Source organism: Dermochelys coriacea, chromosome 5 (assembly GCF_009764565.3).
Source record: "Dermochelys coriacea isolate rDerCor1 chromosome 5, rDerCor1.pri.v4, whole genome shotgun sequence".
Classification (NCBI taxonomy): Eukaryota; Metazoa; Chordata; order Testudines; family Dermochelyidae; genus Dermochelys; species Dermochelys coriacea.
In genome coordinates this window covers 54,291,409-54,435,587 of record NC_050072.1, presented here as the reverse complement: position 1 = coordinate 54,435,587, position 144,179 = coordinate 54,291,409, and the positions used below count along the sequence as shown (strand labels likewise).

The 144,179-nt window shown below is 41.1% G+C and overlaps 1 protein-coding gene and 1 long non-coding RNA gene across 5 annotated transcripts; one reads left to right on the top strand and one right to left on the bottom strand.

Annotated features, from left to right (window-relative positions):
- The first annotated feature begins 34,403 nt into the window (after positions 1–34,403).
- HAPLN1 (hyaluronan and proteoglycan link protein 1) lies at positions 34,404–126,483 on the top strand. 4 transcript variants are annotated; one of them, XM_043515057.1, is made up of 6 exons: positions 34,404–34,944; positions 70,833–70,883; positions 85,989–86,112; positions 100,187–100,555; positions 115,213–115,515; positions 125,608–126,483. In XM_043515057.1, the coding sequence occupies exons 3-6, from the start codon at positions 86,016–86,018 to the stop codon at positions 125,895–125,897; spliced, it is 1,059 nt and encodes a 352-aa protein (XP_043370992.1). In that variant the 5' UTR covers positions 34,404–34,944; positions 70,833–70,883; positions 85,989–86,015; the 3' UTR covers positions 125,898–126,483. The 4 variants fall into 4 exon arrangements, with proteins under 4 accessions (XP_043370992.1, XP_038257078.1, XP_043370991.1 ...); XM_038401150.2 differs by lacking the exon at positions 70,833–70,883; XM_043515056.1 differs by lacking the exon at positions 34,404–34,944 and having other exon boundaries at positions 70,646–70,883.
- On the bottom strand, positions 72,212–86,738 carry LOC122460341. The gene is made up of 3 exons (XR_006281595.1): positions 86,573–86,738; positions 84,475–84,605; positions 72,212–74,218 (listed from the first exon to the last, which is right to left on the bottom strand). It is a non-coding gene; the product is annotated as an uncharacterized LOC122460341 (long non-coding RNA).
- Positions 126,484–144,179: the final 17,696 nt, after the last annotated feature.

The following is a 144,179-nucleotide window of genomic DNA, read 5'->3' as shown; positions in this document are numbered from 1 at the left end:
TAATGAGGCTAAATGTTTTATGCATCCGATGAAGTGAGCTGTAGCTCACGAAAGCTTATGCTCTAATAAATTTGTTAGTCTCTAAGGTGCCACAAGTACTCCTTTTCTTTTTGCGAATACAGACTAACACGGCTGCTACTCTGATAAATGTTTTATGTTATTTCAAACTGAGAGCCAGTGGCCGAAATCTGTCTATATTTCTGCCTAAATCGCCACTGCTTCGATTGATGCAGAAATATCGATTTTACAGGTCTGGTGAAGACAAGCTAAGTCAATGGCAGAGTGCTCTCCCATTGATGTCTGTACTCCACCGCCCCAAAAGGCAGAATGTAAGTCGGTGGAAGAGCATCTCCTATTGACATAGTGGTTTAGACACTGCTGTAAATCAACCTAAATTACATCGTCTACTACATACCTGAAGTAACGTAACTTAGGTTGACTTACAGCGTTAGTGTAGAAACTTACTTTATCTAAAATGAAGCTCAGATTCTCATATAATTGTCTCTAGGAGCTGGGGCTTTAAGAAAAATATCAAATAGTGAAAGATTCAAGATAAAATTGTGAGAGTCAGCAACAAAGATGAATAAAATGGAATTGTAGAAAATATGCTGGATTGGTGCCCATTGATTTTTATCCACTTAAGGCATTAACCCACTCCAGAAGCAAAATTCTTCCTTGGCCACTTGGAAGCTGGGACAGTATTATCCCTATTTTACGAATGAAGAGAATGAAGGATGAAGAACAAACACAGTGTTACTGTTTGTGAATGACCTCCTGTATAAAGATGTTTAGATATTGTGTATAGCCATATTGCACATTCATAATGCTTTCTATAAAATTATATTTGCATAGTAATATACCTTGAAGTATGGTAAAGAAGTTTAGAGCAATGGAATAGAATTTGTTTAAATCATATCCTCAATAATCCATCAATATTAACAACAAGAGGTATATTACGATACAAGGTCCCCAAAAAGTAAACCATTCACTGTAAAAGATACTGTGTCAGAAATTACTCACAATATGCCTAGGTATTGTAGCACGTGGCCCTACAATACATGGACAATCACCATGTAAACCAACATAAAAAAAATCTCAGAATTCCCAGACATTCTCCTCACTGCTGTAATTCATGAGACTGATGTCACAACTATGAATTATGACCCTCTCTTGAGAAGTATATTAAGGGGCTGAATCTCCACTCAGATAAGGTGTGAGTGAGGTGTAACCCAGCTAAAGTCAATGAAGTTCCACCAAAGTAAAACCAGCGTGAGAGAAGAATCAGGCCCTAACAGCCTAAAAAGCGTGCACACAGTTAAAAGGAATTGAAAGACAGATTTGAACATGAATTTTGTCAACTGACTCTTTCCTAGCCTGTGTAGAAAATAATGTCAACTGTCAAAATGTCAAATCATTTTGACTGCACAACAATGAGGAAAGGAATAAGTTTATAAAATAGCAAAGCAGAAGGGCAGAAATCCTGCCTCACAAAAACAAATGATTTACGTATTTCACCACACAAACAAGGCAAAGCTTAAATGTGTGGGTTTTTTTCATTAAAGTGTTTCTTAAATGGATATTCTTGTCTGATGTGTGCATTGAAAAATTTTTCAATGAGTAAAAATTGATTTAAAATACCATCTCAGGGAACTCATGACTACACATTCAATTTGCTTGCAATTCCAGAAACTTCTGATGGAATTATTGGGTTTTGGACTGGGACTTGGAAGATCTGAGTTCTCTTTCTAGCTTTCAACTGATTACTATGAAATCTTAGGTGAGTCACTTGACCTCTATATGCCTCATTTTCATCATCTGTAAAAGGAGCTACTCGCCTTTGTACAAGCACTTTGAGGTACAGATGAAAAGCACTATATTAATGCTGTGTAGTATTGTATTATCACCCACCCTGCCAGCTCTGCACATAGGGGGTGTATTGCCAGAGAAAGTAGGTTTTCCAGTGGTGGAGGGAAAGGGGGGGAGTGGGAGCAGAGCGTAAGTCCCCGATCAGTTTAGCAGTCTTTGTGAACCATTGCAATGAGCATAATTTAAACCAGAGAAGGAAAAAGATGGTTTAGAGCTGCTTCCCCACCACTGCCACCCCTTTCTTTGCAATTGCGCTTGGGGCCCTCTGAGACTCTGACCCACTAAATTGTGGCAATATAAGTTCCAATGTTAATTGTGCACTGTGTTTAAGAGTAAGTGTTTCTTTTTATCATCTTTCTATTTGTTGCCTTTCAAGTTCATTGAATATCCCTAAGGTCTTGTATTATGAGAACGTAAGCAGTAGTGACTGATTTCTCTTTATGCCATTCATTATTTTGTATACCACTATCATGTCCCTTCTTATTCATCTCCTCTGTAAACGTAATAGTCCAAATTATTTCAGGCTCTGTTCATAGGAAAAATCTTTCCATATCTCTAATAATTTTCCTTGTCCTTTACTGTATCTTTATTTGAGATGGATATATATTTTATATATTTTTATTTATATTTATAATTATGGTGCCACGGGGGGAAAGTGCCTTTTGCAAAGCTCTAAGAACTTTATATATATTCAAAACACAATTGTATAAATAAGAATCAAACTAGCAGACTCCCCTCACCCTGAAACCAAACAGTAAAACAATCAATAGGAGGCACATGTATGTATGTTTGTTTGTTGTCCTACGTGACCAAAGATCACACTGACAATGGTTTTACATCTTGTGAGTAAAAAGATTGATGCGTGAGTGGCAGTCCTTTCCTTATGAAGCGCATAGGTAGCTCAGTGCTGAGGAAGGGATTACAGTCTCTGCCTGCTGAGTCTGCTGCTGTTTAGGACTCGGCCACCGTGCCTCAAGATCCATACAACAATTAATCTTGACTGGGTAACTCCGGTGCTGAGCGTGATCTATCTGTTCCTAAAAACACAAGTGTTGCACAGTTTAGTGTGTCCTTGAAGTGTTTCTTCTGACCGCCTCATGTACAGTTGCCCACTTTCAGTTCACCATACAGCTACTGCTTTGGCATTCTGGTGTTGTCCATTCTCAACACATGACCAGCCAATATAAATGTGATGCGATAAGCATGGCTTCAGTCCCTGTCGAGGGACTACATTCCAGAAGCCAGTTATTGGTAACTTTATCCTGCCATATGGCAGGCAGATGTCATAAATGGAACTTATCTGAAAGCTTAATATGATGCCAGGTCCAGGTCTCACACCTATACAACCAGTTGAACAGCACAGCCGCTTAATAGACTTTTACTTTGATTTGAAGTTTAATACTATGCTGCTGCCAGTCTCTGCCTGATAGTCTGCCAACTGATGAATTGGTTTTACTGTTACAAGTTGTCATCTCCTTGTCTATAGTAACATCATTTGAGAATATACTACCAAGACAGCAGAAGTCTGTAACAGCATTCAGTTGTTGCTGAGGGTGACTTTTGGTTTCGTGTAGGGTTTCTCTGGTGCAGGTTGATACATGACCTCAGTCTTTTTCAGATTGATTGTTGGCCTATACCTTTCTGCAGTCTCTACAAATCTGTCCGTAATCAATTGTCTCTCTTCTAGAGTATGTGCCTCTAGAACACAGTCATCAGCATATGGCAGTTTATGAACAATTGCCTTGAAGACCTTGGTGAAAGATCACAGCCTGTTCAGATTAAAATTATTTTGCAGAGGATTGGAACCATACCCTGATACTGACATTCAAGTCTTTTGCAAGCCTTGCTGCATAACTTAGAGATTAAACAAGAGTGGACTAATTACGCAACCTCACTTAATACCATTAGTGATAGGAAATGGATCAGACAGAACACAATCTATGCAGACTCTTCTAGCATTCCATCACAAAATAGCCTCAGAATATTGATGAATTTTTCTAGACAACTAAACTTTACATAATAATTGCCAGAGCCAGGTCTAATGATGGTGTCAGATGCTTTAACTGGGTCAATAAAGGCCGTGTAAAAGTCCTACTGCTGTTGTCTGCACTTGTGCATCTGTTGGGCTGCAAATATCAGTTCTGCCATTCCTCACATTGGCCTAAAACCACATTCTGACTCCAATAGCATGTGGTTAGCAATGTTGCATAACAGACAATCAAAGAGTTTTCTAGTCAGAATGTTTCTAGCAATGGAGAGTAACGAAATATCACAATAGTTATCACAGTTGGACTTTCCATCTTTTCTTTTGTATATGGTGACATTGGTGGTGTCTTTCAAGTCTTGAGATATGTCTTTACTACTCCAAAAATGAGATATAGTTCATGCAGTTGTCTCAGCATGATCTCACCTCCATATTCAAATATTTCTGCAGGAATGCCATCAGATTCAGGAGCCCTGCAGTTCTTCATGGCACTGATTGCAACATTGACGTCATCTAGTGCCTCGTCTGTGATGTTGGTCGGTGTGGGGAAAAGATCACTGAAATGCTGTCGCCACCTCTGAAGGATTTCTCCTTTGTCAGTGACCATTGTTAGGCTGTCCACACTCTTCAAAGGCACTGTGGGGTATGTGTAGAACCATATACATCTTTCAATGCAGCATAGTGGTCTTAAGTCTAATGACAGTCATCAAAGCCTTGGATGCAATCTACTTTGGCATTCCACCATTGATCCTGCTTGTCTCTAAGCTTAGACTGGATGTCATGACACAGATTCCTGTATGTTATAACTGTGCCTACAAGGACATGGGATACAAGAATTTGCCAATGCATCTCATGTATTTTCAGATACCTGCCCTCAACACAACACTCCTCTCCCCAAAACATTAAACACAGTATTTTAAAGGAAAAACTGTACCATGAATATTCATGCCATTATAACTTGAAGTGAAAGCTTATGATCAAATAAATTTGTTAGTCTCTAAGGTGCCACAAGTATTCGTTTTCTTTTTGCTGTTTTTAAATATGATTATACATCTCTTCCCTAATATAATCTATTGTCATTTTTGCTTTGTGCACCATTGTGCATTCTGAGGTGCTCTCATTGAGATTTCCAGAGTGCTTATAGTTATTTTATAACCCATCAATATATACAAGTAATTCAAATTGTTCCTTCCAGTTACAAGGGAGCTTCCAGAGATGATAATTTTGGAATTTTTCAGGTCAGAATGGGATTTCTGATATTAAAGTACCAGATTTTCAGCAGGTGTTGAATATTTTCATACCTGCCATTGGCCTTCCTAGACCTGGTGCACACTTACATTTTGTTATTGTAATTACATAGATTGACATGTTGCTATTATAATTTATCAAGGTCATGCAGTCTCTATAGGATCTGTGGAAATTGTTGCTTGATTGCTGTGACTTCATTAAAGCACCACTGAGGGAAACCAAAATAGAGTTTGTTACACTGCTGACTGATCTATAAGTAATTTTTAAAAGCATTTGTGAAAATAAGCATTATTTAAGCCACTATGAGGGATAGCTCAGTGGTTTGAGCATTGGCCTACTAAACCCAGGGTTGTGAGTTCAATCCTTGAGGGGAGCCATTTAGGGGATCTGGGGCAGAAATTGGGGATTGGTCCTGCTTTGAGCAGGGGGTTGGACTAGATGATCTCCTGAGGTCCCTTCCGATCCTGATATTCTATGATCTAAGGAAAATCCAACTATCAGGAATGATAATGGAAACTCCAATACAATCAATATGGTGCTACCTATACCTCTGTTAAACTCATACAGAAAAGAATGTATGCATGGAAAAACACTCATGGTGATATGCAGAAAGAGCATTTACAGCATGTCCACTCTTAAATGACTATATGTTTGAAAATGCACAATGGTGTTTTCACAGTCAGAAAAAACTGTAATGGTATTTCATACTAGATAGGGCATATATTAATATTTTTATCTGCTTTAAACTGTATATGGCAATTGGGCTGCTGGAAATGATGAGAGGGGAAAATTGAACTTGTGAAGGTTGACCCTGTATCTCAGATTTAGGGTATGTGAACACAGCTAAAGCTTGTATAGGCTAGCCTACCTGAGAACTTAAATCCAGCTAGTGTGGATAACAGAGCAGTGAAGACAGCTCAGTCTAGGCTTCTGCACGGTTAGTACAAACCCAGTGCAGACCCCACATACATACTTGGCTCACTAGCTGGCATTGACCCTGTATCTCAGCAGAGGGCAAGAAGGTTTCCCTCAACTGATTGAAGAGGGATTTCCTGGCTGATAGCTTGGACACAAACTTGCTAAGGAAGGAGAGATAGTGAGGGCAGGAAATCCCCCATCCCAGTTCAGTCAGGGGAAGGGGGTTGAAGAGACTTTTGTGTTACTTGTGTGACAAATAACAAATATGTTATCTTTTTGGAAACCTGTTCTTGACCCCCTCTCTTCCTTTCTCTTTCTTTCTCTCTCAGTGTAGCAGAGGTTGCATTAGCCTTTACTAATCTCTAATTTAAAAGGCTGGAGTTATATTAACTACTTGTTATGTAATACAAAGTCAAAAAGCCATTAAAAAAAAACTGAAAGAGGAAACTGGATAAAAAAATAAAGTATATTCAGTTTTCCACCACTAATATACAACATGGGAATATGAAACTTGCATTGCAAGTTTAGTTGATAAATGAAAGATGAGAAGCAGCAGCCTGTGAACAAAATAGGTTCCGAGTAACTGTGAACAGAAAGAAAAGGAGTACTTGTGGCACCTTAGAGACTAACAAATTTATTTGAGCATAAGCTTTCATGAGCTACAGCTCACTTCATCGGATTTCAACAGAAGAATTCCAGGAACAGCAAGACTGACAGGGATAATAATTAAGCAAGGAATTTATCTTTACAATATTTTCACCAATATATTCATAACAGACAGAGATGCCTATCCTGATACAAATCTTGTTTAAAGAACTATTTTTAAATCGCAAGATATGATAAGTGCTCCTGCTGTTACATTTGCATGGAAAATTATAGTGCAGTGGCAGCTAGGATGTGTGTTTCATAAATTGCAGAGATTCACACCTCCCTTGGACTATTACATTAATTTCTACCTAGAAGATTTAAGCAACTTGAAGAAAATTCAGAGAAGACTAACAAAAATTATCAGGAGGATGGAGGGCCTGCCTTATGAAGTAAGATTAAAACTTGCGGGTTCAAGTAACAACTAAGGAGACACTTGGTAACAGACTACAAACATTTGAAGGGAATAAATATCAAGGAGGGAAAGGAATTACAGAGGAATCAAGAAGGGGGAGGAGATGAGGAATAAAAAGTGTAATGGGAATAAATGAAGAAAAAGAAATGCAGGAAAATTTCCCTGATGATAATATGTATTAGGCTGTGATATAGTAAAAGAAGTGATGGATGTCAAATCACTTGGGCATTTAAAATTAGGTTGAACAAATCATTAGAAAATGTGCCATAGTTTACACTCTTGCACAGGAAGGGAGAAAGACTGGTTGATCTAGTACAGTGGTTTTCAACCTGTGGTTCACGGACCCAGGGGAGTCCGCAGACTATGTCTCAAATAAATTTGTTAGTCTTTAAGGTGCCACAAGTACTCCTTTTCTTTTTGCAAATACAGACTAACAGGGCTGCTACTCTGAAACATGAGACTATGTCTAATATTTCCAAAGGGGTCCGCCCTTCCATTTGAAACTTTTTAGGAGTCCGCAAATGAAAAAAGGTTGAAAACCTCTGATCTACTAGGTTTTTTCCATCTGTAACTTCTCTGATATAATTCTGAATCTCACTCTTTCCTGGAGCCGTACCACATTCTTCTGTGTGGGCAGGGCACAATGCCCTGTGAGTCCCCAGAGAGTGTAGCCACTGCACCAACTTTGAAGAAAATGCAGAACATGCTCCCTCTTCAAAAGGCCAGCATTATAGTCTAGTCAGTGCACAGTGGGAGATGGAGCATGGTCTGACACCCTTCAGAGCGTCAAGTGCTATTACAGACATTAACCTCACACCGTCCTTACACTGCAAATCTGTCTGGGTCTTATATATCCCCCCTCCCTCCCAATCTTTGTTCACTTACAGATTCATAGATTTTAATGCCACAAGGCACCACTTTGATAATTTAATCTGATCTCCTGCATAATAGAGGCTATAGATTTCATGTGATTCCTGCATCTTGACTTTTATTATTGTATTTTTTCAACTCATGATATTTCAAGAAAATCAAATTCCACCCATTTTCATCAAAAGAAAACAACCTCAATAGAAAATGCCTCTGGCTAATAATCACTTTACACCATCTATGGATTTGCTAAGGAAATTCCTCCCCAGGCAAGTTATGTACATTGAAGAAGCTTCCCCTCCCATTAAGAAATCCTAGAGCCCTTCCTTTATGGCAGCTGATCTCCCTTGGTCCAATTTTTAAAAAGCAAGGCCACTCTTCTCATCTGTAGATAATAAGTTTCCAATTGCGTATGGTACATCACGATCATCTTACCAGGAAAAATATTTTCCAGTGTATAAAGTTATTGGGTGTCGTGTATATTGTTTGTTTCTTTTGATCAGTTAGGTAAGGCTTTTATAACAAGGATTATATTAAGGGACAGATTATGTTATGTTAAGGGACAGATTTGGATAACATTGTTCATGCTAAAAGGAGTACTTGTGGCACCTTAGAGACTAACAAATTTATTTGAGCATAAGCTTTCATGAGCTACAGCTGTAGCTCATGAAAGCTTATGCTCAAATAAATTTGTTAGTCTCTAAGGTGCCACAAGTACTCCTTTTCTTTTTGCGAATACAGACTAACACGGCTGCTACTCTGAAACTTGTTCATGCTGACTAGCATCTTACTCCTGAAAGTCAGTGGGACTGCTTGTGGACTGAGTTGTTTCTCACCATCAGTAAAGCTAGCAGAATCTGTCCCTAGACCTTTAACAAGAAATATAGTTTTTCTTGTGTTGATCCCATGCATGCTGTACAAGTTCTCCCTCTACTTTTGACTATATTGTGCCAAAAATACACTATTTTCCACAAACCAGTGATTACTAGTAGCTTGTGGTCAATTTGGAGTAGTCTCCACAGTACATTTTATGAAGAATTTCAGGAGCAATTTGCCCATCCCCATACTGAAAGATATGAAGTATAAAGCCTGTATCATAGACACATATTCAGAGTTAGGTACCAAAACTCTGTCCATTTAGCTCTAAGAATATTACACAATTGTAGTTTTGTCCTCAGAATTCTGTCTTGCTTTCCCTTCATTATGAATCAGAGCTACAGAAAGTAAGAACTGAAACATTTGTAAATATCCCTTAAAATATATGAAGCCACTTAAGAAGTCCCATTTTTGTTGTAGTCAAAATATATGATTTCTGAAATTCACACTGAAAGCAGGAAAAGGTTAAATTACAACTAGTCAAACCTGTAAACTGTCTACATTAGCTGATTTACAATTTAGATTATGTGTTTAAAAGTCCTGGGTTGAGGGGAAGGGGGTTTATTGCTTGGAATCTGATCTGTCTATAAACAACTTTATGAATTCTGGTGCCACACATCTGAAAACACATCTGTTTCCTTAATCAGCATAATATTCTGAATCTGTAAAATTAAAAGTAATGAACAAATTCCCTGCTAACCCAGCAATTAGGAATATTTTATTCATTAAAATTCTTTTCCTGTTTTTACTCAGGTGAAACTCTTCCACTGAGGCCAATGGGAATTATGACTGAATAAGGGTTGCAGGAGAATTCCCTTTATTTTGCTATTATATTAAAGGAAAATTGACAACCTCAAACCTGAGCTACTTGAAAAAGGCTTTGTCTATGCTGGACTTTTGTTGGTAAAACTCTTGTCATTGAGGTGTGAAAAATAACACACCCACACCCCAAGCAACAAAAGTTTTACAGACAAAAAGCACCAGTGTGAACAGCGCTTTGTCAGCTTGCCGACAAAGCTACTGCTGTTCTCTGGGGGTGCACATTTTTTGTCAGTGGGAGAGCTCTCTCCTGCTGACAAACAGCGGCTATACTGACAGGTTTCAGAGTAGCAGCCGTGTTAGTCTGTATTCGCAAAAAGAAAAGGAGTACTTGTGGCACCTTAGAGACTAACAAATTTATTTGAGCATAAGCTTTCGTGAGCTACAGCTCACGAAAATGCATCCAATGAAGTGAGCTGTAGCTCACGGAAGCTTATGCTCAAATATATTTGTTAGTCTCTAAGGTGCCACAAGTACTCCTTTTCTTATTCCATCATCAAAATCTTAAAAATAAAATAACACTGATGGGTTGGACACAGAAGGAGCATTCCCAAAAGCACTCAGCATTTGCCTGATTGGAAGTTTTGCCACTGATTTCAATGGGAACAGAGCTAGGCCAATGCTGAGCTCTTCTAAAATTCCACTTACAATAAAACTCTCCTGTGGCAAAAATAACAAAACGAATTCAGAGCAGCACACTCCATTATGTGGGCTGTGCTGACATTATCAATTAAGGGGTGCACAGAGAAATACCCAAAAAATCATGCTGATTTCCAGCTCGCTTTGAAACATGGGGAACAAAATCAAAGTTTATCACATGGAAAAGACTAAACTCTGTCCACTGACTATTGAGGGATTTGGAGTAGTCTTTCAGTTCTAAGGAGAGAGAAATATTAATTCCAAACTTCCAAGTGCTTATCACAAACACCAGTGGATTTTAAAGTTAAAAAACAAATAAACAAAAAAATCATAACCTTTATAGTGACCTGTGATGGGGTGTGCATACCCCGCACTAGCCAAGGCAGAGTTAAACCCGTATTAGGGAAGCGGAAGTCCTGCCACCTAGGCCGGACTGGGCATGCGCCAGATGCTGCAGCAGTATAAAGGGAGGAAGCCCAGATCATTTGGGGCTGGCTGCTGTAGGGGAAGGACCTGTCCTGGGAGCTCCTGCTGAGGACTGGCTACGGCCCCTGACTGTAGAGACCGGAGGCCCCAGGGGCAGACTTGGAGCCCCAGGAAGTGATTTGTGCGGTGGAGTCTGGAGACCCCAAAGCCTCATCGACTGCCACACCAGAGACAACGGATAATGGTAGGAAGTGACCGGGGGGGATATATGTGTGATGGAGTGGTATCTCCCACCTGGATAAACTCAGTGTGTTTCAGTGAGATTCCCCACTGAGCCAGTGATAGACCCTCTCTGCCACTGCTAGGGCTGTGGTTCAGGACCCAGAGGAGTTGGGTGGACCTGGGCCCCCCTGTCTGGACTGCCAGTGGGGGGCCCCCCCTTTTTGTTGGTGGCCTCTTGGGTACTGGCCACTAGGCCATGCTGCCCTTCCCCCCCAAGGGTTGCTCTATGGACTCCGGCCACTAGACCACGCTGCCCTGGGCACCAGGGCTATTATTTTTGCTCTGGTCTTTAGGCCACAGGGTGGTGAGGTCGGAGATGGATAAGCAGACTTAATGGCAGTGTCCACGTACCCCCTGCACCCTCTTTTCAGGATGGGGTGTACATACACTACTACACATCCATTTTGGAAAGTAAAATGAGTAAAAAACAGAAATGCTGTATTTAAAAAACTATATTCTTAGGTGTGCCTTATTTGTGAATCTGTGGGGGGAAAAATGAGATTAACTGCATTTTTTTATACAAAATTAGATGAGACTGTCTTTGTTTTTATATATGAGAAGTTGTATTGCTCTGTTCTAATGGGCTAACTGGGGATCTTATTTGCTTAATCCTATGATGGTGTGGTTAGTGGTCAAGTTCGAAAAGAGGAAAATCCTCCTAAAATAGGAAAAATAACGAGGACTCCTCATTCTTTTTGCTGATCCAGACTAACACTGCTACCACTCTAAAACAGGAAAACTCTCTTCAGATATTTATAGATCCGGGTAATCATCTGGGACAGAGTCCCTAAAATGGGGGTTCTGTGGTGCTATATCCTGACCTGCTATTAGGACAGACTCCCCCTCTTTGTGCCACCTTGAGTCAGTGAACCTCTGCCAGGCTATTCCTTTTTCTTTTTACCTCTGCATCCTTTTTTCACAGCAGCCTGCAAAGCCCAGAGGTCTGCTTTGCAAATTCGACAGTAGGGGACATATTCCCCTGTTGCTAAGGAGATTACTTGTCTCTGTGTGTGCAGCAAAAATGTGGGGCACGCGGGGCTGCAAAGAGACTGTATCCAGATCTCAGAGTAGCAGCCGTGTTAGTCTGTATTCACAAAAAGAAAAGGAGTACATGTGCTCACTTTATGCTCACATCCAATGAAGTGAGCTGTAGCTCACAAAAGCTTATGCTCAAATAAATTTGTTAGTCTCTAAGGTGCCACAAGTACTCCTTTTCTTGTATCCAGATCAGGGTATTGCAACGCAGCACAGTTCCTGATGACTGTAAAACTCCTGCATTCCAAAGGCAGTGGACTCTTGTTTTCATATGAATGACTAGGAGTACTTGTGGCACCTTAGAGACTAACAAATTTATTTGAGCATAAGCTTTCGTGAGCTAAAGCTCACTTCATTGGATGCATTTGGTGGAAAATACAGAGGGGAGATTTATACAAACACACAGAGAACATGAAACAATAGGTTTTATCATATACACTGTAAGGAGAGTGATCACTTAAGATGAGCCATCACCAGCAGCGGGGGGGGAGGGAGGAAAACCTTTCATGGTGACAAGCAAGGTAGGCTATTTCCAGCAGTTAACAAGAACATCTGAGGAACAGTGGGGGGGTGGAGTGGGGGAGAAATAACATGGGGAAATAGTTTTACTTTGTGTAATGACTCATCCATTCCCAGTCTCTATTCAAGCCTAAGTTAATTGTATCCAGTTTGCAAATTAATTCCAATTCAGCAGTCTCTCGTTGGAGTCTGTTTTTGAAGTTTTTTTGTTGAAGGATAGCCACCCTCAGGTCTGTAATTGAGTGACCAGAAAGATTGAAGTGTTCTCCAATTGGTTTTTGAATGTTATAATTCTTGACGTCTGATTTGTGTCCATTTGTGTCAACAATTTCCATCCCACCATCAACCTCAGCCTGGACCAGTCCACACAAGAGATCCACTTCCTGGACACTACGGTGCTAATAAGCGATGGTCACATAAACACCACCCTATATCGGAAACCTACTGACCGCTATTCCTACCTACATGCCTCTAGCTTTCATCCAGATCATACCACTCGATCCATTGTCTACAGCCAAGCGCTACGATATAACCGCATTTGCTCCAACCCCTCAGACAGAGACAAACACCTACAAGATCTCTATCATGCATTCCTACAACTACAATACCCACCTGCTGAAGTGAAGAAACAGATTGACAGAGCCAGAAGAGTACCCAGAAGTCACCTACTACAGGACAGGCCCAACAAAGAAAACAACAGAACGCCATTAGCCATCACCTTCAGCCCCCAACTAAAACCTCTCCAACGCATCATCAAGGATCTACAACCTATCCTGAAGGACGACCCATCACTCTCACAGATCTTGGGAGACAGACCAGTCCTTGCTTATAGACAACCCCCCAATCTGAAGCAAATACTCACCAGCAACCATACACCACATAACAGAACCACTAACCCAGGAACCTATCCTCGCAACAAAGCCCGTTGCCAACTCTGTCCACATATCTATTCAGGGGACACCATCATAGGGCCTAATCACATCAGCCACACTATCAGAGGCTCGTTCACCTGCGCATCTACCAATGTGATATATGCCATCATGTGCCAGCAATGCCCCTCTGCCACGTATATTGGTCAAACTGGACAGTCTCTACATAAAAGAATAAATGGACACAAATCAGACGTCAAGAATTATAACATTCTGGAAATAGCCTACCTTGCTTGTCACCATGAAAGGTTTTCCTCCCTCCCCCCCCGCTGCTGGTGATGGCTCATCTTAAGTGATCACTCTCCTTACAGTGTGTATGATAAAACCCATTGTTTCATGTTCTCTGTGTGTGTATATAAATCTCCCCTCTGTATTTTCCACCAAATGCATCCGATGAAGTGAGCTGTAGCTCACGAAAGCTTACGCTCAAATAAATTTGTCTCTAAGGTGCCACAAGTACTCCTTTTCTTTTTGCGAATACAGACTAACACGGCTGCTACTCTGAAACTATGAATGACTGTAGATTATTACTCGGGATTTATCCAGGTGAAGAAACTTTCACCCCGGAGGAATAAGGTTTTCTAATTTCAGTTCTTTTCTTAAATATCCTTCCTCGTTTAAGAAACAAACAAACTTTGAATATGGTCTCCTCAAGGCGCTGTTTCTAACAAACTTCAGTAGGCATATTGGCATATGAAAAAGGAAATCAGCCTTTTCTTCTTGTATTGATTTTCCACTTGTAGTAAGTGCAAGGATTCTGTATTCCTAAAAATGAAAGATCAAAGTAATCACATTTCCTTATAACCTGATGAATATTTTCCCCATGGAATCATTCCACCTATGAAAAACAACATAGCCAATAATGTTTAAAATCAAGTTGAGGGTATACTTCAAACTCTGAATGCTGTATTCTTGAATATTTGAAATGATTTAGCACTTGACAGTTGTATCTTGCTGTGTACTTATATGCGTAATACATTTAAAAGACTGAGCTTCTGGTTAAAAACCTCCCACCCAGCTAGGAAGCAAAAGACAAGGTTGGCAATGCCTCCCTGGATCTTGACAAGTTAGACTAGGTGTTTGTTCCTCAAGGCAATTTGCTCAAGGGCAAGTGAGAATGGAAATAAAAATAATCACAGACACCTTTCACCACTGTGTAAGTAAGCACAGCTAGAGTGACTGTACTGCAGGGTCTCAAGGACAGCTAGTAAAACTGTCTGTCTGGGCATATATGTATGGAAATGATTAAGTTGAATTGTAATTTTCCCAATAATTATATGAAGGATCTGTGTACAGGTGACTGCAGTGCTCTAGTAAAGGTAGGTTTCAGAGTAGCAGCCGTGTTAGTCTATATTTGCAAAAAGAAAAGGAGTACTTGTGGCATCCGATGAAGTGAGCTGTAGCTCACGAAAGCTTATGCTCTAATACATTTGTTAGTCTCTAAGGTGCCACAAGTACTCCTTTTCTTCTAGTAAAGGTACATTCCATTACAACTAAACAGCAGGAAAGTGAGCCTCCTACAAACAATGATTTAATGTACTCAAAAGACAGAGTGAGAACTTTCTTTGTAGAGAGAAATAATCCCTAACCCTCCAATGCACAGAAATAACTTCTACAGACCTCAGTACTTTCCATCTGATATTGAATTGCCTAAAAAGCTCAAGTCATTATTAGAATATTATTCCAGAAAAAATGCAAAGTGCCCCAAGATAATTTTTTAGAACAGAAGAGATGAGTCTCAAGTGCTTCCCTTTCCTGATTCATGACTATCCATTAAACAGTTTGGGGAAATTTACTCTGATACTTGGTGTACAAAAACATTAGTATTAGACTGCAAGATAACAATCAGCAGCCCTTTATCCTAACACATAAAGGGTGACCCTTTCAGACAGCTGTACTTTTCACAAAATGAGCTTAAAATGTGATTATAACACTTGTGCCAAACGGAAGATGCCAAGAGATGGTGGCTCTTGAAAGAGGCAAGTGATTGGGGATCTTTGCATGGAACTTACTATGATGGTATCCCTTTTTTCTTATATCTGGACTCAAGAACCCACAACAATATTTTCTTATTGAAAGAAAGATATGAGATTGGTCAGAAAACTAACTTAAACCTAAACACCAACAGCACATACCCACAACCCCAGCACTTAAAATGTCCTAAATGCTGCAGCTGACCTAATGTAATATGACACTGAATGAGAAAAGAGGCAATCCTAGGCATCCAGGACTGAAACTATATTGGACTTTGTTGATTAATGCAAAAAACTTTATTTCTCTCCAGAAACAAATATGCTCCCTACAGCTTCTGCATTCTGAGTTAGCTGGAGGCTTTGAGTGCCCTTAAGACTCGCCTCATGGATCAGATTCCCAAAGGTATTTAGGTGCATAAAGATGCAAATAGCTGCCTTAGTAGGATTTCTATAAGCTCCTAAAGAAATTTGGTGCTGAACTCCCATTAAAATCAATGGAGGTTAGTCACCTAATATGCTTAGCTGCTTTTGTAAATTCTAGTAGATGCTTATCTGTATCTTTAGGTGCCTAAATACCTTTGAAAATCTAGCCTATGGCAGCACATTACAACAGTCCAAGTGGGAGATGGCAAAGGCAAGGTCTGCACGAGATATGGCTATGGTCACCTTATCAGATGCAAACCAAGAAAAGACTATTTTGGCCATAGATATGGAATCCAGGAGCAGTTGGAGAGCAAAAAATACTTGCAAAATATAAACGTTGTGGACAAATGGCATTTGAATCTCCTCAACAAGCATAGGCATCCCCACCCCCTTTCAGTTGATTTCCTTAGCCTACTAGCATCACCTCCCTCTTATCTGGAATAAGCTTTAGGCAATTTGCTCTTATTTAAATCTTTATTTTGACTACAGGCCCCAGGGAAGTAAAAACAGTGCATTGTCTTGGGCAGATAAGGAGTTGTGCCATACACATACTGATAGCATCACAGACCATATCGTCATTATAATGCAGAAAAAACAGAAGTGTTCAGCAAATATTTCTATTCTGCATTTGGGATAAAAATAGATGATGCAGTAATATTATAGGATGATGATGAAAAGTATTTCTATTCCACTAGTATCTCAGGTGGTTGTTAAATAGCACCCACTAAAGTTAGACATTTTTAAATCAGCAGGTCCAGATAACTAGCATCCATGAGTTTTGGAAGAGCTGGCTGAGGAGCTCACTGACCCATTAATGTTGATTTTCAGTAAGTCTTGGTATACAGGGGAAGTTCCAGAAGTCTGGGAGAGAACTAATGTGCCATTATTTGAAAAGAGTAAATGGGATGACCTCAGTAATTATAGCCCATGAGCCTGACATTGACCCTGGGCAAGATTATGGGGTTAGATTTAATTTAAAAAAAAATCAAAGGAGGGATGAGATGATGCCAATCAATGTGGGTTTAGGAAAGCAGATCCTGTCAACCTAACTTGATATTTTCTTTTTTTTACAAGATTGCAAGTTTGGTTGATAAAGATAATAGTAATAAACCATTAAAGGTTGATATAACTTACTTAGACTTCTGTAAGGCTTTTGACTTGGTACTGCACAACATTCTGATAAAAAAAACTAGAATGATATAAATTAACATGGAACAAATTAAATGAATTGAAAGCTGGGTAACTGATAGGTCTGAAAATGTAACAGTAAATGGAGAATCATCATTCAGCTGGTGTGTTGCTACTGTTGTCCCTGAGAGATTTGTTGTGGGCCCTATTTGCATTAACATTTTTATCCAATGACCTGAAAGAAAACATAATCATCACTGAAAGTTTGTAGATAATGCAAAAATTGAGGGAGTGGTAAATACAGCGCAATCTGAATTCCACAGTAATTTGGGCTCAGGCAAACAATATGCATTTTAATACAGCTAAATGTAAATGTATATATCTAAGAACAAGCAATGTAGGCCATACTTACATGATGGGGGACTCTATCCTGGAAAGCAGTGACACTGAAAGATTTGGAGGGTGCTGGTGGATAATTAGCTGAACATGAGTTCTCAGTGCGATGTTGTGGTCAAAAGGGATAATGTAATCTTTGAATGCACAAATGGGACTCTTGAGTAAGAGCAGAGAGGTTATTTTAACTCTGGGTTTGGCGTTAGAGTGGCTTCTGTTGGAATACTGTGTCCAGTTCTGGTCTCCACAATTCAAGAAGAATATTGAGAAATTGGAGAGGGTTCAGAGAAGTGCCATGAGAATGATTAAAGAATTAGAAAACATGCCTTATAGTGATAGATTTAGTGCTGTGAATCTATTTAGCTTCACAAAGAGAAGGTTAAGGGGTGACTCGACTGCAGTCTATAAGTACCTACATGGGGAACAACTACTTGATAATGGATGGTTTCAGAGTAGCAGCCATCTCTAAAGTGCCACAAGTACTCCTTTTCTTTTTGTTGATAATGGACTGACTCTGTAATCTAGCAGGGAAAGGTATAACATGATCCAATAGCTGGAAGCTGCAGCTAGACAAATTCAGACAGGAAATAAGGTGTGTGTTTTTTTAACAGTGAGGGTAATTAATCATTGGAACACTTTACCAAGGGTTGTGGTAGATTCTCCATCACTGATCATTTTAAAAACAAGACTGGATATTTTGTAAAAGATCTGCTCCAGGAACTATTTTGTGGAAGTTCTATGGCCTTTATTGTCTGGTCAGATTGGATGACCACAATGGTTCCTTCTAGCCTTGGAATCTATGAATCTCACTGTTTCCCCCAGAAAACTCTGGCACATACAAGGAGAAATGCAATTTAAAATAACATTAAGTAATTAAGGCTAGATTGTGTGCCTCTTAGTCAAGCTGGTGAGCACCTAATAGCAAAAGAGCTCCTACTGACAGAATGAGACTGCTTGTGTGAATAAGTGCTAAGGGTTGCTCAGTCTAACATACCATAAATAAAACACTCAATTCTGTCTATTTCATTAGAATCCAGAGAGAACTAATTTGTATATTTTACAGTGTAACAAGTTAAGTCACACCCAGAGTATGGCAGCAGCAGTGTGATGCACAATAGTGCTATAATATAACAGATTACAGAGTCTCTGGGCCACATATTGCATGTGGTCTATAAATTTGCACCTCTGAAATGTGCACTTTTGGGTGATGAAAATGTTTGTGCATCCAAACCTCAGGCTTGTATGTTTAAATCAAAATTTTGGGATATGCAAATACTGATGGACCCAAAACCATGCCAAAAAATGCAGGAACACCATTTTTTACATGTATATTTTGGGACCAATCTGAGGGCATGCCAACCTTATAATTAAATCCTCTGATCTGTGAAGATGCTTGCCTTCTGCTCTAGTCTCTGCCTGCAGGGAGTGATGGGGTGATTAATCTGCTTCTCCTATGAGAACCAACTTGCTATGCTTGCTGGCTCCTGGCTAGATTTGGTGGTTTGAATTCCTCTAACTTTAGACCCTAGAGAGGCTGGTACCTTATTTCAAAATAAGTACAAATCCTCATGAGTACTACAAATACTTCATAAGTCCCATGTAGTTCATGACAAATATGCCCCAAAGTAGCAAACAAACAACTTGAGCAGCCTGAGCCTAGCCCAAAGTCACATAGCAAGTCTTCAGCACAGCGAGGAATACAACTCAGCTCTCCTGTTTCTCAATCATGTGTGCTTACCAGTAGAGCATGCTCCTAGAAATATACCATTTGAAACTCGAGCTGTGAAACCTTAGGGTGACATTAAGCACTGGTGATTGGCTGTAAGCTCTAGAGCAGGGATTGGCAACCTTTGGCACGCAGCCTGACAGGGAAATCTGCTGGCAGGCCGGGACGGTTTGCTTACCTGCAGCATCCACAGGATCAGCCGATCGCAGCTCCCACTGACTGCGGTTTGCCATTTCAGGCCAATGGGGGCTGCAGAAAGCGGCGGCCAGCACATCCCCCCCAGCCCACGTCGCTTTCTGCAGCCCCCATTGGTCTGAAATGGCAAACCACAGTCAGTGGGAGCTGTGATCGGCTGAACCTGCGGACGCTGCAGGTAAACAAACCATCCCATCCTACCAGCAGATTTCCCTGATGGGCCGCATGCCAAACATTGCCCATCCCAGCTCTAGAGCAAAGCTGGGCAAAAAAAAATTTTTTCCAAATAGTAAACTCACTGCAAAAGAAAAGGAGTACTTGTGGCACCTTAGCGACCAACAAATTAATTTGAGTATAAGCTTTCGTGAGCTACAGCTCACGAAAGCTTATGCTCAAATTAATTTGTTGGTCGCTAAGGTGCCACAAGTACTCCTTTTCTTTTTGCAAATACAGACTAACACAGCTGCTACTCTGAAAAATGCATTTTTTGGAATCCTGAAAAGATTTGTATTTGAATTCAGGTCAAATTCTGTGAACAATTTTGGCTGAAGAAACCCAACAAATATGTATAAACCATTTTGACATTTCAAAATATATATTTTCACATTTTTGAAACAGATCATTTTGATGTTTTGTTTTGAAAATGTCAATTGGAAAGAAATTTCATTTCAGATGTTCTGATTGAAATTGACATTTCCCTTAACAAACCTCATTTGTTTCAGTTATTTGTTTTGACAAGAAACAAACCAAATTCAGAAATGATTTGGAATAAACAGAAATGTGTGGGGAGGAGGAGGAAGGGGGTCAGTTTGGCCACCGAACTGAAAAATCAGTTAATGGCTCAGCTCTATTCTAGAGATTCTGGAAATAGATGCCACCAAAACCCTTTCAGAATGGAAAGGGTGGGGGAATTGCAAGGGCAGTAGTAAATGTTTCAAGTCATTGGTGAGCTGGGCTGCCCAACTTCCCAAGTGAAAAATAGTTGTTTTCTGCCCAAGTGGTTTGCAAGATGTCAGATATTAACATCTGACAGTGGTGCCTGAGTCTAAGCAGTGCTTTTTTTGTCACTGGCCCAGCACTGAAAACAGCCTTGGTGCTGCTGAAGCAGCTTTAGTACCACACACAAGGTAAATCACCCTCTAAGATCAATTTCTTATTTTGAGAAAGTCAAGTTTATCCGCAATCATCTCTTTTATGCTAGAAAATACCAAGGATCAACTGTGTCCTTATAGATTGCAAAGTGGTTATCTAGGCTCTGAAGAAGAATATTTGTTATCTGCTCAGAAATACAAACATTTCTCTCATTCACACACACATTCAGAGAAATCACCAGTCTTCATAACAGAGAGCATACGTTCACAGATTTTATTTCTGTGAGTCACACAACACCGCAGTTATGTTTATTACTTTTAATAACTCAGTGTGGCACAGACCACTTGTAAAAGGCAGAATATCTCAACTTCTTATCTTTGTCACTATAAGAAAAACAGAATTCAAAGCAAGTGAACTTGGTAGCTTAAAAGCTGGTAATGTGCAAATATATTATGGAATTTCCAATCGAGGTTTACCTGAGTTGATCTTCTACCATTTGAGACTGCAGGTGTTTTAGACTCCTCTAAATAGGATGTTTTATTTAAATGTATTGGAAAGCTCAACTTACTAGACCTGTGAATAAAAGTTCAAATACTTTAATACCTTGGGTTTGACTCTATTTTGCCCTGGGTGGGGGAAGGGTGGTGAGAGGATGCCAGGAATCTTTCACACCCCCTTGCACCTTACACAGAATTAGGTGCATTCTTGTCAGGGGCCACAGCCACTGCTTTGTGTTACTCCTAAAGTGTCTATCCGAAATGGTGAAGATACAGCCATAGCCCCTCAATCTATGTAGTGGCTAGCGGAGATGGCTTGGCATGGAGGGCACTGTGGTGTACACTCAGAGTATTTAATTGGCTCTGCATCTTGTGTTCCTTAGGGCCTCCTATGAAGAATGTTGTGGGAGTCAGTCAGCCAGACTTCTTTTTAGGGTTTCCTGCTGCAGCTTGGCTCGTCTGATCTTCTTCCAGCTTAAAAACTACACTGTGACCCTTTCTGGTAATTTAGGGGAATACTGCTCAGACAATAAATGCTTGAGAAAGTTCTGTTCTTAAATTTCCCTGTCACCTTTGAATGGTGAAGAGAGATAAGGGATGAGAAAAAACAGAATGGATGATCTTGTGGTTAAAACATAGCACTAGGAGTCTCAAAGCCTGGGCTCCCTTTCTGGATCTTCCACCAGTGGCCTGATTTTTTTTTTTTTTAAAGGTGAAACCTGAGGTCTGAGCATTTGGTTGCCTATTTCAGTGCAAAATATGTATTGCAATTAGGTATGCACATAGCTGATCTAAGCATACATTAGCTGTAATTGTGCATGCAAAAGTAGGCAAACAAATATATGTTCAAGAATACATGAACCACATGTACCTGAGGTTATAAAAATCTGTTAATTTGTCTTTGCCTCAGTTTCCTCATCTGTATAATGAAGATGAGACCTACCTGTCATACAGGGCTGTAGTGATGGCAAATACATTAATGCTTGTAATGCAGTTTTGAGAACTGCAATAAGTGTGATATAAATGCAAAGTAGTCTTATTACTAACCTTCAATTTGGTCAGAGAAGAAAAGATAGTGTTGATGTGCTAATATTCCAGCTCATAGATTGCCTCCAGTAAATTTCTGAAGCACACTATCTTGTTTGTTTGAGTCTAACCACTGATCTACATGGTCCTCCAATGAAAACAGACCTAATTCTCTGAGCAAACATAGGGAGCTAGGCTATGGCCTACATTACAAAATTACTTTGGTATAATTTACATCACTAGAGGTATGAATAATCCATCCACACACACCCTCCCCCAGCAACGTAAATTATATCGACCTAAGCACTAGTGTAGTCAGCACTAGGTCTGCAGGAGAGCTTCTCCTGTTGACATAGCTACTGCCTCTGGCTGAGGCAGGAGTTATTAAGCTGACGGGAGAGCTCTCTCCTGAGGCTTAAAGTGTCTTCATCAGAAGTGCTACAGCTGTAAATATCTAATGTAGACATAGCCCTTAGAGAAGAGCAGGGCAAAATACAAATGGCTATGTATCCCGGAAGAGGTACTAACACAAGTTATTTGAAAAGATTTCTGTAGCTCATGAAAGCTTATGCTCTAATAAATTTGTTAGTCTCTAAGGTGCCACAAGTACGTCCTTTCTTTTTGCGAATACAGACTAACACGGCTGCTACTCTGAAACCTAACAGAAAATCCTGGAGAGGTCCCCAATCTTATAATACCAATCAACTTCCAAAGGCAAGAATAATATAGATCAGAAGACCAACAAAAAAAAAAAAAATGAATATTCTGGAAGGAAGTGTATAAAGGTGTGGGATGAAGAGCTAAATTGAAAGTACATTTATATAAAAGGTATGTTCGTTTTTTTCTGAAACAATCAGACAAGGATAAAGACCACAAGCTTTTTTTATGGGTCCTTTATTAGCTCTTTCTAGGGAATGTGGCACTAAAGTAATATAATTTGGGTTTGTTTGGGGGGTGTTTTTGTGTTGCGTTTCTTGAGCAGTATAATAAAACTGCAACATACTGAAAAAAAATCAGTTAAGAATACTAAACTGGATGACTTACCTTTATTGCATAAAAACACCAAGTTAGTCCTCCAATGTGCAACCTGGGAAAGAACAAACTGGTGTTGTAGAAGGTCTGAATAGGGAAGAAACAGCAAGGAAAGTTATTGATTGATAACATATTAATATTTTAAATAATTGAAAAAGCTTGGATGCTGAGCTGCTGTAAAATAACATGGCTTCATGAAAGTTCTTCTTTCAATCTTTAGTCAACTTGGAAAACACAAGTTTTTAACATCAACCTTGTGTTATAATTTGTCTGTTGCCTTGGCTTCCAGCTAAACACATTTTAATTACACATTATAAAAATATTTGTGACCATATTTATTGCTGAATTTTCTCCATTTGAGGATCTAGTTGCAAAAGTGTGGAATTTTCACTAATGTTGTATTTTACTTAATATATTGGCTTTGTTTTTCTGCAGATCTGTACTGATGGATCATGCTGTCAGCTGAGTATCTATCCCTGCACATTTGCTGCACAGATCAAATGTTTTTTAACCCATGCTTTCCCCCATTACTTCATACTTTGTTCCTCAACAAGATCACCGTGCCTCATTCTGGCTTTCTAAAAAACAGGCATCTTGGCTGCTTCTTTCTATAGATTAACTTTGAACATCTCACTAACTGTGAATACATTATCAGAAGAATAATCAGTGTTCAACTGAAACAGAACAGTCAAACAACTAATCCTAAAGACTGTTACTCAGGAGAATCCTGGGCAATAGTTAAAATAAACAGATATATATATTTAAAAGCAAGCAAAGATCATGTTAGTCTTGTCTGGTTACTCCATCCAGTAATGTAGTTAAGGATTAGTTGTTGGAACCCTGGAGTTCCAGCCCTAGAATGTAATTCACAGCTGTTAAACCTGTCTGGCTAAAGAAGATCACTAACAAAATGAACTGGAAGCTAACTGAAAGACAGTAAACTGAAGTAATGATGAGTAGCAGTTAACAGAATTGAAGGGAGATATTTAGTGGGGTGTTGCCAAGGTTGGTGTTGGTGTGATGTTAACACATTCATTAATGATCAGGAAGACATGAGTAAGAAGAGTGTTAATGAAATTTGAAGAAGATAAATTGGGAGGTGCTAAGAACTGAAGACAAATGAATAATGAGAATGGGCAATACATTTCCTGCTGGCTAGTATATTAACAAGATGCGTCTGGCACATTGTCTGAAAGGCTGGGTTTTTGGCAAACCACACATGGAGTGAATTCCAGAATTGAAGGACCCCTAATTGTCTCTATCAAATAGATATGTGTGTATGTTTATTACTTTGTTTTTCTGAATAACTACTGACTGACTATACCTAATTTTTAAATTATTTTAAACCCTGTAAGAAGAATGTTGGCATGGCAAAACTTTGCAGATGAAAATTAAAAGGTAAATAATGTCTTCAAGAATGCACCCAAGTAGAGTGCATTAAAATAATCAAATTCAGTAGTAGGAACTGTGGTGAGGTCCATATCCTAGAGGAATATTCACATTCTCTGAGCCAGCCAAAGATCGTGAAATAGATTTCAAGCCAATGTTATAACTTGAAGCTCCAAAAGTGATGATGGATTCAATTCTATTATGAGATTGATGATGGAGATCTTCTCAATTAAGAGGAATTATAATCCCTATCAACTCATCTGCAGGTTCCCTATTATGTACCAGCATTGCTCCCTATCTTGTCTGGCTTGACTTTAATCAAGCTAGCTTTCATCTGGGATCCTTTTCTGACCAGATACTGGGAAAGCAAAGACTGCAGAATATGAAGTTGAAGAAAAGGAAATGTAATTGACTTTCATCAGCATTATGGATACTGCTGCTGTATATGTTATAAACTATGCTTATATCATGTATTATGTGGAATAGTGTTTTGCATGTTGAGAAATGGTGGGCTAGAATCTCAGCTAGTTTCTCATTAGTTCACTACTTTGACTTCAGCTAAATTAAGTTGATTTATAACAGCTGAGCATCTCCCTGAAATTCACTACACTATTTACTCTCACAGGTGTGTGACTATCTTGATGCGCAAGTAGGACCTCCAAGCGGGTAATGAGCAGTTTCATGATGTGGTTAGACAGAACAGGATCTGGAACATTACTGTCTTTATGTTTTGTTTGTTACCAAGTGATTGCCAGGGTGAGGAGTGGCCTAGGCCATTCCTTGCAGAACTTTTTTGTGCTTAGCCTGGATGACTGAAATGTTTTTTGACTCATGCCTTTTGAACCATATTTGTGTATCTGTAGTATTACTCTCTGTATCTAGATTATGTTTGTTCTGCACCTATAATTTCACTCCTCCAGATCTCTTGCGTCTTTCCTGCCATCATTTAAAAGAAGTTCAGTGTCTTTTTCCAGGCGTCCAGTACTTAATCTCTTCCCTCACATCCTTACCCACTGGCATGCTATCATTCCATTTGAGATCTTTTGTTGGTAACAATTAGTTGCAATTATTTCTCATAATACACACTTTGTGTTACACTGTGTTGTCATAGACATATATTTCAGTTGCAGCATTATGTACACATAGCACACAAACAGTAAATTCCAGCTCCTGTATGTAAAACTAGGAACCTGTCAACAACTAAGTGAAGCAATACAAGCTGGGTGTAATGAAAGGTTTGTGACAAGGTGACACACACCACTTCCCACCACCTTAATTTTAAGACATTTGCTTGACAGACACAGGAGTCTAAAAGTTTTGGCAAAGTGAATAAAAAATAAATTAAAAAGAGGGGAATTTTAAAATTCAATTATAGCACCTCCAGGCCCCAATCAAGATTGGGATGCCCTTAGGGTGGGTACAAACGTGTAGTAAGAGAGAACTCCTCTCCTAAAGAGCATAGCCCCACAGACACAATGGTACTTAAGCACCTAAATCAAGGGGTTAGGCACCTAAGTCCCAGTTTTAGGGTTCACTGTGAGGCAAAAAACTCCCACCTAACCCTCTATGTATCTAAACTCACTTGGCCCCTAAATTTTCAGGGTAAACATTCCCCAGGTGCCTACATGTCTGCCTCTGAACATACACACTGCTGTCTCTCTCTAAGCATCCAGCTGCCTGTCTCCCACCTCAACCCCAGTGCAAGCCACAAATCAGGAGAAGATAGGTGGGAAAATGCCCCTCTCACATGCAGGGCCCAATCATGTGTGTGTTCTGATCTGATCGGGTCCCATTCAACATCAGGACAAGGAGGTAGTTGCAGTGGTGCTGCCCCTCACCTTATAATCTCAAGAGCTGGAGCAGTGGTTCTCAACCAGGGGTCTGGGGCTGCGAGCAGGTTTCAGGGGGTCCACCAAGCAGGGACAGCATTAGACTTCTTGGGGTCAGGGGCAGAAACCCAAAGTCCCACTGCATGGGGCTGAAGGCTGGGGCCCTGAGCCACCCCCACCTGAAGCCGAAGCCTGAGCAACTTAGCTTCACAGGGCTCCCCTACTTGGTACCCCCTATCACTAGCCCTGGTTTTATATTCAGAAAAACAGTTGTGGTACAGGTGGGCTAGGGAGTTTTTATAGCATGTGAGGGGGAGGGGGGGTTCAAAAAGCCCTGGGTTAGAGCATTCACCTGGGATGTGGGAGATGCAGGTCCAACTCCCTTCTCTGCCTGAGGGTGTGAAAGGATTTGAATGGGGACTCCCACCTCTCGGGAGAGTGCTCTAACCACTGAGCTACAGGATATTCAGGTATGGGGCACCCTCACTCTCTGCATTTGAAGCTGTTCCACTGTGAATAAATAGTCATTGGAGCAGGGGGACTAGTCTAAGGTGCCTAACTCTCTCCATTCCTTGGAGCCAAGATGCCTAACTTAGGCTTTGTGAATGCCCCTCTGCCATGTACATTGGCCAAACCAGACAGTCTCTACACAAAAGAATAAATGGACACAAATCTGACATCAGGAATCATAACATTCAAAAACCAGTAGGAGAACAATTCAATCTCTCTAATCATTCAGTGACAGACTTAAAGATGGCAATTTTGCAACAGAAAAGCTTCAAAAACAGACTCCAACGAGAAGCTGCTGAACTTGAATTAATATGCAAACCAGATACTATTAATTTAGGTTTGAACAAAGACTGGGAATGGCTCTGTCATTACACTAGTTAAATCTATTCTCCCATGTTAAGTATCCTCACACCTTTGTGTCAACTGTCCGAAATGGGCCATCGTGATTATCACTTCAAAATTTTTTTTTCCCCTGCTGATAATAGCTCCTCTTAATTAATTAGCCTCTTACAATTGGTATGGGTACTTTCACCTTTTCATGTTCTCTGTATGTATATCTTCTTACTATATGTTCCATTTTATGCACCTGATGAAGTGGGCTGTAGCCCCCAAAAGCTTATGATCAAATAAATGTGTTCATCTCTAAGGTGCCACAAGTACTACTGTTCTTTTTAGCGTTATTCCTGTGATTTTTTTTTTAACATCTATGTTTGGTATTGTGATGCTGAGCCTTGCTAAGACCAAGAACTTGTGTGGATCTAGGCCTTAGAATCTAAATAGAGGAGAGAGGACTATTGCTATTCCCATTTTACAGATGGGAACCAATACACAGACAGATAAAGTGATTTGCCCAAGGTCACACACGAAGCAGAGCCAGAAATGAACCCAGAGTTCTTGAGTCAGAGCTTTAACCACCTCTCTACACTACTTTGGGATTAGAATTGCAGGGTGGACTTACAGTAGAGCAGTGCAGCTTTTAATGTAGTAAATAAAATTAAATAAGTAGCATATAATCAGAATGGATACTTATGAATTAATAACATTTTACAAAAACAATCCATCCAGTCAGTATATTTATGATAGTATAATATTTCTTTTAAAAGGAGCGTAAACCCTGTCTCATCCTTTCAAGGGAACAAAAACATTGGTTGCTTAACGGAGGAGGTCTTTTGCACAAGAGCTGTATATTTCTATGAATTAGCTACTTTGTGCCTTGGGAAAAGAGTGACCCCATCGATCAGAATATAGATGCTTTCAATAAGCAACTGTTATTCTAACATTCCATCATAATATTGCATTTAGTTTTTAATCACTGGGTCTAAAAAGATAGTTACTGAAGTAGAATGGCACATGCTGAACACCTTCTGCTTTGAATCTGTGCCTAGCTGATATTTTTGATAAATGCATTAAGCTAGAATCTTGGCTAGGGCTCTAGCTGTTTTGCGTTTTTGAGGCGCTCTAAGGAGGCAACAGAGGATTCCCTGTGATTGAAGAGAAACCTGTGGTAAGACAGAACCGTGATAGCTCACACTACACCACCTTCTCCTTTCCATCTCCACATTAGAGGGCAGGGAGGGGGAAGGAGAGAGTGTAGTGATTCTTGACCAGCACAGAAGACCCTATGGAACCGCTGCAGCTAGTGTCACTTAGAGGGGTGCTTCAGCTGCTTTAAGTTATGCCCGTGAAGCCCATTTCAGCCCCAGCTGGTCCACGCTCAGAAGAGAAAAGGTGCTATAAACCACTGCTCTCCTCAGCATAAACTTGACACTTACAATAGCTAGCAGCAAACATTTGAATCTATTTCATTATCTAGTTTTACGAACCCATAATGCACTGGATTGAATGTTATTTTTCAAGATTTTCTAGATGTATTTACGTCAAACTACTTTTGTTTATTGTTTTCTAGTTACCTGAAACTGTTTTATAATTAGAAGATATATTGAATAGCACTAAACTTTTATTTTCTGGATATAATTTATTTGTTTTTTCTTTAATACCTTCTCATATAATAAATAGGTTCTGAATACATCTGTTGCAGTGAAAAACACAGCAGAGTCATTAGGCCAGATCCTAAACAAGAGCTTTTCCCATTGGTGTAGGTACTCGATCTCCCAAAAAGGCGGTAGCTATGTCAACAGAAGAAGAAGCCCTCTCGTCAACCTAGTGCTATCGACACCGGGGATTACCTCGGTATAACTATGTGACTCGGGGTACCGATTTTCCAAACCACTTAGTGACATAGTTATTTTGAGATAAGTTGGTAGTGTAGACCAAGCCTTGGAAAGCTTCAAAAATAAATGCATTGGGCCTGATTCTCCTCACATTTACACTAGTTTTCAACCACTGTAACTGACTTAATTACTCTTGCTTTACACTGGTGTGAGTGAGGCAAAGCAGGCCCATTATATTTAGTGCTGGGCAAAACTTTCATAAAACTTCAAACAGGATCTTGTTGCAGGAGTGATGTGGAATCCTCTTCCATGTCTTCAGCATTCTTCCTTCTCCACTGAACACTATAAAGAGGGTTAAGATAGGTGAAACAATACCTTTTTACTGGACCAACGAGGGTTGTACTTTTGGAAAGGAGCAGGGAGTAAATTCTTCTTTCCCCTGCAGAAGCCTTCTTTAGGGGAGCCTAAAATAATCTTTCCTTCCTCTACCCTGACACAGGTGTTGTCAACTGGGCAGAAGAGCTGATTGTTGTATCTTGTTTCCAGATCTTGTCCCCTCTCCCTTTACCAGCACTGGCAGGGAAACTGGCTGCTATGTTGTCTGTCCCCAGTATGGATCTCTGATGACAATAAGGATGCTCAATGCACACAGCTCGCCTTTAATGGGTGCTATTGTCCTTTTGGGATATCAGCATTGCTGTTGCTGATAATATCACGCCAATCCACCAATCTGGCTGGATGCAGTATATTACAGCAATCCGTCACCCACTAACACCCCTTTTTGTTCTCGGAGTAGCAGCTGTGTTAGTCTGTATCAGCAAAAAGAAAAGGAGTACTTGTGGCACCTTAGACACTAACAAATTTATTTGAGCATAAGCTTTCATGAGCTACCGCTCACTTCATTGGATGTGTTCAGTGGAAAATACAGTGGGGAGATTTATATACACAGAGAACATGAAACAATGGGTGTTACCATACACACTGTAAGGAGAGTGATAAGGAAAGGTGAGCTATTACCAGCAGGAGAGCGGGGTGGGGGAAGCGGGGGAACCTTTTGTAGTGATAATCAAGGCGGGCCATTTCCAGCAGTTGACAAGAACGATTCTTGTCAACTGCTGGAAATGGCCCACCTTGATTATCACTACAAAAGGTTCCCCGCTCCTCCCCCCGCTGGTAATAGCTCACCTTATCTGATCACTCTCCTTACAGTGTGTATGGTAACACCCATTGTTTCACGTTCTCTGTGTGTGTATATATAAATCTCCCCACTGTATTTTCCACCAAATGCATCCGATGCAGTGAGCTGTAGCTCACGAAAGCTTATGCTCTAATAAATTTGTTAGTCTCTAAGGTGCCACAAGTCCTCCTTTTCTTTTTGCGAATACAGACTAACACGGCTGCTCCTCTGAAACCTTTTTGTTGTATGACTCTGCAGTCATAGGTGTTAAGGGGCCACTCCACCTTGAATGGTCCCTTCGAGTACCTGCTAACTACTTATGCTAAATTTCAGAGTAGCAGCCGTGTTAGTCTGTATTCGCAAAAAGAAGAGGAGGACTTGTGGCACCTTAGAGACTAACAAATTTATTAGAGCATAAGCTTTCGTGAGCTACAGCTCACTCCATCGGATGCAACATCCGATGAAGTGAGCTGTAGCTCACGAAAGCTTATGCTCCAATAAATTTGTTAGTCTCTAAGGTGCCACAAGTCCTCCTCTTCTTTTTACTTATGCTAAAGAATCTGTTCCTTTGTTGCACTTTGCTGTGACGGTGGGAATACCTGTGCCAGACCTGAGCTGTGTGTGGCTGGAAAGCGGGGCTCTTTCACCAGTAGAAATTGCTCTCATAAGAGATATTACCTCCCCATCTGTCTAGCACACCTTTGGCTAGTCATCAAAGCACAGGCTGGGCACGCAGTCAGGGGCCTGAGTCTGGCTGGCCACGACTTGCTCAACGACCTTGGGGAAGGCTCTGACTTCACCCGTCTCCGCTTCCCAGCGTGTGGCGCGGACGGTCACTGCTGCCTTTGTGACGGGCTTGGCGATCGGTGCAGGTGTCGTGTCTAGACTGCTCCCCTTCCGCCTGTTTGCTCAGCGCCCGGCTCCCCGCGTCGGCGTGGGCTGAAGCGCGCGGCTCTGAGTCCGTGGGGCAAAGCGAAGCGGAGGCGGCGCGGGGGAACGGGAGCCGCGGGCTGCGCTTGGCTGAGACAATAGCGCCACCTACAGCTCCCGGCCCAGAACAGACCAAGCCCGCGGGGCTGGAGCAATGTCGCCGGCTGCCGCGCTTCTCCCGGCCGCTCGCCCCAGCCCGGCTCCGGAGGGCTGCTCTGGAGCGCCTCGCTCAGCCGCCTCCCGTGAGAGATCCCCCCCCCCCCCCACACACACACACGCGCTCCCCCAGGCTTTGCCCCGGCTCTGCTTCCCGGCTTTCTTAGCATCTCCCTGCTGTTTGATCTCCCCCCCCGCTCTGCGCCTGCCCCTTCCCCAGCCCAGCGCTCCCCGAGGTGGGTGTCCACTCCCTGCCCCATCAAAGGTAGCTCTGTGATTTCCTCTCCAGCACACGCTGCTTGCTCAAGGCGGGACTCAATGGGCCTATATGTTCTCCCTGGAGTTATAAATAACCCCCTGTTTGTTCCGGAGTGAGGCGTGTGCTCCGGGAGCTGTCTTCTGCACGGTTATTCTGGTGAAGAGACTATGTGTGTGTGCTTAGCTGGTTCTAATACTGGCCCCGGTGGCCCACTCCTCAATCACCCCCAAAGCAACCCTCTGGATAAATAGAGCCAGCTTGTCTAGCTCCCAGCGAGGGAATTATAATTGTATAAGTTACCACAGACGCAAAAATCCCATACATATCAGGGCAAACTAAAATGGGAGGGCTTGAGGTCAACTTTATTAGATGTCTCCTCAGCTTTGGTTCCTCATTTGCGAGGTGGGACCCGCATTCTACTTTATTGGACGAACAAGGGTAAAAGATGGTTCCTTTTAAACTGTGGCCCCCAAGCCCACAAATTGTACTATCAAAAAGCAAGTCTAGCTACTTCTATGGCATTACACAAAAAACACAACAAAACAAACAAACAAGACAGCCCCCCCCCCATACACACACGCACAACCCCGCACTCTCAAGCATGAGCATGGCAAAATTCTGAACCAACATCTGAATCTAGCCAAATTTTGGTCCTGAGCCCCTATATCCTGATGCCTATATAGGTTCTATCTGCTCCTTTAGCACCAAGCAATTCTAGCCCCATTGCATCCCAGAATGAGTGACATAAAACATGGATCCGACAGGAATCCTGCAAGGTCCATCCTCCATTAACGTAACATAAGAACGGCAATACTGGTTCAGACCAAAGGTCCAGCCAGCCCAGTATCCTGTCTGCCGACAGTGGCCAATGCCAGGTGCCCCAGAGGGACTGAACCTAACTGGTAATGATCAAGTAATCTCTCTCCTGCCATCCATCTCCACCCTCTGACAAACAGAGGCTAGGGACTCCATTCCTTACCCATTCTTGAATACAGCACAAACATCCGATGAAGTGAGCTGTAGCTTATGCTCAAATAAATTTGTTAGTCTCTAAGGTGCCTTTTCTTTTAGCACAAACATAAGCATTTGATGCAGTAGGAGAGATTCTAGACTATGATGTTCCTTATCCTCTCCTATAAAATAATTCCATGCATTGTGTTTCAGTGAAGTCACAATAACCCAAATCTGTCATCTTGATCTGTCTGGATACAAACAAATTTCATTCCATAACATGGGAATTTTGCAATTGGATTGGTCTATCAGATGAGAATGATCACATTATATGTAGTTTTAGTTGATCCACTCTTGACAGAGATTTTCAAAGCAGTCTGGGGAATTAGAAACATCTTCAATTTAAATACTTTTACAATTAATGGAAGATGTGTCTAAATCCCTTAGATCTTCCATGATTTTTAATCCCATTTAAATGGAAGATGTGTGACTAAGCTTCTTTGACAATCTCAGTGGCACAGGGCATAGCTTTGCTACTGTAAAGGGATAGCTACATTTACTGTCTCTCTAGAAAGAAAACCTCTTTCAGTTGGAAGATACGGCCTGGACCTTGCTGGACACAGCCCTGTATTTGAATATTTTCAAGTGTTCATGTGCCAGAATGTATCAGGGACCAGTTTTTTTTATCTTGGAAGCAGAACAGCTAAACTTAGTTTCTATTTGTGCAGTAAAGTTTAGAGGTTGGTGGTCAAAAATTTGTTGGATCTGGCAAGACCCAGGCGCCAGGTATATGCATTTGTACAAGTCTTGCACGAGGATTTGTGGAATTTTCTAGTCCAGTAGTCTTGACAACATGTATTGCCTATTTTGATTGTACAATTTAGAGACTTGGGGGCCAAAAAATGGTAAGATACAGCAGGCTTCAAGTGCTGGTATTCTGCTGATGCATCAGCATCTGGTTTTCTGCAGTGGAACTGCAGTAATTGCACTTCTGTGTTTAGCTGGTAAATTGAGGGGGGAGCGGGTGGGTGTGGGGGGGGGTTGGGGAAAACATCACTGACTGAATCCAAGAGAATCCAGGTGCTGGATACATATTTTGCAGTGTTAATGTGCCAGTTTCCAACAGAGTCTGAGTTTTCTAGTATAACAAGTTTCAGAGTAGCAGCCCTGTTAGTCTGTATGCGCAAAAAGAAAAAGGTGCCACAAGTACTCCTTTTCTTTTTTCTAGTATAACAAGCTGTTACTTTTTTTTTCTGGATTTAGACAGAAAAAGAAGTAGGAGTACTGGGGTTCAGACTGGATCTAGGTATCAGATACTTGTTTTTAGTGCTATCGGGCCAGGATGCAATAGGATTCCCACCCCCTGTAAATTAGAAGCAACTGCATTTTTTTCCTATTTATATTATATGATATGGGTCCAAAAGATGCCAAGATCTAGATGAATCCAGGTGCTAGATCTGGGTTTGTGTGCTGTTCATATGCAGGGTTACATCAGGGACCAAAAAAAAAAACCAAAACCAACCAAACAAAAAAACATTAGTGCAGGAGTAGCATCTAGATTTCCACTCACTTCCATGTCATGGAATTTGACAACCATTGCATGGATCAAGCAGATAGATTTTTGCAACGCTCATCCCACATGATATGTCAGATATTTTTGGTGTCCTAGGAGCAGCTAGGCTGTTTTCTCTTTAGAGGGTTAAAATTGGGGCGTGGAGCCAAAATTTCGCCAGATCCAGGTTTTTGTGACTCTCATGCTGTGGATCAGTGAGGCTCTCCTTTTTGTAATAATTGAAGCTTGAGTTGTTCTCTGGTTTCATTGTACAGTTTGGGGCTTGGGACCAAAACCCAGCAAGATCCAGTTAGATCCAGCTTTCCCCTTCTCCTCTTATCTCACCGTTTCACTCACTTTCTTTTCCAGAAAGAAAAGGAGGACTTGTGGCACTTTAGAGACTAACAAATTTATTTGAGCATAAGCTTTCGTGAGCTGCAGCTCACTTCATCGGATGCATTTTCCAGAAAAGAGCATCTTCCCATCTTTAGATATAAAGGGGGAAAGGGCTTGGGGGGATGGAGAGACAAGTTGTGCCAAGTATCGTGTTTCGGAGGGTGTCACGCACTCTCACTTGAGTGATCCCTTCTTGTGAAAAAACTCTGTCAACTGCTCACTTGGCTTTTAACCTGGGGCGTGCGTGTGGTGTGAGGGAAATGTTTAGCTGCTGAGGAGGGCAGGAGATCAGGACACTCATAGAGAGGAGGACGTCAGGACAGATGTGAAGGGACAGTGCGTTGTATTGAGACTCCGCGGTGTTCCAGCCTCTCTGGGCGCTCCTTCCTGGGGTTTGAATTTGCGTTGGGCTGTAATTAAGAGCTCTTGGAGGCGTACTTAACTTGTGACGTGGTGCTTTTCTTTCCTTCTCGGTGAGAAAGTGGCTCCCTCTTCCCTGAATCAGGACCTCTGCCATTCAGAGCCACAAAGAGCCATTCTGGACATAATACTTACACACACGCACACACAAACTTAAGGTGAGCACCAAAAACTTCCTCTGCATTTTGTGTCCTCCGTTTCCAACTGCTGGGGAGTTTTGAGAGCATCTTAACTTTGGAGGTCTGGAAAAGGTAAAAACAAAACAATTTTTTTCGGGGGTGGGGGTGGGGGGGAAGACTTTCTTTCAGATGTACGGTATCCAGTCTCAAGGCGTCAGCTATGATAATGTACTGAAGGGATTTTGAAGAGATCTAGTTTGGCAAAAGTGGGAGAGAGAGCTTGAAACTGACTACCCTCCGTTCATCTGACTTTAAGTGTGCTGTGTTAACAGATGAGATGAGGGATCATATTGCAACCGCAGATTCTGTTTGGAATATGAAAATTGTATAGTTTAGTCCACTGGCTTTCTCCTGTGAGACTATACATTTCATAGAGATTAAGATTTCCGAGAGGTAACTTCCCCATCTGTTAAAATCCTATAAAGAGTTTACAGGATTTGGGAAGGGGAGGATAGTGTGGGTTGAATGAAAAGCTTGAAGAGCTGTGAATGTGTTTGTCCCACCCATTGCTTTAGGACTGATCGTATTAGATGGCAGGTTTCAGAGTAGCAGCCGTGTTAGACTGTATTCGCAAAAAGAAAAGCAGTACTTACTGCAGAGACTTACTATAGTCTCTAAGGTGCCACAAGTTCTGCTTTTCTTTTTGCGTATTAGATGGGAAAAGAATCTGGTATGATCCACAGGTTTTTTTTCCCCAACATATTTTGCCTGTTGTCAACGGAAACTTGAGATAACATATCTTTTGGGCAAAGGCTTTTTTATTATCTCCACTTTAACAAGAACGCTAGGTTGCTGTAGTGTCATGAAAGTTAAATCTCTGAGATTTATCGATGCTATAATAGCTATGTAGCCTCAAAAAGTGTTTATTTGCTTTTCATTGTTAAAAGTAGAAAACTCTCATTCCAAATGCTCCTCAAGCCAAAATCAGAAGTGTTCGCTATGGATGGTTTAGATGCAAGTGTTTAGTTGGAAAGAACTTGTATAATGTGTTCAAATTAAGTTGTCAGAATGCTTTACATTCCTTTATCTCTGGAAAAATACACAATACAGATATTGCAATTAGGAATTTTCAGTGTGGAATGTGTACATGGATATGTTCCAGTATGACGTCACACAGTCAAATAATCTTTGAAGAAAAAAGAAAAGGAGGACTTGTGGCACCTTAGAGACTAACAAATTTATTAGAGCATAAGCTTTTGTTAGCTACAGCTCACTTCATGAAAGCTTATGCTCAAATAAATTTGTTAGTCTCTAAGGTGCCACAAGTCCTCCGTTACTTTTTGTGAATACAGACTAACACGGCTACTACTCTGAAACCAATCTTTGAAGAGTTTCTTGAAACTTAGCAGTACTTGAAAAAAAATCATATGAATTAATGTCTAAAGTTGAATGCAATGTTGATTCACTACAAATGAACTTTACTAAAATGTAATGAGTTTTTAATATTTATGCAGTCATGTTTCATTGAGTATAAGTATGAAGTTAGCAATACAATTTTCATTAGTTTTGTTAATGATAAGAGAAATTTAACATATGATATTTGAAAATATAGATACCGAAGAAGCATAACTGGTGAGGGTACACCGTCTTGATAAAGCTGTTCTGAGGCGCCAAGCTCCACTGAGTTTAACTGGCTAAGGTTCTCGCCCATATGTACAATCTTTTAATGTAAAAAATATATGTAATATTTCATTTCAGATTAGCTGTCCACTGAACTGACAATCACTATAAAAGGGAAAAATTGAGTTCAGTGGAGAACAACTGCTTTCTTAAGTGAAATAAATAATAAAGTCAATGCAGTAATCAAGACATTGCTGATCTGCAATGAAAATGAGCCAAAAGGCCTGTCTTCCTAATAAGAGCCCTGAATATCTGAGGAGTCTGAAAGGAGAAAAACCATTTTGTTATGAAGTGAAGCATTTAGCTGCAACAATTTTCTGTTTCAGAGAAATGACTGACAGTATAATTCAAAAGTATTGAAGAGATTTGCACAGTAAAGAATCATTTCATTATATCCCTGATGGGTTTTTTCCTCTCACTTTCTTTTGGCAGGGTTAACACAGCTAGTGCTTGTAAGAAGGGTCTAAGTAGTACACTGAGTTGGCTTATGCAGGAAAGTTTCCGAAAATACAGATCTGAGAGGATCCTAACATGCTTTATATCCTTGTTGAAAGAAGTACCGGTGGCACCTTAGAGACTAACAAATTTATTAGAGCATAAGCTTTCGTGAGCTACAGCTCACTTCATCGGATGCATCCGATGAAGTGAGCTGTAGCTCACGAAAGCTTATGCTCTAATAAATTTGTTAGTCTCTAAGGTGCCACCGGTACTCCTTTTCTTTTTGCGAATACAGACTAACACGGCTGCTACTCTGAAACCTATATCCTTGTTGTTCACTTTGTGTGTAATAAGGGTTGGGAAGGGTATTTTCTGGCAAATTGGGAAGACTCCAGAGTCTTAATGTGGACTTAATGTAGAAATGTGACAGGAAAAAGGTATTGGGGTCTCTGTGCATGGGCTTTGGAGCCAAGAGAGCTGAATTCAAATCCTGACTTGCTTTGTGTCCTTGATCAAAATCACGTAACCTCCCTACCCCTCTATAAAAAGGGGGAAATAACATTGGTCCATCCTTTATGAAGTGCTTGGAGATCTTCAGGTGAAAAGTGATTGCCACAAGTGCAACGTGTTATTATTGGTATCATATATCTTAATCATATTGAGAGATATAGTAAGTAATGACAAGAACTAAGCACTTTGGTCTGAATTAATATTTGTTTATTTTTATATGCTTTTCTACTGAAGTGGTACCTAAATTATCATTAGATGTTGAAATACTGTTCACTTCATATATTGCATTTTTAAACCAACAATTTATTCTATCAATTAAAATTCCCAGAAAATTAAATGTAAATTTTTGAAAAAATCATATTCAGATGACAAGCTTCTTCTGTTGCTTGTAAGGAATTATTAGACATTCTGGCTCCACTGTGAGTAACTGTAGAATACAGTCATGCACTTGAAAAGGTAGCTTGTAATTTGTAGGTAACAAAATGTTCTTTGGGGTAAAAATATCTGAATATATTTAGGATTTCAATCAATGGCATTTAAGGAGGATTAGAGGAAACAGCTGGCTAAATAAATATTAGGTGTAGGGTGGATGCAATGGTATAAATTAATAATGCTGTTCTTTATTTACTCTATGAATGGGAGGTTTTGTGAAGATAAAATGACTTAAAAGTGGTCACTGTATGCCATCTAGTGGATGCTGCAAATTGGGCTTTCGCTACAGTATCATCTTCTATTTTTTTAACTATCCACACATCTGTAACTAATCTAGTGCATTACTTAACAATAACAAGTCAATTTTATTCAGTTTTAGCATAAGAGGCACCAGCTAACTTTGTGTGTGTGTGTGAAATGCCAGTTCGTTGCAGTAAAGCTCAGTTTAATTCTAGTTTAACATAATTTGACACCAATAGAGCTTTAGCTGTGTTTCCAAGGGATAATTAAATCATGCAATAACTAATACCCACAGCTCACATATAGTCAGGCATTTACTGTATTTTAAGCATATATTAAAGAAATGAAGTCTTTAGGGCTTTTGTGCTAATATTATAACAGGAAGGGATAATGATCAGCAGTAAGTGTTTCAAAGTTCCCTCAGCAGTGCTTCCAAAAACTCCTTTACCAAGCAGAATGTAGTGCTAATAAAACTATTGATTGGCACTAAATATTTCTTTCCTTGCCAGCAATAGGCAAAGGAAATATTTGATCATTTCCCCAGAAAGAGTCCTCAGCCTTTCCCCCTCCCTTTTCCTGATTCTCCCCCATCTTTTTCCTCTCTGCTCCCCAGCCTCCCTAATGTTCTTTCCTTCCCTTGGACCTCTCCATCTCTTCCCTTCATTAGGGAAGGGGAATATATCTCTTGGTCCACTGGTTTCCTCATTCAGGTATAGATCCTCAGCTGATGTAAATTGTCATTGCTCCATGGAAGTTAATGGATTGGTGAGAACTTATACCAGCTGAGAATCTGCCCCTCAGTCTGAACTTTGGGAGTGGGCTTCCAGACCATGTCATCTTCTGACTACCTGCCTATCCATAACTCGAGTGGCAACCACTGAAACCTGGCCTATGGAGCCAACTACAAGTCTCATTTCTGGGAGGAACAGCAAAGCACCCTCAACTCAAGACTACCCAATCTTGCGGAATCAGGCCCCATACACTTCAGCCACCCCGACTTTTGTCACACTCTGAATAGTAAAGCAAATGGCAATGCTGACACTGTATAGAGCAAACTGTCCTTTTCATTCAGAGAGCTTCAAAACAGGCTCTTTGTTTCTCTGTAATTAGCACAACAGAGTGGAAACCTTGAACATGATCAGTTGCTCTGAAAACAAACATTTAAAAGAAGCATTAAGAAATCACAGAACAGTAATCTGTCTGAAGCCTCCACTGGGTGCTTTGAAAAGTTTTCTCATGATCTGTAGTAGGCTGTTAACATGATGCCTGAGCTAACGGCTGAAGCCAGGGGAAATTTGCTCTCCCATGAATCAGGCAATTTAAGTTGGAGAAGATAAAATGGCTCATCAGAAAATGTGCTAATTGATTTGATTCCGTGCTTCATAGCTGGAATAATCTGGAATTGAGAACAGTTGAAACCACCACTGGGAATCAAACCCAAATCGAAGTAAAGAGAATCCTTGATAGGCCATAAAGTCTGTCCTCAGTAAAGCTTTTTTACTAATGGCACATTGAGCCACAGTCATTCTTCTGCAGCAGTGCACATCAGATATAATGACAGAATCTACATCATTAATCATGTGATAGAATGAAAATAAAATCATTGGAACAGAAAATTGTTATTGGATATGTACCTCCCGCTTGAAAAAAAAATGTCATCTTGACATTTATCTAATAGCAAGAGACCATTATCTTGCAACAGCATTCCATTAACAGTATCTCTTAATTATTTTAAAGGCTTACAGGATACAAGGAACATATGGGCAATGGAGACAGGTTAGATTAGAGATGTGTTTGGCAGAAATCTGAGTAGCAGAAAACAAATGCTTTGATGAAGAAGAGAGAAGAATTATTTAGTGATGGTTCAAATTTAGGGTTGATCATTTTCAGCCCACATTTTTACAAGGTGATGGATGTATTAATGAAGCCTTTCCATTTTTAGTATTATGTTACCAATATTGTATTTCTTGGTGAGTTATCAAATCAGCTAAATGTATCAAAAAAAAGCCTAATTCATTATACTAAATTATAATGATATCTATGAAAGATTTATAATATATTTTCTTTACTCTCTATGGTGCCTTACACATGGTAATACCATATATATGTGTGGGCATATATATGCATGCATATATATTACCATGTCTGAGGCACCATAAAGGATATGGAATATGTATATGGGGTGGGGAAGGATGTGTGCCCTCAAGCATACTCCCCTTTTGGAATGTGTAATTTGTTCATCAGATCCTGATGATTGAAAATCTATTGTTTTAAATTTCAGGCTGTGTCTGGTTTTTGGTTTTCAGCACATTGGCTATTACTTTCAATTGTTTTTAAACTGGCATCTTCCCTTGTTCCCATGGTTGGTGGCCAGCGCTGCTTGTCACTGTTTTGGAACCCATCTCCATGAAACCCATGGCACAATGTAGCTTCATTCACTTAGGGCCAGATCCTACCAACCACCATATGAGTAGCTTTGCTCACATGAGTACTCAATTGAAATTCATGGGAACTCTAATGGGATTTAAAGGAGACTACCCATGTGAGTAAAGTTGCCTGCATAAGTGTTTGTAGGATTCTGGTCCTTTATTCACAAATTGGATGAACAAAAAGAAATGTACAGTTCCAGTCCTGCAAAACTTTATGTACATTAGTAATTCCATTTCAGGTTTCAGAGTAGCAGCCGTGTTAGTCTGTATTCGCAAAAAGAAAAGGAGTACTTGTGGCATCTTAGAGACTAACAAATTTATTAGAGCATAAGCTTTCGTGAGCTACAGCTCACTTCATCGGATGCATTCCATTGACTTCTATACAGCTGTTCTTGTGAGTAAAGTTATGCATGTGTTTAAAGGTTTGCAGAGCTAGGGCCTAAAATGGTTATATCTGTAATCAATGAATATATATGCTTAATATGTGAATTGACTTTACTTAGGCTGGCAGTATGAGAAAATATTGAAAGGCTAAATTGCTGAAGCAACTCAAAAATTGAAAATGAATAACTGTTCAGCTATTCATATTTAAGAAAATCTGACTCTGACTGAAGTCTTGCACACATGTTCTGTACTTTACTTCCAAGAATATCAATGTCAAGGTTAATTTTACCACAAAAAATCTGCATAATTCAATAAATGAAATAAAACTCCATATAATATTTAAAAATACATGTATAATATTAAAGATACATTCCAAAGTTTTTGGTGTCTGTAGTTATCATAAATGTGAACATATTATAACATTCAACCAAAATAAAGTTTTAAAAGTGGCATATCAGAAAGAATAATTCAATTAGGCGGTGTAATTATTAGACTTAAATTCCAAGTACTTCTTACTCTAGCTACAGCTACACTGTTTATTTGTTTGTAACACTATATCATTACTGTACTGCCACCTTGTGGCAGCAACACAACACTGCAAACAATTTATACCAGCATTTTTACTTTACAGGTATAGCACATACAATAGAGAAGTTTCATATTTTAAATTTAATGTCCAAACAGAAAAAGTAATGAATATATAATTGTTCTTCTTACATTAAATGTGCTTCAAATTTCTAGAAGTCTGGAACATGTCAAGTTATGCCTACTCATAGGAACTTAAGCTACTGCATATCCTTGATAATATAGTTTTCCTCTTTATTCTTACAAATGATTGCTCCTAACTGGATTTCATTGTGCACTGACTAGTCAGACAGATTTTTTACTAACCCACTGTCATGTGTTGCTTTTGGATCACCGTATTACTGAAAATAAAACTTTATTTATGTGGGTGAATGTGTGTATGCGAGACATACATACACACACATATATAAGCTCTCCTGCTGCTCTAATGTATTCTGGAGACCGGATGGGAACTTCAGTACCAAAGAAATGATGGGAGGGAGAGGAAGAATGCAAAGGTGGCCTAAAGCTACCTTTCAGTTCCTTTCTAGATTTTATTTTTAAAGTTATATTATTACAGTATTTATTAAAACTATTTAGAATGATTTGTTTAAATCTGGTCAGAGTGGATCAAGTTCTGTTCATACTTATGTTGGTTTAAATCCAGAGTAACTCCACTGACATCAGTGGAATTTCTTCGGAGTTGCACCAAAGTGAGAACATATATAGGCTCTCTGTATCTCCAGAAACCACCGGTGCAGCCATATTAAAAAGTAGTGTGAATCAGGGGTGAAAAATGTGCCTTTAGACCTGAAAATGCATGGAGCGGATCATCAACAGGATAATAAAATGTCTGCGCATGAGGCAAACATCTCCCTTTACCGCCAGTGGTTGCACCACCAGTTGGTATTTTACCAAATAAAATTAATCATGAATTTCTTTCATTCCCTATTCATAATTGAATACCTATTTAAAACACTGACAGTGAGTAGTTCTTCCTAGTCCATTGTATTTGCCTGTGGGAAAAGATGCCATAGCCTCCTAACATAGTGAGCTCCATTTTGATTTACTTGTATTGCTTTGCTGGTAGTTTTGTCCACTAAGTGTCACTTTTGTTCTTGATATTTTTAATGTGCAGTTTATCCCAGGAATTCCCCCTCCACCCACCCCAACTCAGCTGTTGCATCTGCTTTTCAATGAATTCCTGCTTTTAACACATTTTATTTTCCAGATGAGTTAACTGAAGTACAATGGGATAGAGTTTCAAAAGTAGCCTCTATACCAGGCATGGGCAAACTACGGCCTCTGGGCTACATCCGGCTCACGAGCCAATTTAATCCAGCTCTCGAGCTCCAGCTTGGAAGTGGGGTTGGGGACCGCTCCACGTGCATGTGCCGTGGCTCTGCGCAGCTCCCGAAAGCAGCGACATGTCCCCTCTCCGGCTCCTATTCATAGGGGAGTCAGAGGGCTCTGAGCACTGCCCCCGTCCCAAGTGCCGCCCCTGCAGCTCCCATTGGCCGGGAACTGCAGGACAGTGCCTGCGGATGGGGCAGCGTGCAGAACCGCCTGGCTATGCTTTCGCTTAGGAGCCAGAAGGGGGACATGCCACTGCTTCCCCTCCCACACCCCGAACTCCTCATTTCTAGCCCCACCGCAGAGCCCATACCCCCAGCCAGAGCTGTTACCCCCTCCTGCACTCCAACCCCAATTTCATAAGCATTCATGGCCCACCATACAATTTCCATACCCAGATGTGGTCCTCGAGCCAAATAGTTTGCCCATCCCTGCTCTATACTCTAGTTGAGCCTGAACTTTCATGTGCATTAACAGCATACCAATTTAGAAAGATGTAATCAGATGTCTGATTGTGTGGGGGAAATTTTCAAAGGCACAAAAGGCAGTTAGGACTAGGGAGACAATTCTTTTTGAAAATCGATGGGAATTTAATACCTCACCCTCATCTATGCCTTTGAAAAATCTCCCCTGCCCTCCTTCAACCTGCATGCTATAATATGAGTTTTTACATGTTCAAAATTGCAGGGGGTTAGAAGATGGATTGAGGTTCCTTTGAAAATGTAGCCTAACAATTTCAGAAGACTTCCACTGGGTCATACAGTGAGTGTCTCCTCCAGGAAATGATTGCTACCTGTTGTCTGTACCCATTTAACTACATGATCTTCTCAGCTACATTTCAGCTCCCATCTGACTCCAAAATAACTAACTCTAATCCAAATAAATGTACCCAAAGAGTTATTATTTTTATCTCATATTGAAATTCTGAGCTGACATGAAAGAGGAATCTTTGACTATTCTTTTCACTGCATTCAAGGATTCATCATAGGAAATGGGTTGATAGAAAGTTTAGATTTACTATACTTCAGAAAGGATAAATATCAGCAAAAATGTAGAGGTAATTAGGAGATAATGTCACTTGAATAGAGCATTGTCACAGGATAATGTTCTCCTGCTATCAGAGGAATAGCTATACCATTTATGGAAAATACTGTAAATGTCAAAACAAAGCAGAGACATTTATTTTCAAACCAGAGGACATTGATCCTGTAAAATTGTTCGGTGATCATGATTTTTATTTTTGGTACACCAGATGACTGATGCTGTTGTTTTATCTGAGGGTTGTTGAGATGGTATTGCACCACTACTGAATAGCTTCATTTTGTTTGACTTTCAACTTTCTCCTGGTATTACAGCATGGAAATATGTCTACTTCCTCTAGCTGATTGTGGGTTTGTGCAAATCTATATATAGTTCTGTGGCATAGAGTGTACAAAAATCTATCTCAGACACACTCTATCTTCTTTATTGAAAGTGTCATGCAGTGACTCATCTTTTATTACATAGGAAACTTCCAGTGAATCTGTAATTTACATATTTTATACACTCTGTCAGTCATTTTTATTTCTGTGATCACTATACAATTTTATAGGGTGTCATTCATATAAAAGGATAATAAAAACTGCAAGGAAACAGCAGCCTACTCATGGGGCAAAAACTTTTGATCACAAACAGCAGCTGAAGGGAGGGTGGCTGCGTGGCTGGAAGGAGCCAGTTTAGCACCCAACCTAAGTTTAGCCTCAGAGCTGATCTAAATTATGCCAGTTAGCAGCTGTCCCCAAAAAGCTGTTATACCCATTCCAGAGCTCTGGTTCTATCCCCTCCTGTCCCCCTGTCACCAGGGTCAGGAGAGTGTGGCATAGACAAAGCTACACTGGCTCTTCATGAATCAGGGATTCCTTCATGTCCAAATAGGGGAAGCTTACAGTCCTTTCATACTGCTCCAGGGCTGTAGCATGAGCAATAATCTGGCCCTACTACTGTGATTAAGAGTTTGCAGGCTCAGGGCCTAGCTGTATACCGTGCAATATGCAAATACGATTGAGCAAAACAGGCAAATTAAGTGTTTTCTTCAGCCCACAACTACTACTGACGTTGCTCCTTTTTCTTAGGCGTCTCTTTTGCAACTGGCCACTTATGACTTGCAGATTTGGACAAAATGAAGATACCAACTCTGGTCTTATGCAGATGCATAAACACCTTGTATATGGGAATGAAAATCATGGGGATGATATGGGGGATTTACACTGGCGTCACGGCGGAGAGCATCTGGCTCATATTTTACAAACATGACAGTTTAAGATTAGTGTAAAATATAGCGTCAGATTCCCCAGGAACTGCAATGGGCAGTGTTGCCCACTCTTGCAATTCTCATATCTAGTATGTTTTTAGATCCCCAGCTTCTGGAGTCATATGATTAAATGAGAAGCTCAATTTCCATTTAAAATAAAAGTTTCTAGCCTTCATGCCTGGAGAAAAAAGTTTGAACATGTGAACTCTAAAGTTTAAAAAACCAGGAGACAAATAAATAAAAAACCCTCAACATTTATCATTTTTAAAATCTCATTATTTTTAGCTGATCTAATGATCGAATGCATCTGATGAAGTGAGCTGTAGCTCACGAAAGCTTATGCTCAAATAAATTTGTTAGTCTCTAAGGTGCCACAAGTACTCCTTTTCTTTTTGCGAATACAGACAAACACGACTGCTACTCTGAAACCAATGATTTTTCAATGCTTGGGGTCGTCAGTTCTAGAAGGGAGACTTTTAAAATTCCTACAGTCAAAATCTATTCTGCATTATTTCCATATGTATCAACTGGGGTCAAGGGAGTCATTAATTTTGGCTAAAATGGGATGGGTACCTTCCCAGCTCTTGGATATTCCACAGCCAGAGAAAAGGAAGTGGGGGCAATATGAGATAATAGTAAATCTCTCTGACTAACAGCTCCTTTAATCTGGGGATTATCCTGAGGGAAAAAGAAAGGGCCATGCAACTAGAAGTTCAAACTTTACAAACCACATCAAGCATTATGATTGGGGTTGACCTACAAAGAAGGACTCCAAAGAAGAGGGAAATTGAAGCTGCTAAACTCTCTTCCCCAAACAACACAACAAAGATGGGGAAAGAAAGCTCTCATTTCCAGGTAAATATTTTTTAAGATATTGCCCAGTCCCATTCTCTAGTTTTAGCTAGTTCCAGATGATCTCATTTTCATGAGCTTCCTTCCCTAAGGCAGCTCTTCGATTACTCCCTGCCCGTGCAGCTTTGAATTGTTTTTGGCTTTGACTTTCAGTCCAGCTCCTCCCACTAAATAGAAAGCTATGGATATGTCATATTTGATTCGGTGCAGAAAGCATCTTTTGTGTGCCATGTAATCTTTAACCCCACAATGCCAAGGCCCCACCACTTCACATGGGTGTACATTCCTGAACAGTGACTAGAGTAAGCCAAATAGAATTGGTACCACTTTCTTCAATATGAAATAAAACAACATAAGAATATGTCCAAAAACACAGGTGCACAAAGTAGATAAGTTAAGAGCAAGGTAGAGATCACTGCACAATCTAGTATAATTTTCCATTTAATTGCTGGAGGAAATTATAGTATAATTACTAATCAAGGAACTTGATTGATATTCCAAGCTCCATCACCTCGCTGCATATTAACTATCTGCCACTGGGATTGGGAACTTCTCTACGCAGACTGTAGTGCCAGCAAAGGACTTGCAGGCAATCATTATTTCTATAGAGTTAACACCTGCCATTTAAGAGTGGTAATTGTAGCTGCTACGCCATCAGAGAGAATATAGAATAATATTAATTGGACAGAGCACACAGGGATCTGTGAACAGACATTATTTATTTTCTTTTAATTATTTCCCTTATCTATTAATTGTTCTGGGCAGGAAGGATAGCCCAGCAGCTAAGGCATTAGCTTGGGACTCTGAAAACCCAACCCTAATTCTCTGTTTAGCCACAGACTTCCAATGTGACCTTGAGCAAACCATGTAGGTCCTCATGGGGAGAGTTAGGGCCCTCAAAAAAGCCAGCACACTGAGCAGGGATCTGCTAACCCATATACAGCCAGAATAATTGGTGTTATGTGAGTGAAATACATTACCCCACAAAGGGAGTTTGATGCCCAATTCCAGGCCCGAGGGAGGTGCCTTTCTCCACTTGGGGTTCACAATTGTGAATCCTCTCTTGGAGTTGGGCACCTAAGTGAGGTTAATGGGGTTTTGTTTATGGAAAATGGGATGAGGAGGTGACGTTGCAGTGGTTATAACCTTATAAGAAGGGATTGAGGCACTCACCCAGGATGTATGGTATCCAGGTTCAAAGCTCAACACTGTCTGATGTAGAGCAGAGATGAACTTGGCCCTTTGACCCTCCCACATAAGTGCCCTAACCACTGGGCTATGGGGTAGTCTGGGGCAGGTGTCTCTCCATCTGAAGCTGTTCTATTTTGTATAAATAATTAAATATTCACTCACCCAGAGAGTGCATTAGAATGACTTTGTAGCCCGCTGGGAGATGGGAGACCCAGGTCCAATGAATGAGTGAGTGCTCTCACCACTGGGCTCCTCTTCTAGCATCTTTTATATAGAATTAGGCATGCTGTGAACATGCCTTCTGGATCCGGCCCCAAAAGGTAAGATAGGTGAGGACAGTTTGTAGATCCTGTTTGGGTGCATGTGTGAGTTAAGTAAAGAGCTGCTGGGTATCAGGACTTCAGTGGCTTCACACATGCCCACACCCCAAAATTTAGACACCTCGGGGACTTTATCAGTGTAAACTTAGGCACTAAGGGATCTTAGGTACCTACAAGGTTAGGCAACTGAGAAGTGATTTTGTGAATGCCAGTGACGCCTACATGTTGGAATTATGTACCTAACATGGCAGTTAGATGCCTAAGTCCCCTTTACGAATTCTACCCTCTGTGCCTCTGTCCCCATCTGTCAAATGGGAATAATAGCACTTCCCTACCTTGGAGGTTGTTGTCAAAATAAATACATTAAAAATTGTGAGGCACTCAGCTACTGTGGTAGTGAGGGGCCAGATAAGTACCTTAGTTAGATTGATACAGCACCCAGACAGTTTGTTTTACTGTAAAAATAGGTCATGATACCTGCCCCAAAAAACTTATAACTTAATTTTAGGCAAAGTATAACAAATGTCCAAAAGGAGAAGTGGAGAAAGGGCAAATAAGCTCACACTTATTCAATTTAGTTGTGCACACATCTTAGCGGCTCAAGATAATGCAGTTTAAAAAATACAACCGTATGTAATAATGACAATAATGAATTGTTTTCCCATATGGACAATTCTATTAATCTTTTAAATACAGGGGACCTGATTTGTCATCCTGGTTTGGGACCATTTTATGCCCACTTCATACTCACTTTGCATAGGTGTAAATGACTACACGAGGAGGAAGACAGTGAAGAGTTAGGTCCAAAATGTTTGATGCATTCAGGTTATTGTTCCATACAAAAAGACAATCCTAGCTCATATTTGGCTGAAAATGGTCATGTGGTGAGTCAGTAACTTTCCACTGTTTACTTCTTCAAAGGTTAATACAGTGGCCTGAAAAATGTTACACAATTACCGTAGATTGCATATGCAAATGTCTTTCGGCTGGTGGCTTGGAGGCCAAAAATAGATCTTTCTGACCTTCTAACTGCATTTCCACTTTAGTAGTTTAAAAATAGTTAATGTACAAATTCATGGCTAAAGGGGGGAGATTTCTATATATTTTTGAAAATATTCAGAATGGATGAAATAAATGATTTCATTTTGATGAACGCCAACTTCCCCTCTCAGGTCTGTAAATTTTGCTCCCTGTCTCAGCTCAAGGGGTTACCGTCATTGTTACTGGCACAGTAATAATTTTTACATCCTTGTACCAAAGGAAGGATTCAACCCCCGATGAGGTGATCTCCTCCCTGGGATGCCATCAGAGGAAGGCTGATTTAAACCAGAAGATGTGCTGACTCTCCCTGATGCCCTGGCTATATCCCTACCCCAGTCAGTGTTGCCCACTTTTGTGGCAGCACTGGTTGGCTCCAAGTCCTCAATGGAGGAGGAGTTGTGGGTGGGATTGTGCCATCAGCCCTCTCTCAGGCAGACTTTCCTTCTTTGGCATAAAGTGTAGCTGGTCTAAGTAATTAATGTAGGCCCAATCCTGGCAATCAGCACAAGGTCAGAACACCAAGATTTGCTCTGGTGATTTGCCCAGGAACCCGAGGAAGGGAATTCTCCCTACTGGGTCCATGCAGTATTCCCTTAAGGCACAGAAGCCCCCATACTACCTGCATCCCCACTGCCATGGGTTGCAGTGGCTTATGGATCACCAGGATGCAGATGAGTGCATAAATTACACACATGTATATACAGATATATTCATATGCATGTGTACTTGATAGTGAAGGGGTGGACAAACTGTGGCCTGCGGGCTGCTTCCGGCCCATCAGATGTTTTTATCTGGCCCTCGAGCTCCCGTCACGAAGCGGGGTCAGGGGCTTGCCCCACTCTGCCAGCCTGGTGCTCGCCAGCCCCGACTCACAATTCCATTGATGAGCACCACCTTCCGGCACGCAGAGCCACACTGCACAGGTGCAACTACACTGCTCTGTTTCTGAGATCGGAACCCAACCCCTACGCAGCAGCCCCTCACCTCCCACGCGGCAGTGCGCCCAATCCTCTCCCGGTCTCCTATGGCCCCCGCCCTCGAGAGCCTGGAAAGCTGCACCTGTCCCAGCTGGGGTGCCTCCATCCATGGCTGTGCATGGTACGGCTGCCTTGGTGTCACTGCTGGCAGGGCCCCTCGGAGTCTCCAGTACCACCCCTGTAAAGCCCACCCCGCCACGCCACAATCCATGAGTCCCCCCTGCCCTTACCTCGGTAACATCCCTTATTGAGCCCCCCATGCTACACCCGATAGAGTCCCCCTCCCCCACCAGGCATTCATGGCCCGCCATACACTTTCCATACCCAGATGCGGCCCTCAGGCCAAAAAGTTTGCCCATAGCGCTGTATCTATGTGATAGAGCAGTATATAGTACAGTACGGTGCAGGATAATGTCACTGGATGCATCAAAAATGTGTATGCAAAGCCCTGTGTCCTATGCATCTCTTTAGACCTAAAATATATGGCCTGAATTCTGGAATTATGTGGCATTATCCCTTCAGCTCCTCCAGCCACGACTACCTACTCAGTTCAGTTCAGCCCAATCAATACAATGTCTCTTTCTTTATTTAATTCATTTGATATTCAATTTAATCTCTTTTATTCTGTGTCCATATGTTCTGGAATGTTTGTCTTGCAATACATGATTGAACTGTAGAAGTTGCCAGGGAATAAACTGGTGTTTTTGACATAGGGTAGGGGACAGCTAAGGCTTTTGGTACCCGGGAGGGTATGAGAAGTATTCTGGGGTTTTGGTAATCAGGAGGCAATTGAAATTTTTTTATACTGCGGTCAGAATGGATCTCCATTTTCTCCCCTTTTGCTCAGACACAGAGCTGACCTTCAGTTTGGGGTGTTGGGAATTGAATTCCACATCTCTCACCCCAAAACCATTGATATTAACTAGCTGTCCCCTACAACATTGGCCCGGTGTTTGCCATTATGTCTACGAGCAATGGCTAAGCATACCAGCTTAGGGTTTCTGCTAAGATGATCATCAATGAATATTTCAGAGTAGCAGCCGTGTTAGTCTGTATTCGCAAAAAGAAAAGGAGTACTTGTGGCACCTTAGAGACTAACAAATTTATTAGAGCATAAGCTTTCGTGAGCTACAGCTCACTTCATCCGATGCATCTGATGAAGTGAGCTGTAGCTCACGAAAGCTTATGCTCTAATAAATTTGTTAGTCTCTAAGGTGCCACAAGTACTCCTTTTCTTTTTTCATCAATGAAATAGTTAACAATATTGATACTTAAATTGTAACCAGTAAGCTTTGACATTATTACCCCTTTGAACTGAATACGAGCAGTATACACTGAACTGGTTCCATACAGCTAACCTTATGAAGGTTACCTTCATAGCCATGATAATAATAATACTTATTCCCATGTGGCACTTTTCATACATAAATCTTGAATCACCTTATACTAAAAAGATGAGTAAGTATCATTATCCCTATTTTGCAGAAGTGGGGAGGGAGGAAGCAGAGACCTCATTTTTTAATGTATATTTTTAAATAAAAGCTTATATTCTGGAGGACAATTATGTGCCAGTTTGAAAACAATAAGAAATTCATAGATCCTAAGGCCAGAAGGGACAGTTGTGATAATCTAATTTATTAATCTTCCTATTTAACACAGGCCATAGAACTTCCAAGAATAATTCCGAAACCACATCTTTTAGGAAAACATTCAATCTTGATTTAAAAATTGCCAGTGATGGAGCACCCACCATGATCCTTCGTAAACTGTTTCAGTGCTTAATTACTATCAGTGTAGAAGTGTACTCTTTATTTCCAGGCTTTTCTGTGGCCATACAGTCACATTATATATGGGGCTCTGAATGTATTCATGTATATCCAGTGGTCACCAACTTCCTTCTAAGGACTGTGGAGGGATTGCAGCCTCTGTTCCTGTCCAAAGTTGTCATATAGGGCCATCACAATGTCATAAACCACAGACCAGCAAGCTGTACAATGGCACAAACTATTTTCTGTCATGATCTTGTCTCAGCTAACTTGGATTGCTGAAAACTTTTATTGACCTTATAGCTTATAACTGCAATAAGTTGTGAATGAGACATATGGAATGAATAATCCTTGCTCCAGTGAAAAGGGAGTACAGTGCTATTTAATCACTGTCATGAAATGTTTGTTCCTTGCTATTAAGAAACAATATGCATTTTGTCAGTCGTCAGAATGTCCAACCAAAAACAGAAGCAATATCCCTCCATTTCTCCGGTTGCCAGTTAAATGGAGACTTTAAAAGATACTGTACTTCCTCAGACAGTCCTCTTCCCCTGTATTCCATCCCTTTAAATTAGTCTGAAAGAAATAACTCAAGTCTCTTGATAAAGGTTAGACGAATTTTTAAAAGTTTATATCTGTTTTAGGGTGTTGATTTTTTCTCCTCTAATTGCTTCCCAGGTAAACATATGCATACCAAATCCTTTAATCAGCAGCAAACAAACAGGGTGGTAGCAAGCTGTAATATAACATTACAGACAATATAGTTTCTGAAGGAAGGATAAGAGGTTGCCTGAGCTATACTTACAATTAGCTATTAACAGAATGAAGAAGCTTGAGTGTAACAAAAGTCCAAAAGGAGTAAATAGAGTAACAGTTTAGTCCAGGATAGAACCATTAACATCATATCTAGATGTTCAATTAAAAGACACTGGCTTGGACTTTTGGTTGTTCTTTTGGGATCTGCTTCTGTTTACTCTATGGCACAATAAGTATCTACAAACAGCTGAATTGAAGGTGTAAGTCCTTCCATTACAGATCTACACTTTATGTTCTCTGTTTTCCAGACTAAAGGAATCAGAGATTATTAATATGGAACAGTGTTATGGTACAGAAATATCCAACAAGTATATCATATAATAGGGAAATCACAAAATGTACCTTCCGTTTTTATTGCTCCTGAACTCAGAGTAAATAATGAAAATTAGTGCTGCAACTGAGATACTATGAATAGGCCCTGAAGATATGGGTATACAAGGGAAATACTGCCAACCTATGACTGTGCCAGTATAATTTTTCCAACAAAGTCTAATTTAGGACAGTCAAATAGATTTGTTTGCAGTAGTGGACTTGGGCATAAGTCTTTTGCTTATGGCAAATTTAAAAGGTATCATTTAAGAATAATTCCATGGAAAAATCCCTCATAAAATGTGACTGTAAGTCCTTTTATAGTAAAAATTAACATAAATTCCCTCTTCTCAAACAATCTCTGCCATTACAGCCATCTCTCCTCCTCCCCAGTATATATTAAGTGTAAGGTGTGATGCATAGCTGAAAGTCCTTCTTTGCTCCTTGGGAAACAATTGGTCACAACACCCTATTGCCATCCCTCTCTTTCCTGCACTGGTTCAGTTCTGGTGGCTAGTGATTTGTAGGTGTGGGAGCAAGGATTCTATCACTTCCAACCCCTATTTTCCCATTTACAGAAAGAGAGAAGTAGCAGCAGCCATGCGAAGCCATCTCTTCTTCCTGCACCTGGAGTCTTATTTGTCCCTACAACTTTATGTGTAAAGATGGATTACAATCTGTATCTAAGGTTTCAGAGTAGCAGCCGTGTTAGTCTGTATTCGCAAAAAGAAAAGGAGTACTTGTGGCACCTTAGAGACTAACAAATTTATTAGAGCATAAGCTTTCGTGAGCTACAGCTCACTTCATCGGATGCATTTGGTGGAAAAAACAGAGGAGAGATTTATATACACACACACAGAGAACATGAAACAATGGGTTTATCATACACACTGTAAGGAGAGTGATCACTTAAGATAAGCCATCACCAGCAGCGGGGGGGGGGGGGGGGGAGGAAAGGAGGAAAACCTTTCATGGTGACAAGCAGGTAGGCTAATTCCAGCAGTTAACAAGAATATCAGAGGAACAGTGGGGGGTGGGGTGGGAGGGAGAAATACCATGGGGAAATAGTTTAACTTTGCGTAATGACTCATCCATTCCCAGTCTCTATTCAAGCCTAAGTTAATTGTATCCAGTTTGCAAATTAATTCCAATTCATCAGTCTCTCGTTGGAGTCTGTTTTTGAAGCTTTTTTGTTGAAGGATAGCCACTCTTAGGTCTGTGATCGAGTGACCAGAGAGATTGAAGTGTTCTCCAACTGGTTTTTGAATGTTATAATTCTTGACGTCTGATTTGTGCCCATTCATTCTTTTACGTAGAGACTGTCCAGTTTGGCCAATGTACATGGCAGAGGGGCATTGCTGGCACATGATGGCATATATCACATTGGTAGATGCGCAGGTGAACGAGCCTCTGATAGTGTGGCTGATGTGATTAGGCCCTATGATGGTATCCCCTGAATAGATATGTGGACAGAGTTGGCAACGGGCTTTGTTGCAAAGATAGGTTCCTGGGTTAGTGGTTCTGTTGTGTGATGTGTGGTTGCTGATGAGTATTTGCTTCAGATTGGGGGGCTGTCTGTAAGCAAGGACTGGCCTGTCTCCCAAGATCTGTGAGAGTGATGGGTCGTCCTTCAGGATAGGTTGTAGATCCTTGATGATGCGTTGGAGAGGTTTTAGTTGGGGGCTGAAGATGATGGCTAGTGGCGTTCTGTTGTTTTCTTTGTTGGGCCTGTCCTGTAGTAGGTGACTTCTGGGTACTCTTCTGGCTCTGTCAATCTGTTTCTTCACTTCAGCAGGTGGGTATTGTAGTTGTAGGAATGCATGATAGAGATCTTGTAGGTGTTTGTCTCTGTCTGAGGGGTTGGAGCAAATGCGGTTATATCGTAGCACTTGGCTGTAGACAATGGATCGAGTGGTATGATCTGGATGAAAGCTAGAGGCATGTAGGTAGGAATAGCGGTCAGTAGGTTTCCGATATAGGGTGGTGTTTATGTGACCATCCCTTATTAGCACCGTAGTGTCCAGGAAGTGGATCTCTTGTGTGGACTGGTCCAGGCTGAGGTTGATGGTGGGATGGAAATTGTTGAAATCATGGTGGAATTCCTCAAGAGCTTCTTTTCCATGGGTCCAGATGATGATGTCATCAATGTAGCGCAAGTAGAGTAGGGGCATTAGGGGACAAGAGCTGAGGAAGCGTTGTTCTAAGTCAGCCATAAAAATGTTGGCATACAATGGGGCCATGCGGGTACCCATCGCAGTGCCGCTGATTTGAAGGTATACATTGTCCCCAAATGTGAAATAGTTATGGGTCAGGACAAAGTCACAAAGTTCAGCCACCAGGTTAGCCGTGACAGTATCGGGGATACTGTTCCTGACGGCTTGTAGTCCATCTTTGTGTGGAATGTTGGTGTAGAGGGCTTCTACATCCATAGTGGCTAGGATGGTGTTTTTAGGAAGATCACCAATGGACTGTAGTTTCCTCAGGAAGTCAGTGGTGTCTCGAAGATAGCTGGGAGTGCTGGTAACGAAGGGCCTGAGGAGGGAGTCTACATAGCCAGACAATCCTGCTGTCAGGGTGCCAATGCCTGAGATGATGGGGCGTCCAGGATTTCCAGGTTTATGGATCTTGGGTAGCAGATAGAATACCCCAGGTCGGGGCTCCAGGGGTGTGTCTGTGCGGATTTGTTCTTGTGCTTTTTCAGGGAGTTTCTTGAGCAAATGCTGTAGTTTCTTTTGGTAACTCTCAGTGGGATCAGAGGGTAATGGCTTGTAGAAAGTGGTGTTGGAGAGCTGCCTAGTAGCCTCTTGTTCATACTCCGACCTATTGATGATGACGACAGCACCTCCTTTGTCAGCCTTTTTGATTATGATATCCTTGCAACAAAGCCCGTTGCCAACTCTGTCCACATATCTATTCAGGGGATACCATCATAGGGCCTAATCACATCAGCCACACTATCAGAGGCTCGTTCACCTGCGCATTTACCAATGTGATATATGCCATCATGTGCCAGCAATGCCCCTCTGCCATGTTCATTGGCCTAACTGGACAGTCTCTATGTAAAAGAATGAATGGGCACAAATCAGACGTCAAGAATTACAACATTCAAAAACCAGTTGGAGAACACTTCAATCTCTCTGGTCACTCGATCACAGACCTAAGAGTGGCTATCCTTCAACAAAAAAGCTTCAAAAACAGACTCCAACGAGAGACTGATGAATTGGAATTAATTTGCAAACTGGATACAATTAACTTAGGCTTGAATAGAGACTGGGAATGGATGAGTCATTACGCAAAGTAAAACTATTTCCCCATGGTATTTCTCCCTCCCACCCCACCCCCCACTGTTCCTCTGATATTCTTGTTAACTGCTGGAATTAGCCTATCTTGCTTGTCACCATGAAAGGTTTTCCTCCTTTCCTCCCCCCCCCCCCCCCCCCCCCCCCCCCGCTGCTGGTGATGGCTTATCTTAAGTGATCACTCTCCTTACAGTGTGTATGATAAACCCATTGTTTCATGTTCTCTGTGTGTGTGTATATAAATCTCTCCTCTGTTTTTTCCACCAAATGCATCCGATGAAGTGAGCTGTAGCTCACGAAAGCTTATGCTCTAATAAATTTGTTAGTCTCTAAGGTGCCACAAGTACTCCTTTTCTTTTTGCGAATCTGTATCTAAGAAACTGCATGCTTTGTAGTGGTAATATTTAAACATGCAAGGCTACAGTGTGAGTGAGGAACTCCCCCATTCCCTCCTAGAGTTGCCAGGTGTCTGGTTTTCGACTGGAATGCCTGATCAAAAAGGGACTAAAGTGGCTCCGGTCAGCACGGCTGATGGGGCCATTAAAAGTCTGGTTCCAAGAGCTGGCAGGCTCCCTACTTGGCTCCGCGCGGCTCCCCAGAAGTGGTGATGTCCCTCGGCTCCTAGGCAGAGGTGCGGCGCTTGGAGCCGCATGCATCCCTTGCCCCAAGCGCCGGTTCCACAGCTCCCATTGGCCAGAAACCATGGCCGGGAACCATGGTCGCCTGGCTGCGCCTCCCCTTAGGAGACGAGGGACATGTCACAGCTTCAGGGGAGCCTCCCAATTTTTCGCCCAGAGCCCACACCCCAAAATCTCTCCCGCACCTCCAACCTCACCTATATTGTGCCCTAGTCAAGTAAATTCCAGATAAAGATATCAGTGTTTGAATTCATGAAAAGAACTTGTCCCAATACAATGTGATCTTCCAATGATTCTTTAAAAATGCAAATGTAATTTAATTAATGCTGGGGTGTAATTCTTTTTTTTTTTTTTTTTACATATATGCTTTTAAAACTAGTAGGTTTTAATTAGATTGGTGCCCTGATTTTTAGAAATAGAGTTCTACTGTCTGCATAATTTCCAGTGAGAATAGAGTATTGTAAAGCCCACCTACTATTTCAATGCTTTTCTGTTATCTCCACTTTGAGGCACATTGAAGAAATTTTACAATAAGATTCATTCTTTAAGTGAATCAAAGGAGGAGTGTTTTCTTTTAAAATATCTGTCACTGAAAGATTATTATCGTGATGAAGCTAATTAAATTATTTTGTTTTAACCTTCCACTAATTTCGTTGAAATTTGCTTTTAGTATTATTTTGATCTATAACAACCTACGGGCTTTACTCAGACTAAAATTTACAACCACTTCCTGCCCTGAGGTATATTGGACCCAGTGAGTCACATACCATAACTGTGCACATGATCAACCTAATTCAGAAATAAATTAGCTCACTGTGCAGGGACAAAGGGTGGAGTGGCAGCTTTGCATCTTGATGTTGCAGAGCTGCTCAAGGGACTGAAATAGTCCATTGGATGAGCTCCCCAATCCCTGTGTGCCTCACATTGCTACTAGTTAGGTTATGTCTACACAGGAAAGCTTTATCGGTATACTATACCAGCAAAGAGCTCCCATTGTGAAGAAAACTATAGTTCTGGAACCACTTTCTCCCCTGGCCCATTGGGGCTGCATGGGCTATGAGAGTTAATTCATTTTTAGGGCAGAAATAACTGTTTATGGTCCTGGTGGAAAGGAGAGAGACAGATTGCTACTAATTAATTCTTGAGGAATTTTAAAAAAAGACCTTGTAGAAGATAGGGCTGGATGCGGGGGGGGGGCATCTCATTCCAGTGATTGGAAAGAAGATAAAGAGGTTGTGTCGGGGCACATCTACACTAGAAAATTTTGCTGGTATAACTATGCCAGTTAAGGGTGTGACTTTTTTGTGCCAACATAGCTAGGTTGGCAAAAGTCCTAGTGTAGATACAGTTATACTAGCAAAAGCACTCTTTTGCAGAGCTTGTTTCATTTGCCAACCTGGTATAAACTATCCTCGCATAAGCACTTTTTGTCAGTATAACAGCGTCTTGAGACTGTTGAGCCCGTACCAGTAAAGCTATACCAACAAACCTTTTCTACTGTAGATTAGATTTTATTAGACATGAGTAGTAGGTCCTGAAACATAAACACTTGTATCAGAGGCCTGGTATGAGGCCTAAGGCCTGAACTAAAGTAATGGTCTAGACTTTGTTAACATAAAGCCAAGTTAAGTTGTGAGCAAGAGGCAGGCCCTGCTCAGAGTCTGGCAAAGAGAGGGCTGATGTTGCAAAACACACATACCTAAAAGGTACTGGACACTAGAGATATAAACATATGCCAGGATGGTACCAGAACAATCTGATACTAGCACATTCCACACAGATAACAAGGAAAATGATGACCCATCCTAAAGACAGGGGCAAAAGCATAATATGATGGATGGGGTTGTTTTGATCGAACCAACATGTACAAGGTGATAGGCGGCACCTTACTACGTAGAGGGATTGTACCTCAATACATCAGGAGTGAGGTGTAACTTGTTTGTACCTGTGTATAAGAATGCACCCCTGAGGGGTTGTCTTTGTTGGGTCTAAGGTGCAGTGGTAAATCCCACTACTGACTGAACCGGTCCATTGTCAGGGAGCACATATGTACTAGCAGAACTGTAGATATCTGTGTGACAGGTTGGGTCACAGAAACCCCCTTCGGACTGTCACCTAATGTGCTGAGACTACCTCTGAGCCTGTTTTCCCTGCCAGCTTGGGACTTCAGTACCCTGTCTTGTTGAGCCAGACATGCTAGCCTGCTGCAAACATAGACCCAGGTCTGAACTATGTCCCCCAAAAGCTGCAGACTTAACTGAAAACTGCTTAAGAAGTGCTCCTGTCTCCAGCACCCAGATACCCCATTCCCAATGGGATCCAAACCCCAAATAAATCTGTTTTACACTGTATAAAGCTTATACAGGGTAAATTCATAAATTGTCCGCCCTCTATAACACTGATAGAGAGAGATGCACAGCTGTTTGCTCCCCCAGGTATTAGTCACTAACTCTGGATTCAATAATAAGCAAAAGTGATTTTATTAATTATAAAAAGTAGGATTTAAGTGGTTCCAAGTAATAACAGACAGAATAAAGTAAATTACCAAGCAAAATAAAACAAAAACATGCAAGGCTAAGCCTAATACAGTAGGAAACTAAATGCAGGTAAATCTCACCCTCAGAGATGTTCCAATAAGCTTCTTTCACAGACTAGATTCCTTCCTACTCTGGGTCCAGCAATCAGTCACACCCCTGTAATGAAACACAATCTCTGGCAATAAACCTGGCCTGGTGCCTTTGTACCTTATCAGAGTCTGTGGTCTTTGGGGTTTCTCTTGGGGTCTGCTGTGCCATCTATCTGTGCAGAGCTGAGGCAGCACGCAGAGGGAACACACGCACAAATCTGACTTTTATCAACATTGGATACAGCAGAACACCACACTGATGACACTTGACAAGAATGAGTACTACTCTCCTGTCTGTTGTATGGGAAACACTTCCCCACCTCAATCAGTTTAAGGGGATTGGTACAAGGAGATTTCAGATCAACAGTCTCCTGTACTCCCTGCTGCTTGGTTCCTTAAAAGCTCTTCCCCATCTGAATGGCACTCAGCCAACCAGTAAAGAACTGTTCCACCTCACCACCGCCACCACACATCTTAGAGACACTACAGCTGCTGTAGTGCTGTAGCATAGACAATTACAGTGACAGAAGGTGTGTTTCCTTCACTGTAGTAAATCCATCCCCTTGAGAGATGATAACTAGGTCAACAGAAAAGGTCCATAGCTGCTTCTACAGTGCGGGTTAGGTCAATCTACTGTGCTGCAAAGGGCATGACATTGTTCACAACTCTAAGCAATGAGGCTAGGTCAACCTAAGTTTTAGGTGTTGGCCAGGCCGAGAACAGAAAATTGGGCTGGACTGAGTCTTCTCATTTGGCTTCTGGGATTAGGAAATAAATTTGTGTCCTTCCCTGTAAAACTGAAACTATCATTAAGAGGCACACAATGGAGCAGCCTCCATTGTTCTGCTGCTCTTACGGCTCATTAAACTTCCACAAGATAACAGCTGCTGAAGTAAAATGTGGGATGGATACAGTCCTATATCTTTGTGGTTTTTATTTTTTTCCAATGTATTATCATAGTCTCAAATCCTAATCCTGATTTATATAAGCAGTATGATAGCTCTTTAATGCCTTTTAATACAGCTCTGTATTGGGCTGATTAATCCTGAGGATAGTCAGTGTTAATACATAAGTGTGGTGGAGAAAATTGCATCTGTTCCATAACTGTGAAGTAGCTTAGGGTACAGAAAATGGACGCAAACATAGGTGGAGGGTTTAATAGTTGGACTCCAGGGAGATTACTGAGGAACCCAGGAAGCTGAATAACACATACTGCCTCCTCAGCTACCCTGGAACCTGCATGACACATCTAAAAAAAACTTAGGTTCTTTGGAAGAGACATAAGTTTTTCCTGCTGGGTGGCTTGGGGGTCTCAGGAGGGGAGACACGACATGACTGGGGGGTAGGGAGGCATGTTGTGGACTTCTCCAGACAGGAGGGTGTGCTCTGGGCTCTGGCCGTGGGGGTGTGTGCAAAAGATGGGGCTGGCGGGGGAGGGAGGGTGCTAGCCTCCCCAACGGGGGCTCCACCCACCGCCCATGGATGCAAATGAGCTCCATCATTCCAGAGCGGTCCTTTGTAGATCTACAAGCTGTGTCTTTTCCCACATGGGGCAATTAAAGTTACTGCAGCCCCCCACTAAGCACTGGGAGGAAAGGACGGTTCCATTCCTGTACAGCAACATTGGGGCATGATGTGTCTCCACTCTATCAGTTTTCAAGAGGAGCTCTTTTGCTTAGTAACTCCACCACTTCTATATGCTTCTCATTTCTATTTCAAAGCTATTACTTTGGCAGCTTTCTGTGGACCTCAGAGCCAGTTCTGTCTCCCTTGCTGTCATTAAGCCAAGGAATAGTCAACACTTTTTGTCGTTGCAAGTGATGCACTGGCAGTTGAGGAACGATGAGTTTATAATAGGAGATCCCATCTCTTGGTCTATCACATTGCTAATCCGTAGGGCCCAGAATCTGCCTTCCCAATTCATGTTGCAATGTAAATCCTACTCACACAAGTAATCCTAGGCCACAGAACAACTCAGATAAATAAGATGCTACTCAGTGTGAGTGAGGGTGGGAGATCTGTGCTTCATATAATTAGTTATATGGCAATTGGAGGCAAGGTGCCAGAATGGGGGGTGGGGGGGTAGGGTGGCAGGGAAGCATGACCCTCCCACTTTTCGCCACGGGTTCCCCCACCCCTCCTCTTCCCCCTGAGGCTGGAGCCCAGCTGGGGACGGGAGCCTCATCAGCATGGGGTGCCACGCTGTGGACCCTTCACCTGGCCGAGGCGGGAGGGGCCAAGAGCAGCCCCCAGCCCGTGTCCCCGCCCTGCGGGCCCTCCACCCAGGGCAGGTGGGGGGTCCACAGCTTCTCACAGCTGCCCAACAGTGCAGCTCTTACCATGGCCGGGCTGCAGCTCCGAGGCTCCACCCCCAGCCAGAGTCAGGTTGGGGTAACAGCTGTGTGGACAGCTGTGGGGAGCCGCGGACCCTCCTGCCCTGGGTGGGGGGCTTCTCAGGGCTGATACATGGGCCATGGCCTGCTATCAGCCCCCCCAACCTTGGGCAGGTGGAGGGTCCTTGACTCCTGGCCCACTGTGGCTTCTGGCTTGGCTGGGGGCGGGGCCTTGGGCAGAAGGGGCAGGGTGCAGGTAGGGCCACGGAGGCAGCGAGAGCCCCTGGTCCCCCCCCCACACAAACACACACTTTTCGGCAGGCTCTTCCACCCCTGATTGGAGGGGGGAGGAATTATTGTTTGCATGACCAATAAGCGTTATATGGTTATCTCATGAGTATGCATATAAATCCATGGCAGTGAAGTCAAAGCAACCGACACAACTCCTGAGGACATCGCAGCACAAACAAAATATTTGACTTTTTGTCTGAAACAACTACAGTGCTGACCAATGAAAATAGGGTTGGCCAAGTGAGGCCCAGGAGCCCAGAGTAGGTGAGTCCTGCAAGTTTCCTATTCATTTCTACTGAAGATCTCACAAGAACCCACTTGTGTCCTTATAGAAATCCACTAATTTTCAGTCAATTGTTACCGTTGAATCTCAAATTGTCATACTCTATATTTCTTTTCTAGCCCAATAGGCCAGATTTGTTGTCTGACATAATTATGTTGTCTGACATAATTAAAACCAATACATTTTTTTGGTCAATCAGAGGTTCCAGTTGAGAATGGCAAAGCCATCCTTTTCAGCAGGGAATTGGAGCAATCAAATTTTTGAATTGCTCCGCTCCAGCACCAATAGTGACTGGTCCAGCTCTACTCTGACTCCGCTCCGCACTCCGCCTCAAATTAATTTTTAACTAAATAGAAAAGTTCATACTGTAATTTTGCAAAAACATTATTTTTATTCAGACTTTTAAAACAATTTAAATGTCATCAACAATGATACAAACTAGAGTCATTCATAATTCATTCTGTAAAAAATTATTGCAGCAATCAAGTAGTCTTTCATAGCCTGCCGCAAATCATTTAAAACTAAATTTAAAGCCGAAAGCAGTCGCTCTACACTAGCTTGAGTTGTTGGCATGCTCGAAGCAATTCTACAGGCAGCCTGAATGTGGTGTGGGTAGCTGTGAATGGCCTCAAAAACAGACTTAACTTTTAGCCTACCAATAGACTCCATCACCTCACAATCTTCCCGAAAGTTTCTCTCGAATAATGCTTTATTACAATTATGAATTGCAGAAACTCGCCCGGTGTCTTTCTTTTTTATCCAATTCCTTTTTGAAGGCATGGTCTTCTGAAGAATTGGTGCTTGAATTATCTCCATTTCCCTGTGATGGTTGAAGACATCTCAGGGATGGACTCTCCAACAAGTTCAGAGTGGAGATGGAAGTTTGAGAACAGCCTGATATTTATGAAGGATGTGAACTTTCTGAAACTGCAAATTCGATTGTTGATGACTCCTTTTGTTGTGTTGCAATTTCTTCAACCTCTTTCACCGAGTTCAAATGTAGCAATAAATTTTGTTTTTCAAGTCATCGAGCAATATCAAGGAGCCCTTCCTTTGCCTTTAGTATTTCCCTTGAGGTAAGAAGAGTCTGATACCGTGAGTCAACATAAACTCCAGCAAGGAAATGAATATTGTCAAAAAGCTTCTCTTCGCATTTCTACATGGAGAATAGAATTCCTTCTGCAATTTTTCCACCACTTTCTTGCAAGAATTTTGACACTTTTCACCATTCCTTCCTTAAAACTCCCGGGGTTATATTGATAGCTTGAAGATTCATGGTTGTTTGGTTTGGCTTTGCCAAGAGGTCTTGCAGGTTCTTCACTTCGTCCCATTCAGCTTTTCTTAACTTGTTCTCTTGTTCTAGCAGCAGCCACTTGTTCACAGTAAGATTGAAAATGAGAAGCTGATCAATCATTGCAAATGCTGAACCCCAGCAAGTCACAGTATCCAATGATTGAGTTACCCCATGTAGATGAAGCAGAACACTTTGAATACTTGGGGTTTGTAGTTTGACAATGACTTCTTGAATTTTTGCCAGAAATTTCTTCGCATGTTCTTTGTTCAGTCCATCCCAGATTGCCAACTGAAGAGTGTGAATACCACATCTCATCAGTTGGACTTTTGAGTTGTCCTCATGAAGCCATGTTGGAAGTATGAGGCTAGGGTCATTAACCCATTGCGCAGCAGCATCCATGTTGATTTTGATTTCATCCATTCCTTTAGTTCCTTCATCAGGCAAAATAGCTTCAGTTCTATCCATATCCCTGTTCTCAGAGGTAGAAATGGTTTCATTGTCCTCGCTGAAATTTTTGACGGCACATGTCATGTCTGATGGATTGTCAACACAGATGCTCAGCACCTGCATTTCACTGATCCCAAATTTTTCTAAAATAGCTTTTACTTGACTTTTCACGTACAAAGAATTGTGATGCCCTTCAGTGTCGATTATGTCCAAGGTTTTTACCACAGCTTTATCTTTTCCTTCTTCATAGTACTGAGCATTGATTGCAAGGAAATTGCTGTTTCCACGGGTTGCCGTATCCATTTTCAGGTAGCACAATTTTTGCTCTAAAGCTGTCCTGAGCTCTTCACAACCAGACTCAGCTGTGCTGACAACTAACTGATGAACCGCATTGTGCCCCGTCGAAACGCCAAGCTGCCGACCCATTTCACCTGCAATTTTTTGGAATTCTTTGTTCTTTAGCCTAATGGTAGTGAGCGGTGTCAAACTCAAGCAAACCATTTCCATCAGCCCTTCACAGAAAGTATTGGCATCCATGGTGACTGTAACTTTTGAGGACTTCAAATATGAGTCAAGTTTTGTTTCCTCAGTTTTGGGTTTCTCTTTAGATGAAGCTCTGCAAAAAATCTTTTCTCCAGGAGTTTTCAAAGAGCCAGATGAACGTTGTTTAGCCACGTCAGCTTTCTGTTTTGCCTCATCTTCCTGGTCCTTTTTTGTAACCAGAGCCACATAGTTTTCAGGATGGTTACATTTTACATGCCGACAAAGGTTGAAACTTTTCACGGCACTTGCTTCACTTGTCTTGAAGCTGCATGGTTTGAGCTCGCCATTCACTTCCTTTTCCACCTTGCACGTTGCCGATTTCTTCTTTGCTTTTCCCAAAAGCCCAGATTTGGGCTTTTCAAATTCAAAAATAGAGACGTCACTGAGATCCTTTTCTGTAAATCGGCTATCAATCATGAGGGACTGATTTGATTTTTTTTTTGAAGCCATGGCCAAATCTTCTTGTGCTGCTACCATATCCAAATATTTCTTGTTATGATCTTCAAAAAGCAATGAACAAAAGCATTACATTTTTTTCTAATGTACCTGCTTGTGATAGCTTAACCACTTAAGGTACTTAGAATTTATTTTGGATTTTCTGGACAAAAATGATTGCATTTTCTTTTTACTATTATTATTATTATTAGTAGTAGTATTAAAGTATATTTTAACATTTTAACATGTTTCTTGCAGTTTTAATGAAGTAAGAAGTATTTTTAATATACATAATTAATATAAATTTTTATTTATAAATTGCAAATTAGTTTTTCTAATGAAATTTTGCTGTAAAATATTCGAAATATTTTATCTCAAAAACGCTTTAATATAGATATATCAATAAAATTTGGTTTGTACCATAGCAATAGTATATGCTATCGCTGTTCTACAACATTAATTGTTGGGAAGTAACGAGGCTACATGTTACAAGGTTGAAAATAAACTTTAACGGGAAAGTGGCTTCAAATTGCAAGCACAGTCCTTTTAGTAAAGAGAGCAAATTTGGGGAAATATGTTTTTCCTTCATCAGCCTGAATAGATTGTACAAGATAGAGCAAATAACAGGTTTTATCTTGTATAATGTTGCCAGCCTGATGAAGGAAAAACATATTTCTGAAAATTTGTCCCTCTTTACTAAAAGGACTGTGCTTGCAATTTGAAGCAGCTTTCCCATTAAAGTTTATTTCCCATGTTCTATCATTCAAATAAAATTATTTAAACTACAGGCATCATGAACTGGGAGGACTGGGCAAATTTTATTTAATATTTTTTAAATCTTTGACTATTTAACAGATACAACCCTGGAATATGATTTGATGCTGAAACATGCATTACAATAATACTCTTAATTTATTTTTTATAATTAACCATTTTTGAGAAAACTGTTTAAAAATTTTAATCTGCTTAGATGCTTAGAATGATACAAACAATTTTACTTATTACTTATTTTTCAACTTTGGAACCATAAATTTTAAATGTAATAATAAATAATAACCAAAATGTATTAACTTATTATGGAACATAATATTACACTTGTAGCCAGGGGCAGTCGACGACAAGTCTTTCTTGAAATATGAAATAAAAATGACCAACCGCCAGTTTGGGATGCTTACGGTTTAAATAATTTTGAATAATGTAATCTGGTAGCACATACTAATGCTAACACACAGACATAATTTCATTTATCACCTCCTTGAAGAGACTGTAGCTCCCTTAGGAAAAATTTTAGGACACGTGTTCATAGAAACATTTTTTTCTTAAAATGACCTAAGGATGATGTTGGCCATTTTCCAATCACTCTGGATATATCACAAAAATCACTACTAATTTATGCAAAAATGTTTACTGTATATTTATATGCCTGCTGCACACGACTTTTTCAGTAAATTTAAAATGACAAACAATGCTACCAAAAGACCGTTGAACAGATGACATATAAAATAAATCCACCAGAGTGATACCAGGAGTACTTGTGGCACCTTAGAGACTAACAAATTTATTTGAGCATAAGCTTTCATGAGCTACAGCTCACTTCATCGGATGCATTCAGTGGAAAATACAGTGGGGAGATTTTATCATACACACTGTATGAGAGAGATTGAAGTGTTCTCCGACTGGTTTTTGAATGTTATAATTCTTGATGTCTGATTTGTGTCCATTTATTCTTTTACGTAGAGACTGTCCAGTTTGACCAATGTACATGGCAGAGGGGCATTGCTGGCAAATGATGGCATATATCACACTGGTAGATGCGCAGGTGAATGAGCCTCTGATAGTGTGGCTGATGTGATTAGGCCCTACAAGATGACTACAAGCTGTCAGGAACAGTATCCCCTATAATGTCACGGCTAACCTGGTGGCTGAAGTTTGTGACTTTGTCCTCACCCATAACTATTTCACATTTGGGGACAATGTATACCTTCAAATCAGCGGCACTGCAATGGGTACCCGCATGGCCCCACAGTATGCCAACATTTTTATGGCTGACTTAGAACAACGCTTCCTCAGCTCTTGTCCCCTAATGCCCCTACTCTACTTGCGTTACATTGATGACATCTTCATCATCTGGACACTGAAAAAGAAGCCCTTGAGGAATTCCACCATGATTTCAACAATTTCCATCCCACCCTCAAGCTCAGCCTGGACCAGTCCACACAAGAGATCCACTTCCTGGACACTATGGTGCTAATAAGCGATGGTCACATAAACAGCACTCTATATCGGAAACCTACTGACCACTATTCCTACCTATATGCCTCTAGCTTTCATCCAGATCACACCACACAATCCATTGTCTACAGCCAAGCTCTACGATATAACCGCATTTGCTCCAACCCCTCAGACAGAGACAAACATCTGCAAGATCTCTATCATGTATTCTTACAACTACAATACCCACCTGCTGAAGTGAAGAAACAGATTGACAGAGCCAGAAGAGTACCAGAAGTCACCTACTACAGGACAGGCCCAACAAAGAAAATAACAGAACGCCACTAGCCATCATCTTCAGCCCCCAACTAAAACCTCTCCAACGCATCATCAAGGATCTACAATCTATCCTGAAGGATGACCCATCACTCTCACAGATCTTGGGAGACAGGCCAGTCCTTGCTTACAGACAGCCCCCCAACCTGAAGCAAATACTCACCAGCAACCATACACCACACAACAGAACCACTAATCCAGGAACCTATCCTTGCAACAAAGTCCGTTGCCAACTCTGTCCACATATTTATTCAGGGGACACCATCATAGGCCTAATCACATCAGCCACACTATCAGAGGCTCATTCACCTGCGCATCTATCAATGTGATATATGCCATCATGTGCCAGCAATGCCCCTCTGCCATGTACATTGGTCAAACTGGACAATCTCTACGTAAAAGAATAAATGGACACAAATCAGACATCAAGAATTATAACATTCAAAAACCAGTCGGAGAACACTTCAATCTCTCTGGTCATTCGATTACAGACCTGAGAGTGGCTATCCTTCAACAAAAAAACTTCAAAAACAGACTCCAACGAGAGACTGCTGAATTGGAATTAATTTGCAAACTGGATACAATTAACTTAGGCTTGAATAGAGACTGGGAGTGGATGGGTCATTACACAAAGTAAAACTATTTCCCCATGTTATTTCTCCCCCCCACCCCATCCCCCACTGTTCCTCAGACATTCTTGTTAACTGCTGGAAATGGCCCACCTTGATTATCACCATAAAAGGTTTTCCTCCCCACCCCTTCCTGCTGGTAATATCTCATCTTAAGTGATCACTCTCCTTACAGTGTGTATGATAAAACCCATTGTTTCATGTTCTCTGTGTGTGTATGTAAATCCCACTGTATTTTCCACCGAATGCATCCGATGAAGTGAGCTGTAGCTCACGAAAGCTTATGCTCAAATAAATTTGTTAGTCTCTAAGATGCCACAAATACTCCTTTTCTTTATTGTTATTCAGGAAACTCCAATTACCCATGGCATCCATCCTAAAAATCATCAGTTTGGAGCCATACACCACAACTCAGAGCCTGGCTTTTGACTATTGTTCTCCCAATCTCTCTATCAGATGGTGAGTTCCCATCAACTCTGCACTTTCTGTGGCTTCCCACATATTCCATTTCCTGGTGGATCATTATAGCGTCACTTATTTTTGTAACACAGAATCAAGGGGGGTCCTGAATATAGATTTTCCAGCCACACTTCAGTAACCTTGACAATATTTCACACTGAAGCTAAATGGTGCTATAACTTTGCTTTTGTACTAGACAACGTGAGCTATGGTTTTTGTATTCTATTTTGTTTAAGCAAGTTAGAGAGTTTTACTTCCCAAGGTATCTTATTATGGCATTATCAAATGGCTACACATTCTTTAATTAACCTTAGTTCTGCATTTTTCTATTCATTGAGAAATTACCCATAAATATTGTATTAATCCGCTATAAAAATAGTATGTGTGGGGAGGGTTTGATGAGTCAGAACTTTCACAGTATTTCTCTCTTGTCCTTGACCTAAGACATGCTGTGGTATCTACCTTTTCAAGGCAATGACAAAGGATGTTAAGTTAGTTTGAGTAGTCTGGTAGTGGTAAGTTTCCCACCCTTTAACTTTGGGCTGCTGTTTTCCTTTCCTTTTAAAACCATCCTAGATCCCCAAGTCAGTAAAGCTATTGTGCATATCAATAGCTAGGAAGACAGACAGTTTATGAAGATTTTGTATTGCAGTTCTAGGGTTGCCAGTTTTCGACCTGAATGCCTGTTCAAAAAGGGACCCTGGCAGCTTCGGTCAGCACTGCTGACCGAGCCGCTAAAACTCCAGTCAGCAGTGCAGAGGGGCTAAGGCAGGCTCTCTGCTTGCCCAGGTTCTGTGCAGCTCCCAGAAGTGGCTGGCATGTCTGGTTCTTAGGCACAGGGGCGGTCACAGGGACTCCATGAGCTGCCCCTGCCCTCAGCTCCGGCTCTGCAGCTCCCACTGGCCAAGAACTGTGGCCAATGGGATCTGCGGGGGCGGCGCCTGCAGGCACAGACAGTGTGCAGAGCACTCTGGCCCCTCTGCCTAGGAGCCGGACATGCCGGCCGCTTCTGGAAGCCACCTGAAGTAAGCGCTGCTGGTCGGAGCCCACACCCTGAACCCCCTACCGTACTCTAACTTCCTCCCAGAGCCCTCACACCTCTTGCACCCCAACCCTTGTCCCAGCCCTGAGCCTCCTCCCACACTGTAAACCCCTCAGCCCCAGCCCAGAGCCCCCTCCTGCACCTCAAACACTTCATCCCAAGCCCCATCCCAGAACCTACACCCCCAGCTGGAGCCCTCATCCCCCCCCCGCACCTTAACCCCCTGCCCCAGCCCTGAGCCCACTCCACACCCAAACTCCCTCCCGAAGCCTGCAACCCCTCCTGCCAACCAACCCCCTGTCGCAGCTCTGAGCCCCCTCGTCCCTGACCCCACCACAGAGCTCACACCCCCAGCCAGAGTCTGCACCCCCTCCCACATCCCAACTCCTTGCCCCAGAGCTGAGCCCCCTTTCACACTCCGAACCCCTCAGCCCCATTCCAAAACTCCCTCCTGCACCCCAACCCCTGTCCCAGCCCTGAGCCCTCTCCCACACTGTGAACCCCTCAGCCCCAGCCCAGCGCTTCCCCTGCCCATCAAACACCTCATCCCAAGCCCCACCCCAGAGCCCACACCCCCAGCCAGATGCCTCACCCCCTCCTGCACCCCAATGCCCTGCCCCAACCTGGTGAAAATGAAGGAGGGTGGGGGAGAGTGACTGACGGAGGGAGGGGAGATGGAGTGAACTGGAGGTGGGGACTCATGGCACCGGTGAGGTCTTCGGAGGAGTGGGGGGTCATGAGTGTTCATTTTTGTGTGATTAGAAAGTTGGCAACCCTATTCTGTTCTATGCATATCATTAGTGGTGCTCTCAGAAGCGATGTAAGATGCATCATCATGTTTTGAGCATAATTTATGCAAATCTTCCATTGCAAGAGCCAAACCATTAGACCAGCCATGTGTGCCTGCATTCATTTGTATCTTGCAGATATTTACTTGTTTGAATCAGGAATAACAACACTCCCACTTCCAGTATTAAGTCTATTTAGTAAAGTTACAAAGGTTTGCAAGCCAGCCTTAAACTGTTGATGTATGCTTTCAGGAGACTAATTCTAAGAGAAAGCAATGATTCTGCATCTTTTAAAAGACTTGTAAATGATGGCATCATGTGTATTCCAACATCTGTAGGTAATCCAAGCACAGTAGGTAAAAGTGTTTCAAATTTCATTGAACAAAGAGTAAACATCAGCTGAAAGATTGCAAGTGTTTTAGGAAAGCTTAAATAGAATACCTAATGCCTTTGTTACTTTTTAACCAATGAGTCTGAATTGTGGATAAGATCATGTTTTGAAATAGGATATGGAGTAATACGCAACCTCATTCTGCATCTTGGAACATGTCTTATTTATGACAGTCAGAAGAGTTGGGGATTGCAACAAAAGGAGAAACAGAGAAAGTTTCTGCTTTTAGTGAGGATTAATTATCCTACTGTAATCAAGGACTTTACCTTGAGTTAACTATATCAAACTATAGAATTATAATTGCTATCTGTCTACATCTATAATATCTGAGTTAGTCATTCACAGTTTGGGATATCATAGCCTGATCATCTGCATCTTTGCAGACTCTGACTGACTGGAGAGTCTGTGGAAGTTACCTGCTTGTTACCATATCTGTAAGTCAGCTAAGTTTTATTTTTATAGTAATTCTATGAGTCTGATACTTACTTTACAAGAAATATTGAATTAGATCATAGAATTGCTTTCAGACTGTACTATGATGATTTCATGATATTCTCATTAGATGTTTATGCTGTTGGAACTGTTAAAATATTAATTTGTACACAATACTGAAGACACAAAGTTTAGCAATAGACTTTGAAAGGGTTTTTTTTACTTTTAGGCAAATGAAGACTATTTGTCACAAATCCATGTTCTCAGCAATGTTCTTTATCTGTTTCCAACATAATTTATCTAAAGAAAAGTTAACTAAACAATTATATGACTCATGTTTTCCAGAATATTTCTCAGTATCCATCTCCCTACATTCTGAAGAAAACATATTAGAAATGAAAGAAAATGTTTTTTCTGAAGAAATATATGTATACACACACACACACTGCATGGTGCCTCAGGAAAAACAAAATCTGCTGTTTTTAGTTATAATTGATGTGGAAAAGTCCCCCTTCCCTTTCATCTATCTTAGTTACTTATATCCCCCTCTCCCATAAACACAGTATTGGAACACCTCACAGTCTTTAATCTATTTATCCTCATAACACTCCTGGAGGTAGGAAAGCACTGTTATCCCCATTTTATGGGTTCTGAACTGAGGCCCAGAGAATCTAAGTGACTTGCCCAAAGTCTCACAGAAAGTCTAAAGCAGAGCAAGTCTGTAGCAGAGCAGGAACACAAGTTCTAAGATCATATTGTAGCCTCTGGACCATCCTTTCTTCCGGTTACAGTAACAGATCTCAGTAGAAAGTATTTTCTTGTAGTTTCAATGAAAAAATACTGTTAAAGAACATCAGATTGTGTTTTACAGTTAATCCATATGTGGCTTTCATTCAGATATACACATATAATTCTTATTGTGGTATGTCCAAATGAAACTATGTATCACGGCAGTAAGAAGCAGATGTTTCATGAACACAAGTATGTTTGTGAAATTAAAATGTTTATTTAAGTGATGCTTCAATAGAAATTTGCCCATGCAACGTGTACAGCAGTTTAAAGAAATACACACTTTTAAAATATGTTTTGCAGCAGATTTATTGTATTACCATTACTATTTCTTTAGAAGACTGAGCTGTCTATGAAATAATTTCTTACTACAAGTTGCTATTCTTCAGTATGTTTGGCAGCACGTCTTTATGCACGTGTATATATAGAGTAGGTATGTTCCTGCTTATCACTAATTCCTCTTGAGTGCATAGATTTCTGGCATGTCTCCAGAAAGGAAACTTTTGTTTTATTTTGCAGCAGAGGAAAGTATTTTTTTTTAAATATGGAAAATTATTTTTCCCAGCTATTAATAGCCATTTTTCCTGATGGAAACTATGCAAGACCTGGGCTTTGTAAAACTTGTAAGACTTTGCCACCTGCTCTCTGCCCTGCTCAGTCAGGAAAGGGAGGGGGAAGGAGGAGTATTTGTATGTAGGTGAAAGCATCACAGGAGGTTTGAGGGGTGGAACCATATTACACTGTATGCAGGTGTTTCCCAGCCAAAGGAGAGGTCCTGAAAGGATGCTCTAGCCAGTGTAAGTTAGAGTAGCCCTTAGGCTGCTCTGAATTATGCTGCAGATCAGTTCAGCTCCCATTCAGGCCAAGGATCAGGAAACCAGAAAGGTGGCTTTGACCTTTCGCTTGCCACCCTGGTTCTTGTACCTAACAAAGGTCAGCTGGATCTAGGTATATGGCTTACAGTTAAGCAGTTACATATCTGCTTTAATCCTTAGAACCCTTAAGATGAACACAGTACATTGAAGGTGAACGATGTGAGCTGAGTTTCTTCTCTCCCTCCTTTGCCATCAGTCCACATCCTCCCTACCCATATATCAGGGGTTCTCAAACTTTTGCTGGCATGAGCCCATTTTAATGAAGTATTTCCTGCCAGAATCTCAGACAGCATGGATGACACCATTTTGAAGAGCAAAATGGCATCCTACACATAGTATGACAGTGCACACAGCATATGTACAATGTCACACCACATGGAGGATGCCATTTTGTAGAGCAAAATGCCATCCTCCTGGCATCATGACCTCACACACACACATACCATACATGCGAGTTCATGCTATGCAGAGCAAAATGACATCCTTCATAGACTATGGATCTCCATGACCCCATCTGCTGATGGCACAACCCCATTTGGAGTCCTGACTCACATTTTGGGAAACACTCCCACAGGGCCTGATCCAAAGCCAGTGAAATCAATGGGAATCTTTCTATTCACTTCACGGGGCTTTGGATCAAATACGTAGTCTCCTCCCTCTCCTTCTCCTGCTTTGGATGAGTACCCTCCCACCAGGCATAAAAACTAAACCTTTAAATCTTTTTCACAGCAGAAGAATAATCTGATTTTTCACTGTCATACAATTCACAAACAGTTGTGGTTTATAAGTAAACTTCCCAACAAAAATTCACCATTCAGCTTAGAAGAAGCATGAAAGTTTGGACTGGAAATTGGATTGAGAATAACCACGTCCAAAAGAAGAATTTGTTCAAAAGTTATGAGCATGTAAATACAAGCCCACAAAGAACACAACCAATGCTTTAATACATCAGGCCTGGCAGTTTCTAAAGGACCTGAGGGAATCAGGCACCAGTTTCCATAAACTTTCAATGTGAGTTAGGAACCTAACTTCCTTAGGCTCTTTTGAAAATCCCAGTCAATGTGCAGGCACTGGAAGTCTCTTGCAGCTATACCTGCCTATGGCATCAATATATGCATTGTCACAGTAAATGTCATGAGCCTGTCCAATCATACCTGTACTCTACTGTAGAACTCCTGCTGAGCTCATTGAGAAATTCCGTGAGTAGAGCATCCGGAGGGATTATGTTATGATGCCTACTCTAGTTGCACTTTCATGACACTTGCATATGCAGTACTAACAGTCTAAATGCAAGAAACCTATTCTCTTTGAGCTTACACCAGCTTGACATCAGTATATCTCCAGTGTCTCCAGGAGTTACTGCTGATTTACACTAGTGCAAATAAGAGCATAATCAGGCCATACATTTTCTTCTTATATGAAGACACATAGACCAGAGATAGCTGAAGGAAAAACATATAGTGATCATTGTGTAATGGAAATTGACTTATAAAAACAAATGTACCAAAATGTTGGCTTACAAACAGTAAAAGCATTTGAATCAAAAAGGAAGAGCTGCTTCCTCATCATATTTCCTGTCATACTCTTTTATCCTTTCTTCGTCTTTGTCCATCCTCCCCTTTATTCTCTTTGTCATGCCATTGGAAGACAAGGATACTCATACAAGATAAACCCTAGGGAGACAAGATGAGAATGCTGTTACTTAATGACACAGGGAGAAATCATCAAGCTACACAAGAATTATTTCTTGCTGAACACATAAAGCATGCCCAGGGCTGTCAAATGAATGCTTCATTTTAATGAGAAACAGTGCCAGAATTATGACCTGTGCATTTAAAAGTGTAATTGGTAATAATAGAGATGCTATACAAATGTAAGCCATTGACTATGGCAACACAGTTCTTCTTTATTATTCCTCTTTCTCATCTAGTCCTTCATTTTAAATTTAAAATAAATATTAAATGACTATTTAAAGTCATCCCATGCCTTAAGGTTCTTGGGTGTCTGACAATATCATAAATATATACAAATAGTACAAACTATGGAAATGAAAGTACCCAGTTGAGGAAAACGTACCAATGAAAATGCTTAGCACTTATATACTGCTTACTCTCTTCAAGGCTCTTTACAATCATTCATGAATTAATCCTCACAATCCTCCTCCTCCTGTAGGTGAAAGTAATTTATTGTCAGCTCAAACTTTCAAATGTAGATGGGTAAATTCATATTTAGGTTCTTAACTGAGTGGCTTGAAGCTTGGAGGTGTTGGAAACCCCATAGTTCACACTGGATTTCAGTGGGTGCTGTGTGTGCTCAGCACTTCTGGAAATTAGGCCCTTCTGCTAAGAACCTAAATATAAACCTAAGTGCCTAATTTTAGGCACAAGGTTTTGAAACGTTCAGCCACATTGGCCAGACAAGAAATCTTGGACACAAAGATTAATGACAGGTTTCAGAGTAGTCTAGTGTTAGTCTGTATCCACAAAAGAAAAGGAGTACTTGTGGCACCTTAGAGACTAACAAATTTATTAGAGTATACTGATGAAGTGAGCTGTAGCTCACGAAAGCTTATGCTCAAATAAATTTGTTAGTCTCTAAGGTGCCACAAGTACTCCTTTTCTCTTTTTGGAGATTAATGACAAATCCTGCATCTTGGAAGGGGGTTGGACTAGATGACATTTGTGGTCCCTTCTTACCCTATGGTACTATGAATCTAATATTTTGAAACACAGATAACTAAAATTAGGCACCTCAGGAGGAGATTTTGGAAGCTAGGCACTCAGCTCCTGTTGGCTTTCAGTGGGCACCGGACATCTGTCTTTGTGACTTTGAAAATCTCCCCCTAAATCTACATCTAAGTGCCTAAATAAGTGGTCTGATTTTCAGTGTTGCTGAACACCCACAAATTTCATTGACTTCAGTAGTTGCTGAGCACCTTTTCAAACGAGGCCACTCATTCAGTTGTCTAAATATGTGTTTAGGTGTCGCACTTTTAGCACAAGTGCCAACATTTTTGCCTAAATGACTTGCCCAAAGATATTTATTTATTTTATTTTAATGTAAATATTAGTAAAAAGATACCTATCCAAGGCTCTTGATGGCAAAATAGAGTAGCAATTAAATCACAGTATAAGCATATTCTGAATCAATCTTAGCACCAGGTTGAAAACATAAGAGTTCCTGGCTCCCTATCATATTTGACCTTGCTTCTCTCAAATATATGAATAATACACAAATTACTGTTATATCATGTTATATTTGAAGGAGGATCACTTCTGAAGGCCCTGACTCCTTTCCTCTCAAAAATATAACACGGGTCTGTCATTGGTTCCAATTTGCTGAGGACAAGCACCCTAACGAGAGGTGAGACACCAAACAATAACTTATATAGATTGAGCCAATATTGTTTAAGGTTAAGGCTTTATGTACTAAATATAGATCTTGAACTACAATGTTTGAATTACAGGCAGCCCCTATAGCAGGGATCGGCAACCTTTGGCCCGCAGCCTGCCAGGGAAAGCTTCTGGTGGGCCAGGACGGTTTGTTTACCTGCAGTGTCTGCAGGTTCGGCCGATCACGCTCCCCGTGGCCGCGGTTCACCGTTCCAGGCCAATAGGGATTGCAGAAAGCGGTGTGGGCCAAGGGATGTGCTGGCTGCCCTTCCTGCAGCCTCCATTGGCCTGGCCTGGCCAGCCGCAGGCCAAAGGTTGCCAAACCCTGCCCTATAGCTTGCAGAGTATGATCCTCCTTGATTTTCATGCATGAAACCCTTGTATATTCATAGTGTACCATTTTATATTAGCTGGAGTCTATGAGTTATTATTTTCCAGGATGGTCCCAAAATATTTGTAATCTGTCTTCAAGGTTGTGAATGCATGAATCATTGTTGTAAGGTCCACAATTGGAAGAAAAAAACCTGACAGCCTCCAAATAGGTCAGTGATTAAAAAATAAAAAGCCAGTTCTAATCTATGCTAAGTGTGGACTTCCAGTTTCAGATGATGGTCAAATATGGGTCCCTGTGCGTTCAAAATAAAACTCATCTATCCTAAGTCACTGCAGAGACACTTCAGATATTTCCCTCAACCTGAAAGCAATTTATTTGCCTTCTTGCTGGAGGACCAATAGAGGTAAAGGGGGTTTCAGCTATCTCTGAGGAGTCATTTTGCATTTTCATTGAGCTATTTTGTCAATGATTAGAGGACTATTATGGCAACTTGTTATCCACAAACACTGGCAGGCTGGCACTTACATGTCCCACCTCCTCACAAGTTTGCAAATTATCTAAGACTAACAAAGTGGCAAGGGAGAATCCAGTGGAAAACTTGTTTTGATTCAGAATGACCACATCATAGATTAGAGCATTTTTACATTCCTATTCTGTGGTTATGAGAGGCAAATCAATCATTCTTTTCCTTTGCCAGAGCATCAGCAAAATCCCATCCCACCAACTGTTCAGAGTGGTGGACAGCCTGCTGATCCTGACCAGCCTGATCTCTGCTGCGCAGCAAGGTGTTCTCACGGCGAGGAATTTCTCTGTCTATTTTTGATGCAACGAAGATTGGATCTAGGCTGATTTAGCTAGCAATTGAGAGGGCAGTATCAGGCAAGAAATTAGAAATATACCAAATTCTCTGGCTGAGTTTAATTCAGTTTTGCTAAATGAGGTCTTAGACATGTTGGTGGAATTGTATCCTGTTACCTGAATACCCTTGCCCTAGTAAATGGTAAAGACCATGATAAGAAGGATTGTTAGCTTTATGAAGAGAGGGTGCCAGCTGCCCTTAAAGAGGAAGTATAGCTGCACAGGCTCTAGAAAAAAAAACCTATTGCTTAATATCCTTGACATTTACTGCCCAGTCTCTATCCTTCTATTTTTAGGGAAGGTTACTAAGGGTATGTCTACACTACGAAATTAGGTCAAATTAATAGAAGTCGATTTTTTAGAAAGCGATTTTATACAGTCGATTGTGTGTGCCCCCACTAAGCGCATTAAGTCTGCAGAATGTATCCACAGTACTGAGGCTAGCGTTGACTTTCGGAGGTGGGGGTGGGGGAATAGGGAAGCACCAGGTGGGGTAGGGAAGGACAAGGCCACACTGCACTTCAAAACTTATTGAATGCCAGCCTTCTGTTGCTTGGGCAGTGCTCTGGGGTGGAGGGGTTGGGTGCCCAGAGGGCTCCCCCTTCCACTTTCTTGGGAGTCTGGGTGAGGAGGCTATGGAACTTGGGGAGGAGGGCGGTTGATTACACAGGGGCTGCAGGGCAGTCTGTGCCTTTTCTGCACCTCAACCATACGCTGGAGCATATCAGTTTGATCCTCCAGTAGCCTCAGCATTGCATTCTGCCTCCTTTCATCATGCTGCTGCCACCTCTCCTGTTGCTCCAGCCATCTATCCTCTCATGCGTCCCTCCTGTCCAGCGTTCATTTTGTGCTTTCCTGGACTCAGCCATTGTCTGCCTCCACGCATTCTGCTAGCTCTTTCAGTTTGGGTGGACTGCATGAGCTCAGAGAACATTTCATCACGAGTGCGTTTTTTTCACCTTCTTATTTGCGCTAGCCTCTGGGTCGGAGATGCTAGTCGCAGCATTGAAACATTTGCAGCTGTGCAAGGAAAAAAGGGAGATTAAAATTGAAAAAGACACATTGGCCATTTAAAAGGAGGGGCTGATGTTTTCAGGTTAACATGCAACACAAACCCAACTAAACCCCTTCCCCCCATACACACACTCCCAATTCTCTGAGATGATTGCTTCACCCCTCCCCCCAGCGCGTGGCTAACAGCAAGGATGGTTTCTTTTCAGCCACAGGCAAATAGTCCAGCAGGAACGGCTATCTCTGATGTCCCCTTAATAAAATTCCCCTATTTCAACCAGGTCGGACTATGAATGATATCACTCTTCTGAGGATAATACAGAGAGATAAAGAACAGACGTTGCTTGAATGCTAGCAAACACTGGGACCACACGCTGCCATGCTTTCTTATGCAATGATTCCAGACTACGTGCTACTGGCCTGGCGTGGTAAAGTGTGCTACCATGGAGGATGCAATAAGCCTGCCCTCTCCAGAAACCTTTTGCACAGGCTTTGGGAGTACCTCCAGGAGAGCTTCATTGAGATATCCCTGGAGGATTTCTGCTTCATCCCCAGACACTTTAACAGACTTTTCCAGTAGCTGTACTGGCCGCGAATGCATCCCAAGTCTTCAGGGCAAATTAATCATTAAACACGCTTGCTTTTAAACTGTGTATTATATTTACAAAGGTACACTCACCAGAGGTGCCTTCTCCTCCTTAAAGGTCCGGAAGCCCGGGTTGGGAGGGTATTGGCACCAGGGTGATAAACAGTTCCTGGCTGTCAGGGAGAACGGTTTCTCCGCTTGCCTGGTGCACGCTATCATCAACCTTCCTCTCCTTATCAACTTCCTCGTCCCCAAAATCCTCATCCCTGTTGCATGAGACTTCCTTGCAGGAGTCCATGTACATGTGTGGGGTAGTTGTAGGGGCACCCCCTAGAATTGCAAGCAGCTCATCATAGAAGTGGCATGTCTGGGGCTCTGACCCCAAGTGGGTGTTTGCCTCTTTGGTTTTTTGGAGATTAAGGAGCTTGCCTGAGCTCCTTAAGTTTCATATGGCACTGCTGCAGGTCCCTGTTATAGCCTCTGTCCTTCATGCCCTTGGAGATTTTTTCAAATATTTTGGCATTTCGTCTTTTGGAATGGAGTTCTGATAGCACAGATTCATCTCCCCATATGGTGATCAGATCCAGTACCTCTGTTCGGTCCATGCAGGAGCTCTTTTGTGATTCTGGGACTCCATGGTCACCTGTGCTGATGAGATCTGTACTCACCTGCAACTTGTCACTGAGGCCAAACAGGAAATGAAATTCAAAAGTTTGCAGGGCTTTCCCTGTCTACCTGGCCAGTGCATCCGAGTTGAGAGTGCTGTCCAGAGCGGTCACAATGGAGCACTCTGGGATAGCTCCCAGAGGCCAATACCGTTGAATTGCATCCACACTACCCCAAATTCAACCTGGCGATGTTGATTTCAGCACTAATCCCCTCGTCGGGGAGGAGTACAGAAATTGATTTTAAGAGCCCATTAAGTCAACAAAAATGACTTTGTTGTGTGGACGGGTGCAGGGTTAAATTGATCTAATGCTGTTAAATGCAACCTAAACTTGTAGTGTAGACCACGGCTAAGAAGATGGTATCAGCACAGCTCTAGCTGATCTTTATTTCATTATCAATTACCTACCAGTTTAGTTGTAGGCATGGGATAGTACTGAGGTGCTGTTGCTATCTGTAGCTGGCTATCATCTCCTAGAAATGTATGCATTTATTCTTATTAATAGGCATCTCTATGGCACTTATTACTATTTTACGATGAGGAAGCACAGACATAGAAAAGAGCACTGACATGCCCAAGCTAACACAGGAAGTTTGTGACACAGTTGGAAATAGCACTGAGATCTGTCAGCTCTGAGCCTTGTCCTCTCCCCTCACCAAAACATCAATCTTCTTTTTCCCCTGAAGTATCCACGTTGGTTTTATTGAATCTATCATCTGCATTTGATAGTATTGACCACTGGTTTTCCATATAGGGTCCCATCTTATCACTTTTCCTGTTCAATGTGTGTGTACAGCCACAAGGGACAATGTGAGATGTTTGGTCCTGCAGTATTAGCTATATAGCAGACACTCAGAGCCATATGTGTATTTACTCAAACCTAGAAACTGTGGTCACTCTGCTTTCCTTGTGTCTGACAGAGGTGTGTAAACAGGTAGAAACAAACTGACTTAGGTTCAAACCAGATAAGATGGAAGTGGCACTGAGCGTGGTTTGTTGAAGATGCCTTCTACTGGAGGTATATAGCTGAGCTTTGCTAATCACTTGTGGTTTTGGGATTATTTTTGAGACATTGTTGCTCTTAGAGTCTCTGGTAATAGCTTTGGCATGCAATGCATTTTCCTGTTACAATGGGCCAGGAGGCTGCAACCATGCCTGTCTGGTGCAGACCTTCCCACAGCAATCAGCACATTTGTAACCTCCAGGCAGGAATACTGCAACTTGCTCTACTTGGGGGCTAAAGGACTCAGGAGTTAGAGCAGAATGCAATGGCTTGTATCTGTGAGCCACTATGAGTACATAACACCAATGCTCAGCATTCTGTTGACTTCCTATTTGCTTTCAGTCATAGTTTAAGGGGTGGTTATAATCTAGAAAGTCATAACTGCTACCTCAGGGATGCCTCTCTGTCCCATTTATCCATGCTGCTGTTTCCTGGGATTAAACACTCCAGGGAGGCAATAGGGTGTCCTTAGACCTGCTGCCTCCAGTTGTCTGCCAGAACTCAAGTTTGTTGAGTTTGTTCAGGATAGTGAGACCATTTGCCTAGTTTAGAGTGATATTAAGGAATCATAAGGAATGGGAGGAATTGGTTAGTAAGCCTGGGTTCTGTTACATTTTCTTATTAGACGCTGTGCTTCAAAAATGTAAGGCCAAAAGGTGCCCCACTGGTGATAAACATGTATGCAGGGGGTCAATCATGCACTCCCATATTAAAAGCACAGGAACGGAAAACTGTGAGATTCCCCATATGCAGTTTCCTAAAGATTATTCTTTGTGGAAGAAGCGGTAGGTCTAGACCCAAACGCTGGGGAATCCACATCAGGTCAGGACCATCCATTCAGAGACCTTGTGCCTCTGCATTAGCTTTAGGAACTTCAGCTTTCCTCCAGTTCCTCATAGTGCCGTTATCACAATTCCTTCTTCTGCCTCTGCCTCCTTCTGGCGCCCGCCTAGCCCCCAGGCACACACACATACACACATAATGAAGTGGGAGTTCTGCTGCTGTGAGGTTCCTATGGGATTCTGGGTGGTAATGAATGTCCTCCTTGCCATACCTCCCTATTCCTCTCCTTCCGCAGATGAGCAGCCTCAGGCCTATAGAGATGGTTCCACAGGGTCTGAGGCACCTGTCATCACACAAGTGAGGTGAGACACAAGCACAGAGGTTCCCTTCCATGTGCATACCTAGGGAAAAGATTTACCATTTAAGCTATTCTACCTCCATTTTGCAATCTAATACAGGCAGAGTGGTAGTGCAAACACAGAATCATTGGTGTGATCATGAGAGATGGAGACAGAGAACTGCCTTGTAAAATGATTGTGTTCCAGGCTTCCTGCAATAACATGATAACTTTCTTCTCTCACTAAGGAAAAAATAATTTGGAATAGCACATCATAATCTCTTCAGAAAAAAATTAAACCTATGAAAATAACTAGTTAACATTGCACTTTATACATCACAATGTTTGAATACATCTTCAAACAATATTTCTTACATAAATGGTGGAATTGCTGAATAAAGATATGTTACTGATTTTTAGACTATGCTACCAAAAATACAATTAATAATGATAGTAGTAATCTAGATTAGTAATGGCCACTTAAATATAACAAAATGTACTCTAGTTGATGAACATCATGATTTCCTACTACACCAAGGGGAAGCAAATTGAGAGAATTTATAAACTGAACACAAAGTAAGCCCTAAAAATTAATTTGTTGTCTAGTCCTTGATCATTACACTAAGGTCTGATAATAATTTTTAAAAGTAAATACTCAGCCTTTTTGCATCCCTATCTAATAAAATAATAGATCATGTAAAGTACAATAATCTAAACTAGTGCATACTTCTTGAGTCCAGAAAACCATTATCATTTTTCCCCAAGATTCACTGACTGCCATAGTTGTATTCATTTTAATATAAAAATATTCACACCCATCATCTCACTCCTGGAGTCTTTCTGGACTGCTGCAGAAGCAGAAACTGACTTTTTTTGTTGTTTTTTTGTTTTTTTTGTTTTGAGGCTAGAGTGGAAGATGCAAATTGCTTTGGCTAATTGTTTCTAGAAAACCTACAAAACACTGAGTGTCAAATAACTGGCCATGATAAAGGGCGAGGTCAGAATGCACCTTGATTCCAAAATTCTCAATATCCACAACAGCACCTTGAAGGCCATTGTAGGTGGTGATACACTAGAGAAGTCTTGAGGCAGCTCTAGTTTATGCTGAAGGTCGAACTGTCGCCCGGCAGCCCTAAATATATAGCCACTTTTTCCCTGCTGCAACTTATTCCTGCATTGATCACAGCTCAGCCAGACCCAAGATTAAGATGCTGCATGATTTTTTCAGGGGAGAAGGATGAATCTTTAGTGAAGGCATCTTAATATATTCTCCCCCAGGACCTATCTTAAAGTCCCCCTACAATGTGGTGTAATTCTGGTGCATTAGAAAGGCAAAGTCAGCCTGGCAGGGATAGTAACCTTAGCAGGAGATAAACTTGATCAGAAGCAGGAAAAGCACACACACAGATCCTAACTCTGTGTGTGTGTGTGTGTGTGTGTGTGCGTGTGTGTGTGTGCACATGCGTGCATGCGCACACAGGCATGTATACTGACCATTTGTTGGCTAGCCCCTCTAAACATAATCATTTTGGAAAACCCTTTTAATGACCTATTGTAAATTATTTCCATTAAGAAAACTGATACAGCACTGCCATCCTCAACATATAAAAAATCATGAGATAGAGCCTCCAAAAAATCAAGAAATTAATATAAAATACACAAGCATTTTTGGTTTTGTTTGTTTTAAAATCACATTTTGGGCCTAGTGTGTGATTTCTGCATTTTGAACTCTTAAATCTAAAGATCTGGACACCTATTCATGTGCACATGTTTCAGAATACAAATTGAACCTGAAATAAACACAACAATATGGGGGAGGACTTCCCCACCCATCATACTTCACTTCCTCCACGTCCTCGGTTGGTACTGGGATTATCACATTGCCCCAAGTCTTATTACACCATAATGAAGCTGGAGAAGGATAAGAGCATGCAGCTGTCTGCAAGTAAGACAGCAGCTTCTAGTGGCCAGCAGTAGGGACTGAAGGCAGTTCAGCTTCTAATTCCTGAATTACCTCCTTGCCTGCGGTTTCTCATGTGGTTATGAGAAAAATTTCAGCACCTTCAGTAATCTCATGAGTCTGCAGCTCTGTTGTAGAAGTTAACTATGTTAACTAGAAGTCAGAGGGAAAAAGATGCTCCTTACCACTGAGATACGCAGGCCTAGCCTTGCACTCTGCCACTAGGATCGGTTGTGCAAAGCCTGCCTGACCAAAAAAATTATGGAGAAGAGTCATGAAAAAAAAAAAAAGGTATGACTGTGGTATGCAACCTGATGGGAGATTAAGAGGGGGAAATGAGAAGCGAGTCATGTTACTGGACATCTAGGCCCTGATATTCCTGATTCTTTGCTCCTGTACCAAGCACATCAATAGAAATGGAAGCCATATTTGTGCTCCTGGTAACAGCCAGTTCAGGAATGTGACTAGTTCTCAGCATACATTAGGTTAGCCTCAGTGTTTCTCTAATTTATGTTCTGGTTGCAACCGCCCCTTATGGGCCATTTCTCAGCTCGGAATAGCTGGCAGCATTCTTTTGTGTGGGTGAGGGGAGACTGGCTCTGAAGACATGCATTAAAATCCTGGCTTAGTCCACAAGCATGCAATTTTGCATGACTGGTACTTTCTGCTTAAGAAAAGCCCATAGTGGGTTAGCTGACATGTCTTGGTAGAGCTATTGTGGTAAACTTGTACAATGCCTGCTGACAGAATGGGCCAGTTTCACCCCCGTACGTATTAGAGGGAATGTTATCAATACATTGGGAGTCATCAATTGGCAGGGCAGGTGGCATGACATTGCTGTCTGTCTTTCCCTATTGGTTTCACCAGAGAAAAGCGTCTTTAAAAATTCAGCCAGGAAACATAGGACCCACTCCAGCAGAGGTTATCCAAGAGATCACTGAACCAATGCATCAAACATTATTAAAGAAAGCAAAAATCAAACTTTAAAGTCATCTCACTCTAGAATCCATGACAACACTAAGATTCAGCTTTGTCAGAGGTAAGGGTCAATGGACAGTTGGACCTGTTTGTTAACATTCTGCCCTTTTTCTTGTCCCCAGCATTCTGCAGCAGTGCTGACGTGAAAGTTCTATTATGGGGGAAAAATAGCCACACAATTGCTCAATTTTTGCTTGTTAGCATGTGACGAGACATAGGCTCAAATCATATATTTGGATCTGGATTTGAAGCACCTTTGTGTTCATGAATAATTTGTTTAAATCCAGGGGCTAGGGTATTTTAGGGATAGAGACTGTTTGCAAAGTTCAGATTTTGATCTGGGTTCTGACTATGAGCACCCCCTAAATTTGGGGATGTTTGGATCTGGGGTTTGAGGTCAGACTCATGTCTAGCTCTGATATAAGCAAACAAGAAAATAAAATGTGTTTTCGCTATTAGTAAGTTATATTCAGTAAGAATATACTAAGTATGTCATAAGTAGTTGTGATTCATAACATTCTCATTATTTGAAATTTATTTAAAAAAAATCCTAGTCTCTTGAAAGGCGAAGTTTGAAAATATGTTCCTTTATTTAGAGAATCCAGTGTTATAATAGTGATTGCTATGAAAAGTACATTAGCTTAAACCCTCTGCAAAAGACCTCTGGTATTTTATGCCCTGTTATCTATTTCAGGTCTTCATTTGCCTAATTATTACTCTGAGGCTGGCAGAGATTTTCCCTGCAGCGCTCAGCTCTGCTGACTGCAGAGACCCTACCTGGCACACTAAGTTAGTGCGTCAGCATTCTAGGTAGAAATGAATGAAAAATCAATCAGGGCAACTGCAGTGATAGCGTATACAACTCTAACCTACTTTGTGCAGGGTTCCCAACATTTCACTGTATACTTAGGCACTCTTTAAAATGGTAAGTGGATCTGAAATAAAATATATCTTTTCTGATCTCTCTGACAAATATTCTGTCATCTTTTCTGTTTGGATCAAGTAAACTTAACACCCAGTTTGCTAAGCTAACTTGCAGCCTGGACTAAAATGCCAAAAGCCATGAAAATACCATTTACTTGCTGAGGATTCATTTTTATTTATTTGTATTATACAGTGTATGGTTATAGATTAGATCATTGTTACTTGCATTAATAGACCAATATGGAGTAATTTTGGAAAACCAAAAGTACACTAAAACATTTTTAGAAGCACAGTTATTGCTTATCTTTGGTCTTCCAAGTAGTTTATTTTGTGTATGTTTGTGTACTTGTATATATTCATATTTGCAATTCTGCATAGATAGAGTTAAATATTATTTGATTTCTAGTTTCATTTAACGGGATATAGGTAACTCTAATGAGAAAAGCTTCAGTCTTCATGTCTAAAATACTAGCTACTGTAACTTTTTCAGCAGAGAGGGTTAAATATTTTATAGACCCATTATACCATGATCAGGCTGTAACAAGTTGTGCAGTGCAACACTAAAGATTTCCAAAATTCACAAGCCTTTTTGTATGTGATGCTCTCACAGTGAAGAAGATTCTTTTGGCTATAAAAAATGAAGAGTCTACTTTTTCTGGTGCTGATTTCTGTCTGCTGGGCTGAACATACTGGCAACTACACTCTGGAGCATGACAGAATTATTCACATCCAAGGTAAGGAAATACAGATATATGCAACAGAAATTACCAATACATTCATATTCTTCAGAGATATGATGTTGTGCTTATTGTTCCTTAATTTTCAGTACTGCTGCACTGACCATTTTTTTTACACTGTTAATATTGAGCCCTTTTTCTTCTGTTCTATTGCATTATTATACTCTGAAAGAAATTTGGAAAATGAAAGTTGCATTGATTACTTTTAACAACAGTTAGTCAATAATTGCAATAATTTGTGAATAAAAGTCAGCATATTTAAAAAAAATAGAATGCAGTCTAAAGTAATTAGCAACTGCAGCAGATTTAAATATCTTTACTTTATTGTGGCATAAATATGATTTAAAGCTGGCTCATACCAAATCTTCACATCACAGATTATGATAATGGCTGATTATTACTGAGAAAGGCTGTGAATCAGAATCAGGCAACACAAACATCAGAAAAAGTAGCTTACCCCAAAATAAATATGTCCTTCCACATAGCTCTAATTAATGTGTAGAGTTATACTGCCCCTTTGCATAATCTTGTTGGGTTCATTCGAATCCTAAAGCTTAGAGCTGTATCAGGATTTGAGGCTGCAGCATAATGCAGCTGTTTTTTCAGTCCCAGCTTCATTTGTTGAGGGTCATCCTGTGTGAGGAAAGCCAGGACATTTATGCCATAAGGACAGGCAGAGATTTGCCTTCCCTCATTTATATGTTTACTAGCACTGGCTGAGATAATAGCTCTAACATATAAATTTTGCAGAATTAAGAAATGTGGTGTTTTACTGCTCTGTGTATATGTGAGGGAGAGAGAGAGAGAGAAAAAAAAAGTTTTGTGCCTTTTCTTACTACTCATCAAATTATGTTATTTGAGCTTCCCTATAAAAGTAAAATATCAAGTTAGGGCTTGATACCGAGAGGTACAGAGCACTTACAAATCCCTGGAAAGTCATTGGGAGTTGCAAGTGCTCTGCACTTGTTAGGACCAGGCCCTTATATCTTCAAGGTCAAATAAGAATCACTGAAAGCTGGTTTCACTAAAAAAGAAATTCATGCTATGAAGGTCAAAGAAATATGCAAATCAAACTGAAAACATAATGGTACTGTGAGACAGTGAGCATTCATTCCCAAAAGTGAATTTTATATTTGACATTGGTGTCTAATTAATGTATAAGCCTTCCTTTCTCATCATAACACTTTATTGCTTCATAGCACTGTAATTTTTTATTTTTTGGAAGATCACCATTACTGCTGAAGCAAACATTTAAACAAAACCAAAGGCAGATGTGCCTAAATTTCACCTCTTAAAATTGCTTATTCACCTACTAGTTTGAGTTTATTTTTCAAGCTATACAATTCACTTATTGTCAGTATCTCTGCATACAATCAATTCAGTCTATAAAAGGCTATAACAGAATAGTTCAAAGCTAGCAAAACATCTGCTAAATCTCTTCCCCACCCACAAAATCAGCTTCTGCTCTCAACTCACCACCTCAAAATAAAGCCTGAGTAATTATTATAGTCCATCTTTACTATGAGCCCTGAAGGTCAGCTGATTCCGACTCTCTAAGACCATGTGGGAGAGTGAATTTCACAGTTGAGGGTCATCCACTGAAAATGCCCTAATCCCACTTGCGGATATACACAACATCAAGGGACTTTATTTAGCTGTTGCACATCATCTGAACTGAACAGCCAGTATAGAGCCCAGAGAAGGTGGGTGAGATAATATATTTTATTGAGCCAATTTCTGTTGGTGAGAGAGATAACTACACTGCACAGTATAGAGGCAGTTCTGTCTGTCTAACTGGTCCTGCATGTGGAACTGGTAGCATTTCTAAGAATGTATCATGGAGGTCCTGGACTGCGGTCTCTTACCTAAGAGCATAAATTTGGCCTCCCTGACTTCTCTCCTACCTGTGCCTGTGTCATTGGCACTTGCATGTACCACAATCGTTGGCTTCTTCCCAGGATTGCACATAAGTCTGTCTCGAGAAGTCCACAACCTTCACACCTAGCAGACAATTCACCATGAGGTTCTCCTGGTCATCACAAACCCAACTTGGACAATCCTCCATTACTATTACCTTCATGTAATTATCTTCATGTAATCAAGAAGATAATTACTATTACCTTCTTCCTAATAACTGGATATATGTCTATGTGTATTAGTGTGTCTTATACTAGTATATCTTATTCTCCTATGGGTTTGTTTAAACACAAAAACTGTACTGACTATACTGGAATAAAGATAATGGAAATATAGGAGAATGCGCTAAACTGGCATAGTCACATTTATACTGGTATACCTGTGTCCGCACTAGGGATTATAATTGAATGTTTTTTGGGGAAAAAATCACATCTCTAACCAACATAGTTAAATTGGTATAAAACTGTGTGTCGACTAGACCTACATTTACAGAAACAAGCTATAGCGGTATAAGCACCCATATACTGATGTAACTGGGAGTACTGTACAAGTTTAACTGTACTGGTATAGTTAAAGCAGTATAATTTTTGGGCAAAGACAAACTCTTAGGGACTCTGAGAAACTGCAAATAAGGAAAAGTATGATTTCCCCCAACACTCACTTTTGGGTATCTTTTGAACCCATTCAAAGTGCCACTTGCTATGTAATAATTCAAAGACTCAGGATATCTATTAAAGAGAAGAAATACTCCTCCTCTAAGTTGCAACTCTGCAATAAACAAAGTTGACTCAGCTAAAGCACTAACTGCCAACTTAATTCCTTGAGGGTGGTAGGAAGCTTTAACATATGCATCCAATTTGTCCAAGATTTAAAAAACAAACAAGAAAGCCCAGGGGAGAGAATACATGGGACTTGTTTGGCTAGGCTCATGCTGTAGCTTTTACTCGAACAGTTGTGATTTAAAGTTAATGTTAAGCATAATTTCTCTACCCTTTATATAAAGAGTAAACCCTCTACATGTACAGTAGCAAGTTTTCTGTTGTGTACACACAGTGTAAGCAGCAAACTTGCAAATTTGATGTCTTTGGAAAAAAAAGACATATTAATCAACCAAGAATAGGCAAAATTTCCATGTATGGCTAGGTCCTCTGCACTCAGAGCTCCCCCTTCCTCACAACAATCAGCTAGTGAGGGGCTGCTGGCAGCCAGAGCCGCAATACAAGGTATCTGATACCGGCCACTTTCCAAATTAGCATACTGACCTGGAGTGTTTTGCTCTTTTGTCTGGGAGGAAGTGAGTGGGGAGAAGAACCCTGATTCTGCAGTGGTCTCTATAGCCCCAATATAGCCTCTTTGCAGCAAATCTCTCAGGCTTATCTCTGCCCTCTCATGGCCAACTGTTTCCCAGCACCCCTTACTCAGACAAAAAAAATCTCAACACAGATCAATAGCAAGAAGAATATCTCTATTAATCCTTCTATGCTCCTGCCTCATTTTTCTTGGGTTTGCCGCATTTAATTGAACTGAATACTTATCTGCTTTCTCTTCATAATATTACTAAAAATGTGTAAAATCATTAAATTAGAGAAAATCTGGTGCAAACTAATAGTTCACTACTTGAAACTTGAATACAAGTCATCACTTAAGGGCCATCTGATCTTAGACCCCTTGTAGGTATTTATCCAGATAACCGATCCATCACCTAATTTGGCCAAGTTGTCAGTCTATGCTCAAGGACAGCACAAGATAGTGGATTCTTTCCTTGAGAAGTGTTGATGAGCCATTAACCGCTCTCTGGCTACTCCACTGTTGTACTTGAAAGGCTGGTTGTGTGTGTTCCCAACCTAACAACATATTTCAGTAACACACACATAAGCAAAACTTCATAACATCACATATAATGATAGCACATAAAATTCAATAGGATATTAATGTTCAACAGATCAAGATTTTTAAAATGATACCTCACAAGGCATACTTTGTACTAAACATATTCTAATGATCTGATAGTGGTGAATATGGGCATTCTAGGGTGTTACTCTGAACAGAGTGACATAGCATTGTTGATTGGTAAAGTTTTATGTGAACTTTGAACCTAGATTTATCTGGCATCTCCATGACTAGATGGTGAGATACTATGCACCAGAGGCTCATATCTGGCATTAATACTTGCAAAAATAATGTGTGGAAAATAATTTTTCCTGACAAATTTCAATCTGGAAGAATACAACTTTGACATTTATGCATTTTTCTCTCTCTTGATACAAATGAAGTGTAGTTGGTGTTTCAGCCAAATAAGAACAAAAGTGCTTGTGTTGGCCTAACACTAAATTTAGAGAGGTTTTTCACCATAAACAAAACAAAACAAAAACACAGGGGAAAAAAAAGTTTCCATGCATAATTCTTCCTGGTTTGTGTTAAAAATGTGTCACTGCCACAGATTCTTCACTTCAAATACTCAAATGTAGTCTTATTAGTATCAATATTCCCTAGCTATAATGGCTGATTAGTGTTACCTTTGTAACAACTATTGAATCCTTAAATAAACGTAATATGGCCCACTTTGTTGCCTTATCTGAGGAGCGAGTGATTGTATTTTAAGACTAAGGTTGAGCTCAAATTATATAACAGAATAGCAAGGCTCTTGAAAGCAGGAATCAAATCAAGCTAATAACTTCATGGATGTTTTACCAGTGGGAGCAAAATAGTACCCGGCAGCTGAAACTATAGATCATGTAGGCAATACAGAGAATCTACCTGACAAAACACACTCAGTGTAGCTGAAGGAAAAATTCTTAAAATTGTGGTTTTCTTCCACTATTCACATATTTTGTAGCTGGACTGTAAGTTCTTCCCTTCAACTCTGGCCTGTGCTTATTTATCATGTTGAGTGGCATTACAAACATTACATTCTGAATAATTTTTGATGGATAAAATGTGACAAAGACCATTCTACAAGGGCCACAGATAGCAGCATGAATGGTGTCTACAAACTCTCCAGACTCTTGCCTCCTGCCCTGCAATATTCTCATAATTTCCCAAAGCAGATATGCCATTAGTCATAATGGGCTAAATTCTGTTCTCGTGTGCAGAAGCCAGTGAGAACCACTGAAAGCTATTAGTGTGGATTGAGGGCAGAATTTGAGCTAATATAGTCAATAAACCAGCAGGTGCAACTAAACTGAGAGATCAAGCAGTGTGTTAATAAATCAGTCTGCTAGTCATCCACCTGGGAATCCACTGAAGTCAATGGGGGAGGTGTATGCATAGTGATAGCAATGATGGGAACAAGAGTGCTACTTGTATGGCAGAGACAAGTGGGTGAGGTAATATATTTTATCTGTTGCTGAAAGAGGCACCTTTCGAGTTACACAGTTATTCTTCAGGTCAGACAAGGGAGACAGTGAAGCAAGACACAGGAGAGGTGGGTAAGGGTATTTGCATGCTAGAGCAGGAAATGTAATCTCTTACCTAGGGTTTCAGATGGGCTTATAGGAAGCGCAACTACCCCATCCTGCTGCTAGCACCGCCACTGCTACACTTCTATTTTTAACCTGCTAGCTCAATCAGAGCTCTCACTTGTAAGTCTATCCAAGATGGAAATTACACCTCCAGCTCTAGTTTAGAGGTACCATAATCCAACTGAACAAATTAATTTCTTTAACAAGTTGAGATATTGCAACCTACTCTTTTGATAGAAAGGAATTTCTTCTTTTAAGTATTCTTCTCACAGGAACTAATTTGAGAAGGCTCCAGTAAGTTGTTCTGCAAATTTTACGAATTTTAGTTCAGTGAGAGTCTCCTTCTCATTCTAAAATGAAGGAAATGGTGATTTATTCCCATGCCTATTTCTGTTATCTGATGTATTGAACTTCTAGAATAAACTGCTGCTTATCATATGAGGCAAAATGTTTTATCCCTTTCGCATGGCCAGTGCCTGGAATTACTCCATTGAAAAATCTGCCCAGCAAATTTCTTTCAACCTACTTCTGATCATATAGCAGAGGATAAGAGTAATTGCCAGGATATTAACTTTATCTTTGTTATCAGATCTCTCTGCAAGTCACAAGGAGTGTCTAGAGGTTATCCAGCCCCTTCATCCCTGTTACTCCTTTGTAGAGGGCTCAGGTGCCCATGTATATGGCTTATTTAATCTCAAAAGGAGATAAATAGTCGCAGCTCAAACAACATTGAGCTAGATGTCATTTAAAGCAGCATGAATTTGGGTTTACAGTTAATCACACACGCAGCAGGACATATGATGTAACAGTTATAAATTCTTTAATGGATGCTTCTGCTGCCACCCAGCTTTTCCCTTTTTTAGTTTAATTGTTTAGTCTTGAGAAAAGAAGACGGAGGGGAGACCTTAGATCAATCTTCAGATATGTTAAAGGCGGTCATAAAGAGGATGCTGATCAATTGTTCTTCATGTCCACTGATGGTAGGAGAAGTAGTAATGGGCTTAATCTGCAGCAAGGGTTATTTAGGTTCGATATTAGGAAAAACATTCTAACTATAAGGGTAGTTAATATTTTAAGAACAAGTTAGACAAACACCTATTAGGGATCATCTAGGTAAACTTGGTCTTGCCTCAGTGTGCGGGGCTGACCTAGGTGAACTCTCAAGGACACATCCAGCCCTATATGTCTATTATTTTCCCTAATGTGCTGGTCAGCCTGAATACACTCAATTCATACACTCTCTGTCTCTTCCCTACTCAGCACACCACCTAGATCCATTTTGTGGTTTTCCTCTGAACTCTCTGCAATTTTTCCACATCCTTCTTGAAGTATGGACTAGAGCTGGGTGAATAACTGATCTTTCAGTTTGCTGGCTGTTCTGAAATATGGGGGTGAGGGGAGATTGTTTTGGGTTGGCCCAAAACAGAATATTTTCAATTTTTTCAGTGAACCAAAAACAAAATGTTTCATTGTTGAGGCTCTTTACCCTTTAAAAAAATAAAATTTGAGTCAATTTGTAAACAAAAAGTTTCTTTGAACAGAATAATCAAAACATTTCATTCTGAACTTTTTATTTATTTGTTTGTTTTCAGATTTTTTTGTAATGTATGTTTTTGACTGAAACGATTCAGTAAATTTGACATAAATTTGCAAAACATTTTGGTTGACCTGATTTTTTTTTTATGGCAAAAAATAGAGTTTTGACAAAAAAATATCATCCAGCTCAAATGCAGACACCTGAACTGGACACAATATTCTAGTGAGACTAAGCGGATGAGGTAATACACTGAAGAAGAGCTCTGTGGCTCTCAAAAGCTTGTCTCTTTCACCAGCAGAAGTTGGTCCAATGAAAGATATCACCTCATCTATCTCATATTCTGGGATTAAAATGGCTACAACAATACCACAAATAATAATCTAGTAGCTCTTTTAACAATGCTGTGTACTGGGACAAGATCACTTCTGTAAGGTGAAAAATTAAAATAACTTTAATTTTTCTTATTTGCATAGGAAAGTTATGAAGAACAACATGCTCCAATGTCTCCAATATCATATTCTTATCTTTTCCAAACATGGGTTTTCAGGAGACTTTCCTTGCTCAAAGTTTAACAAGCTTTGTGAGCACTTTCACTTGTTGCATTTTGAGAGATGATTTTTCAGTTCAGATTTAGCGCTTAGCTGTTCTCTAACACTTCCCTACTTCTGCTTGATTTTCCTCTTTCCTCTTCCACCCAAGGATTTCATTAGCCCTTGTAGCCACAGCGTTTTATTGAGAGGTCATGCTGAGGTGATTATCACTGATGATTCTGTCCTTCTCTGCTTTCTAAGACCGAGTCTTCCATCCTATAGATAAAACCTGCATTCTTTGTTCCTAGATGCATTACCTTCCATAAGTTCCGCTGGCAGGGCTCCAGACTGAAGCTTCCTATCCATGTGTATACTGGTGATGGATATATTGCCTGCCTTTCTCCAGAGCTTGATTCTCTAGTGCAACAGGTTTTGGTGGCACAGGAAGTAGTGATTTCTGATTCATTCTGTTGAATCTAACCCAGAACAATAAAAACTCTGCAACTAGACAAAGGAAAATAAACATAACAACATAACAAATGTGACAACCACCATCTTGGCTGACACAGTGGGGATTGAATTGTGGACCTCCGGAGTTAAAAGTCTGAGCTGCTACCGTGAGCTAAAGCTGGGTTTTAATGCAGTCAGGTGCTCTGTGAGTCAGGTGGGGGTGGGAAAGGGTCACAACCAGGGCTGGGTCCAGGCACCAGCTTTCCAAGCAGATGCCTGGGGTGGCATTTAGTAGAATGGGGATGCTGCTGCGATGGCAATTCAGCGGCGACTGCTTGGGGCGGCAAAATTGGTAGAGCCGCCCCTGGGTCGCAACATACAGTCACCAGAAGGTTACACAATATTGCCAGCTCCAAAAGTTCAAAAATCATGAGTCAGACCCCAAAAAATCATGAGCATTTTGTTGGGTTTTTTTGTTTGTTTGTTTTTTAAAAAAGGTAATCTTGTGTTTTTGGTTTTTCTTTTGATTTGTGAACTCCCTCCTGCCCAATCTGTGTGTGTATGAGAGAGAGACAATTAGTGTTGCTAATTCCCTCTGATTTACTGAGTAAGGTGATTTTGGCCTCGGCCGCAGGAGCTCTCACTGGCTGCCTGATGGTACAAAGCTTCTAGCTCTCCTCAAAATTCAACACTTTAATTCATTTAACTTGTTCCCTCCCTAGCCACACATCTGCCTGTTTCTGAGCCAGCAATTCATTATGCACCCCCTGCAGACTGCACAGCCATTCCTCCCCAATAAGCCCCACATCTGTCTTTCCCACATCCCAGCTGTACGTCTCCAGCAGGTATTGGGGCTTGTCACCCTCCTCTCCCAGGCCTGCGCAGGCGGAGCTACTGTGGAGTTCAGTTCTCTCCTTTCCCAGGCTTAAGAGAGAGGCAGAGTAGCTCCAGGGATTCTCCCTCTGCCTGCCCCTTTTTCTCTTGCCAGGCCTGGTGTTGCCAAGATGGACACAGGAGCAGGGGAAAGAGGAGCCCAGAAAGAGATGCATTTTTCACAGGGGAGTAGGGGGAGGAGTGAGCAGAATCACCTGAGCAGATGGGCTCTTTCTGCTCCCTCCTCACCTCCTGTGAGAATGGTGTCATCTGCTCTCTCTCTATCCAAAAAAACTTCTCTAACCTAAGGGGAGAGGGAAGGAATTCTGCCTTCCTCTTACCACATAGAATCATAGAATATCAGGGTTGGAAGGGACCTCAGGAGATCATCTAGTCCAACCCCCTGCTCAAAGCAGGACCAATCCCCAATTTTTGCCCCAAATCCCTAAATGGCCCCCTCAAGGATTGAACTCACAACCCTGGGTTTAGCAAGCCAATGCTCAAACCACTGGGAGTGGGGAAGAGCAACCAATCAGAGGGGGGGTTCCCCCAGGTAGAATAAGAGGGATGGAATGTCTCTCATTATAATGAGACTGGTTACAACTCAGCCCAACCTACGTTAGTCAGGAGGAAATTGAAAGACCTGTCAACACTGATTACATAGGCATTCTGCACATACAATAGTAAACTTTTTTTTTTTTGCACATTCCCTCCTGACTAAAAATTAAAGCATTTGGGATGCCGTATATCTTACTCTTAAATCTGTCTCTAGTAAGTTGCTGTATGAGTTTGTCTCTGTGATTAGACCTTCTGAATGTGAATAGATATGCAAATTATGTTATGATAAAAGGCAGCATTTCCTGATGTGTTTACATGTCTTTTGCTAAGCTTTATGTATCCCAACATGCAGTGCATACGGGAGTCAAGCATATGCTGTCCATTACTGGGGAATGAATGTATCATTTACCCAACAGATTTTTTTAAAACGATCAAGAGCCTAGAGCTGCTTCCAAAAATATTGACCTTATTGTGTGGCTCCTGCAGTCACTGCAATGGCGGCACAAAATGAGTGCTTGCACTATACAAATTGACAACTGGATGGGCAAGGTGTGGACCATAGTATAATGTTTGTCTTTCAGAAGTTATCTTGTCTGATCCTTTTTTTACCCACTCACTCTAGGGCAGGGGTAGTCAATAGGCAGACCATGGCTGAATCTGGACCACCAGATGATTTTGAACGGACCCCCAAATCTTTTTATTTACATTTTATTTTATTTTATTTGGAGTCTTGACTATACCTTGACAAGAAATTTTGACTTTGACAAAAAATAATTGACTACCCCTACTCTAGGACATCCACCTTTACCCAATTCCCAGGGTGCAAGGCGTAACCCTCTTAATTTAGGCACCCACCCTTACCCGATTCCTGGGGCTCAGGGCATAACCTTCTGCGGGATTGTGGGGTATTTTATCAGTGAAAGAACCTTACACAGTAATACCCTAAACCTCTATTTATTAACAATCACCAAAACAGAATGCACACACTAAGCATACAAGGCTCACCACTCCCAATAAGGCAGATGAACTTTTCCTGGTGGCCAGTCAGGTTCAGGTAATCTGGGACTCCAGCGTTTGTATGATCTAGTTGGCAGAGTGTTGAGGTCTGGTAGCTCTGATCTTGGGCTGTGTCCTGGAGTTGGTTCCAAAGAACTTCCTTTTGGAGCCCAGTTTATATAACGAACCTTAAGTCCTGCTTAGCTATACCGTAACCCATCATTTTACTAAAGTATTACAAAATAATTCTTTGGCCAATTCTAACATATTGCAAAACAATTATTTAACCATACCCCATCCCCTTAGTTGATTTAAATCTTGCAAAATTAGTTATTTAACAGACAGAAACAATCAAAGAACCAGGCAGAACCCATACAGATAAACAATAGAGAAGTAGGGACCATAAAGGCAAAACAATAAAGTGGAGATTTCACAAACACAACAGTTGATAAGTGATTCCTTGCCAGACAGAATGCTATCAAACAAAGGTTTTTTTAAAAAAAAAATCTTAAAATCTGTTTCCTTATCTAGTGGTGGTGGGTACTATTAGTACAGGCGCGCCTTCTTAACAGCCTGATATTTCATTGTTCTAATGCACTTTAGATGGAATGTGAGGATGTGACTTTCTGCTTCTTGGCTCATGGCTGCTGCTGTGGCTGCAGAAAAAGGCCTCATACTTGCAGTTCCATAGTCTTTTCTCCTGCTTCTCAAAGTCCCATCTTACTCCTTTCTTCCTCCAGGGCTTCTTTGCCTACCTGGTCTGCATGCCTTTTGTGCATTCAGTCATAGTAAATGTGTTTACACTTTTTCATGTGTCTCTAGGCTTTTGGTCCTAAGGGCTTGATCCAAAGCCCACTGAAGTGAATAGAAAACTACCATTGACTTCAATGGGCTTTGGATCTGTGCAATTAACATAGGCAGTGTGTGAACCACCCATTCAGGGAGGATAGCCCCCAGCCACGTCCCTTCTGCCCGAGGTCACTCCCCTCCCCCGCCAGAGCCCCGAGCTCCCCACCGCAGCCTCCAGTGCCCCCAGCCCTAGAGTGCCAGGCAGGCGGCGTGGCCCCCAGCACCCGCAGCCACAGACCACTAGGCTGCATGAGCACCAGTCCCAGCTGCCCTGAGTCCCAGGCCACAGGCCAGCCCGCCCTAATCCCAACGACAGCCTGGGCCCAGGGGAAGAGTGGGAAGCAGGACAGGGACCTCGGAATGGAGCATGGGAGGCCCACACCTTGTTATCTGGGGAGGCTCAGCATCACCTGGCCTGTGATACTCACCCATGGCCATTAACTTCAATGGGAGCAAAATTAGACCCTATATTTGAGATCTACATTTCTAGGCAGTTTAGTTCAGTACAGACCACATTTGTGGAATTACAAAGTCTTTTTTCTTGACCTATTTATACAGTGAGTTTAGTAATTTTCTTGTAATAAGTGGATCTTTGGTGATTCCTTACTTAGTATTAGTCAGTGTTTCTAATGATAAAAGACAACAGAATCTGGAGCTATTTCCAGAAGGGCTGAGCGTATTACATCCATTTTTGCAAGTTACGCATGGAGCAGAGGTGGGGATAGGGGAGGTGTGCTGCGAAGGGAATTAATCCATCTACTGGGTAGCTGGGCTGCTGCGCTGATTGCCACCTCAAATCTTGTGCTTTCTGGGGTTAGCCTAAGGCAGGGATTGGCAACCTTTGACACATGGCCCTTCAGGGAAATCCGCTGGCGGGCCAGGCCGGTTTGTTTATCTGCAGCATCCGCAGGTTTGGCCAATCACAGCTCCCACTGGCCGCGGTTCACTGTTCCAGGCCAATAGGGACTGCAGGAAGCAGTGGTCAGCATATCCCTCGGCCCGCACCACTCCCCGCAGCTCCCATTGGCCTGGAACGGCAAACCATGGCCAGTGGGAGCTGCAATCAGCCAAACATGAAGACACTGCAGGTAAACAAACCGTCCCAGCCCGCCAGTGGATTTCCCTGATGGGCCACATGCCAAAGGTTGCCGATCCCTGTCCTAAGGCAACACAGTCTATTGAATGACGTATGTTTGACACAGAGAAGCTCCAGAACACATGAGATCTGAAGAGAACAACTGGTTCAGCTGACTGTACTAAACATGATGATCTGTCAGAGTACCTGGAATAGCAGCCTGCTGAAGGCAAAATGGAGCTTGGAGTAGGGAATCTGGGGTAGAGGAGAAAAGGAGGAGTTGATGATGTGTGCGTGCGTACATGAAGGGAAGGGGAGGGCGAATTTCATTGGCTTGAAAGAAGGCAGGTGATAGCATAAAGAAAGGCATTTGAAGAGGAGTTGACAAAAGTTTTAGATAAATTTGGATAAGCTTCCAAACTCTGGGAAAAACCTCAGTCAACTGAATTTAACCCTCACTTCAGGGCTACAATAAAATATGAGGAGAAAATTGGACATCCTTTCATGTACTGGTGCCTTCTGTATTATTATTTTAAAAAATGCTCATCAGTAATACAGTTTGGGCCAAAACAAGCCTCAAATGAATAATCTTATTCCACCCTGTCAAAAATCTTCACTGACTGCAAGGTCATGGTGCCATCAAAGTAGTATGTGAATCAAGGGTCAGACTGTGGAGTTCTTCCTCACTGCTTGAGCGCTCTTATCCACGTGTAGTCCCCATTGCTTTTAGTTGGACTATTCACATGAGTAAGTGCTCACCAGTATGAATAAGGGTTCCATAATCTGGCCCCCAAAGGACCACACATTTTAAAAGAATGATCCATTGTGAGTGACCATATTTGTACATGACAGATTATTGATGGAAGGGCATTGAGTGTTCTGGAAAACCATTGTTGTGTACAGGGTTACATTGAGCAATGACATAAGGTTGTGATTTGTACAAGGTAAAGGATTGCTGACTCTTTGGAGTCATGGGAGATTAACTCTGTGCTGACCACTGATGACAAGTCTTTTGTCCTTTGCTTCCCTGAGCACACACGCTGGTTTCTTTCTTTATTCAAGGGAAAGTAATCTGCCCCACTCCTATACTTGTCATAAGTTACTTCCTGCAGGGTGGCAGCTCAGCTGTGCTGATTGGCTCCTTAATCCTCCCTCCTGCCTGCCCACTCCCTGACCACCAGTGTTGGAAGGAGAGTAGTGAGACTACAAACTGCTCTACCTTTTGAATTGTTACCTGTTACAATGTAGCCTTGCACCCCATCCTTCATGCATTCGCTGGGTCACAGTCTGACCCTTTGTAAATAGATGAAATCAATAATTTACTTACTAATGTTAATTTATCAATTATGTATCATCAGTAATACAGTTTGGGCCAAAACAAGCCTCAAATGAATAATCTTATTCCACCCTGTCAAAAATCTTCACTGGCTGCAAGGTCATGGTGCCATCAAAGTAGTATGTGAATCAAGGGTCAGATTGTGGAGTTCTTCCTCACTGGTTGAGCGCTGTTATCCACGTGTCTATTCATCAATGAAGCAAGGACTACATTAGAGGTACCTTCTCATTTCAAATTGTAGAGCTTTATTATCAAAGATAAAACTAGTATAGTAAGCCTGGTACTAAATACCTGCAGTATAGTACAACACAGCTGTAGGAAAGTGATCACGCAGAACTAATTGTATCAAATAGGTAATGTTTACTACTGCATAGATCATGTATCCCATTTTGTAAAAGCTAGAATATAGACTAATGGTTCTTTTTATTTATTTGTTTGTTTTGTTTTGTTTTCTTTTTTCTTTCTTTTTTTTTTTTCAAATTCTATCAGAAAATGGACCCCGTCTACTTGTGGAAGCAGAACAAATGAAAGTCTTCTCACACAGGGGTGGCAATATCACACTACCGTGTAAATTTTACCATGACCATACATCAGCCGGCTCAGGAACCCACAAGATCCGTGTCAAGTGGACCAAACTCACCTCAGATTACCTCAAGGAAGTGGATGTCTTTGTCGCAATGGGAGTCCACCAGAAGAGTTATGGAAACTACCAGGGCAGGGTGTTTCTGAAAAAAGGCAGTGAAAATGATGCTTCTCTTGTAATCACAGATATAACACTGGAGGATTATGGGAGATATAAATGTGAGGTGATTGAAGGATTAGAGGATGACACAGCAGTAGTATCTCTGGATTTACAAGGTAGGAGGTATTTGCATTACAGATTTACGGGGCATTAACAATGACATTCTTTTCCAAGTAAATATGGAAGAACATAATGGTAACTGTTATGGCAATATGGAAAAGAGATTTTATACTTATCCTATTTAGCAGTTACATTTATTATTCTAGTGTATATTGTAATCAGTTTTTCAATATGAACTACTGTCTACCCTAATGACAGGTTTCAGAGTAGCAGCCATGTTAGTCTATATCCGCAAAAAGAAACGGAGGACTTGTGGCACCTTAGAGACTAACAAATTTATTTGAGCATAAGCTTTCGTAAGCTACAGCTCACTCCAATGTTAGTCTCTAAGGTGCCACAAGTACTCCTTTTCTGTCTACCCTAATGATATGTTTATGATCATTGGAAATGTATTGAGGAAGTGATGGTTATTATAAAATTTCAGTACGGATATTCAGATTGAATAATAGTCAATCAAAAAAGTGGATTGATCACACAGGGTCATATTTTGCCACCCATACTCACATTGATTAGTACCATTAAATGCTGATTTCTCTGGGGCTATTGAGGAGTAAGGTTTCAGAGTAGCAGCCGTGTTAGTCTGTATTCGCAAAAAGAAAAGGAGTACCGGTGGCACCTTAGAGACTAACAAATTTATTAGAGCATAAGCTTTCGTGAGCTACAGCTCACTTCATCGGATGCATTCCGATGAAGTGAGCTGTAGCTCACGAAAGCTTATGCTCTAATAAATTTGTTAGTCTCTAAGGTGCCACCGGTACTCCTTTTCTTTTTGAGGAGTAAGGTATTACACATGACTGGGGGTGGCAGAATTGGTTTGCTAGCTATTACCTGCTTCTTTTGCATATTGGTTCCTCTAATAGCTAATGTACAGTGTATTCTGAAGTAGATTTTTCTCTGAAAATCATTTATTAAGAAAAAAAGAGAGAATGTTTGTTCCTAGTCTGCAGCATATCAAGCCATGATTGTTTTAAGATCTAAACACATAAACTCCACCCCCATCCACTTACCCACCACTACTACATTTAAAGCTGTGTTCCTGTGTCAGTAAAAGCAAGGGCTTAATTTAAAAATTAAGAACTGCTCTGTACTTTCCAGGGAACCCTGTTTAGGAAAAAGCACAGGTCATACTGTATTTTTTGTAGTTCAATTCATTTTAACCCTCTTCCTTTGCATAGGCCCTTATGTCTTCTTTAACGTATGATTTCTGGCCACATTATATTCACACTAACATGAAATGTAGAATTAATTCCAGAATACCAAAACTTCAAACTCTCAGGAGCTTTCAATGAATAAAATTTGAATAGCTCTTGCACAGAATTCTGCAAATTGTGCTTAACTTCAAATGGTAATTTTGCGGGAACACAACACAGTATGTCAGCTACAACCATTTGGTTTCATACTTATTTTATTAAGTTCTTCTGAGTTACTGAGCCATGCTTGCAATGTGGGATGGCCAGAGTTGTTTAGGGACAGAAGAAACAGCTGTCAGATTGCTAACACCACCATATCAGACCAAATCATATCATGAGTGATAGAAGTATTACGGGAAGTGTCTGGAGTGCATTGTACTCTGGGAATCTTGGGCTACTAGATTGTGATAGCCATCATAAATTAGACCAGCCTTGTTTATGTGAGGATGGGGTCAAGTTAGCCCCCAGCCCATCCCCGTATCAGAGGAAACAGAAGGTGGCTAAGATCTGTGCTTGAAACTCCTTAAATTTGGCCCTATGACTTTACAGACAGCATTATGAATTACTACCATAGACACAGGGTAAAGTCATATTTTATAAGGCTTTCTGCCATTCACTTAACCAAAAGGACATGAAGAGGGAATATGTTTAAATAGTTTCCTAAGAAATGCCAAAATTTTCTTTAAATTTTGGTAAAGTTGAATATTTTTTCCCAGCTCTAGAATTAAATACTGCTCTAAAATACATTTGCAAATGATCTGCAAAAGCATCTGCTATATGTAATCAATAGTTATTTCACTCAATGGGGCTCTTGCAAACAGTGAGTTTAACATACAAATAAAACAGAAAAATCTGCGAAATGGGCCTTAAGTTTTTTGTGCTATAAATAAAGAACAACAAATTCTGATCTCATATAAATTGGTAAGTCAATGGAATTACATCAGATTTTTCACTGGTGTAAATGAGATCAGAACTGACCCTGTTTTTTCCAAGGTATTCAATATTGATTTGTGTAGTGAATTGAAAAATTACATTCAAGAGTGCTGTGTCTGTTTTTGTGGATGCCTCCCTGCTGTCCATACATGCCACCAAATGTGTGTCTGAGAGAAGACCCTTACAGATGCCAAGTTATCTCCTGACACTGTTTAGAAAAATATCTGACTTGTGCACCTGCAAATCAATGAAGGATGTGAATCCTTGACCTTCACAGTGGTCTATTGTATGCTTTGGTATTTATTTTATTTGCAAGTAAGACTATCTCTCTGTTTGTTGAAGCCAGATATGTGGAATGGCCTTGCCTTAGTTCTCCATGTTCATTTCTCAACTTCAGGTGCATTCCATTTGTCAATACAGAAAAACCCACATAGCTTCAATGCTATTGTGAAAGGCAAAAGTATTCAACTTACATTTTTTCACCCCATTGTTATTATTAGTCTCTATCGCTTCAATGTCACAGAATAATGTAACTCTTTGTTAGAGAAAATTAAACTTGTATACAGGTTAAGTCAACTAAAACTCATTTTTGAGTGGAGAGAAAAAATGAGTAGGAGGCAAAAGGCATTTGGCTTTATACAGCAAACCCGACTTATGCAAATCCAAGCTTACGGAAAAACTTCCGTAAGCTAGAAATAGGAGGGTTTGGGTTGTTGGGTTTTTTTGCATAATGGCCTGAGATACGTTTCCGACTTATGCAAATTTCAACTTACATCAGGTGTTCCGGAATGGAATGCTTGGGTAAGTCAGGGACCGTCTGTATTATCCTTTTGCCAGAGGCATCCATGTACTCAGTCACATCTTTGCACAAGGAAATATTGTATTAGCTGCTCAGTGCAGCTGTTCTGATTATGACATGAATCACTGAAGTGACATATCAGGTTCAGTTACTGAAAGTCAATAGGCTGACTGACTGATATCTAGGTGAGATTCTGTGATGAGCCTCTTAGAGGCTCAAAGCCCAGGGGGAAGAGGGGCTATGGTAGTTTCTAAAGATAATTGTGCTCTCCCCTTCCCTTAAACAACCCTGGGGGCTGCTGTATGGACCATAGTACTGCTAGGGGTGACCATACCTCCCTTATTTTAAGATTATTGAGAGGTATTAAAATTGATACTAAGTACCATGTTGAACATTGAATTGATGCTTATAATAATTGAATTGTATATTTGCGGGCAGTAGAAATGTACACTTGAGAGAAAAATATATGATATGCTAAGGGAAATTGTGTTTCCCTAAAACGTCCCTTTAAAATAAAGCATTATCCCTTATTTTCACATGGTTTCCCCTTATTTCCATCCAACAAAGGTGATTACTCTAAATTCTGCCCAGAAACATTGCCTGCTGAGATTTGACCCCCAACATGCCCCTATCACCCCCTACCCCGTATCTAGTGTGACCAGACGTCCTGATATTATCAGAACCATCCTGATATTAGGGGCTTTGTCTTATATACGCAACTATCACTCCCCTTTCCCCCTCTGAAAAAAAGGTATCTTGATTTTTCACACTTGCTATCTGGTCATCCTGCCCGTATCAAGTGTGCTCTCTGTGCCATGGCTAGCAAAAGGTCCTTGAAGGTTAGCTTTACAGCTGTTTTTTGCAGTGCCATCACTGGGAGAATCCTTTCTTAGATGGATAGGACCTCTTTACACCACTCCAGCCCTTTTATTGAATGTAAAGGGGCCAGAGTGGGGGTAAGATCTCACCGCTAATTATCTGTCCTTAAAAAGTATTCTTTATCATACTACAAATTTGAAATCGGACGGTGTTGCTCCTTTGAATTCAAAGTTGACTAGTTCCCTCCTATTTAAACTGAAAAGGGTTCCAGCTCACTAGCAACCGCCGTAAGAGGAGTGCATGAAGTGATCACTTAGATAAATGAATGGGAGTTCTTGTGTGAGTGGGGGTGAGGGTTCTACAATCATGCCTGTACATAAAAACGCTTGTACATGCACACGGAGCTGTGAACTTTCTGAATTAACTAGATCAATATTTGGAAGTTTTCAATATGTTAAAAAAATAGTTAGTGATCTTTTTGATCTACCAAACATAGCTGCTTAATAACCAAGATACACTTTCTAACATTTGTTATGAAAATGACAAGTGTCTCCTAAGAAGATTAAATTTGATTAAACACACTTACGTTTGAAGTGAGCATATATTTAATGTGCTTTAATCCTCATACTCTCCCTTTGCATTCCTCCATATTCATTTCTTAGCTCATCTGCATTTTTCACAGTGCAGACTTTGATTGCAGTTGTATGTATCTATACAATGCAAAAGAGATCTCTTCAGAGCAAATCAGTTTCTTGGGGGGGAAATAAAGGGTATCAGCCCATCCTTTGCTATCCCAACATTCAAGAGCTGCTACAAATAGTAAGGGCTATCTCAGAGGAGGAAAATTCCACATCTGTAGTGCAGTGTCCTTCAATGCTAGCCCAAGGATGCTAATTGGCAGAGAGACAAAACATTTATTTCCAGGAATGCCCCTGGCAGTACAAAAAAGCTAATCACTTCAATGTGAGTTTACTATACAAAACACTAAAGCTTTGGCTAGGTGAAGGTGTATTTATCATCTCAGTGACCTCGTCCTCTACTTCAGTTCAGATTAGTGTTTTTGTTTTTGTAGAATATTGGACTCCTGGAAACATAATTAAATAAACTGTCCATAGTAATTGGAGAATATTTCAATCCTAGCTTTCAAATAGCAATGTAAATAAATTCTTTTAATAATTGATAAACATTTTTAAACAGCTTGCTGTACTATATATTATTCTATTTCATTTTAACAGGACAAAATTGAATACACCCAAGAATACACCAAAGAATATCACTTAGAGCAGTACTTAAGTTAATTGACTCCACTTTATTAAATACTATTAATATTTTCTGCCTGCTCTCAGGAGCAGTGTAGTCAGGTGGATAGAGCATAGGTCTGGGACTTGGGAGACTTGGTCATATTCCTGGCTCAGCCATTGGCCTGCTGGCTGACCTTGAGGCAGTTACATCACTGCTCTCTGCCTCAGTTTACCCATCTGTAAAATGGGGATAATGAGCCTTACTGCCTTTGTAAAGTACTTTGAGACCTACTGACAAATAGCACTATATAAAAGCTAGGTATTATTACATTCTTTATAAGCAAAAGCCAGATGGCTTAAAGTTTACATTTAATGTTCTTTACTTCAGCTCTTCCCCTATACTTAGGGCCCTACCAAATTCACGGTCCATTTTTGTAAATTTCATTGTCATAGCATTTTAAAAATCTTGAATTTCATGGTTTCATATATTTAAATCTTAAATGTCATGGTGTTGTAACAAACCATAAATATGTATTTTAAAACAGCAAAATATAAACATGTAAAGCTCTTAAATCAGCATTTCTCAAACTGGGGGGGGGGCGACCCAAGAGAAGGGCGCAAGGCTATTGTGTGGGGGGGGATAGGGGTCACTGTATTGGCACCCTTGCCTCTGCACTGCCTTCAGATCTGGGTGGCCAGAGAGCAGTGTAGTGATCAGTAGCAATGCAGACGTAAGGTTGGCACTACACCACACTCTCCGGCTGCCCAGCTCTGAAGGCAGCACAGAAGTAAGGGTGGCAGTATTGTGACCCCCTCTTCCTCCTGCCCCCGCCACATACACACACAATAGCCTTACAGTCCCTTTTGGGTCAAGACCCCACTTTGAGAAATGTGTACTTTTGTATACATTTACGCTATAGTACAGTATAGGGTAAAAGTACAGAAAAGACCAGCTTTCATGGCGGAAACCGGATTTCTTGGTCTGTGATATGTTTTTCATGGTCATGAATATGGTAGAGCCCTACCTATGTTTTAATGTTGATGTAATGATATCCAGTTGAGCTCTTCACATTTTCATTACATACAGTACTCTGCACCCTGGACTAACAGTAGTATTGTAATATTTTCTTCTTAATTTATGTCTAGCTAACAATGGATCTGTAATTGAAAGAAATATACTTCTGTATGCATACTTTTAAATTCACACACCCACAAACTACTTTAAAATAATATTAAAAATTCACTTCTGTGCTGCTGCCTATAATGAATCTTGTTTGCAGTGTAGCCGTAGCTGTGCTGGTTCCAGTATATTAGACACACAAGGTAGGTGAGGCAATCTTTTATGCGACCCAGTTGGTTCAATAAAAGATATTACCTCACCCACTTTGTCTCTCTGTAGTGAATTTTGTTGGGATTGTACAGAAAAATCCCTTTTGTTGTTCCCTTTCTCTGGCTCATCCCTTTTTGTATTTCTAGACAACACCTATCACATCATGAGGAACTACTGCAAAGAAATATATGCATTGTTATTACTATTGTTTATTAGAGTTTCAGTACTGTGCATGGATATATATATAGTCAATCAGACAACTGCTTTTGGTCATCCATGCTCTACTACTGAGGGAATTCTGTGCCACTGCACAGAATTCATGTCTCCCACAGATTTCTTTGTTTCCCCACAGAAAAATTACTTTCTGATGAGGAAGCAAAGGGAAGCCACAGGAGTGGTCATGCATCTCTCCCCAGTAGCACAAGTGCATCCTTTTGGGCACACAGAGCAGCTGGTAGAGAGGTAAATTACTGCGGAGGGAGGGGAGGGGACAGGGGGCTGGTGTTTGCTCAGACCCATGTGGGGGCCATGTCAGACCCATGTGGGGGCCATGTCAGACCCATGTGGGGGCAGGTCAGACCCATCCTTTGTCTGCCCAACCCCGTGCATCAGAATCCCCATATCCAAACCCCACTGCTAAGCCTCACCCCTGCACTCAGAACCCCCACCCACGCACAGAGCCCCTCATACTTGAACTCCCACTCCATCAAGCTCCACCCCCCCACACATCTGGCTGTGGATCTTATCCTGTGCTGGGCTCAACTGCTAGTCCTGGCTGGGCTGGGAGTAGGGGAGGAGTTCACTTTCCCAGCATGAAGTGGCCAGGGCTTGGGCAGACCCACCCTCAGAAACATCCCCTGGCTGCAGAAAGCTCCCTCCCCCCACTTTCTGCCTTCATCACTCCTCAGCTGCAGGGGGAGGTGTCACTGTATGGTGAACTGCTCCCCCATCCACCCAACCTCCATGAATCTGGACGCCCCATACCCAGAACCCCTTGCTGAGCCTCACCCCCTGCATTCAGAACATCCAACTGGTCCCCCCTGCTGAGCTCACCCCCCACCACCACCGATACCCAGAATGCCCCACCGAGTTCCCCATACCCAAACCCCCACCATGCTGAGCCTCACCCCTGCATCCAGATCCCCATCCCTGCACCCAGACCACACCTACGCTGAGCCCCCACCTCAAACCGCAATCCCAATGAGCCCCACTCCCCTATGCACCTGAACCACCTTGACAAGCCAGCCCACACTGAACCCCCATCCCATTAAGCCCCAACCAGCTGCACCTGGGCCCCCACCCCACCCTCCACTGAGCCCCATTCCCCACCCCCAGACTGCCCCTGCCAAACCCCATCCACCCACACCCAGACCTCCCCCCCCCCAGTGAGCCCCAAATTCCTTCACTTGGCTCCACCACTGAGTTCCATTGTCCCTGCATCCAGAATCCCCCCATGAGCCCCTGTACATCCAGATCCCCCCCCACACACACACACACGGACCCTCCTACTAAGCCACCTGCACCCAGATTGCCCCACACAGAACCTTTTCAGCCCACACCTGGTCCCCCCCCCGACCCCAAGCCCCTCCACACTTGGCTCTTGCCGGGCTGAGCCTGTCTGCCCACACCTGGTGTACCTGGCGCAGAGGGGCAGGCCCAGCCCTTGCTCTGTGTTAGGGTCAGGTGCAGCATCACTGCTGAGTCCATGTCCTGGGGGGGGGGAGGGCTGCTGAGTGATCTCCCACCTCCATGCAGCGTGCTCCTCACTGCCATGCTGGAGCCTCCACATTTATTTATTAATTAATAAATAACAAATAAAATTTTCAGAATTTTAAAATGTGCCCAGCGTTTTTATTTTTTTAGCGCATAATTCAGGCAGGAGTAATGTTCAAGAAAGATGAAATCATATTGGAACAGGAGCAAAGAACTGCTGCTAGGATGATCAGGGAAAAGGAGGTCCTATCTTATAAGAGGAGACTAGAAGAGCTTGGCTTGTTTAGTCTAGCAAAATGAAGGCTGAGCGGTGATATGATTATGCTATAAATACATCTTCAGGGTAGACACCAGGGAAGGTGAAGAGCTATTTAAGCTAATGGACAAAGCTGGCCAAAGAACAAATAGGCATTAAACTGCCCATGAACAAATTAGAAGAAGGTTTTAATCATCAGAAGGGTGAGGTCTGGAACAGCCTCCTAACAGGAGTTGTTGGGGTAAACAACTTAATTAGTTTTAAGTGAAAGCTGGACAAATATATGATTGGGATTGTATGATGAGGTTTCTTCTTATAGTGGGAGGCAGGGCTCCCGAGCTTTGGGAGTCCCTTCTGCTTTATATGTGCCTAAATCTCATGCTTCAGAGCTTCAGCTGGTCACCTGCAGGTAGGGTGACCAGATGTTCTGGTTTTATAGGGACTGTCCCAATATTCTGGGCTTTTTCTTATATAGGCACCTATTACCACCCCACCCCCATCCCAATTTTCCACACTTTCTGTCTGGTCACTCTACCTTCAGGAGTCAGGAAGGGATTTTCCCTCCATTCCTCCTCCTTAGGGTTTGGGGCTTTTTTTGTCTCCTTCCTCTGAAGCACGAGGCATGTCCGTGGCTGGAGATGGGACACTGGATGGGGTGGATCAGGGCACTGATGTGATAACAAGCATTCTCCCTCTTAGGTACGTAGCTGGCTGGTTCCTGCTCACATGCTCAAAGTCTAAAACTGATCATCATATGTGGGGGTCAAGAAGGAATTTTCCTCCAGGTTAGCTTGGCAGTAATCTTGGGATTTTTTTAGCATTTTTCTGAAGCATATGGGTGCAGATTTCTTGCTGAAATTATCTGGGTATACGTCATTTAATCAATTCCTTGATATTGCAAGTGCCTCGGATACTGGAGCACTTTGATCCCTCCTATTATCTGCCTGTGGCACATAATTGTTTAATCTCTTGCAAGTTGTAATGCTTTGGTCTAATTTTGGTTGCTGGGTTTAGTGTATGTGTAGTGTGTGGTATTGGAGGGCTGTGATATTCAGGAGGTCAGACTAGAGGATTTGGTGGTCTCCTCTGGCCATAAACTCTATGTCTAACTGCTTTTGAAATAAATGGAATAGCATAGCTAAATCTCCATACATCACACTGGAAATGTGTTCAGAAGAGTTTGGCTTTTAATACCCATTGAAATTGAAATATGGTTTCTATTATATATGCGATTGAGACTACTTCCAAAAGAAAAGTTTAACATAGCTTCCAATGAATTCCCTTTCATGCAGCTCATAAAGCTTCTGCCTGTGAACCAAACAAGTCCTACTTTGCATCTCTGCTGAGCTGTTATGTAAGTCAAATAAAGAATGCATACATTTTGTTGCTGAGGTGAAAGGGTCTGGCACACACTCTCCAATAAAACCTGCCACGATTACAGGAGAGTGGAGCCACTTAATGAACTGGCTGTCCAATGATGGCTAGATCATCTGGGATCCATGGAGCAGTGTGAGAATGCCCAGCAGCCCAAAAAGTATAGCAGACTGAGAGACGGAGATGGATTCTGAAGGCGAGAGAAGGAATTCCCGTGTTCACTCTGAATTATAAAAACATGAAGTGGAAAATGCTGCTTAAGCCATCTAGTGTATTCCCCTGCTAGTGTAAGGCTGCTCCCTGCAGTACAGTGTATAGGGAACCTTACTGTATTCTGTGTTGACTCTGGCTACAAGAAGCCTTGCATTTCTGTTTAGACTAGAACTAAAGGAAGCCTATTTCTTTACTCTGGCTATGGATAGCCTTTCCATATTCCCACCCGCATCTTGGCTAAAAGAATTTTGGGTTGTCTTTTTCTGTCTATAAATACAATGGTCACCCATACAAGCTTGCTGACTGCATAAATGGTACCTCAGTAGATCCACGACTCCTATTTACTGCTGTCATTACAGTCCTGTTTAAGGTTACTTCATTATGTAAGGCACAATTGTGATGGTTTTAAGGGTGACTAATGTAAACTGCACTTGTTTACACTAGGAGCATGACACAAGTGACTAGAGAATTTCAGAAGGCTAATACTGGGTTTGTATTTAGAAATATTGTATTACATTAGAAGCACAAATATAATTGGCCTTCCCACTTCACAAACAGGCCTGTTCATTTAAAATGGGATTTGCAAAAGATCCTTAGCACCCAATTCCCACTGATTTTCAATGGGATTTGGGCACCCAGCTCCCATAAACTTGATCAAAAATCCCATCCCTTAACACATGTGTAAAGAAAGCATTTCTCAGCCAGAATAAAGAGTAAACGTAATAGGCTTCCTTCTCCTGGTATCGCCTCTACTGGTATACAAAGTAATAGACATCCTTCTACTGGTATCTTGAGATCCCAGATGGAAGATGAGATTAAAGAAGGATGGGAAAAATGTAGCCATCCGTTAAATGTTGTTGTCAGTAGTCTTCAATCCACTGAGTTTAATAGGGGTTTGAATGTGCACCGTGAATGTTCACAAACCAAAGATCTATCTGAATAGTACCAATATTGATATTATTGGGTGAATTTGATATTTCTCATCCCTAGCTAATTACAATCATTGCACTCACTTCATTTCCCCTCCCCCCGAGAATCATTAGGTGATTCGGCACTTTCCTTAGCTCACCAGAAGTATTGCAGGAAATACAGTTCTGTACTGTAGAGTCACAGAGTAGTCAGTGAATTTGGTTGTCATGTGAGCGACAGTACTTCTACACAAAAGGGGTGAATTTTATGGGGAGAAACTCAGCACTAAAGTCCAATCCTCAAAGGTATTTAGACACCTAACTCCCATTAAAATCAATGGGAATTAGGTTCCTGGGTACTTTTGAGGAAGTGGGCCCAACTGTATTCCTTTTCCCTTTTTCTCTTTCTAAATATTTATTTGACTAAGCTTGTAGTAAAAGCCAAAGCATGTGTTTGTACACTAAAATGAATCATTCAAATAAACACAGGTGTGTTTATTGAAATGTGCATTACTTCAAATAGTTGTCATGCTAACTTAATGGACTCATTCTGATTTCCGTTAGATCACCAGTTCTCAGGACTCTGATTTAATAAGTACAGAATCCTAGAACAAGTGTGATTGTGGGTCTGTCATTCAATTACAAATATCTTCAACAGCAACCTGAAGTGGCCTTGGTTCTTCTTGACCTTCTTCAGATGTAAAGAGAAGACAAACTGTTCTTTGAGAGGGTATATTTAAGTGAATTGAGTACTTATGAAAGGTCCTATATTGACAGTACTATAAATGGTAGCTGTGTCACTCCCAGGATATTAGAAAGAGAAGGTGGATGAGGTAATATCTTTTACTGCACCAACTTGTGTTGGTGAGAGAGAGCTTGAAAGCTTGTCTCTCTAGTATTGTAAATGTGTAATGCTCTAAGGATTTCTAACTTGCTTCACCAAAGTGAGGAGTTGCACCACTGAGGTCAATATAGGTACAGGTTTGGGTCCCTGATCTTCCACAAGTCATGTTCCTACAAATTGGCATGATGAACTCCTCCAGGATTAAGGTAGACGGTTGCAAATAAGCTTCCTACAAAGAAAAATCCCTTGCGAGGGTGGTAGAAGCACATAGATAGAGTGGTCAGCATGTTTTTTGTCTTGGAGGAGTTACATTTGACATGGTGACATGGAAAAAAGGGTGAGAAGGGAAATCACAATGCAGTTTTTTTTAGTGAATCAGGGCAAGGCTAAAGATGAGAATTATCATAACCACTACATTTGGTGGGGACATGCCAGTCTCTTACCAGCATAAGATTTACATGGTATTTAAAGTGCCCAAAGAGGGATCCATAGGCAGAAAAAGACAAATACACAAGGAACTGTCTTCCTTTTCCCCAAATCCTAAACTGAATTTATCACTGTTATGGAGAGGAGACGTTATCTAGTCATGGGATGAGATAGGGACTATAAATCAGGAGTTTTTGATTCCATTTCCAGCTCTGGAAAAATGTAACCTTCAGGATGGTGTTTTGCTCCATCCAAATATGTATGTGATGGATTGTTGTATAGAGATTGGTGACAAGAACTGAAGCTGAAGATGTTAGGTAACTAACTAGTGCACAAAAGGGTAAGAAGAGTAGCTGCAGTAGTAGAGAGATTTGTAATATAGGTCATCCCTATTAATTCAACATTAAAAGCTATAGGGAAAGAAGGTGCAGCAGCAGTAGATAACAATTAAATACAGGGTAAAGCAGAGCTACACAAAGCCTGGTTCACAGGACAAATCCAGCCTAAACTATCATGTAAATCACTCTTAGTCAGCATCTCCCTGTAGCTGCAGAGGGAAGTCAGTTTAATCAATTGCAAGTTTTTATTGTAAATGAACTCCAACAAAAAGCAACTTCTAATCTGTTGAGGAAGATACACCCACAAGCTAATGTTACAGTTGTGTGCATATTTCTGTGTTAAAACATTATAGCCAAAATTATTAAATGTGAGTGGAAACATTAAGCACCTAAATCCATAGTTAGCCACTTAAATAAAATTGTGTTTTACAGCAGTACACAATACCTAAAGATCCTAAACTCACTTCAACAATAGTCACTGGGCGGTCTGGTCACTGCTCAGCACCTCTGAAAATGAGGTTTTTTTCCAGGCCTGTTTGTGGATTTAGGTACCCAACTTGAACTGTTCACATTTATATGCAGAATAGATACAATCCTTGTTTCTGGTAAATTGCCAGTATTACCCTCAATAGTTCAATCGTTGGACACCCCTAAAGTAAAATGAATAACAAGACCAAATGAAAAAGAGATCCAGAATGAATTTAAACATGTAGAATATGTATACCTTATTATTTAAGATATAGTTAATAACATGATATGTATTACCTTTATTTTCATAGTTTATAGTTCTGAATAGCTAGTAATTGAAGCTTCTTAAACAGAAGAGACTTGTGAAGGATAAGAAAATTAGCAACTAGAGTTCAAGAATAGGAAGATAATAAAAAGAAAGGTAGATTTCTATTTAATCTTGGTGCCTTTTGGCCCTTCTCCTAATGCTCCATCTCATCCCCAACTTCCTCCCCACCCTACTCTACTCTGTTCTATAGTTGAGCAGAAAACTTCAGCTCCGGATCTTGTTTGGATCAGGTATTTTGTTTCACCTTATAGAGACTGGGCTGATGAACTTTGTCTGCTGAATTCAGATCCGAGTTAGGTTTTGAAACCCTACCAAAATCTGGGATGCTGTGATCCAAGCTTTTGCTTTAGTTCTATCTCTGCTCTTCACTGAATTTTATCAGAGCCATCTGGGGAGGTCTCTTCTGAGATGTTGTCTGCCATGTCTCTCCTGTGTCCAACTCTGATTTTTTTGATTGAAGTGCAGTGGGAAAATCTACAGGGTTGAGGGGGATGAGTGAGTGTCAATAAATATTGCTGTTCAGACAATTCTGAAATTTCCCTAGGTTCCTCTGTCTCTACTTAGATACTCCTTTTTAAACAGAAGTTATCTGTGTTATATCCCTCTTCAAAGGCTAAGACCTGATCTCAGAGTTTGGGCCAGTCAATGATTGGTCCTCATGTGTTGTGAGGAAACATCCCACAACCTTGTGTTCCCTACACTTGGGCCAGCCACCATCTCTGCCCGCACTCCTCTGAATGCCGTCTGGCTGTGCTGTTAGCCGCCCAAAAGGGGACAGGGAGAAGGTGGCACCCCAAATCCTCCATGGTGGCTAGCAGAACTGTCTGGCTGTGCAGAAGAACATGCGCTGCATCCCCTTCCAAGGTTTGGCAGCAGAAAGGGGGAGATGCCTCTCTGTGCTGCCTCCATTGAGGGAATGTGGCTAAAACCCACACTATTAACAGGATCAGTTGACCATTCTTTTAAATGGTCCCTTAAACTAAACCCTCTAAAAATAATCCATTGATTTTCCTTGCTTGCTTTGACATTTTCCTTCTAAAGATCTCCCCCTTAACCACTGCTGCTGCCCTCCTCTGACCTAACTGCAGTTTGTCTGCATGTGATTGGTAATAAGGTACGCAGAATAGAATGCTGTCAGAATGTGCAAGGGTGAGGCTCTGGTGTCAGTAAAAGGCTGCAGCTGAGAGCAGGAGACAGAACTGGTGAGGTTCCAGCAAGAAAGAGTGTGAGGCTATCAGGCAGGGAAGCCTGCCATGTCAGGAGATAGTCAGACAATGTTCTCAGACCAAACAGCTGATTTGCTGACAGATAATTTCCTTAGAAATAAAATCACCAGTTGCAGTTACATTATTCTGGCATCTCACACAGTTAACCTTAAATTTGTCCTTTTGAGGCCAGTAAATGATGTTCCCCTCTGTTGTGTTTTTATATAGTTAAACAGCTAATAGCCTTCTTTCTTCCTTTCTGATGTAGGTGTTGTATTCCCTTACTTTCCACGGCTGGGTCGGTATAACCTAAACTTCCACGAGGCTCAGCAAGCTTGTTTGGACCAAGATTCTGTTATCGCCTCCTTTGACCAATTGTATGATGCGTGGAGGTCAGGGCTGGATTGGTGTAATGCAGGCTGGCTCAATGATGGATCAGTTCAGTACCCTATCACCAAACCCAGAGGGCCCTGCGGAGGAAAGAACACAGTGCCTGGAGTCAGGAATTATGGGTTCTGGGATAAAGATAAAAGCAGATATGATGTTTTCTGTTTTACATCAAACTTCAATGGTAAGAGTTTTGAATCATTTCTGTGCTTCAGAAAATAAACTAACTCCAAAGGTACTGAAAAGCAGCAAGAAATATTTGATTTGTCAAAGTGCATGTTAGTTTTGGAAAGTGTTATCACTGAATTTATGAGGAAATGAGTCTGAAGTGGAAAAAAAAACAAATTTTGCCACGTTTTCACGTCATTCATTTTTAAAAGCAATAGTTCAGAATGAATATTGGCAGCACATTCATGCGTCTCTGTTTTCATTCCTAGAAATTTGTGCAGGTATGTTCCATATTGATACACTGCCTAGTTTATTTAAGTTAAAGCAATGGAGAAATCAGTGTTTCCTTTCATTGAGTTGCCCCCTTAAGTAAATAGTGAGGATATACTACAAATTAAAAACCTATCAAAAGGTAAAAAAACTACAAGGAACAAGTGTGATTAGGAATTCACTGTTCCTATGTAACTTTAATGCCACTTTATACTCTCTAATAAAGTATCAAACAATTCTATTTTGTATCGTAAACCTCGCCTAACAAGGGCATACCATATTTGACAGGGTAACAAGCATTGTGGATAGGGGGAAGTGGTAGATGTGGTATATCTTGTCTTTAGTAAGGTTTTTGATATTGTCTCACATGATCTTCTCATAGACTAGGGAAATACAACCTAGATGGCACTACTATAAGGTGGGTGCAGAACTGGTTGGAAAACTGTTCCCAGAGAGTAGTTACCAGTGGTTTACAGTCAAGCTGGAAAGGCATAATGAGTGGGGTCCCACAGGGATCAGTTCTGGGTCTGGTTCTGGTCAATATCTTCATCAATGATTTAGATAATGGCATAGAGAGTACACTTATAAAGTTTGTGGATGGTACCAAGTTAGGAGGGGTTGCAAGTGCTTTGGAAGATAGGATTAAAATTCAAAATGATCTGGACAAACTGGAGAAATGATCTGGAGTAAATAGGATAAAATTCAATAAGGATAAATGAAAAATACTCCACTTAAGAAGTAACAATCAGTTGCACACATACAAAATGGAAAATGCTGCCTAGGAAGGAGAACTGCAGAAAGGCATCTGGCGGTCATAGTGGAGCAAAAGCTAAATATGAGTCAATGATATAACACTGTTGCAAAAAAGCAAACATTCTGGTATGCATTGGCAGGAGTGTTGTAAGCAAGACACAAGAAATAATTCTTCTGCTCTACTCCACACTGATTAAGCCTCAACTGGAGTATTGTGTTCAGTTCTGAGTGCCACATTTCAGGAAGGATATGGACAAATTAGAGAAAGTCCAGAGAAGAGCAACAAAAATGATTAAAGGTCTAGAAACCATGACTATGAAGGAAGACTGAAAAAAATTGGGTTTGTTTAGTTAGGAGAAGAGAAGACTGGGGGGGGGTGGGACACAACATGATAACAATTTTCAAGTACAAAAAAGGTTATTACAAGGAGGAGGAAGAAAAATTGTTCTTCTTAACCTTTGAAGATAGGACAAGAAGCGATGGGTTTAAATTGTAGCAACTGCAGTTTAGGATGGACATTAGGAAAAAACTTCCTAACGGTCAGGGTGGTTAAGCACTGGAATAAATTGCCTAGGGTGGTTTTTCTGTGGAATTTCTGTCACTGAAGATTTTTACGAGCAGTTAGACAAGCGCCTGTCAGGAATGGTCTAGATAATACTTAGTCCTGGCTTGAGTACAGGGGACAGGACTAGAAGACCTCTCCAGGTTCCTTCCAGTTCTATGATTCTAATACCAATCTTGTTAATTCCTGGCTTTTGTGACTAATAATTTAGGCTCTTTTGTCACACCTTTCTATACTGCCATTGCTCCGTTCCTATATAGTTTTGTAGGCTACCTGCTCTGATCTTGGGTTGCTCTAAACTTCAGTTTCATGACTGCAAGCCTTGGATTTGGAGCAATCTAATCTTCGCTAGACATTAGTATGGGTGCAGCTGAACAGGAAGCAGTAGTCACTGCTTGCTGTAGCTGAAAGGTTAGTCTGAGAACCTTGTAGCATTGCTTAAAAAGATGGCTACAACCAATAGTAAGAACCAGGGCCATCACAGACCACAAGCAAAGACAGTTTCCCTCCTCAGCATCTCCACTGACAGCCTTCTGTGACCATGTTAGGGCCTCTTGCTTGTGAATAATTTTTATCCATCTTGGAAAGCAGATGTTTGTCTTTTAGCCCACCAGCATAGGATGAGTGCACTTCTTTACTTATTCACCATGAAATGTGTTCATCCTAGAATACACAAGATTAAATACATCTCTTGATTTAAGCACAGGAACTTCAATTTCTTAACCCCAAAAAGGTCTAATTTTTAAATGCATCATCTGCCAAAGTTAGTAAGTCTTTGACAAAACTCAGTTCTCTCCTGAAGAGGATGTTAAATATGGACATTAAATTAAATCATGAAATGGAAATACCCTAGTACTGCTTTAACTGCAAATTTGAATGTAACAACTTAAACTCTGGAGCTTCTAGGTCACCTCCATAGTGGATTGGGTGAATCATATAACTCTAAAACTATATATACACTTCATAAAGAACTAAAGATTGCAGCTTTGTAGAATATATTCCTATGAGCTACTTAAGGGAAGATGTTGCAGCAAAACTCTCATTCTCTTTAATAACACAATACACTACAAAATTAGTTTCAGGACTTTATGAAATTACCTGTTATGATCTCTGATTAATGCCATTTATTGGATCTGTTCAATCCATCTACAGCCATTTCACTCTCAAAACATATTTTATTAGATTATATAAATACAGGCTTGTGATTTGTAGTTATATAGGCAAAGTAAAACACACACCTTATGCAAGTCCTAATAATGTCTGACCATGGTTTATGCTAACACTGCATTTGGCTGCTGACAATCCCTTGGTGTTGAACTGTAGTATTCTTAGGGCTAGCCTGAGAACACTCGGTGGGGTGGCAGGGGAGAGGGGAAACTGCATCAGGAATCTTGTCTGGCAAGTGACTGAGATTCAGCCCTAGAAAGGACGTTGAATGCAGTCTACTGGTTGGATCATCGTTGTCCCCAGTATGAATTGGGAACTCATGGGTTGCACAATGAGAACACTGAGCCATAAACTCCCATCATCCAGGTTAGCCCTCTGCTGGGCTCTGGTCTGACTCCATTCATCTCACGTCAAGTTGGTTGATATACTACTATATTCAATCAATCGCATCATAACTGATGATTCAACCAACACTAATACCATGGCTCCCCATGTTAAGCAATATCACTCCTCCACACATCCATTGTGAGGATGCCACAGTAAGAAGAGTTGAGAAGCTCAGGGAAAATCCAAGCCTTCCACTATACACAGGCCCCTTCGACCACCTGAGACCTCACTTGTTATCGAGGCACCCACTATGGGCCCACTTGCCCTGCTCAGACTGCTCTGCGACATTGATGTGCCATGAAGAATGGGCTGCAGCTGATGTCAGAACCTGTCTCTTATAATTGACCTGACCATACGCATACCCAGCTTTGATTTGCCACAGCACTAGTGAGCCCTTCCAAACAGATTATGAATGGGCAAGGGTTAATGTGCAGGCAGCCATCATACCTTGGACCAATAAAAGACTCCCACATGTGGTGGTAGCCAAAGACAGACAGCGTCTCACATCACTGTGCTCTCTGACCAGGTTTGATGGCGGTTTGAGGGTCTCGGCAGTTCGCTCATGTGGCTGCTGCAAATTGGCTTGGCAAGTACTGTTAAAAGAAGAACTATGATTTACAAAAGGTCATATTGGAACATTTTATATCTAAACAATAAACTCAACATTAAGAGAATTTTAAAGCTGTATGGTTAGCCCTCAACGGTCAAGAAATACCAAAGTTAAAGATGTGCACAAAAAGCTTACCGCTGCTCCTTTCTACATATACATTACAACAGTCTTTAATTAAGTGCGCAGATACTACAGGTTGTATATATGTATGTAGCTAGGTAACATGATCGCATACAATATATAATTTTTCTGCCTCCCTAAATACACATCTAGCAGCTTACAGTGTGTTTTTCATTCTTGTATGTTTACAATTAATTTCTTTCTAACAAGAAAGACTATTGGAAATGAATATGCACAGGGGAGCACCATTAAAATTGTACTTGAAATCTTGGCATTTCCTGATGTCTGTGTGTCCCTGCAACTTTAGTTGGACCCAGACCCTATACTTTTTACTACCTAGTTAAGTTAGTCACACATATGTGTACATTGCACCTTTTCTTAGATTTAGCAGTCTTGCAAGAAACGTGGAAAATGCAGTGTACATTCTGTAATAAGTGGTTATTAGAGGCAAAATCAAAACTAATTTATATCAGAGAGCGTTATACCTCTTTCAGCTTTCAACCTCCAACTGTTCCAGCTGTAAATAAAAGTTCACAAAGTGAAATATGTTTTCTTTACAGTCCTTGTACTCAAAAACAGCTGAACTGTTTTTACTCAGACATCCCAGTGAAAAAGTTACTTTTGGGCAGATACATCTTCGGGGCTGAAATTTTTCATTCAGGGTGTGTTTCAGAAAGTTGTGAGCTACTGAAAATAAGGATTAGGCTGGAAACTATTCTGCAACTTTAGCTAGAGTGGTCATTGCCGATCAGGGTTTCTCAAACTTCATTGCACTGCAACCCTGTTCTGACGACAAAAGTTACTACATGACACCAGGAGGTGGGACCAAAGTCTGAGTCTGCCCGGGCCCAAGCACTCTTGCAAAGCCAAAGCCCAAGGGCTTCAGCCCCAGGCTGGGGTCCTGTAACCCTGAGCCCCCTACCAAGGCCTGAAGCACTCAGCTTCATATCTGTGAGGTGGGGCTCGGACTTTGGCTTCAGCCCCGGGCTCCAGCAAGTCTAACACCATCCCTGGCGACCCCATTAAAATAGGGTTGCAACCCACTTTGGGGTCCTGAGCCACAGTTTGAGAACCTCTGGGACTAGTAAAAGTCCTTTCTAGTCTCGGTACTATATTAGTTTGAGTGGGTTGAAGGGGATGCTGGACCCATGTGTTTGTTCCAGGATGGGTCTAAGAGGTGGAGGGTTGGGTGAAACTCAGCCCAGCAATCTTCCCTTACTCCTATTACTGTTTTTCTGGAAGTTCCCTGTGCAGTGTCTGCTGCTTCATGTCCAGTCCTTTAGAACATGCCGTGATTTCACAGTCTGCATGTGAAAGGCAAAGAATGCTGATTTTTTTATACTTTAGTTAAACTTGAACAGAATTTTATAAGACAAAGAATATATAGACTAGCAAGTTTCTCCCTGCCAAATTTCAAAGGTCTGCTGCAAACAATGGTGCTTTTAATTCTTCTTTAAAAAAAAAAAAAATCACCAGTATTCTTTATACTGGAAAGCAACCTGAGTAGAGGGTTACTACCAGCTTCCTCTATAAAATATAGATGAGGTATGAGTGGAGTTTGCTTTACACATTCTGCTCATTAATATGCATTTTTTTTACATGCTTTGCACACTGAACAGCACCATATAATTGACTTTTTTCATCTGGTCTAACAGAGTAAAATCACAAATCTCTTGTGTTAACAAGTTACAAAATACACTGAATAAATTAAATGGGATTTATTGTAAAAGTGCAGCAGCAAAGTGCAGTTATATCAATGCTGGAGGACACAGACATCAGACGTTAAGCCACCATCTTCCATTTAATGAAAGAAATGCACAGAAAAACCTTTTCTGGCTTATGTATTTTTAGTGCTCATTTTACCATTCAAGAAAAATAGGACATCAAGTAATGAGTCATTGTTCCTCTGAATGAGAGACCGAAGGAAATGAGAAAATACAACAATATTAAAAATAAAATTGATTCAAAAATTCATATTTTTTCATAAAATGGATTCAAAAAGTCAGTGAATGAATTAGCCTATGGAATGGAAGTTTGCTAAGCACCAACCTCGCTGCTGAAAGCTGGTGCAAAAAGGACCTTTGAAGAAATGTCCCTTTTCTAAAGTGGCAGAATAAAGTCAAGTTACTCTAGTTCTCCAACATAGGGAAAAATAGATGCCAAACCTAATAAGTAACTTTCCAATTTAATGAGTGAGGAAACATTTCACTTCTGAGGCTTTTAACAATTATGAAGAACGCTGGCTTTGATCAACAATTCACTGTGGATATTAAGATGTGCTGAACTTGAATCTGTTGAGCAGATGACAGGCTCTACACATTGCACAAATGCCAGCAGCCTTCGGGATACATCCAAGAATATGTAACACACCCATCTTTTACTGACACGTTGCCATTTGACACTGGAGAACAGTTTACTTTTTCCAAAACACACAATGATGTGATTAGTTGGGTTGAGTCACAGTAAAGGCAGTATTGCCAACTCGTGATTTTATCTTGACTAGCAGTTTTACAGTGGCTTTTATAACCTGTCATATGTGCCATCTATGAATGCTTCAAGGTGAAGGACACAGCCCTGCCCTGCTGTTCATGTATGGTCCTATAGTAGTGAGAGGGTCCTCAGTAATAGTGTGAGTAGTGGGAGCAGAGCTGCATTGGAAGGGGAATTCAGGGAAAAGCCCAGCAGCAACACTTCCTGCTCCTTTGGGATGTCTCCTCTGGTTCTGGACCCTGGTGGGGGAAGTGGAAGACACTGATTGATCAGGTGACACACATAGGCAGAAGAGTAGAGGGGAGTTAAAAAGTTAAGAGAACAAACATATTTTGATGATTTTTTAAAATCGTGATTTTGGGGCTGTAACATGATTTTTGGTCTCTTATGCTTGGCAGTACTGTGAGAGTTTTTCTGTTTTGTTTTTTTGTATTTTTTTTTAAATTTCCCTAGCTCACTTATTACATGTCTGTGGTGTAGTGGCAAAAACTAACAAACTGGCTTTAGCCTTCAGTAATTCAGTTACTCCAGGCAAGAACCCTAAGAGGACGAGGTTTACATCCAGGTTTGCCAACCCTGCAGAACTATCCTGGAATCTCCAGGAATTAAATATTAATCTTTAATTAAAAGATTATGTCATGTGACGAAACCTCCAAGAACATGCCCAGTCACAACTGGCAACCTTTTTTCCATTGTTCTGCATACTCCATTATGTCTTCCATTCCCTCCTCCCCACCAACTTTACTTATAGCAGAATCCTACTCATTCTAAACTGAAAGCAGCTGGAGCAAACAAAAGGTATCTGGTTGCCACTGGAAAAGTATAACAAAGAAACATGAAAGACGTTACAGTCAGAGGACTGTAGGGATGTGTAACCGGAATTGTCAGTATGATGTGAAGGAATTCTACAGACAAGTGGTTTCACAGCTATCACAAGGCAAAGTTTACCCCATTGCTCAAGATCAATTCAAAACCCTCTACACCAATGAATGTCCCTACGCACACAACCAAACACCTCTCTGAATCTGGAGTTTAAGTGGTACAGAGGGTTTTCTGTAGTATCTCTTTGTTCGTGTGCATTTCATGCCTACTGCACAGCAAACAAAAAAATGGGACAAAGGAAGAGGAAAATAAGGAATTAACAGACAAGTTCTTGGCTTTCACAAGTGCAAGGTGAAAGTTTCTATTACCACATCCTGATGGGTTACATATTAGAAAGATTTCAGAGTGGTAGCCATGTTAGTCTGTATCAGCAAAACAATGAGGAGTCCTTGTGGCACCTTAGAGACTAACAAAATTATTTGGGCATAAGCTTTCGTAGGCTAAAACCCACATCATCAGATGCATTGATTTTAATATTAGAAAGAGAAAAATGTATTTCTAGCCAATAAATGGTGAGGCATCACTTCACACTTAAATCCTTTTAATATTTGGGGATGAGATAACACCAAATTGGAGTATCTGTTCACATATTATCTGTACAGATTGTAAAGTTTAACTATGTTTTATTTACCTCCTGGAAATCCTCTTCTCAAGGGGGCCAGCAGATATGCACACAGTTGATTGGTTATTTTTTAATTTAACAAAATATTCTGGATACAGATGAACATTTTATGCACAACGTTTACTGTTAGCGATGGCCTATTTAAGGAATAAAAGTGCTGATATTACTGAGATCATGGGTCAAATGCACAACCTTATTGAAAATCCATGGGAAATTGCCTTTCCATTGACACATGGCTTGACCAGCTGCTAATAAATTCGGTGGGATTTGCAGCCCATCAGGCAAATCTGAAAGCTCATTCATTCTAAAGCAAACTACCTTCGACTCTTAACATAGTATGAAGAGTTTGTATCCAGTCATAGAAACCTTCTACGTTAGCAAATGTTATAAAATGCTTTCAACTGCATTGAAATAGAAGCAAGCATGTGCTTTGCTAAATAGATATATTACCTGATGTCACCATTACTCTTCTTTTGAAATGCCATTTGGAAAGTTCTTAGCGATACCTCTCAGTGAATTACAACAGATCTGTGAAAACAAATATGAAACAAAGGAAAAGTTCTGTAAGTGACTCACCAGGGCCACAAAAGTTTGTGCTTTGTTAGGATTTGTGCTCAAATATAAACAAGTCCTAATATAAAAAGGTGGAAGCCTAAAAATGGAGCTATTCCCTATTTCCGTATATATTCCATCCAATCTGGCACTCCTTAATTAGGCAAAAAGCCCTTTTGGGTAGTTGGCGCCAAAGGGACAGATCCTTTCCCCTGAGAAAATCATTTGAAAGGAGGTAGAGATGGTTTTCTCACAAGGAGGAAAAAATAACAACAATAATTTGTACTCTTTAATAAGGAAACATAGTATTTCCTTCTGGAATTAAAACAAGAGGGCCCCATGCAAAAATAACCTAATTTCTTATATAAATTGTCCACTGGAAGTGCATCAGTTTGAAAGCCTACCATGCTTATTTGGGAATTGTTAGCCAATCAGCTGACTGCAGTTCCACCTAGCAGTTGCTTTATTGTCAGTCCAATAATGATGAATAACCCTGAAGATATTGAATAAAAGGAATACCATTAATTTACAGGATACCTTTCCTTGATGGATGAAATTAATGTTTATATTGTTGCTGCTTACAGCTCAACAAAAGAGCCCCCAACCTCACCCCGCTTAGTTTTACTAGTGATATATATTTGTATTACCTTAGTCAGAGACAGTTTTCCTCGTAGCACTATCAATGTTATAGCATTCTATGATGAGAACATACCCAGTGATGACTAAAAAGAAACCATAAATGTTTTTGACTGTTGTAAGGAAGACTTATGACCGGCAGGTTTTTGGTCTACTACGAGCTCAAACTTTGCTTCTCAGAAGTTGTGCACTATTTCAGCCTTCTTACGGCAAGAGTTGAAATTATGCGTGTACTTAATCAGGGACATTGTGTCTGCCATATCAAGGAATGGTTCTTTCTGTAATGAATTAATAAAACTGCATCTGTTAGGCCTAGTTACTTTACCTAAATACTACCACAGATCAGATATAAACATACCACTCTGTGACAAGAAAATGGATCATCATGATGGGTTTAATTTAATTTGCAATGTAGATTGCAAAACCAACATAATGTAAGCATTGAACTAATTTTTCATCCCTGTGAATAAACTAGAGATGTATGAATCTTGTATAGTCTGAGATTTGCAAACCTCTAACTATTTTCTGGGACTTCAGTGGAATTTTATGTGGGTATACACATGGGTTTGCTTGTATGAATCCAGTTGCAGGACTGGGGGCCTACTTCGAATTCCTGAACTTCCCCTCACACATACACACCTTTTCCTCCACATTTTCTCCCTTCAAGAGAAAAGGGAAAGCTGTGCTTTGCAGTAGGGATAGAAATGTATATAGCACAGCACAAAACTTCCTCTTTCGTCTCACTCTAATGCTAAGTTGGCATATATGGATAACCTATAGATTGGGGGGAAAGGGGGAAAAGGGTTCAACAGAAAATTTTTGTCTTCCTCCTCCTGCTCTGTTCCTTCAGACTCCCCCTAACCAGAATGTGAACTTAATGTAGTTGAGTCTAAGTCCCCGTTTTGAAAGTATGAAGTGAATTTGAATCAAGTTCCCAGCACTAGTATAAACAGATTGTTGATATTCTTCATTTTGTATGATTTTATAGTAAAGACTATTTATAGAATTTCTTAATCATTTCATGTGACTGACAACTTACCTTCTCTCTTTCTATTAGGCCGTTTTTACTACCTAATACACCCAACCAAGTTGACCTATGATGAAGCTGTGCAGGCCTGCCTCAAGGATGGATCCCAGATTGCTAAAGTAGGCCAGATATTTGCTGCCTGGAAACTTCTAGGATATGATCGCTGTGATGCCGGCTGGCTGGCTGATGGCAGTGTCCGCTACCCAATCTCCAGGCCAAGAAGACGCTGCAGTCCTGATGAAGCAGCAGTGCGCTTTGTAGGCTTCCCAGATAAAAAACACAAGCTATATGGTGTTTACTGTTTCAGGGCGTACAACTGAAAGTACCTAGAGCACAATTTTAAATTCATTAAGAACATGTGAAAGATTTTTTTTCAATACGAACTCATGCAAGTTACCAAAACTGTGATAAACTTTTTTACTTACTGTAAAGAGTCATTTTCATAAGTCCAACCCTTTAATTTGGTTTTGTTTTGTTAATTCAATAGATATTTTAAATTAATATAAATTGAATGAAAGCTCTAGGTAAGGAAGCTTTAGAGCCAAACTCTTTAAGCCACACCATCCCAGCGAAATATATTTTTCATGAATGGGGCATGCAATAGCTTGACAATTGCTAGGACTAAATTAAGGAATGTAAGGCTACTCAAAGCAGAAGCTTTTACAAGCACAAATTTTACACATTTGTACCAGTTTGAGATGCACTACAAAAATAAAATTAGATCTGCAGTTTTGAAATACGTAATTTTTTCTTAACAGGGGTTCAGTGAGGTTTTGCAAAATAAAAAAAACAAAAAATATTTTCACAGGGGGACAATATATACAGTTTGATGAAAACAGCAATTCAAACAGTCCACAAAATAGGACTTGTTTTACCATTTAAAATCTTGCCTTTCAGAAAAATAAGCTCATACATGAGCCCATGCATAGCAAAAAGCACAACTAGATCTCCTGAACATTTCAATTATGTTTTTATTGTGTATAAAACATTGATGAGTGAACCCTGCTTTCTTCTTAATTCAAACTGAAGATGCCTGAGAAGTGTTGTATTACCTTTGAGTAGCTTTACTGAGTTATTTTTAAACTCTAAAGGCCATTTGCTAAGCAGCATTTAGCATCTACTCAGGGCAGTTGTGTAGATGAACTGCTGGACAGACAAATTGTAAAATTTAGCAGCTTGACTTTATGTTAGCTTTTGAAATGTATTGTCTTTATAAAAAAACACAAACACATATTTCTCGCTTATTTACACATCATGAAAGATAAACTTTTGGAAAAACTCATTAAAAAATCAGTAGAGTCTCTACAATGAGAAAGAAAAATCTAGTCCCAACAAGCAAAGATAAAACAAACAAACAAACAAAAACCCCCACCTTATTTCCTGTTTGTATGCATACTTAAGCCCAATTTATATATTACTGTTTCTAAACCCATCAAAAAAAGATAGCAAATGTGGTCAATTCCACCTGTTTCTATGATGGATCTTTATTAAGATTAATGGAAACCTCTAGAAATTCTTAGCAATTTCACCACAATCTGCAGAGGTCTGCATGGGAGACATTTACCTTTGTCTTCCAGTATCACAGAAAGAAAGCACCATGCACAGTTCATGGAGTTTCCTGAGGGGCTTGGGCACCACATTCTCATTAAATTAATATCAAATTCAGGGGAACTGGGTGTCCGAGGCCAAGATTTTCAAGAGTGACTAGTGATTTTTGGATGCTTCAATTCTGGGTGCCCAACTTCACACACCTTAAAGCAGCCTAGTTTTCAAAGGGTGAGTGTTCAGCACTTTCTGAAAATCAGACCTTAAAGGTATTTCAAGTTGGGCACCCAAAAATTGGTCTACCCAAAATACTAGTCACTGTTGAAAGTCTTGACCTTTGCAAATCCGTTAGACAACTTTGAAATTCCCATCCGTATTAGTATCTCTTTTAAAAACAAAGCAAATGTAGAAGTCTGTTTTCCTACACCATGTTTGCTGACTATGAAGATTTCAGAGGACCAATATTTGTATTAAATGAAGTTTTACAGTTTCCATAGCTAAATGAAATATAGTGGTATTATCCCAGTACGACACAGCTGGTATGCTTTCATGAATGTTATTGTGTAGATTTTTTTTCCACAGATCTGAGTAAATAAATCTCTGATTCCTGAAATGATTGTGGTTCCATTTTAAATGCATGACAGGATTGTAGTAGAAAAGTATTGAATTGATGAGCATGTTGCCATTCCCAACAAGTGCAGAATTCCTTCCTGGTGAGAGCTTTGTGAAATATGGATATTGGCTCATACTTTCCAGGTGAAACAAAGTCATTAAAAAGAAAAAAAATACAACCCTATAATAATATTTACTTCCACAAGAGCCAGGGTTTCTGGAAACTCAAGCACAATGTAATCATAAGTGATTATAACATATGAACAATTAAGAGGCCAAATCATACCTCCCTATAGCCACACACACTCTCCTCTTTTCCCTTCAGAAGGAGGGCTCAGTTACTTTCAAAGCATCCCTCCCCTCCATACACCTCCTGTCCCCCCCACCCACTATCTCTCACACACATACACACACACTCTGCAAAGACTTTTCTGAAGGGTCTGAGGTACATCCAGGGGAAGGAGCTGGAGAATGGTTGGGCCGGGGAAGGTGTGGGCAGGACAGGGAAAGAAGTAAGGCCAAAGGGATGCAGATCATCCTCCTTCCAACCCATGGAAAGTAGACAAGAGAAAACATTGTCTTATCTTTTCTGCACAGCCCGCTCAATAGTCCTGGCTTTTGCTGCCCCCAGAGGAAGTCACTCATAACGTGGTTCCAGTTCCCAAGCAAATTGTTAGTCCACTTGGGATGATGTAAAGCCACAGACCCTTCATAAAAGTGACCCTGTCCTCCAGCACGATCCTTCACATTTGAGGGATGTTCATGACTCTTTCATAGGGAGTCAACTCACCAACAGTTTTCTGCTGAAGTTGTCTCAGCAATCTCTTTTTCCAGAGTCCTTTCCCACAGGTTTCTTCTTATTTTCGAGGAAGAGAGAATCTGGCGAAGGATTCTACTTGCAGAAATGTGAACATCCAAGTCTAGATCTTTAGGTCAGGCCAAGATGCATTTGGATCCACAGCCAAATGGGTCAAGTCAGCTTTCGAACACCTTTGCAGCTCCCTGATTCTGAAGCTAGCCAGCCTCCACCATAAGTTAGATTCAGGGCTATTCTAGTTTGTTCCCCACTACCCAAGAAGCCTTTCTGACAGCCAGCATGCAGCAGCACATACATTCACGGCCATGCTCTGTACATAAGGGGCTATGATGCAGCTGGTGGCTAAGCTGGTTCTATGCCAACCAGATATTCCCCCTACAACAAGGAAATACCCAGATGTACACATCCTCAAGTTTTGCAGCACAAAGGAGTCATAGCACAGAGAAATTTGGGACCCTGGAATGACAATGAGCTGTAATATGATCACTGTTGGCCAAATTCTACTGTTCATTTACACCTATGAAACCCCACTGAATATATTCATTGTCAGGAATTAAACTCAGACCCAAAGCATTGTGAAGGTCTGTGTGTGAAATTTATTACATTATTTAAGGAAAGGCCTGATGGCTTTCTCAGAAGTATTCTAATTGAAGAAGGCTAGTCTTAGCTCACCAGAGATATAATATCTATTTATCATTATAACAGAAACATTAATGGGATAGTTTGCTGGGAGCACAAATGTATGAAGCAAAAATTATTAACTACACTGTAAGCAGTTTTAAAGAGAAAACCATCCAATTACGTGTGAAATGGACATAAATGGTCAAAAATGATATTTATTTTTTACAGCTGCAGATGTAGCTCCATTTCACTTTTATAATGTCAAAGTTAGAAAACAGCCTTAACTTTTGAATATGTTTGCTACATGCTTGGATCATATCTGAAGAGGATGCTTAAGACCTGTTAAAAATCTGTGCTATTTTCTGTTCTTGAGGATATAAAACCTTCAACATAAGAATGAATTCATGTGCTGTGTCATCTTGTTTTTCATATTGTATCTGAATTTTAATGCCCATGAATGACAATTAAATCACATTCTTTTCAATATGATGTTTTCTTTTTATTGACTGGCCCTTCTTTTCTTTCCCAGAGAAGACAATGAGAAGACTATGAAAGTGCTTACTCTGCCAGAGTGAATAGAAAATTGTCACAGGCATAGACATTGCCAAAAAAAGAACCAGTCTACTATGTGGATATAAGTTATAACCAAAAGAAGAAACAATGTGCCTTTAGTGAGCACAAAGAATTATTACACACACAAAATGCAGCCAGGTAAAGATTTCCAAGGTCAGGAACCAATCTGCATTCATTCAAAATACTGGGCCAGACTCACAGCTGTAGCTCCACTGTCTTCTATGGAGCATAGCTGAAATAGCCCAACTGAGGCTTCAGCCCACACAGTTTTACAAGCAAAGACACTCTGCTTTCTCAGAATTGTACTGGCGGTATTTGGATGACTAACCTAATTCATGTTTGAAAACAAAAAACGCAGTTACCAAAAAAGAGGAGCGCAAACACCTAACATAACTAATGTGTATTTTAAAATCAACAATACATTATTTTTTAACCATTTATTCAAACCAGTGTCTTGATGAAACCGAGACTTTATAGACTTTAGACTTTTAGACTTTATAGGCTGGGCAGTAGAGCCACACCATCCATACTAGTCTACTTACATTGACGCTGACAGGTTCCATTGAATGACATCCCAACAGGCAACAAATGAGAAATTATGCGGATGTGTGAAAGCCTCTAGCGGTGAATCATGTATTTTTCTTTCCACCACCACCACCTCCAAAAAACCCCAGAGACAAAAGCTTCTGGAATTTCCTGACAGATTCAAGGAGCCCTGCTTCTAGGGCAGTGGCTAGAATTGGAAACTCGATTACCTTACGTCAGTAAGCTTGAATCTCTGGCAATAAAACTGATAAGGCTGCCATTTAATTTATCCACTCTATACTTTGAACACACGGACTACCAATAATAAAGAGATTTATTGGCTATAACTAAAATTAAATTGTCCTGGAGAAAGTTTTATGCTCCTGGATCAGACTCCTGATTCTTGCGCATTTGTTAGCATTTTTCCCCAGCAATACTTACTGAAGTCAAGCAAGCCCATTGCAGAGCAATTCAATTCAGATGGATTTTATTGTGTGGGGAGATGCCAGATCTCAAATGTATTAGGGCCCTAACTCAACCACAAACAGAGAAACAAATAAATAATCCCCCTTTTAACAGAACTCTATGAAACAGTCATCCATTCGAAAGGTAATGTTGAACTGACAAAACATAACTGGTATTAAAACCTTTTTCTTTTTTTGGTGTGCCACATATTGTGATGTTTCTCCTAACATCAGGATAATCTGACAGGTTCCTTTCAAATCCCCATAGTTCTGTTTCTAATCTTTCACACCAAATTCACCCTTCCTTACTTTGCACCTTAGGATAGCCCTTGGTCTTTAATTTTTGGGAAAAGAAACACCACATAGTAATATTGGACACAATATTTGTCTTATAATGTATCTGTCCCCAGACTGCAACACCTGAGCATTGAAGGCAGAGAATCATCAGTGTAGGCCCCTCTTGAGTCTGGTATTTGTTTCCTCCTTCCTTTGGTCTGAGAGAGTCTGAGTCTGTAAATCTTCAAGGTAAGGTGAAAGGCTCATCTATTTCCTCAAGCTTTGGCCTGGAAGTGGGTATTTGTATAGCTTAATTGTTCATTGGAAGTTTACCTATGGTGACACTGGTCAATGAATTATTGTACTGTTTTTATTTTTGTCATGTGCTCAATGACTATATGATGGGTCCATTTAATAAATCTAACAAAACCACACAAAAACATAGCTAGCAACTTATCAAATAAAAAGTGTTCTTTTGTTATTCTTCAGTGAATCCTTACAGTAAAAGACTAATTCATATACAATTGTCTAGACTTAAAAATGATACACTTTGCCTCCTAGTTAGATATTTTTCTTCAGACCTCCTTCACATTTGGGATATCAAATCAAGTTTGTGAAAGGAAGAGAGTTGAGATTCAAATTCAGTCAATCATTTAATCAGTCCCAAGAAAACCTGAACTCATATTTCTTGTCAGACTCAAGGAGACTTTAAGCTAAGTGAAAAACCTAGTCAATGTTATAATGAATTCATGAATTACTGTTCCAGATTTCTGGTATTTTTACTTTTAACCAACAATAAAATATACCATCAAGAACCACTCCCAAAAAATAAATCACAAACGGGAGGAGCAGAAGGTGGAAGCAAACAAACTAAAGAATTATTCACAACTTGTGGTGATATATCTTTTCAGAAATTATGGTAGTAATGTTAAAATATGAGAACCAACAGAATCATGGCAGGTGACCACATTAATCTTCCTAAATTTCTGTGGATAAAGTTCATCCATTATATTGGGAGTTGTGGACATCCCCTAACATAGCTACTGTGTGTGGTTTTGGTGGGTTTCTGGCAGGTTCATGATATATTCTGAAGTTCTTCAGTTCGCCACAACAGGGCCCCGTGCCAGTTTTGCATAGGATAGTGTGAATGGGAGGGGATGAATGTATGAGTGGCCAGTCAGTTCACTGTTATGGAAAATGGTAGCCACAAACTGCCACCTAGGGGATAGGGCAACTCCACAGCCTCTGTTACAGAGGGACTGTAAAGTTGCCCTCTGCCTGCAGATTACAAGGATGAATTCCATCCCAACCGTCTTCTGCTTAAATCCCCAGTAAACCCACTTACTAAGACTTTGTGTCAGGAACGGGTTAGGTGGGTGAATTTGTCCCAGTGAAACTCTGTGCAAGATTAGTGTTCTCATACACATATCAACATTCCCATCATGTTCTCCCCACTTACGATGCAGTGACCTGCCTATCTGTATCACTTATGCCCTCTAAGAGGTAAAAATATATCCAAACTGTTCCTTCTACCAACTGAGCCAGTAGACCTATTCTTTAAGCTCTAGTCAAAATTCATATTTTTGAAGCTGAAATTCACTTGCACACTAATCTTAATGCCACTTCTGTGCAGGTTGTCTGATAAGTCTGGTTATCCAGATGCATGCAGCCACACATTGATACAAGCCCACCAGTATTTCATAATAATACTGGTTTCCAAACACCAATAGCAATCCGAAAGGTTTGGCACACTTGAGCATGCAGTAAGTGTCTGATCCATCTCCCATTGAAGTCAAAGAAAAAGCCACCACAGCATTCAATAAAATGTGTATTAGGCCACACACACCCACACCCACCCACCCACCCACACCACAGAATCGTAGGACTGAAAGGGGCCTCAAGAGGTCTTCTAGGCCAGTCCCCAACACTCATGGCAAGACTAAGTATTATCTACACCATCCCTGATGTGTTTGTTTAACCTGCTTTTAAAAATCTCCAATGATGGAGATTCCACAACCTCCCTTGACAATTTATTCCAGTGCTTAACTATACTGACAGGGAGGAAGTTTTTACTAATGTCCAACCTAAACCACCATGGCTGCAATTTAAGTCCACTGCTTAAATACACACACAGTGCTTTGCACTTTTGGAAGTTTTGTTCTCAGTTCTAGGGTTTTTTGGTGCAATTTTTCAAAAGTGTTCTGCAGTTTTGGGTGTCCAGTCTAAGACACCTGGGGAGATCCTCCTTCTGTTCTGGCTCTTTTACACCAGATAAAAGGCTAGATGGACATAAAGGGAGTTTAAACACCCCAGTTCCAGTCAGGAGAGATTCCCCTTGCACAGACCCTGGAAGACAGCCATAAGACCACTTTCCAAGAACACCTTTTAAATTCTGGGGTGTGTGTGTGTGTGTGTGTGTGTGTGTGTGTGTGTGTTGGGGGGAGGGCATACCTGGCATGGGGCTGAGGGCAGGAGGGACATGTAATGGTGGGGCCACAGCATGCAGCAGCAAGGAGCTTCCAGGCTATGCTGTGGCCCATAATCAGCTGGAGAAAATGCCATAGCTTAGATAAGGATCCTGGGGCTATCTAAATTATACTGTGAGCTGAGGAAAAGTCCAGGATTGGGACGGCTGCAAAGTGTCCCCGCCACCCCACCTCCCGAATCGCTTAGAAGTGCAGTGCAGAATCTCACCCTTGTTTTTCAAAAGTCCAGAGCAAGTGAAGCTCCAATTTATCTCAATATCAAGCACCTCTGAAAATCAGGCCCTAGGGCCTTTGATTTAGAGCGACTCCATTTTTGGGGTGCCGCACCTGAGACCTTAAATTATCTGATATTGTAGACCTATAGATGAAAACACCTAAAAGTAGAGGCTGCTTTTGAAAATGTTGTCAGAGATATCTCAAGTTGGGCACCCAAAAATTGAGAACCCAAACTCACTGGACACTTGGGAATGTTTTGGCCCTAGTGCTCAGAGATGGGCTCCCAAAACTAAAGCCCCTTTTGGAAAATTTGGCTGAGAGTGATTTACCCCAAACCACTCAACAAGTCAGTCCCAGAGATGGGATTTATAATCTAGGTCTTCATGTAGCCATTCCTGTGCTCTAACTAGGCTGCAATTGTAATAGTTCTGCTCTCATCTAGTTCTTTCCTCTCAGTGTAGCATGTGGGTACATTAGTTAGGGTTACTAGCCTTCTGTCTTTGAAAAATGTAAGGTCATTACATAAAACTAAAACTATTTCCATTTATAATGACAGGTTTCAGAGAGCAGCTGTGTTAGTCTGTAGCCGCAAAAAGAAAAGGAGTACTTGTGGCACCCTAGAGACTAACAAATTTATTTGAGCGTAAGCTTTGGTGAGCTACAGCTCACTTCATCAGATGCATGCAGTAGAAAATACAGTGGGGAGATTTTATATACACAGAGAACATGAAACAATGGGTGTTACCATACACACTGTAACGAGAGTGATCAGGTGAGGTGAGCTATTAGCAGCAACGGGGGGGGAGGGGGTATCATGGTGAAATTCCTCAAGGGCTTCTTTTCCATGGATCCAGATGATGAAGATGTCATCAGCAAAGTAGGGGCATTAGGGGACAAGAGCTGAGGAAGCATTGTTCTAAGTCAGCCATAACAATGTTGGCATACTGTGGGGCCATGCGGGTATTTCAACAATTTCCATCCCACCATCAACCTCAGCCTGGACCAGTCCACACAAAAGATCCACTTCCTGGACACTACAGTGCTAATAAGTGATGGTCACATAAACACCACCCTATACCGAAAACCTACTGACCGCTATTCCTACCTACATGCCTCCAGCTTTCACCCAGACCACACCACACAATCCATTGTCTACAGCCAAGCTCTACGATACAACCACATTTGCTCCAATCCCTCAGACAGAGACAAACACCTACAAGATCTCTATCAAGTGTTCTTACAACTACAATACCCACCTGCTGAAGTGAAGAAACAGATTGACAGAGTCAGACGAGTACCCAGAAGTCACCTACTATAGGACAGGCCCAACAAAGAAAATAACAGAACGCCACTAGCCATCACCTTCAACCCCCAACTAAAACCTCTCCAACGCATCTACCACCTATCCTGAAGGACGACCCATCACTCTCACAGATCTTGGGAGACAGGTCAGTCCTTGCTGACAGACAGCCCCCCAATCTGAAGCAAATACTCACCAAAAACCACCCACCAAACAACAGAGCTATTAACCCAGGAATCTATCCTTGTAACAAAGCCCGTTGCCAACTGCGTCCACATATCTATTCAGGGGACACTATCATAGGGCCTAATCACAGCAGCCACACTATCAGAGGCTCGTTCATCTGCACATCTACCAATGTGATATATGCCATCATGTGCCAGCAATGCCCCTCTGCCATGTACATTGGCCAAACTGGACAGTCTCTACGTAAAAGAATAAATGGACACAAATCAGACGTCAAGAATTATAACATTCAAAAAACAGTCGGAGAACACTTCAATCTCTTTGGTCACTCGATTACAGACCTAAAAGTGGCAATTCTTCATCAAAAAAACTTCAAAAACAGACTCCAACGAGAGACTGCTAATTGGAATTAATTTGCAAACTGGACACAATTAATTTAGGCTTGAATAAAGACTGGGAGTGGATGTGTCATTACACAAAGTAAAACTATTTCTTCCATGTTATTCCCCCTTCCTGACACATTCTTGTCAACTGCTGGAAATGGCCCACCTTGATTATCACTACAAAAGATTTTTTGTTTTGTTCCTCCCCCCCCCGGTAATAGCTAATCTCACCTGATCACTCTTGTTACAGTGTGTATGGTAACACACATTTTTTCATGTTCTCTGTGTATATAAAATCTTCCCCCTGTATTTTCTACTGCATGCATCTGATGAAGTGAGCTGTAGCTCACAAAAGCTTACGCTCAAATAAATTTGTTAGTCTCTAAGGTGCCACAAGGACTCCTTTTCTATTTCCATTTAGTTAGTTATCAATGCTACATGATCTTACTAGCATGCACTGATTGTTGTTTATCTGGAAAACTGATAAAATAAAAATGTTTGCACGGTTACTGACTGCATTCAAGTATAACCAAGCTGCGCTGTACTGTTCTGCCTAAAGGGAGGCTGCTGGGTTCTTTAGATTGGAAAAAACATACTAAGCACAATACTAATTTGCAGTCTATTTTGTAACCCTTGTTTTCTTTCCTCTGACCCTTGTCACGTTTCATACAAATTCATCTTTACTACACTGGAAAGTGAAATTACACCTTTTCTAATCCACAAAGAATGTTTCCTACTGGAAAGCAGAAAGCCATAACAAGGTATCCCTTGCTATAGCCTGTCTACATTTTTTATTATAATAAAGATCTTAAATGGGGACTGGTAAGGCTGTGCCATAAAAAATACTTACGTTTGCCATTAATGTTGTATCAACATTACTTTAATGATAGAATAGGATTAGTTACGTGTTCTAAGCAAAAGAAAATGCTTTGCACCAATGCCATAAACAAGATTATATTAAGCTATTTTATAAGACTAAGAATCATATTTACTGCACTCAGAGGCTTATTTTTCAATGCATCTTTCTAATTGAATGGTTTTCACAGTGAGCGAGAGTTGGATAGACCTGATAATTTGTCAGTCAATACTGTGACTGGTGCCTCATAAAAGCTTATACTAGGTAGTAGTAAGTGGCAGTAGTAATAGTAGTTAGCTGTAAAGCGTTTCCCCTCGTTCAGTTACAAACATTTTTGGAGTAAGTTTAATATTTGCTAATTAAACTTCACATGGACCAGCCTATCTTTTATTCTCCTGAATGGCTAGCGCATAGAATAGCAGGGACTTCAAAAATCTGTAGCATCAGTATAATTTTTTGCATTATGAATATTTTCATGTGATTTTATTTGTTAGTTTATAGAATGCTGTTAGTACCTATGGGCAAAAAATATAAAAAGCATATGCACAATGTCAAAACAAATTAAAAATGCCTTATCTCAGAAACTAATTCTCTGCATTCTTTTGGATGAAGATGTAACCATAAGAATAGGTGCTGCATTGTGACCTGAATGGTCAATACATTCAGGCTTTGTTGTACCAGCATGGAAAGAAAATTCAAGAGCTGAAGACTTTCCCCTGAAAGCCACAAAGAGAGATCTCTAAAACAGTCAGGACCCAAGCCATAAAAGATTTTGCGGGTTAAAATCCATCACCTTCAATTCCATCCAGAAACCTACTGGAAGCCAACACAGTCTATGATATAGGAGTAATAGGATTCTTGCAGAGAATTGTAAGGCTGGTATACACTTAGAGATTAGATCAACCTAGCTATGTCTCTCAGGGCTGTGTAAAATCTCATGTCCTGAGCACCACAGTTAGGTTGACTTAATCCCTAGTGTAGACACAGCTGAGTAGATGGACGGATTCTTCTGTTGACCTAGCTACTGCCTCTCAGAAAGGTGGATTATCTACATCAAGAGAAAAAACCCTTCTGTCACCATAGGAAGTATCTACACTACAGCGCAATAGCAGCAGAGTTGCATCGCCATAGCTGTGTCATGTAGTGGCTGTAGTGTAGATATGCCTTAAGGAAGAGAGCAGTCCTGTTCTGCACTAGCTGAAGTTTCTGAAGTTAAATATACATTAACCCTAAGGAGAGTGAAATGCAGTATTCAGTCTGTAGTTGATAAAGGTATGGATCACTGTGGCAGGGTCCACATGCAACATTCCTGCCAAGCAAAGATTTAAAAGAATAAAGTTGGCCGCTACTATTATCTGAAACTCTAAGGACAACCATGATGCCCATGTTGTGAAATGTATTAACAAAAACTAAACTAAGAGAATACATGCCACCTTTGCCATATGATGCTGGTAACCAAGTGCCAGCTCTGGCCAAGGCCGTAGGCATTAGTTAAGAACTGACAAACTTGTAGCTGGAAACCAAACCAGCTCACCTCCATGTTAGTTTTGTTCAAAATAGGTATTTGTCTTATAAGAATGTATTTAGTGTTTAGACTAACGCATGCAGCAATTCACAAGCATTTCATAATCTCACTTGTAACATCTGTATTCCATGCTACAAGGAAAAATATAGGTTTGTTTTATAACAGCAATAATGCCTGCTCGGAACTTGTGAACTCAGATAGGAAGTGTGGTTCCCCTACCTTTCAAGAAGGACTATTAAGACTTAATGGGTCATCTAGAACACAAAGCTTTTTTGCTTGCCCTGTCCACCCATGAAGATGTTATGTGCAGAAGCTCTCAGCCCATCAGTTAGAGCTCTGGGGAAAGATAATATAAAGAAACTCACAAGAAAAAATGGTTCTCTCTGCTGTTTGAACTCTCACAGGGACAGCAACACTAAACTAAAGCAGAGATCTCCTGAGTCAACCTGGGTTCGCCCTGAAAGACATTTTGAATGGACAGATTACTACATCTCTGTCACCTTTAGGAACTATAGATGTTAACTCATTTATGTGTATATGTTTTTTTGCTTGCTTTAACCTGAAAATCTCTTTTATTTCTTTTACCATCTTCATAAACCTTTAGATAGTTTATTACAGGGTTGGGTACAGCTGTTGTCTTTGGTGTAAGATCTAGAGTATAATTGATCTGGGGTAAGTGACTAGTCTTCTGGGACTAGAAGCAACCTGAATAGTTTGTGATCTTTAGTAAAAATGATCAATTATCACGAAGTCCAGCTTGTCTGGGTGGCAAGACAGACTGGAGTGCCGGCCCTAAGGGGATTGTCTGTGCTCCATGTTAAGACTGTTACAGTGATTCAGGAGTTCGTATTTTTTACTGGGTTGGTGAAATATAATTATAGACCACACCACCAATTTTGAATGTCTGTCCTATTTTTGACAGTCTGCCCTGAGGTAGGCACTCATGATCATGAACCTCTCCAGAGTTCCATCTGAGCACATCTAAAACCTGATACCTGTCAGAGTTATCAGGAGGGCTAGATGCAGGCCACCAATCCGTGGGGAGGCAGCACAACACCCACAAAAAAAGACAGCCAGGGGCACAGGGAAATGTAGAGTGCACATGAGAAAAGTAGTGAGTGTAAGTAGAAGACAAACGGAGATGGTTTTGGCTGCTAGGGGCTGTGCTACCTGGGCACCTAAGCCAACACAGAGGCTTAACTCCGGGAGAGGGATCATGGCTGAAGATCCTGAATGGAAAGAGATGCCTATGTGTGGCCCTTCAGCCAGGTGCACTAAATCAGATGCCCCTCTGTCATGGTTCCTTCCCCACTCTGAACTCTAGGGTACAGATGAGGGGACCTGCATGAAAAACCCCCTAAGTTTATTTTTACCAGCTTAGGTTAAAACTTCCTCAAGGTACAAACTATTTTACTTTTTGCCCCTGGACTTTATTGCTGCCACCACCAAGCATCTAACAAATATATAACAGGGAAAGAGCCTGCTTGGAAACGTCCTTCCCCCAAAAATCCTCCCAAACCCTACACCCCCTTTCCTGGGGAAGGCTTGATAAAAATCCTCACCAACTTGCATAGGTGATCACAGACCCAAACCCTTGGATCTTAGGAACAATAAAAAAGCAATCAGGTTCATAAAAGAAGAATTTTAATTGAAGTAAAAGAATCACCTCTGTAAAATCAGGATGGTAAATACCTTACAGGGTAATCAGATTCAAAACAGAGAATCCCTCTAGGCAAAACCTTAAGTTACAAAAAGACACAAAAACAGGAATATCCATTCCATTCAGCACAGCTTATTTTCTCAGCCATTTAATTCTCTAACGCATTCTAGCTAGATTACTTACTAAGTTCTAAGACTCCATTCCTGTTCTGTCCCCGGCAAAAGCATCACCCAGACAGACCCTTTGTTTCTCCCCCCCTCCAGCTTTGAAAGTATCTTGTCTCCTCATTGGTCATTTTGGTCAGGTGCCAGCAAGGTTATCCTAGCTTCTTAACCCTTTACAGGTGAAAGGGTTTTTCCTCTGGCCAGGAGGGATTTTAAAGATGTTTACCCTTCCCTTTATATTTATGACACCCTCTTCTCTCTCCCCAGCATTTCACTCCTGGCTAGTTTAGGTGGCTCCCTGCTCAGCTTGCTGGCTTCTGAGGATTCTTTTCTTAAACTCCTAAGTCTCCCCATGCATTGTATGAGGAGCCTGGGCACCTAGGTCAGGGCCCAAGGATTCCATTGGACAGCAGAATGCCTATGGGTTAGGCATTGTGACACTACTTTTGAGGTTCTGGGCCACAGGGCTTAAGAAAGGTGATACATTAAAACTCTGTGGTGCCACATATGCCTTCAGGGCAGATGTGTGGTTCCCTACCAGCACCTCAGAGACTTCTAGACAGGAAGACTGGAACCAGTCAGATACAATCCCATCTCCTTCTGTTCAGTGTCTTGTACTAAAAGATGTTGAAATCTTCTAGGTTTAACTTAGATGACTGCCAGTTTCTGCCAGTCACTAGTTGGATCATCAGTCACTAAACTACACTGAAAAGGGACAATGAAAAAATAAATGAAAAAATTAGGCAGTTTAAAAAATGTTTCTCCACAAGCTCTGAATAACCTTCTCTAATAGAGGAAGGTTAGATACTAGACAATACATGTAGAGATCATCAATATCAAAAGCTAGCTTTCTGAGCATAAGTTTGACAATCACTCGTTTAAAAGATGCTGGCACCTTTCCCAGATAGCGGCACTAATATTCTCCTCCAACAATGAAACCAAACACCCTAATTCTAGATTTTGCTTGCCAAGAGAAGTAAAGTTCCATCTTAGAGGTCATAGGAAAAAGTCACTATTTTCAGTTAGAAGTTCAGGATTTAGGATGGGCAAATTGTGACAGACAAGATAAGAAATTACCTGAAAAGTCACCACACAAACCAGTTTTGGAATGGTTTATTTAGCTTGTTCTACTTCTTTAAACAGGGCCCAGCTACCAGGCTATTTAAATCCACTGCTTGCAAATCCATCCTCAATTAATATGACAATAGAAATGAGACAATAAGGATTATAAAAATTGAAAGAATATTGAACAAATTGGCAAAATAAAGTAATAAGAGGAATGATGTGTAAAGTACTTGGAAATGTGTAAATTGATGAGAAAAATGTATAGAAGGAAAGAAAAGAGGAAGGAAAGTTAAGAAAAATGAAAGGATATTTTATCTTTATTTGAGACCACTGATTGTCATGTACTGTAAAATGTACCCTCAGTAGAGCATTCTCTAATCACCACCCACTTTTGCAAACTTTCAGGTCCAGCAGACCCCTGCTCCTTTGGTTTTAAGGTGATGACTGTTTGGACTATAGGGGCCATGCCCCAAACTGAAGGGATCTATAGGTAGGGAGTAGCCCAGGGAAGCAATTTAGGCTATGTCTATACCTGCACTTTTGTTGGTAGAACGTATGTCGCTCAGGGATGTGAAGAAAACCACCCCTCTGAGCAACATAAGTAACACTGACAGAAGCATTGATGCGGACAGCGCTATCTCAGTGTGAGATGATCTCCCATCAACATAATTAAACCACCTGCAACGAGCTGCAGTAGCTATGTCGGTGGGAGAGCTCTCTCCTGTCAGCATAGAGTGGCTACGGGAGCGATCTTACAACAGGACACCTGCATCGGTACAGCTGTGCCTCTATAAACTTAGATATGGCTAGGGTAGATATGGCCTTAGACCCATTGCAGTGAGGACCCTGCCAGTTTTGTAGCCCAGTGGAGAGAGAAGGCCTGGTCCCCCTACCACACCCCTTTAAGGGCGTAGGCCCAGATGTGGGTGGAAAGCTGAAGATCCCAAGCTTTAGGTCAGAAACAGTTACCTCTACCAGAGATGTCCAGGGCTGGAAGTTGGGAGTTTTAACCACTACACCACCTGGCCCTCCAAGCTCCCTATCACATGCTATAAGATTTGAACATCTGTTAAAATAGGTAAGTTCCAAGAGAAATCTTTAAAGTTACTTTAAAAATGCAGAACTTATATATATATATACTGAACATATTGTATTTTGCCCCCTCTCGTTTGTCTAACATATACTGGGGCTAGTCCATCCCCAGGACTCAGGTTATGTAAAGATGTCTTAGAGCCACCCAACCCTGTTTACACTCTTGCATGTGCTACTCAGACTGGAGGCCCTGATATATAGGAGTCAGCAACAGTATGTTGATGCTGCCATTAGACAGCAGTGGTTGGCCCGTGCTAGCTGACTCAGGCTAAGAGGCTGTTTTAATTGTGGTGTAGACTTTCAGGCTCGTGCTGCAGCTTGATCTCTGTGACCCCCCACTTCACAGATTCCTAGACCCTGGGCTCCAGCCTGAGCCCAAACATTTACAGCTCAGTTAAACAGGTGTAAGGTGAGCTGAGCCCTGCAAGCCCAAATCAGCTGGAATGGAGCAGCTGCAGATTTTCAATTGCAGTGTAGGCATACCCTCAGTGGGCAGGTAGCAATGAGAAACAGGTGGAGTCTTAGCTCCAACCCCTCTTCTGCTTAACTTAACTGACCAGCTGGGGTGCTATTTGCTACTCCTAAGGGCCAGCAGCAAGTTATTACTGCTCCCCTCCATGAAGAAAGGGAAGGAAATGTGCCTCGGAAGGGCGTCTGGAGTACAGTTGCTCCCAGCCAGGGCTCCTTTGGGGTGGTGCTCCGTACCGTCCATGAAGTTACAATTTAGTCACACCAGTCAACTGTGCTGAACTAAACAAAACTTAAATCAACCTCCTTGAAGCTTACACTCATGCACACCTTTTGGTTACTTTTAACTAATTGAAATTCAGAGTCATTCACCAGAAACAATAACGAGAAACATTATTTGATTTTTCAGATAATTGGAGGTTGCCTGGCCAAAGAACACAGAAAAATGAGAGACCCAGGAACAAGGCCATCCTTAGGATTTATGGGGCCCTACGCAGTATTATTAAACTGGCGCCTGTGGACCCCCAGAAGAACCCCTCCCCCCCCATTGCTGACACACACTGAGCTTCGTATGCAGCGGACGCTACCGGGGGGAGGGGAGGCAGCAAAGGATACCGAGCCACCCAGCCCACCTCACAGCGGTGAAGAATCACAGCTCCCCACAGAGATCCCTGTACTCTCTTCCTCACGCAGAATGAGCTGCACCGGCACATTCGGCTCTGTGAATACAGCCCCTGCCTAAGGAGGCTGCAGGATGCACTGGGTGTGTGGGAGCCGACCAGCTCTTACCTGCTGTCCCAGTGGTGCCCCAAATTTTTGGGTGCCCTATGCAATTGCATATGCCTAAGGAGAACCCTGCCCAGAAACATTAAAAGTTGTTCTCTCTCTCGTTTGTGTCTGGATCACACAGGAATTCTATTAAGGGCATCAGAAGCTCCAACTATCCTGCAGAGCACATGGATAAAGAAGGCATTATTTAATGTTCAACTAAGCACTCAATCAACTAATTACCCAAACCAATTTGGGCCTGATTGTGGCATCTATCAGATACCCTGAATTGCAGTTTTACAATACAAACGGAAAAAGTAAACAGATGCCTGTGAGATAGTGTTTGCCACCAGGTTGTGCCATAGGTAAAGACTTTGTGCAGAGGTTATTGTTAGCCAGGTCTCCCCACCCAAGATTATGGGAGAAGTACAAATGGGCCTAGAAACCAATTCCCTCCACATCTCATCGAGCTGCTTTTTCCATTGCATTGCTTGTGTCCATGGGTTTGCTTCCTTCAGCACTGCTCAATGAAAGGGAGCATAGGGGCCATGGTTTTCAAAACGCTTTAGGATCCTTTTGTGCTACATAAATGTATCTAATATGCAATATAAATTTGGTGACCAATATGGAATAAAGTGGTGGTTAAAGTCCATTTCCTACTGGACAGGTGTCCACATTGTAAAATCAACATCACAATAGCCAGAAACTGGCTGCGTGACTAATCGCAACTGTACAGATTAGGCTAGGAGAGAGAGGAGTTGTCTTCACACAGCACTTTCTCAAACACTTATCAGAGAGTGGAGCTCACAAGTAGGGCAGGGTGAAGAAGCTTACACTGGTACTGCCCAGGTTGTACCTCTTGTGTGCATACAAGGGAGCTCAGCTGCCAGTACTGCCAGTTCTGGAACCATAGCCTTTCACTACATTTTCATTATTACATCGAAAAAGTAGAAAACTAATATGGAGCCAGTATTGGTGTGATGCTAAGGAGATATTTACT

Coding starts and splice junctions, on each gene's coding strand:
- HAPLN1 (XM_038401150.2), top strand. CDS start 86,016: ATGAAGAGTCTACTTTTTCTGGTGCTGATTTCTGTCTGCTGGGCTGAA. Junction 86,113..100,186: donor CAGAATTATTCACATCCAAG/GTAAGGAAATAC, acceptor AAATTCTATCAG/AAAATGGACCCCGTCTACTT. Junction 115,516..125,607: donor TTTTACATCAAACTTCAATG/GTAAGAGTTTTG, acceptor TCTTTCTATTAG/GCCGTTTTTACTACCTAATA.